General features: G+C 34.1%; 1 protein-coding gene across 1 annotated transcript; it reads left to right on the top strand.

The window, feature by feature from the left end:
* The first annotated feature begins 21,186 nt into the window (after positions 1-21,186).
* On the top strand, positions 21,187-115,399 carry LOC148939470 (microfibril-associated glycoprotein 4-like). The gene is made up of 6 exons (XM_089107109.1): positions 21,187-21,321; positions 44,064-44,229; positions 68,901-69,049; positions 74,819-75,098; positions 110,380-110,486; positions 113,679-115,399. Exons 1-6 carry the CDS (start codon positions 21,262-21,264, stop codon positions 113,964-113,966), a joined length of 1,050 nt encoding a protein of 349 aa, XP_088963235.1. The 5' UTR covers positions 21,187-21,261; the 3' UTR covers positions 113,967-115,399.
* The last annotated feature ends 18,488 nt before the right edge of the window (positions 115,400-133,887 follow it).

Below are 133,887 nucleotides of genomic sequence, written 5' to 3'. Positions count from 1 at the left end.
AAATGATTAGGAGAGGTAATACCTTTTTTGCCCTTTATTGGTCTCTATATTAGCAGGCGTAGATGATTAGAAGAAATCACGCCTTTCTATCCTTCTGAACGAATAACCATTACGAGTTTGCAACGGGTATTGCCTCAGCTCTATGATAAAAAAGAAATATGAGATGTTTTCTAATGTAGGGATATTAGCACTTTTCCTTCGTGATTTTACCCAAAAATCAAGTATTTTTATAAATGAAACAGTTATTGGCAATTAAGACAAGCCATTACAGCAATTAAGGCAGCGATTTAGCAAGTAACACTTTAAGTAACACTGGGTTTATTTAAAAATAAAGTATACATCATCGATTCCTTGAAGTAAGCTTGTGCGGGAGAAAACCCTCCTTATAAATCAATAAACCAAAAAAAAAAAACAAGGTAAAAAAGAGATTTGAAAAAGCTATGCCTTAATCTGCTTATGGACCAATCAAGTAACAGGGCATTGTTTTACCGCCAAAACGAATAAGAAAGTCGGAAACATGTTCTATCTTAGTGTTATTAACGCTATTAACCTTGTTCACGTTTTTGTCCAAAAATTGGAGGATTCTTATTACTGGTTATTTGCTAATTGGGAAAAGCCACTATACCAATTTAAACGGAGTTTTGTGGTCTCCTAATCAGAAGAAATAACCCGATTAGAAAACACTACGCTATCCTCTCTTTCTGCACCGATTAGCAATTCTGAACCTGTAAATGCCAAGATGATTTAAGAAAAATAGAAGAGTATTTTGTTCTAGTACTACTGGTGTTATTTGCCTTATTCACGTAATTGCCCAAATATGACGGATCCTTTGGTTGCCTATGTTGCTTTAAAGGCGATCGATGTGTTTTGCATAAGTGTGTCGGGATGAGTCTTTTTTAATTGCTAGTGAACGTGTTCCCGATAGAGTAGTCGGGCTGGAATAAAGATCAGTATTAGAATTTGAGTTGCTCATCAGCCTTATTGTCATGGTGAGGTAAGCGGAAAATGGTGAAATTCCATATCTTATTTTGGCTCTTGACCTACCTGACTTAATTCTCCTGCTGATTTGGCGCCAACGTCGAGAGAGCAGACACTATACTTCTCTAGTAGACCCGGTCTTGAGCTGCCGCGAGTGTATCTTCAGTTCTTATGCTTGCCTTACTTAGAAAATGATGCAGACATTCTAGGCAACCGGACCATCTTGCTCTTGGGCGACCGGGTGATCGTTTCCATCCAGCGACCACATCCTATACGATGCGACAAGGGGTTTCTTTTGGCATTCGGAGAAGTTGGCCATACCATGTCAATGTACGTTGCGCAACATGCAGGGAGAATGGAACCTGCATTGTACGGGACAGGAGTAATACTTTGGGTTCGACATACCGAAAAAAATATTTAAACCATCATCCAAATTTTACGGAAATATCCGTAGTAGAACGTTTGTTATAATTGCAGATGTGAACGCCTCTGATAAAGAAACTGCTAGAAATTTTTTTGAAAAATCAAATTTTAAATGCCCGGGGTTCCAAGATTCCTGTCCTTGTAAATGATTTGTACTGGGACGTTGCATTGGTAATAATGCAACTAATCTTGACAGGGGCGGGATCTAGATCAAAATCTTCGAAGAGGCCCAATGTAACAAGGGCGCCAATAAGCAAAATCTTGGGGGGCCAGTGTGACAAAGGTGCCAATAATTGACCAAATCAACAAACTTATTCTAAAAAAAAGAAAAAAAACAGGATGAGTGGATACCATAGAAAATATTGGGCTGGGGGGGGGCCTAGATCCGCCAGTGGATCTTGAGACAAAAGACTGTAATAACGAGTTCTGACAACAGTAGGGATCGTGAAGAGTCTTTTAAGAACGAACTTTAACTGTATGGCCTAAACCTGGTGCTAAATCTGTTTTGGTCACTCCATTAACGTCTAGCATGTGTGAATTTGGCAAAGTTTTCTAAGGAAATATTCACATTCAGTTTTCCGGTTGTGTCGACTGGCCCAACCCAAAATGAAAATCTCAAATTTAGTCATATAGTTGCCACTGTATTCAAGGCCATATCCAGGGGAGTACCAGGTTTTAGTGCCCCCCTCCCATATTATATATAAAATGAATATAAAAGCATTTTCGATGTGTTTTGCATAGTTTTCGTACCCCCCCCCCCCCAAAAAAAAAAAAAAAAACACCTTCTAATCTTGGAATTATTTATTGTTGTTGTATTAAATTAATTAGGAATGATATTGTGCTTTGGTTAAATGTTTATATTGATGTAATATTGAGCATATCCTTGGCCGCTTGAAATCTAAAGATTTTTCTATTATTCTCGTAAATCACCTAATTTTTATCCAATAATATATACATCCTCCGAAGAAGAGGCTTGTACACACCACCCTTGTCATAATCTCCACTCCACCTACCCCAATTGCTCCAGGTTGGTTAGAAAAAATTCTCTTGTCAAGACTTCATTCTGTTTGAACTGCATTAACAAATTCATAGTTTTGTCTCTTGAAAAATAAAAACATATCTCGTGGTGCATCCATTAATTTTTTTATAGCAATATTCTATTTTTCTTAACTTTCCAGGGAAAAGGTTTCTGTTGTTAGACGCAAAATAGAATACCTCAGCGAGACATGGGAAAAATGAAATGGTTGCTTCTATTTTTAAACATTAATTTAGTTGGGGGTAATGTTAAATGTAAATATTTTGGTTTTATGCTTTCATTTGTTAGATTATTAGATCCTACGCTATGGAAACAGAATTTTACAATTCAAAAGCTGTCACTTTGCTAAAATTAATTCTTACAGGGGAGTGAAAAAAAGAAAAATCAAATTTCTGGTTGTTTACCTACTAGTAATATATCTTTCTTTTTTTAGGAAGTAGGTCTTATTTGCATATATGCATTATTCTGTATCAAAATCTGTTTATAACTTTATAAGTGATTCTATACGCAAGGGAAGGAGACAACGTATCTAAAATAACCCTAATTATATTTCTTTAGAATTTTATATATGAAGTTCTACATGAATATTCCCATGAGTATTTCCTTTTCTACATCAATATTCCGGTTAGTTTTAACTCAGAAGAACCATTCTACGCTATGAAAACAGGCCGTGATAATTCAAAAGCTGACACTTTACTAAATTAATTTTTACACTAGGGCGAAAACGAAAATCTAATTTCCGGTTGTTTACCTGCTAGTAATATATTTTTCTTTGTTTAGAAAGTAGGTCTTTTTTGCGTTATTTTACTATTTTATATCAAAATCTGCTTACAATTATTTCTCTTTTTTAGCAGGGCGGTGTTTTCCATGTATTTATGCACTAATTCGCATCAAATTCACTTTACAAATGGTTCTGAAGCAAGGGAAGGAGACGAGATATTTCACAAAATTCTTTAAATATATTTCTTTAGAACTGCATATATATATATATATATATATATATATATATATATATATATATATATATATATATATATATATATATATATATATATATATATATATATATATATATAGTATATATGTATATATATTTCTAAGAACGACTTCTACTAAGCTTCAAACTTTTGGTTTTCTTTTTTAAGGTTTTTGAATTGTTGGAATCCCTTGCAAAATAGAGAGTCATCATTTGTAATAATTGCAAATTTTTGTTCTTTGGGCCTTCCTACTGACATTATATAACTACTTGCGTTCAAAAAGGTTTTCTTTTTTTTATTTTGAATTGTTGTAATCTCTTGTTAAAATATATACAAATATTTTTGCAAATACCAGTTTTTTGCTCTTTACGCAATTTAATCTTCTAACCACCTGTGTCTTTAGTAGAAAGGGAGGTGCTACTCCGAACCCTCACCCCTGCTGCCACCTACAACTTTTTTTAAAACCTAATATGGGCATAGCCTCCCTAGGGAGAACACGTGGTTAATGGGGTCAATGACCTAAATTTCCAAGGTCGATGTTGTTGTTATTGTAAGTGCACGCTCTCAGCGAATGTCAAGGTCGATGTTGTTGTTATTGTAAGTGCACGCTCTCAGCGAATGTCAAGGTCGATTTATTTGTTGTTGTTGTTGTAAGTGCACGCTCTCAGCGAATGTCAAGGTCGAATTATTTGTTGTTGTTGTTGTAAGTGCACACTCTCAGCGAATGTCATGGAGTCCAGAAATAGGAAACAGCATTTGATGTTGTTGTTGCTTTGGACTTGTACATGCTCGAGGCGAATGTTAAGAGTTTCCAGAAATAGGAAACAGTTAGATCACGTGTTTCCTTCTCAGCCAATCAGAGGGCTTGCTTACATAACAATTCACCCTTGAGATTTCGTATATAACGGGACATGCATTGTGATTAAATTATCAGAAAGTATTGTGACACAGTTGATACAACAATGGATAAATTTGATGAACTTGAAGCCTTGGCAACTTCAATTTACCATGTAAGTGCATTTTTTATTTCCAAAATAAAATTATTTTCCTTGGTCACCCTCCAGTTTATTTAGGTAAGTACCCCCCCCCCTCAAACCTAACCACCTTGCAATCTTTATACTCGACGGAAAACGTAAATATATTCTTTTTACCCTCAAAACCTAACCCCACCCCATTGTTTTACAATCCAATTCTCGCAAATAGAATTAATTATCCATTCGTTAAATTCCTGTTTTTTATTTTCAAAATAAAATTATTTTCCGTGGTCACCCTCCAGTATATTCAGGTGGTCACCCCTCCCCCCCCCCAAACAATACAAAAATCACTATACAATCTTTATACTCGATGGAAAACATAAAATATATTCTTTTTACCCTCAAAACCTAACCCCCCCTCACTGTCTTACAACAAAATTCTTGCAAATAGAAATAATTTTAGCCTTTCTTTAATGTGATTTAAAGTGTCTACTGACTTCTCTCAATTTTTAAAGAAAATGCCGCTCTGTTTTGACACAAGACTCCAGTGCGAGGCCTATAATTAGCTGGCACCCTTTTTCCGGTTTTGTTTACAAACGCGGTCAAGTCAAAGGAACTATTCTTCCGTCAAATTAAAACAGTTTCAGACAAAAAGAGATTGCAATAATTAAGCTAGGCCTACACAACCTGTATGGAAGTAGAGAAACGAGTTATTTTCAAATTAAGGTCTAACAATATATTTAGAACATTATGTAAAAGGGGGGAGGGGGCAATGCCTCGCTTCTAACAGCTTCGTTGTAAAATGAAAACAAACTGTGCAAGGCTAGAAAGAAAAGTCCTTAGGAGTTGCAAGAAGCTTATATTATGTGTAAATTGAATAGCATTTTAACCTATGTTTGCAAAATTTAGGTCTATAGATCACTGAGTAACGATCTAATTTAAAGCCTCCCTCTGATTCTTGAGCTTATAACATTTCGAAAGTTATGCTATGGGTTTTTACTGAAATGAGATAAATGCTTTTCTAGACAAAATTATGGTTAATAACTTTCTTTCTGTAAAAAAGGGGGAAATTATTATGATACTAATTCTTTTCTCTTCTTTTAAGGCAAATTATGAAGAATTTGCTGCCCCCCCAGCTGTAAAGAGAGCTATGGGTACCGCAAATAGCGAAGAATGTACCCCTCCTCCATCAAAGAAAGCGAGAGATGACGAGGCCGCCCGATCAGTGCCAGCCCCAATGCAGTCCGGTCAAAAACCGAAAAGACAATGGGCCACAAGGACGGTGAACCCTGCTGGCTCATGTATGCAATCCCATAACATCGCAGTCCAATCTGCACAAGAACATAGCGACGCCGCCCCGTCCGCCCTCCAACACACACTACCTGGACCATCCGGCTCCCAAGTACAGCCAGGATTTGCAAATGTGAGTATTTTTTCCTCAAACTATCTTATAGAAATACATATCTATTTCTTCCAGTGTTTTTTTCTTTTCACTATTTTTCAACATTGTGTAAAAGTGTATCTCAGCGGGATATACACTTACACCCTCATCCCCCAACCATTGTTTTCTCTGCTCCCCCCTCCCTCGGAGATATCTAAATATATTGTAATTTTTGCAAAGAAACCGCTCCTCTTTTTTCTAATCTTTACTATTTTCTCTGTTGCTATTGCTTTGATATCTCATATAGTTTTAGGTACCTTTGAAACTATGCGAATGCTATTCTTCACATAGTTTTAAGAGAGAGATTATTCCATTTTATCCATATCAGCGTCCTAATTTACACTGAATATTTTTAAATAGCTTTCAATCTTGCCAAGATTCTAGTGAGGGGAAACCAGGCTAACGGTTCTCGGAATTTTGAAGTTCAATCTTGGAAATCGGAACACTCACGACGGCTCACAATAATTAAACTCATGAGTTCACTGAATCTGTGTGGAATTAGAGAAAAAAATAGCGACTTATGCAGTCTAAGCGAATATTTCAACTTTTGACGGGCATTATGTAAAGGGGGCCGGGAAGAGCAGTGGGAAGCGCTGCGGGAAGCGCTGCGGACCCAAGAAGCGCCGCGGGGAAGCGCTGTGGGGCCGAGAAGTGCCGCGGGAAGCGATGCGGGCCCGAGAAGCGCTGCGAGAAGCGCTGCGGGGAAGTGCCGCGAAAAAAAAAACAAAAAAAACAAAAAACAGTAGGGCTGATTTGAACACTTTGAAAATAAGCTATTTTTGGAACAAATTGCCGCCTTCTATGTAAAGCGATGTTTTAGATTGTAAATATCTTAAGTTGGATTTTCTTTAAGTTGAATTAACCAAATGCTACTATGCGCATATTGCTACTACTACTACTACTACTACTACTAAGCGCTGACTTTAAATAATAATCCAAATTTTAACAGTAGGGCTGATTTGAACACTTTGAAAATAAGCTATTTTTCATTTATAGGTTGGTGCATTGGTCCCCTACTCTTTGTCTTCCCCCTCATCAGTTGGAGAAGGTGAGGAGCTCTCCAACAATATTTCGCCATGGAGTGATATCGCCAATACCGATGAAATATCTGATAATATTGATGAGTATTTAAATGATTTTTTAAATGTAGATAATAGCACAGTTAAGCTGGGGACTTGAGCCCCAATACACTACAGCTTTTAAATAATTTCACAAACGAATTAACTGGGAACCCTTCTCCTCCTCCTCCTCCTCCAGCCTCCGATACCCTAACGAGTCCACTTCAAACAACTTAAATGGAAAATACGTAAGAGAGTGTGTACCACGGGGAGGGTGGGTGGAAGCTCCCCGCGGGGGAGGGGGGTACAACCATCCCCAATTTTCAATTGACCAACACAATTTTAAATGCAATAGTTGTTTACACTGCGACGTTTGGTGATCCCTTTAATTCACTAATGGGGGGAAAATTTGTTTTTGACCCTGTAGAAATTGTGCACGACTATGTAGATAAAATTCGTGTGCTACTGGAGAATCAAATTCAATTGTGGGGGAGGGATTCAATTAAGGTTTCTATTGTTTTAAAAGTGTTTTATTTAAATGAGGGGAAAAGTGAAGTTTATTATCATTATTTACATTCCGAGATGTGTTTGGTTTATTCAAATTTGGAAAAGTTTGAGGTTGCTTTCACGGATTGGGTAGGTCAAATTATAACGCATCTTGAGAACTAATGAAAATATTAGTGACTCTCGAGTTCTTTTTGACGAAAATTTTATCGTTAATTTATGTAAAATTAATAAAGATTTTATTTTAAGAGGGGGGGCAGGCGGGGGATATGAAAGGGATACAGTTTGAAAATATAATCCAGATCTAGAAGGTTGTCAAGGTGTCCAGAAGATCTGTTTTGAAACAGGTCAAATGTGTTTCAGGTATGCTTTCCTCATATCAGCATTCGAGCCTCTAGCACGTGACGCTTCCAAGATGAATTTAGACGATTGGGCTTTACATTGGAAGGAAGGATCCGATTTCCCCATAGTAGATTTCTCTTGCTTAGAAGGAAAATAGCCAATAACACTTTGATCCATTGATATTTTTGAAAGGGCTCATGCCCATTTGAATATTGGAGTTACTGTGATTCAGTATGAAACTCAATTTGAAGATGGGGTTCGTTCTAAAAAGAAGGGGGTGGTTTTCCCAGTAAGGGGCCCGTCAGTTGATTTGGTCACACACTGGGTTTGGTTGTTATACACACCCCCTAGTGACCCTGCCAATTCAATTGGCCATTTTAATCCTATTACCGACATTAGTAGAGTTCTGTGGGGTGGTAAGCATAAGGGGGAACGTTTCTACTGTCCGACATGTTTCTCTCGATTCCGTAGTGATATAAAACTACGGAGTCCTATGAAGCATTTTAGACAGCACTGCAACCAGACAGTGCAAAGAGTTTCTGGGGATAAGTACACTCTAAGCTTCAAATAGATCCAAAATAGCCTCTTCTAGTGCAACAAAATATCCCTGGACTTTGAAACTAAGCAGGTGAAATAGAATGACCTCCAATTTCTGAATCGAGTCAAAGAAGATCAGGCTATTGCAGTTTCCTATGCTCACGCGCAAAGAGACAGTTCTAACACCATTCAGTTGTTAGAAATAGTAGAAACATTGGATGAGAACGAGTGCATGGTCAAGGCACTGACTAAACTAATTGGCACGGCTAATGGTGCTATTTCTTGTTTGAGAAATACCCATTATCCAATGGTTTTGTCTGCAGAGGATCGTCTCGCGATTAAAAATCAAAAAATATGTTGGGTTTGTAAGGGGGAGTTTGAAGAGGGGGATAAGGGGACTAAAGGGAAAAGAGGAGGGAGGGGGAAAGTCAGAGATCATAATCACGTGTGGCCGGAAAGAGCTTCGGGGGTTAGTAATTTGAGGAGGGGGTGCGCATCAATCGTGTAATTTAAATGTGAGCCAACAGTTTTTTATCACTGTTTTTATTCACAACTCTAATTATGAATTAAAATTTATTTTACTGGCACTGGCACGTATGCACAGGGAGGGAGGGGTAGTAGACAGTCCATGAGTAAACAGTTCATTTACCTACAACATTAGTCCCAAATCGGCCGAGAAGTTATTGCTTCTCGAACTGAAATGGCAGGTAGTGGATAATGGACATACGTGCTGGAATAAAATCAGGTTTTTAGATTCCTTTAGTGTTTTTCCCAAGGCATTAAGTCAATTGATTCAAGTGCAGAAAACCGACAATTTTGGTAGCTTTCCCTTGCTTAAACAACACTCTCCAGACGGTAAAATGCATGACCTGTTGACCAGCACAGGTGTATATGCATACGATTATTACTGTTCTGGCGCTCGCTGAAGTGAAGTAAAACTACCTCCAATGGATGCTTTTTACAATTCACTGACCAGCAGTGAATGCACAGCCGAGGAGTACGAGTTTGCCAAGAAGGTGTGGTATAAAGGGACTTTTAAAAATGGGTGGAATTATTTTAGACTGTACATGGTCAGCGACGTTTTAACTCTGTTGGATATAGTCTGTAAGAACACAGACCAAATCTATTCAGAGTTCGGGCTAGATACAGGCTACTATTTTTCCACACCCAATTTAGTGATGGATTTGATTTTAAAAATTAGTAGGGAGGAAATAGGCCTAATCACCGATGTAGATCAACACCTTTTTGTAGAGCGTTCAATGAGGGGAGGGTATGTTTTTCATGGGGATCGCGTCTTATCAACCGATCCGAGCGGACAAAGCACCGGTGCAAAGTCAAATGCAGTGTTCTTGGACATGAATTCATTGTACCCCTCGGCAATGTCTCACTACTCTTTGCCGTGTGGGAACTATCAATGGCTTGAGAATCCCTGTGAGTTCCCCGACATTACCACCGTCGAGGACAATGGGCCACAAGGATGGTTCTTTGAAGTTGACGGTCACATTCCGCTGGCGCTTCACGACTCAGTCAAAGATTTTGTTTTTCCCTGTATCAATCGACCCGTGAGCAGGAACTCGCTTAGTCCCTACAATCGATCATTGGTTGAGGATATGGGGATGCACTGGACCCCCTCTAAAGAAAAACTGATTGCTGATTTGGACCCTAAGGAGAATATCGTTGTTCACCATGTGCTTTTGCACTGGATGGTGAACAATGGTTTCAAAATCACCAAAATACACAGGGTCCTGTAGTTCAATCAGCGACGTTATTTGAAAACGTTTATCGATACTTTTGTCGATAAACACTCTAGGGCAAACTCAAAGGTGGAGAAGGAATTGTACAAACTCATTCTAAATTCAGCGTTTGGCAAAATGTGTGAGGGCGTACGTAATAGATCTAGCTGCGACGACGTGTCTGACACTCTAGAATATGCACAAATTATTGCCGATCCCAATTTTACATCATTCACGAGCTTAGAGGCTGGCATGGTTCTTCTACACAGGCGAAAGCGAAATGTGGTACTGAACAAGATTATAGCAGGCGGCAGTTCAGTACTAGAAATTTCAAAAAAGCTCATGTTGTCGTTCTTTTACAATGTGTGCAAGGTGCACTGGCCACGGGAGGGGGACGTTCAAATTTACTATCTGGATAGAGATTCTCTGCTGTTGAAGGTAAATAGGAGTGAACATTTATCGGGTGATTTAGAGAAAGGTGAACACATCTGCTCGCGGATTGATTTCACCAACTGGAATCCATCTCTCTACCCCGAGTTGGTGAAACGTCAAGCCCCAAACCAGCTATTAATGTTAAAATCAGAGACGGGGAGTGATTTGATATCCAGGGGGTGTTCCCGGGCCCCAAAGTTTATTGCGTTGAAACTCATAGTGGGGATGAAAAGAAGGCGTGTAAAGGGGTGCCTACACATTTTGTAAAGAGCAATTTCAACATGAGCGTGTACAGAGACTGTGTGGAAAGTAGCCTAGTGCCGAGAGCACAAGTGCTTGCAATTCGCTCTCTACAGTATAGAAATTATACTCTTAGAGTGGAAAAGAATGCAATGTCATGTATATCTGACAAGGTCTATGTGCTCGAGAATGGTGTGAGTGTTCTACCTCATGGTCACTACCATTTTTCAGATCGGGTTGAATGCATAGACTATCGCAATCAACTTGGTCTGGATAAATTAACCTAAACAACCAACTAACCACCACCACTGACCTTTCATAAATTAACTAACCACTCCAACCCGTTCATAAATTAACTAATCTAACTAACCCAACCTCAACTAACCTGTAGCTGTGACCGGACAACTATTTTACTGTTTTTTTCCACCGCGACCCCGGGGGGTGGGGTGGGGGGGCCCTTCCCGCGGCCGCCCAGGGGGGGGGGTCCCACCCGTGGCCGGCCGGGCCGGGGGGGACTCTATTTTTAAATTCATAATGTTCAACTGTGCTATCCCGTGATTTTCAAGTGTTTTCTTTATTGTATAGAAAAGTGTTATTGTACAGAAAAGTGTTTAAAGACAATAAGTGCTGCTGATGTTGTTGTACAGAAAAGTGTTTAACGACAATAAGTGTTATTGATGGACAAAAGTGTTTTTTATTGTACATAGAGTGTTATCATTGCAGTTCATGTTGAACAAATAGAGTTTTCATGTTGACCATGAAATTTTGTCAACTGTTCTTGTTGAACAAGTGTTATTTTTATCGTTGCAGTTCACGTTGAACAAATATTTGTTTTCATATTGCCTCAAATAAATGCTTCCATGAAATATTGTTTTTTGTTGTTGTTCTTGAATAGATAGATCAATGGGAAAATTATTGCTACTTTTCAATAATTCATTGGACACGTATGATTTACAGTTAGTTGTAGTCCGACTGTTGTCAACAGCATGTATCAATTTAAAACACCCTTCAGATCGTTTTCGTGTGGTCCCTCAATGTCGGGGAAAACAACACTTAGCTAAAATAATTCAAAATTGCGATAAAATGTTTTTGGAAAAGCCGAAAAAAATCTACTATTGCTATAGTATTTGGCAAGAGTCCTATGATCAAATAAGAGCTATTGCCACAACCATACCAATACAATTCATACGGGGACTTGATGTTTTCAATAGTATTGACCCGAACTCGTGGCTGATTATTGATGATATGGCTGAATCCATTGAACAGTTCTCACAGGAAATGCTACAACTGTTCACCGTTTGCTCCGATCATGAACACATTTCCGTTACTCTGGTTCTACAAAATCTGTTTTATCAGAGCAAATGTATGCGAACCCTTGCTTTGAATTGCACCGTCTATATTATCTATCGAGTCGTGGGTAATTCTATCTCGCTCCAAAAAATAAAAAAGCCCATAAAACGACGCGCCCCAAAAATTATGTTTTAACCGGAAACACACGCGCCTATCAACCCCAAAGGGTACATTTTTTTGGATCTTAATAAGAGCACGCTCGAGGATCTACGTGTAGTCACCGACATTTTCAACAATGAAATTAAAGTATATCTTCCAGTGAACAGTAGAAAAGGCTATTAGTTGCCATTATGACACTGAAGAAACTACACGGACAACGGCATTTATTTTCCGTTTTAAGCACTTCAAAACCTCCGCTTAGGAAGGCCATACTCAAACATGGGGTTGACAATGATTTCATTAATCTAATATCTGAACTTTGTTTAAATTTAACTGCGGGCAATGTTCAACTATCAGAAGTTGTTATAAAACAGAAACACAAACATCGTTCCTGTTTCGGTGCCTGGTCTTTAAAAAAAAAGTTAAAAAAATTTAAAAGAACACGGCTCCTTCAAGCAGGGGGTAGCTTTTTCACACTTTTACTGTCAATAATTGCAGGACTTGTAAACAGTTTTCTCTAGAGAATGGCAAAGCCCTATAAATTGACACCATTTGAACTTGTCCTCTCGCCCGTCGAACATTTTGAAGACAATCTAAGCAAATTCATTAATGACGAGAATATTGCCGATGACAAAAAACTGCTTTTACTCCAAGATGCATTGCGACGTGTGGACAAACATAGACCTTATCGTGAGAGACCCGTCGCCGCCGCCACTGATCCCTCTAAAAAGGAAACATCTCCTCAAGATTCTGCACAATCAAAGGAGAAAGAATTGAATTCAATTGTATCAAAAATTGGAAACCTATTGCCACTCACATATCGAGAACACAGTAAAAGAGTATTATTTTATCTCATGTTGTAAACTGTTGATGAATATCAAGTTAAAGTCGATACCACAGGGAAACAAATTATAATTCAAAGTTATAATCTAGTTGATTTAATTTGTGATATGGTGACGAATCGTAATGGACTTTTATCTATTGAAAATAATCTATACACCTCTCTATGTGTATCAAACTTTCCCAAAAGTCTTATTGGCAATAAACAAATTCTAAAGAAACTAAGAGAATATAGTCCTCCTCCAACACCTTTTAAAAAAGAAGAAGAAGATTCAATATTTGAAAATACTATCAGCGCCACTGATTTTACAACACCTGTGGCTGCTAGTCAAAAGTGAAGACGAATTGATTCACCCTCCAGTGTGCAAAACGGGAGTTAAGATTACACTACGTGTTTAAGGTCAAAACGGATGAAGTTTTGAAACGTGTCTATGAAAATATTGTTGCAGCGGGGAGTTTAAGTTCTCACAAAACGCTTTATAAAGCTGTTCCCGGCACCCCGACATTGAAAAAAGCAAAATAGTATTTACAAAAAGAAGCGAGTTATACACTACACCGGAATCCCAGGCTTCGCAGCAAACAATATCGACAAACTAAAGCCTTTTTCCCTCTGCATATAATGCAAACTGATCTTTTAACTTTAGACGCACTTCAACTACGTCACAATGCACCCTACAAATATATTCTGGTGGCAATCAGTGTCTTTAGTCGCTATGCCTATGCCATTCCATTGCGATCAAAGAGAGGTGTTGAAGTTGCACGAGCCATTGAAAGTATTCTTGAACAGAATTCATATAGAAAAATTCAATCGGATCGTGGCAGTGAATTTTTTAATCCCCATGTGCAAAAGGTTCTTTTGAAATATAATACAACACTTTATCATAGTCACAGCCTAATAAAGACTGAATTGTGTGAACGATTAATAAGAAGGATTCGACTATCAATTTCAAGATATTGTAGCCTGAAAAATACGTCGGCTTTTATTCATGATTTAGATAAAATCATGCAGATATACAGTCATCGACCTCATCGATCTCTGTCCAACTCAAGCCCTCTGGATGTTCACTACAATGAAAATACATTTGATGCTTTTCTAAAGCAATACTCCAATGGTGAAAAAGAGAAAAAAAATGTGAAGAAAAAATTTAATCTTTGTGATACTCTTCGGATTAATAGAACTACCAATATTTTTAAAAAGGGAAATTATTTATGGATCACTAAACTTTTTAAAATTTCCAAAATGTTGGACACCACACCCATAACTTATCGACTGCAAGACACCAAAGATGATGAGATTCTCTGCGGTTTTTATGAATATGAACTGCAAAAAGTTAGAAACACTAGCGAAATGTATCAAATTGAAAAGATATTAAAGAGTCGTTCTCGTAGGGGCAAGAGACAGTTGCTTGTTCGCTGGCTAGGATACAACTCGGATTTTGATTCTTGGTTTGATGCTAAAGATATTGACAATGCCCAATGATTTCTATGTGACTTTCATGTCTAATGTTTCCGATCCTCTCTCCAATGACTTGAATAGAACAAGTGATTTTTGGAAAAAACTCTCCTCCACCAACAAATTCAAAGACAAAAGAAGGTATTAAGTGGTTCTTGTCGACTGTATTCTCAAAATACTTATGACATCCTGAAAACGGAGCGTGAATATAATAATCAAATGATACACTATGATTGGCCGCCACCAAAAGCCTCAAGTGATCAAGAACAAATTCAAAAAATCAATTGGATGAATTATCCATACATTGAATTACCCTACGAGGAACTCACCTGTATGAACGATTTATGTCGTTCTATTAATAAAAGAATTTCCGCTCGTAAAAAAGGAGCTTTTCATTTCAACTATTCAAAGGAGGAGGGCAAGATCTACATTAGTTCACCTATTGCCAGTGAAAAGGTTATTCTCAATGATAACCTAAAGGATGTTCTTGGCTTTAAGCTCAATATAGTCAATGGCAAAAATGCCAGAAACACTTATTTCATTTTCGCTGACTACCCGCCCGCCTTCTCCACAGACACTTGTATATTTCTCTACGCTTCATTTGTGGAAACATCGAGAGTTGGTAATTCAAATGTTCCCCTCCTACGAGTTCTTGAACGAAAAACCAATCAAGAACATATTCACCACTACAATATAAAGCATCTTCAGTATATTCCCGTAAACACTTCCTATTTGGAACTCTGTCAGTTAACACTAAGAACCGAATTGGGTGATCCCATAGCAATTTCAGAAAGGTTTGGCTGTGATTACATGCCATTTTCGACCCATCGTTCAAAGGCAAGATGTGTAATAAAAAAGTGGTATTCACTTGTCCTGATATTGACTGCTATGTTAATACTCTTGGCCCAAGACAACAGGGCAATGGAATGGACTACTACAAAGGACGCTCGTCAATGTCTGGCTATGGTCTTGGCAGTTGGTTTGCTAAGCTTTTTCGCTCTTCACTACCACTGGCTAGAAAATATCTTGTACCGGCTGCGACAGATTTTGCATCCTCTACACTATACGATTTGGGCTCTGGCAAGGATTTAAAAAAAAGTGCTTTGGAAAATCTTAGGTTCAGTGCGCGAATCCTTGGCGAGAGATTAAAACAAAATGGTAAAGGCTTAAAAAGGTCAAGAAACAATGCATCACTCATCAGTCTCCACTCAGGTCGGAAACGAAAGACATCATCCCTCTTGTCAAAGAAAAGAAGGAAAAAGCCGACACGTGCTGTAAACAGAAGTCCCAGGAAGAAAATTGTTAGATCGAAACTAGATTTCTTCTCTTAAGATGTCCTACCTACCGCATAAGGATTCTCAACCTTCAATCACCGCCTCATTGAATCTATTCAATGCTGAAAATGTTGATCTGAGGGTCAAGCATGGATACTATTAACAATTTTATCCACAACAACCCATCTCCGATAATAGACACTTTCAAATTTATTCCAATGGAGTCTACTATATGGACATGTCTTCAACATTTATAGATTTACAAATGAAAGTAAGAGAATCTGATAATGCACTGCCAATTCGGGTTGAAGGGATATCCTATGAAAATTGTATATTACATAATCTATTTTGTCAAATCTGTGTCTAAATCAATGGCATGCTGGTGAGCACAAGCACCCCTCTCTCCAACTATACAAGCTCTATGCACTTCATGTTGATGACACCCAAGTCATACAATGAATTGAGAGGCACCTCCAATGGATATGAATATATTATTAATACTGATAGTACAGATGCACTTAAAAATGCTACAACTAGTGAATTACATCTAGTTGGAAAAATATATCATAAAATATTTAATATACCCCAATGGCTGTCGCCCAATGTTAAAGTGGATATAAAACTAACACTTGCACCATCCAATGTTATATTCAGAAAAGAAAGCGCTGTCAATTCTAATACGAGTCTCTCCCACACTTCAGAAATCATACATGTACGCAACCAGAAGGTCATGAGTTCATTTACATTGGCCGTAGCAGAACTAAGAATTACAGGTAATAACCTTAAACTACTTGTTCCTCATAAAATCACTAATAAACATCATAGTGCAATGGGCTCACGCACCTTCACCAACTCATCCTTTATCAATGGTGAAATTCCGTCAAAACTTGCTTTGGCATTTGTAAAAAGTGCCAGTGCAATACGATCATGGACTGAATGCCCACATAAATTCGAGATGTTTGGACTTTCTTCTTTTGTGTGTAAAGTAAACTGAATCCCACTCTACAATCCATCCTTTGATAAATCCTATAGAACATTGTATGAGTTGACCATGCAAACCCTAGATCATGATTCTCAACTATTTGAAAATGGTATAACTGAAGATATGTTTGCTAAAACACATGGTATCATTGTACTGGATTTGTCTGGCACACAAGATATGAATCAAGTACGTACGGGGACTCTGCGTTTAGAGTGTACATTTGCTGATGTATTGGCTCAGAGTATTGCACTAATCTCACTAAATCAATATGAAACCTATTGGGAAATCACTCCCGAAGGCAGTGTTCTACTAGACTTGGCGCCATGAGCACCAGTCAAATAATCAATGTATTTAATATGGACCCCTACATGTCCCAGTACAAATCCTATTGTCTACCCTCGGACTTTCTTGGAAAAATTCAAATTGTCAAAAATACCTTGATTATTTTTAATAGCAGTCCGTCAACTGTGTTGACGGGTCATTGGCTGTGCATCTTTCAAACAATGAAGACGATTGAATTTTTTGATCCTCTTGGTCTACCCTATACATTATACACACCCCACTTCAGCAACTACATTGAGAGCAGTGGGAAAACTATTATTAAAAATCTGAAGAGGGTGCAGGATCTAACGACTAAAAGCTGTGGCTTCCATGCACTACTATATTTTGTATTCCGATTTCGCGGCTATACTTACAAGTAGTTTCTCCATATTTATGGTGACAATCCACGTGTGAACGACTTTCTAGTGGAAAATATCCTTTCAGACCTATAAAGTATTGATTTCAGTGCCCTAAGAGTAAAGTGCTTAAAAAATGTTTGTTAATTTGTTTATTAATAAAATGCATATATATACAACAATGTCTTTAAATCTTCACTTTAGATTTCTTCATCGGTGTATAGGCAACTATCGTGATCCAATAATGCTGGTAAATCATTTGGACTCACTATATATTGATCTTGATTGACTGCAAAGTCAGGGTCACATTTTCTACAGTACAATGTAAGTTCAATCTTGTCATATCTCTTTGTATAATCAATGATGCTATTTGCATTAATATTGTGAAATTCACGTGTTTCAATTTGTCTATTTGAAGCAATATCACACACAGTGTTTTCAAGTGGTGAATCACATTCGGTAACTGCCAAACAAAAATCACTTGGTTTATAGTCATAGTAGGCAGTGTCATCACAACGATGACGTAGAAACCAAATTGTCTTGTTAGCCCAACAGTTGAATCGTAGACCAGATTCCTCTTCCCAGAATAATTTAAATCCGCGACGATACCAATCTCGTAGAAATAAACTAAAATCACGTTTAGAATTCTGTCCAATCATAGCGGAGTAAGTATTCTCCCACTGATCACATTTATCATTGTGACAATTTGAGCACAGCTGCCTTCTAGGGTGAAAGTCACACACTTCTTCAAGACATGAATCGCATCTTTTAATTTGTACTGTATAGTCTATATGTAATTTACAAGGATTGCATAATTTGCATTTTTCACTATAGTCATCAATAATTGTACAATTCTCACACTGAGTCCAACTGCCAAGTCTGTACACGCACAATGGACATATATAGAACATTTTTCGGTTTCCGATGTCAACTCACTCACAGCTAAAACAAAACTGATCGTCCTCGCTCCATAAATTCAATGAGGGGAAATGGGGGAGACGAGTAGCTCTTTAACGTTACCTCTTTCGAAGGAGGAGCCATCTACATTGAATCCATTGGCAATGTTTTCAAAAGTATATCCACAATATGATTCTGCTTTGTTCCAATTAATATATCAATAAATTGACTATAAGCACTAGAGTCACATTTTAAAAGTTTTATACAATAGTCCAATGGGGGAGAATCACTCCTCATTATATTGTCAAGCGTTCCCTGACAAGAGAATATCCTTCGTTTAAGAGATAACTCGAGAAAATCATCATCTAAAATCAAATGTTTTTCGATAAGAACCAGATTTGATATAATTCTCTTTTTCGCAAATTTATTAATTTTTTATTCCCTTCACTATGACCGTTGACTTTTGGCTGACCCTGATTTGTTAGCCCTAACCTAACCAGAAAAGAAAGGAAACGTTTTCGATTTCGAAACAATTTTATTGAATAATTACAACAACATCAATAATACAGAGCATGTGCAATTAGCGATAGAGTTTATTGTCTTCGATATGTTTCACTAATGCACTTAAAGCACATTGAAGTATATTCACATGCGCTATATCAACTTTTGCGGCGAAACATAATTGATCTTTCATTTTAAATTTGCTCAAGGATATCACATATCTTGCATATACTTCATCCCATTCCAGACAAAGTCGTGATCCTTTCGTGATTTCCACCGCAGTGTTAGGTGCTCTTGTATTATTACCATCAACCCCACTATCAACTTCTAGGAGGGTAAACATTCCACTCATCGCCATCACAAATATATATCCAAATGAGTCAAGTCAAAACTGTTCTTTTCATTCCTTTGAATTCTATTCACAGACTAATAAAAAATATAACAAAAATCCTTTCCTTATATTCACTCCGTCGCTACTATGTAAACAAGCCCTTTAATTGGCTGAGAAGGAAACACGTGATCTAACTGTTTCCTATTTCGGGAAACTCATAACATTCACCTCTAGCATGCACATGGCCAAAACAACAACAACATCAAATGCTGTTTCCTATTTCTGGACACCTTGACATTCGCTGAGAGTGTGCACTTACAACAACAACAACAAATAAATCGACCTTGACATTCGCTGAGAGCGTGCACTTACAACAACAACAACAAATAAATCGACCTTGACATTCGCTGAGAGCGTGCACTTACAACAACAACAACATCGACCTTGGAAATTTAGGTCATTGACCCCATTAACCACGTGTTCTCCCTAGGGAGGCTATGCCCATATTAGGTTTTTTAAAAAAGTTGTAGGTGGCAGCAGGGGTGAGGGTTCGGAGTAGCACCTCCCTTTCTACTGTCTTTGCTCTTCATTTTCATCCTTGACACCCTCTAATTATCGTTTTCGCATGTATTTTAACCACATGTGTCTTTGCTCTTCATTTTAATTTTTGAATCGCTCAGATTCTTGGTTTCACGTATCTTCTAACCGCCCGTGTCTGCTCCTCATTTATATTTTTGACACGCTCTAATTATCGTTTTCGCATATCTTCTAACCGCCCGTGTCTGCTCTTCATTTTCATTTTTGATACGTTTTGATACTCGCTGTTGCATATTTTCTAACAGCATTTGTCTTTTTTATTGATTTTGGGTTTTAATTGCTTCAGACAATTTAGCAATGCCTTTTGCTTTAGCTGCCCGTATTGGTCGTTCAGGGTGTTCATTTTCATCCATTGTAAATTTAACATGTTCGGACCGTTCTCTCGGTCCTGTCACGTTTGATAGTTCAGATGGTCCTAAAGAATCATGTGTAATACGTGCAAATTTTGGCTTTTTGGGCCTTCCTATTGAAATTGTACAACTGGTTGTGTTCACTGGTTATGTTCCACGTAGCGAGTCACTTTTATCCAACAGAAAATCAAAATAATTTATAAATTTTCAGGTATTCTTCATGCTTGAAGTAAAACATTAAAATTATTGCTCAGGCCCCATAAATATTTTTGCAGTTTACATAATAACTTTAGCAATTCTCAACTGACGTATGTTGCACGGTAATTTTTTTCTTTTAGAATAAGAACATTTGTGGATGTGTTTTTTTTAACTTCGAAATTTTTCAAGGACTATGAAATGAAAATAGTGTGACGTGGCACTCCGCATCAATTAAGCTTCAAACTTTTGGTTTTCGTTTTTAAGGTTTTTGAATTGCTGTAATCCTTTGTTAAAATATATATAAATATTTTGTTTTTTTGCAGTTACCAGTTTTTTGCTCTTTAAGCAATGTAATGTAAACTTTTCCATGCATGAAAATGTTTAATTTTTCCACATAAATGTGACAAGTGTGACAACGTCATTGCAATACTGATGTATATAAAATGACATCACCCACATAATTTTTTTCAATATGGAGCCGTTTTTGAGAATAAATAAATACATAAATACACAATTATTGCTCACTTTTTTTCTATATGGAGCCGTTTTAGAGAAAAATAAATACATAATATATATATATATATATATATATATATATATTTACATATAACAAGCAGTGGTTGAGAACATTCATGATATTTCAATAGGGCGGGAACTTAAACCCTTGCCTACATATGTATTTGGATCAAATGATAAAGGTTAGTATGACAGAAATTCACATAAAGTTTTCTGATTTGTTGCATCCGAAAAGTGAAACATCTTTTAAAATTATATAAAGCAGTCTGCGTAAGATATCGCAACATTGAAATCAAAATAAATTCAAGGTCATCAAAGAAAGTTTAATTAAAATGATTGCATATTTGAAGTTCATTTACCGGAACAATTCTGATATCGTGGCCTCAGACTAAGTGATTAAAACTTTTTGAATAGCAAAATGATAAAAACGTGAAAATGAGGAGAAATTTTTCGACTGTTTGACTTTCTTTTAAGTATGCGTAGCAAATCAGCACTTCAATTTAGTCTTGAAGTGGTTTAGAATGAAGTGGATTCCTTTATTTATTCTAACTGTTTTTCGTGGATATGACTGTGACCAGCATGTAAGAAACGGCTAATTTTCTCGCATGTATATATATATATATATATATATATATATATATATATATATATATATATATATATATATATATATATATATATATATATACATATATATACTATATATATATATATATATATATATATATATATATATATATATATATATATATATATATATATATATATATATATACATATATATAAAAACAATATTTTGCATGCTTCTACCCTTTCAGCTGAGTGTATTATTGGTTCGAATTCAAACACAATTTTTGTTGACAGGAACGTACACAGATTTTTGTCTGTGAGGGGTTGGACAAGGATAGAAAAGCTAATTCTATTTGGTTAAGGGTATAAAAAATGCACAGAAGTTTGGAAAAACAGGGATTTCTGGGGGGACCGGGCTCGAAGCCTACCCCCTGTGTACATTCCTATCTGTAGGTCCCGTGAGATAAGCTCGAGTTACACACCTTAGTTTTTACTGCATGTTCCATGGAGGGTTTTTGTTCTTTATCAAGAATTTATCTGTAGGGAGTGGGATGTGTCTTTTATTAAAAACACTAACGATATCATTTTATTGATATTTAAATCTAGTGTCCTATTTAGTTGTTTTTCTAATCTTATTGCGTTGTTTACTTTATAATTTTTTTCCCGTAAATCCTGGCTTTGTTTAATTTGTTGAAGCGTTCTTAACTTCATTTACTTAACTATTTTAGTTGCTATTGTTATTTCGAATTTACTTGTTTTTCAGTAGATAATTTGAAATTTATCTCTCAAAACTTTTCTTAGAATTAAATATAAATAAAACTAATTTTTTAACTGAAAGGGAGTAGCAACATTAATGCTTAAAGCGAACAGAAATTATTTCGTATATGATGGTGGCTGCCCCATCCTCAACTTTTCGCTCTTTCCATTCAAGTTTTCTGCGCTTTAAAGAAGTGCTTTAGTGCAAAAACTTATTATTTTTTGGAAAATTTTTTAATGACCCTTGTGTTTCAGTAGTCGTTTTGGAAGAATTGGCACGAAAATCGAGAGCGGGAAGAGCGAGAAGTTGACGAGCAGGCAGCCCCCTCAGCCCCTACTCAATAATTTTTCTTCGTTTTAAGTTTTCAGTGTTGCTCCTTTCTTTCCACTGAAAAATCTAGTTTCATTTCGTACTTAATTTCTTATCAGTTTTTAAATTATGTCAGGATATCTCCTTCACCTCTGTGGAAAATTTCCCCTGAAAAATTTGAATTTTATAAAAAAAAAATTATTCGTTGGTTTTATTCTGAAATTTTTATTGAAAGCCGAGTAATATAAGCGCGTTCATGAACGAATGCACCACCGTGCGACACTACTTTCTTTACAATTGAGAAGCTCAATATATAGTTTTTTTATACTCATCAATTGCCTTTCTCGGAATTTTCAATCGATGGCAGCTTGGTCCTCTTTGGGGCAAAATTATGGTTTTGTGCTAAAAAATGGCAGAAAACGCCAATTTATCGTGGCACAATCTGTTTGATTACTGAAAAAGAGCACTCGAACTCTTAATCTCCGTTCGTACGAGCCCTTTCTTGATCTTCTAGGAACATTTTTTCGAACGATGACCCCCTGGGGAAACCAGAAAACAAAAAAATAAACACGCATCCGTGACCAGTTTTCTGGTAAAAAAAAAACATAAAATAAAATATTCCACACTTTTATAGATAGGAATCTGAAATCACTACATAGTATTCTCTGACAAACGGAACCTGATGGTATGGTTTTGATTAAGATCGCTTGTCTTTTTGGAGGTGTTTCTCTCCTTTTACGAAAATCAGGCAAATTTTCTCAGGCTTGTAGCTTTTGAGGATAAAATTAAACCTACTGAATTTGATGCATACGGAATCAGCATAAAACGGAATTCTTTGATGTATTAATTGTTATCAAAAGTTCTTTTTTTTTATTTTTGGTTACTATTGGGCCAAGTCCCTCCTTACTTACAGTTCGCCACCCCGAACAGTTTGACGTTTTCAGCTCGCTACCACGAACTGTTTGACTTCATGAACTCAATGAGTCAGCTATTTAGACTTTACCGATGTTGCTACTTTTTATGATCGATCCTTCTTAGAATTAAATGAGCTCAGTGAACCAATTGTGAAAAGGTTTGGGCCATATAATCATGTCGCCAAGACTGTACCTAAGGGGCTATGTCAGTAAGCTGAAATGAAAGTATATCTGTTTTTATGTTCCTCCTACGGCGACGATATTAAGTAATATATTATAACAGTTTCATCTTAATTCTTCTGATGAAAATATCTGAGCGTTTATTTTTAATCTCTGCCTCTGCTTAGAACTACCATTATTCCCCATTTTTCATGTTTTAAATGCGCATAATAATTCAATTCGTCATTTTATTGGACCATGTTCTTTTTTGTCCTTTTTTTACACTTGAAAATTCAAATTTAGAGCTCGTGAGAGCCACTTTTTTCCAAGAAGTTTTGTCGTGTTCTCAATTATTTTGATGTTTCTCAGGAAATAAGATAAATTCTGCCTAAGTATATGAAGGAAAGTATCTTTTGAAGGAAAGATGTATTTTGCGGAGGGGTCCAAACTTGAGACAAATTGTCTTATATGTGAATTGGAAATTATAGGGGTATCTACTAAATCATGCTATTTCAGGGAAGTTAAGCCCTGTAGAATTTGGCTCGGCCTTACCCTGGTTTGCTCCTTACGCACCTCGGCGTACATGTCTAATTACTTTCATTCTTGAGGGTACACAACCAGGGGCGTAATTTGCTATGGGGCAGGGGGGGGGGCAAGTGTCCCCTCTAAACCGAAGTTTGCCCCACCCCCAGAGCTCAGTTTGCCCCTTGCTGAAATTTAGTTTCTGCAAAAAAAAATTGTCAAAATTTAGATAAGCCTGCATAATTCAAGTATCCTGAGAAACAGGTAAGTTTTCTTTAGTATATCCTCGCCTTTATAATAATATATGACTCAGTTTTCAATTTTCACTGTCATTTTCAGTTGGATTGGGAAAATTGGCTCCAAATTTGCCCCCCCCCCCCAGGATTTTGACGAAACTACGCCATTGCACACAACTGCTAAACTATCGAGTGGGAGTTAAATTCAACTATAAGTAGGTAGGGCTGACCAGAATAAAAGCTCACAGTCGCCGTTGCTCGAGTTTCGATGAAGTCACAAAAAAGACCCAGGTACTTGCGATTTGTGCCTCAGACTTCTAATTCCTAGACCTAGATACTGGGCCGCATCCATGGTTTTTTTCCGGGTTGGTTACAGAAAAAGAAAACTTGACAAAGCGCAAGAAAAAGCGTTCACGTGTATTTTTCTTACTTTTGTACGAGTCGGACGAAATTTCGGGGGTGGGGGATGGTTCAAACTAGTATTGGGCGATAATTTGATTAAACGATATATCGATTTTTTTACTTTCGGTATTAGATTTCGATATTTCAGATCAGTTTTTTGCTCAGATTAACTCTTGGTCTTGCCAAAGCTCAATAACAAAGTTTTAATTAAAGAGTATTTTGCACAATTTTTTCTAAACTATAATAAAATACAAAAAACCTGCGATTCCTGATAATCAATATCATACAAACCTAGATTTGGAATTACTTGGGCTCAGAATGAGAAATATAATCTACTGGCTATTATTGGTTATCCAAAATCAGTAACATGTCAATATTTTTCCTTGAGAATTGGTTCTGCCTTTCAGTGATTAAATAAAAAAAAAAAAAATTTTCAAGGGAAAGCAAGGAGCAAAATTAAAACTAAGAGAACAAAAACTATTCCATATATGAGGGGGTAACCCCTCCTCAATCGCTATTCATGCCAAAGTTTTTTTGTATTTAAAAAAAGTTATTGCTCTAAATAAACGGCCCTTGTCTTTCAGGAGTTGCTCTTGAAGAATTGGGACAAAGGTCAGAAATTAGCGCAAACAGTGAGGTATTGAGGAAGGGACGTCTCCCTTCGTATACGTGAAAATTTCTGCCCGTTCTAAGTTTCAATGTTGCTCCTCACTCTTAATTGAAAAAAAAAATGTTTTTTTTTACATTTTTTGATCGTTTTTCAAATAATGCCGGAAAATCTGTCTCTTCCCTTTATGGAAAATACCATCCTCACGAAAATTCCTTTGGAAAGTTCCTCCCGCGTAAGATATTCTTTTCCTCAGATAATTCCATCCCTGCTGAGAATTCCCGCCAAAAAATTTCTTGCTGACAATTCCACCCGGAAAATTCTGTTTAGCCTATTTTCATTTGGAAAAAAAAGACTTTTTTTTATTTCTAGTTCTTTTTCCAATCATGCCGGAAATCCTCCATCCGTCGACATTTTTCCTAGAAACTTTCCCCTCCCAAAGTCCAATGGGAAATTCACAAAAATGTAGGGAGGGGGGGGTATTTTTTCGTTTTTTTATTGCTGCTTGGCAAAGTCGTCGACTAATCTATCCAAATCCAGTTTCTTTACCTCCTGCTTTTCAACGGCCATTATCATGAGATCACTAAGTATGTTGTTTCCTGTCATCAATTGCAGATAGTCCTTCACACGCCCTAATGCCAAGAAGAATAGTTCATTGCTGGCAGCGGTCACAGGCAAAGTAGCAACTATCTTCATCAGTTTTAGCACTGCAGAATAGGCAACTGGGAGGTCGGATAAGATTTTGATACCTCGAAGAAGATCCATCTTTGAAATATCACTTTTTGAGAGATGCAGCTTTGCAAGAGAAAGCTGGGATTAGATGGCATGGTCATCGACATTGAGAATCCCTTGATAATGACATATACACCATTCCACTTTCGAATCTTCCAGAAAATCGGAACTTGAGGGGTTGAAGGCAGATATAAAGTGTCAAGCAGAGTCATATTTTGCATAAATCTTTGGTCTATTTGACTCGTGAAATGGTCTATTACCTCAAAGTACAGAAGTTTACCGGAGTCTTATTTAGCTGGCTGACTGGTATTGCGTTTACCAGTTTTTGAGTTTGAAAGACAGTCTTTGAGACGAATGGAAATGGCTTGACTTCTTTTTCTTCGAGCACTGGTTTTAAATTGTGAAGATTTCAACTCCTGGATATTGTGTAAAGCCAAGAATTTGGATATGTTTTTGCTTAAGTTGTTCCATTCGTTTTCATTTCTTAGCTTTTGGAGTGTCTCATATGTCCCAGAAATCAGTGCAAGTGTATTATAAATCAACAAACTTTCGGATTGAAGGTGCTCTGATAAACAATTTACAATGACTAATTCTTTTTCCATTGTGTGCAAAGTTGAGACAAAAGAGGCATAGTTGATTTTGTCCAGTAGTCCTTTTGCCTCACACGCTGCCTCACCGTTGGAACTATCAGAGACTGTGGCAAGCACAGCAACAATACAATCAAATCTTGCTTTCCCTTCGAAATAGAGCGGACTGAGTAAAACCAGCAAGTCTGGATGGTCCTCTCAAAATCCAAGACTTTTTGCCTGCTAATACGCTGGGATTCCACAAATATCTCGTGTCGAGTATTGCTGCAGGATATAAATGCGTAAAGTCTTTGCACCACAGAGAACAATTCTGAAAGTTCGCTGATATTTTTTAGGCCGTCTGTCAAAACTAAGTTTAATATGTGGGCGTGACAGTGTACATAAACTGCATGAGGTACCTTCTCCCTAAACTTTGCTTGAACTCCGTTAAATTCCCCACTCATAACGGATAAGCCGTCAAAACATTGATCCATACACCGCATCAAATCTACACCATACATTTCTATAGTTTCACAAATCAAGGTGGATAAGCTCTCGGCGTCTAATTTTTGCATGTGATAGCAGCCTTCTCGTCGCTCCACTACTTTTCCATTTGATATGTACCTGGGTAGGATCGCTAATTGTTCTTTTCTAGAACCATCTTTTGTCTCGTCGGCAAGAATAGCAAAGTAATTAGCTGATTTTACTCTTGAAATAATTTCTTGGCGCAAAGCATTTCCTATCAGTTTAACTACGTCATTTTGGTACTGACGACTACAATAGTGACCATATCGGCGCTGTAACTGGGCCTTCAGATTTTTGTTGTCTTTAGACATTCCCTCTTTGTTGTCTAAAGACATGTCTTTAGACATTTGGTAATTCAACCAAATTACCCCGGTGTGCAGATGTTTCTGACTTGTCATGACCTCTGAAAGCATGACCCTGGCGGCCAAGAAAGCAAATAGTGCGAAAAATGTTCTTTGCATTATTTCCATTTTCCAGAGCTTCATGAGATCTCAATTGAACTAACGCATTTGCTGTAGATCTCGAGGTATCAGTACTATCTGGCTTAAATCCCGTCCATGCTGATATACAATATCTGTGTCTTTCAAAACCATCATGTTGCTTTAATAGAGCAGAACTGTATTTCCACTTGCAAAATCCTGACTCAATGAAAACCGTTTTTCCAGCAGTTTCTCCAGCCCTTAGAGTCCCCATAGAAAAATGCCGGCAAGCAAAACAAACACGAAATTCAAGTTTTTCGATTATTTAATCCATTCATAAGTCTTATAGTAATTTGCACTGAATTTCCTACCGTTAGAAGTCGAAGCAGGATATCTCTCAAGAATAGGCTGAGCTGGTTTGTTGTGACGCGTCATAAAGATATCTCAGAGAGGTTCTTGACTGCTACTGCTACTGGAACCCGCAAGGGGTTCAGGGATGCAGACCAAACTTTCATGTTGATCTGAGCCAGTTATTCTTCCGCTTGTTTCCGAATGACTGTCACAGGTGGGGGAATTTATCTCCACTATCCCGACAGTTTGAGCGCTTTCACTACTGCCAGTTTCTTCATGTTTCTACCGCATTTTCACCGTAAAAAATCCAAAGTTTGTTGTCGCTTTTTACTCTTAGTTTAATTACGAACTCTTCACAAGAAACAATAAAGAAATGCTGACCAGCTGACATTTAGTTTTGAATAAACCCTACTCAGAAATAACATTTCCAGTCGAGGATTGGGTAATAAAATAGCCTAGATGTACTTATAGCGTTACAAAATAAGATTTTCTCTTAATGGTAAAATTAGGGTGGTACTAGAGTGGGAAAAATGGAAAATTTCAAAGCAAAGTCATCAAAAAATAACTGTGATCTTTAATAGCTATGAAAAACAGTGCACTTGAGTGAAAAAAAAAATCCACCAGATAGCCAGTAGAATGGCCCCTATTGACCCCACGATTCACCCCTGCTGCCACCTACAACTTTTTTTAACACCATATATGGGCATAGCCTCCCTAGGGAGAACACGTGGTTAATTAAAGCGATTGGGAATTTGGAACACCTGTGCTGTCAGTCATTAATCAAATTGTTTCCGGGCAAAGTTTAATAATGTCTGACAGGTACTGTCAATCATTAATCATATTGTTTCCAGGCGAAGTTTAATAATGTCTGACAGGTGATGTCATGATTGATTGATTGATATTAAAGGGGAATTAATTTGTTGTTTCTAAAGAGAATTGATTCACGAGAGGGGAATTAATTTGTTGTTTCTAAAGAGAACTGTCTCCGAGCAAATGTTTCGATCTTAGCAATGAAGAGATTGATTCACGTAAGGGTTTCCAAATAATTTGAAATGTGTCAGCGCAGAGATTCCAAAACAAAAGGAACACGCTGAAATTACGTTTAGGGATTATTTGGGCGAAACCGTTTTAACCATTTTAGGGAATTATTTCGGCGAAACAGTTAGAGACATTTTAAAAGCTGATTTTAGAAGAGAATTTAAGGGTGAAACTCTGTGGTCGTTATAATACACAAGTGGTATTTTAACAGTGTCGTGAGGTCCCTACCCCAACCCCAAGGGTTCCAATCCCCCTACCCCAACCCCAAAGGGTTCCGATCCCCCTACCCCAACCCCGAAGGAAGCCCCGGTCCTCAAAGGTCCCCCAAGCTCCCAAAGGGCCCCCGGATCCCCAAACGCCCTCCCCGGGCCCCCAAAGGCCCTTCCCCCGGTCCTCAAAGGTCCCCCAGGCTCCCAAAGGGCCCCCAGACCCCCAAAGGCCCTCCCCGGGCCCCCAAAGGCCCTCCTCCAGCCCCCAAAGGCCCTCATCAGGTCCCCAAAGGACCACCCGGCCCTAAAGGCCCCCCAGACCCCCAAAGGACCCCCAGCACCCCAAAGGCCCCTGAGGCCCATTTTTTAATACTTTTTATGGCTTTATTATATCTTTTCAGAACAAGTTATTTTCTTAATGTCCATCCTAAACCCATTTTACAAGTTGAAGTACCCATCCCTTTCACCCACAATTTTACTATACTGATTTTTGAATGATCCAACACCAAGCAATACTTTTCAAAAGGCATTTCAGAACAAGTTCTTTTCTTAATGTCCATCCTAAAACCATTTTACAACTTGAAGTACCCATCCTTTACACCCACAACTTTACTATACTGATTTTTGAATCCTCCAACATCAAGCAATACTTTTCAAAGGCATTTCAGAACCAGTTCCTCTCTTAATGTCCCTCCTAAACTCATTTTACAAGTTGAAGTTCCCATCCTTTTCACCCACAACTTTACTTTACAGCTTTTTGAATGCCCCAACTCCAAGCAATACTTTTCAAAAGGCATTTCAGAACAAGTTATTTTCTTAATCTCCCTTCTAAACCTATTTTCCAACTTGAAGTACCCATCCTTCTCACCCACAACTTTAGTTTACAGCTTTTGAATTCCCCAACACCAAGAAATACTTTTCAAAAGGCATTTCAGAACCAGTTCTTTTCTTAATGTCCCTCCCAAACCCATTTTACAAGTTGAAGTACCCATACTTTTCAACCACAACATTACTTTACAGCTCTTGAAGGCCACAACACCAAGCAATACTTTTCAAAAGGCATTTCAGAACAAGTTATTTTCTTAATGTCCCTTCTAAACCTATTTTCCAACTTGAAGTACCCATCCTTCTCACCCACAATTTTACTTTACAGCTATTGAATCCTCCAACACCAAGCAATACTTTTCAAAAGACATTTCAGAACCAGTTCTTTTCTTAATGTCCCTCCTAAACCCATTTTACAAGTTGAAGTACCCATCCTTTTCACCCACAACTTTACTTTACAGCTTTTGAATTCCCCAAAAACTACCAAAACATTTCAAAAGGCATTTCAGAACCAGTTCCTTTCTTAATTTCCCTCCCAAACCCATTTTACAAGTTGAAGTACCCATCCTTTTCACACACAGCATTACTTTACAGCTCTTGAAGGCCACAAAACCAAGCAATACTTTTCAATGCATTTCACAACAAGTTCTTTTCTTAATGTCTCTCCTAAACCCATTTTATAAGTTGAAGTACCCATACTTTTCACCCACAACTTTACTTTACAGCTTTTTGAATGCCCCGACACCAAGCAATACTTTTCAAAGGGCATTTCAGAACAAGCTATTTTCTCAATGTCCCTTCTAAACCTATTTTCCAACTTGAAGCACTTATCTTTTTTACACACAACTTTACTTTACAGTCTTTTGCATACCACAACACCAAGAAATACTTTTCAAAAGACATTTCAGAACAAGTTTTTTTCTTAATATCATTCCTAAACTCATTTTCCAAGTTGAAGTACCCATACTTTTCACCAACAACTTTACTTTACAGCTTTTTGGATATCTCAACACCAAGAAATACTTTTCAAAAGACATTTCAGAGCAAGTTCCTTTCTTAATGTCTCTTTTAAGCCCATTTTACAAGTTGAAGCATCCTTCCTTTTCACCCACAACTTTACTTTACAGCTTTTTGGATACCCCAACACCAAGAAATACCTTTCAAAAGGCATTTCAGAGCAACATCTTTTCTTAATGTCCCTTCTAAAACCATTTTACAAGTTGAAGCATCCATCCTTTTCACCCACATCTTTACTCTACAGCTTTTTAGATACCTCAACACCAAATATACCTTTCAGCTAACCTTTCAGCTAATACCTTTCAGCTAACCGGGTCTCCATGTTTAAGTTAGGTTAGGTTAGGCTAGATTAAGTTATGTTAGGTTAAGTTAGGTTAGGTTAGCCTACGTACGCACGCTTACGTAGGCTAACTTAACCTAACCTAACATAACTTAATCTAGCCTAACCTAACCTAACTTAAACATGGAGACCCGGTTAGCTAGCTAACCTAACCTACCTAACCTGCCTTAACCTAGCCTAATCTAACCTAACTTAATCTAGTCTAACCTAACTTAATCTAGTCTAACCTAACTTAATCTAGTCTAACCTAATCTAACCTAACCATACTCGCCGGAAAATCCCCCCAGGTCGACTTTGTATTTCTCTCTCACTATGCATGCTTGTTGGAGATTTTTTATTTTCTATGAAAAAGATTAGAATTGAACTATAACTTTTTTCTTTTCTCTAAGAAAATTCAGAAGAGAACTTTAAATTTCTTTGTGTCTTTGTGAAATTAAGAACTGTAGTGGAAGATTTTTATTTTTCTCTGGAGAAATTAGACTTGAACTGTAAGTTCTTTTATAAAATTCAGACTTGAGTTAACTTTTTATGATCAATGTAAAACTTTTTCTATCTTCTATGAAAAATTTAGAACAGTAATTTAAAATTTTTCCATCTCTTTGAGAAAAATCTGAACTGAAGTAGAAAATTTTTATTTTTCTTGAAAAATAGAATTGATGTGTAACTTATTTCTTCTCATATGGATAGTTAGGAAAAGAACTTGAACTTTTCTTCACATCAATGAGAAAATTAGCTCCTTATCTTCATAGAGAAATATTCACGATCAATGAGTAACTTTTTCTATCTTCTACAAAAAATTTGGAGGAGAATTTTAACTTTATGTCTTTGGGGAAACATCTGAACTGAAGTGGAACCTTTTATATTATTAGGAAAAATAGAATTGATCAAAAACCAATTTCTTTTTCATTGAGAAAATTCAGAAGAGAGCTTGAACTTTTCTTCACTTCATTGAGAAATTTCAAATAGAACTTTATATTTCCTTTTGTCTTTGTGAAATTAAGAACTGAAATGGAAGATTTTTATTTTCTTTGGAGAAATTAGAATTGAACTGTAAGTTCTTGAATAAAATTCAGAAGACAACTTGAACTTTCCATCTTCTATGAAAAAATTTGGAACAGTATTTTAAATTTTTTCATCTCTTTGAGAAAAATCTGAACTGAAGTGGAAACTTGCATGATATTGTCGCGAGCACAAAAAAAAATCTGAACTGAAGTGGAAACTTGCATGATATTGTGGTGTGCACAAAAGTTGCAAAGAAAAGTTGTGGTGAAAAGGATAGGTACCTCAACTTGTAAAATGGGTTTAGGAGGAACATTAAGAAAAGAACTTGTTCTGAAATACCTTTTGAAAAGTATTGCTTGGTGTTGTGGGCATTTAAAAAGCTGTGAAGTATAGTTCTGGGTGAAAAAGTTGGGTACTTCAACTTGTAAAATGGGTTTAGGAGGGACATTGAGAAAAAAGTTGTAAAGTAAAGTTGTGGTGAAAAAGATGGGTACTTCAACTTGTAAAATGGGTTTAGGAGGGACATTAAGAAAGGAACTTGTTCTGAAATGTCTTTTGAAAAGTATTGCTAGGTGTTGGGGCATTCAAAAACCTGTAAAGTAAAGTTGTGGGTGAAAAGGATGGGTACTTCAACTTGTAAAATGGGCTTAGGACGGACATTAAGAAAAGAACTTGTTCTGAAATGTCTTTGAAAAGTATTGCTTGATGATATGGCATTCAAAAAGCTGTAAAGAAAAGTTGTGGTGAAATGGTTGGGAACTTCAACTTGTAAAATGGGTTTAGGAAGGACATTAAGAAAATAACTTGTTCTGAAATACCTTTGAAAAGTATTGCATGGTGTTGTGGGCATTCAAAAAGCTGTGAAGTATAGTTTTGGGTGAAAAAGTTGGGTACTTCAACTTGTAAAATGGGTTTAGGAGGGACATTAAGAAAAAAAAAGTCGTAAAGTAAAGTTGTGGTGAAAAAGATGGGTACTTCAACTTGTAAAATGGGTTTAGGAGGGACATTAAGAAAGGAACTTGTTGTGAAATGCCTTTTGAAAAGTATTGCTTGGTGTTGGTTGTAAAGGATGGCTACTTCAACTTGTAAAATGGGTTTAGGAAGGACATTAAGAAAAGAACTTGTTCTGAAATGATTTTGAAAAGTATTGCTTGATGTTGGGGTATTCGAAAAGCCTTATAGTAGAGTTGTGAGGAAAAGGATGGGTACTTCAATTTGTAAAATGGATTTAGGACGGTCATTAAGAAAAGAACTTGTTCTGAAATGTATTTTGAAAAGTAGTGCTTGATGTTGAAGCATTCAAAAAGCTGTAAAGTAAAGTTGTGGGTGAAAAGGATGGTTACTTCAACTTGTAAAATTGGTTTAGGAAGGACATTAAGAAAAAAACTTGTTCTGAAATGTCTTTGAAAAGTATTGCTTGATGTTTGGGTGTGGAAAAAAGTCGTAAAGTAAAGTAATGGGGAAAAAGATAAGTACTGTAAGTTGTACAATGGGTTTAGGACGAACATTAGCAAAGGAAGTTGCTCTGCAATATCTTTTGAAAAGTATTGCTTGATCTTGAGGTGTTCAAAAAGTCGTAGAATAAAGTTGTGATGAAAAAGATAACTACTTCAACTTGTAAAATTGGTTTATGAAGGACATTAAGAAAAACTTGTTCTGAAAAAATATAATAGAGCCTTTTGAAAAGTATTGCTTGATGTTTGAGTGTGGAAAAAAGTCGTAAAGTAAAGTTGTGGTGAAAAAGACGGGTATTTCAAGTTGGAAAATGGGTTTAGAAGGGACATTAAGAAAGGATGTTGCTCTGATATCCCTTTTGAAAGGTATATTTTGGTGTTGAGGTATCCAAAAAGCTGTAAAGTAAAGTTGTGGGTGAAATGGATGGATGCTTCAACTTTTAAAATGGTTTTAGGAGGGACATTAAGAAAGGAACTTGCTCTGAAATGCCTTTTGAAAAGTATTTCTTGGTGTTGAGGTATCCAAAAAGCTGTAAAGTAAAGTTGTGAGTGAAAAGGATGGGTATTCCAAGTTGGAGAATGGGTTTAGAAGTGACATTAAAAAAGAATTTGCTCTGAAATTCCTTTGAAAGGTATTGCTTGGTGTTGGAGTTTTCAAAAAGCTGTAAACTAAAGTTGTGAGTGAAAAGGATTGGTACTTCAAGTTGGAAAATGGGTTTAGAAATGGACATTAAGAAAGGAGCTTGCTCTGAAATGCCTTTTGAAAGGTATGTCTTGATGTTGAGGTATCCAAAAAGCTGTAAAGTAAAGTTGTGGGTAAAAAGGAAGGATGCTTCAAGTTGGAAAATGTGTTTAGAATGAACATTAAGAAGAGATGTTGCTCTGAAATGTCTTTTGAAAGGTATATCTTGGTGTTGAGGTATCCAAAGAGCTGTAAAGTAAAGTTGTGGGTGAAAAGGAAGGATGCTTCAACTTATAAAATGGGTTTAGAAAGGACATGAAGAAGGAACTTGCTCTGAAATGTCTTTTGAAAAGTATTTCTTGGTGTTGAGGTATCCAAAAAGCTGTAAAGTATAGTTGCGGGTAAAAAGGTTGGGAACGTCAACATGTAAAATGGGTTTAGGAAGGACATTAAGAAAATAACTTGTTCTGAAATGCCTTTTGAAAAGTATTGCTTGGTGTTGTGGGCATTCGAAAAGCTGTGAAGTATAGTTCTGGGTGAAAAAGTTGGGTACTTAAACTTGTAAAATGGGTTTAGGAGGGACACTAAGAAAAGAACTTGTTCTGAAATGCTCTTTGAAAAGCATTGCTTGATGTTGGAGCATTAAAAAAGCTGTAAAGTAAAATTTTAGGTGAAAAGGATGAGTACTTCAATTTGTAAAATGGGTTTAGGACGGTCACTAAGAAATGAACTTGTTCTGAAATGTCTTTGAAAAGTATTGTTTGATGTTGGAGCATTCAAAAAGCTGTAGAGTAAAGTTGTGGATGAAAAGGATGGTTACTTCAACTTGTAAAATGGGTTTACAATAGAAATTATGAAAAGAACTTGTTCTGAAATGTCTTTGAAAAGTATTGCATGATATTGGCGCATTCAAAAGCTGTAAAGTAAAGTTGTGGGTTAAAAGGATGGATGCCTCAACTTGTAAAATGGGTCTAGGAGGGATTTTAAGAAAGGAACTTGCTCTTAAATGCCTTTTGAAAAGTATTGCTTGGTGTTGAGGTATCCAAAAAGTTCTAAAGTAAAGTTGTGGGTGAAAAGGATGGGTACTTCAAGTTGGAAAGTTGGGTTTAGAAGGGACATTAAGAAAAGAAGTTGCTCTGAAATGCCTTTTGAACTGTTTTTTTTGGTTTTGAGTCATCCAAAAAGCTGTAAAGTAAAGTTGCGAGTGAAAGGGATGTATGCTTCATCTTGTAAAATTGGTATAGGAGGGACATTAAGAAAGGAACTTTCTCTGAAATGCCCCTTGAAAAGTATCACTTGGTGTTGAGATATCCATAAATCTGCAAAGTAAAGCTGTGGGTGAAAAGGATGGGTACTTCAAGTTGGAAAATGGGTTTAGAAGGGACTTTAAGAAAGGAACTTGCTGTGAAATGCATTTTGAAAGGTATATTTGGTGTTGAGGTATCCAAAAAGCTGTAGAGTAAAGATGTGGCTGAAAAGGATGGATGCTTCAACTTGTAAAATGGTTTTAGAAGGGACATTAAGAAAAGAATTTGCTCTAAAATGTCTTTTGAAAGGTATTTCTTGGTGTTGAGGTATCCAAAAAGCTGTAAAGTAAAGTTGTGGGTGAAAAGGAAGGATGCTTCAACTTGTAAAATGGGCTTAGAAGGGACATTAAGAAAAGGAACTTGCTCTGAAATGTCTTTTGAAAAGTATTTCTTGGTGTTGAGATGTCCAAAAAGCTATAAAGTAAAGTTGAGGGTGAAAAGGATGGGTACTTCAACTTGTAAAATTGGTCTATGAATGACATTAAGAAAAAAACTTGTTCTGAAATGTCTTTTGAAAAGTAATTCTTGGTGTTGTGGTATGCAAAAGACAGTAAAGTAAAGTTGTGTGTGAAAAAGATAAGTGCTTCAAGTTGGAAAATAGGTTTAGAAGGGACATTGAGAAAATAGCTTGTTCTGAAATGCCCTTTGAAAAGTATTGCTTGGTGTTGGGGCATTCAAAAAGCTGTAAATTAAAGTTTTGGGTGAAAAGTATGGGTACTTCAACTTGTAAAATGGGTTTAGGAAGGACATTAAGAAAAGAACTTGTTGTGAAATGCATTGAAAAGTATTGCTTGGTTTTGTGGCCTTCAAGAGCTGTAAAGTAATGTTGTGTGTGAAAAGGATGGGTAATTCAACTTGTAAAATTGGTCTATGAATGACATTAAGAAAAAAACTTGTTCTGAAATGTGTTTTGAAAAGTATTTCTTGGTGTTGTGGTATGCAAAATACTGTAAAGTAAAGTTGTGGGTGAAAAATATAAGTACTTCAAGTTGGAAAATAGGTTTAGAAGGGACATTGAGAAAATAGCTTGTTCTGAAATGCCCTTTGAAAAGTATTGCTAGGTGTTGGGGCATTCAAAAGCTGTAAAGTAAAGTTGTGGGTGAAAAGGATGGATATTTCAACTTGTAAAATGGGTTTAGGAGGGACATTAAGAAAAGAACTGGTTCTGAAATGTCATTTGAAAAGTATTGCTTGGTGTTGGAGCATTCAAACGCTGTAAAGTAAAATTGTGGGTGAGAAGGATGGGTACTTCAAGTTGGAAAATAGGTTTAGAAGGGACATTAAGAAAATAACTTGTTCTGAAATACCTTTTGAAAAGTATTGCTTGGTATTGTGGCCTTCAATAGCTGTAAAGTAATGTTTTGGTTGAAAATTTTGGGTACTTCAACTTGTAAAATGGGTTTGGGATGGACATTAAGAAAAGAACTGGTTCTGAAATGCCTTTTGAAAAGTGTTGCTTGATGTTGGAGTATTCAAAAATCAGTATAGTAAAGTTGTGGGTATAAAGGATGGGTCCTTCAATTTGTAAAATGGGTTTAGGAAGGACATTAAGAAAAGAACTTGTTCTGAAATGGCTTTGAAAAGTATTGCTTGGTGTTGGAGCATTCAAAAATCAGTATAGTAAAGTTGCGGGTGAAAGGGATGGGTACTTCAACTTGTAAAATGGGTTTAGGATGGACATTAAGAAAATAACTTGTTCTGAAAAGATATAATAAAGCCATAAAAAGTATTAAAAAATGGGGCCACAGGGGCCTTTGGGGTGCTGGGAGTCCTTTGGCGGTCTGGGGGGGGGCTTTAGGGCAGGGTGGTCCTTTGGGGACCTGGTGAGGGCCTTTTGGGGCTGGGGAAGGGCCTTTGGGGGCCCGGGGAGGGCCTTTGGGGGTCCGGGGGCCCTTTGGGAGCCTGGGGGACCTTTGATGGACCGGGGGAGGGCCTTTGGGGGCCCGGGGAGGGCGTTTGGGGATCCGGGGGCCCTTTGGGAGCTTGGGGGACCTTTGAGGACCGGGGCTTCCTTCGGGGTTGGGGTAGGGGAATTGGAACCCTTTGGGGTTGGGGTAGGGGGATCGGAACCCTTTGGGGCTGGGGTGGGGGACCTCACGACACTGTTAAAATACAACTTGTGTATTATAAGGACCACAGAGTTTCACCCTTAAATTCTCTTCTAAAATCAGCTTTTAAAATGTCTCTAACTGTTTCGCCGAAATAATTCCCTAAAATGGTTAAAACGGTTTCGCCCAAATAATCCCTAAACGTAATTTCAGCGTGTTCCTTTTGTCTTGGCATCTCTGCGCTGACACATTTCAAATTATTTGGAAACCCTTACGTGAATCAATCTCTTCATTGCTAAGATCGAAACATTCGCTCGAAGACAGTTCTCTTTAGAAACAACAAATTAATTCCCCTCTCGTGAATCAATTCTCTTTAGAAACAACAAATTAATTACCCTTTAATATCAATCAATCAATCATGACATCACCTGTCAGACATTATTAAACTTCGCCTGGAAACAATTTGATTAATGATTGACATTACCTGTCAGACATTATTGAACTTTGCCCGGAAACAATTTGATTAATGACTGACAGCACAGGTGTTCCAAATTCCCAATCGCTTTAATTAACCACGTGTTCTCCCTACGGTGGCTATGCCCATATATGGTGTTAAAAAAAAGTTGTAGGTGGCAGCAGGGGTGAATCGTGGGGTCAATAGGGGCCATTCTACTATAGCCAGTCTCGCTGGTTTATTATAGCACATAACCAAGATAGAAAGTGGCTGTGAAATATAAATAAAAGGCAATTTTCAGAGTATTGGGGGGGGGGGGGTTTGCCCCCCCTGCCCCCCCCCCAATTGACGCCTGGGTGGGAAGTTTCTCCCTTTGAAACCTCCTCACAGAAAATATTTTGCCTGCAGAAAATCCCCCCACGGAAAAATCCCCAAAATAATTTCAACCCCTTTAAAAGTTTTCCTCGGGCAATTTCTCTGGAACATTTCCGCTCGTAAAATTCAATTGGTAAAAAGAAAGTAAGTAAAATAAAAAGAATTCCATATTGGAATTCGGATAAATTCCGTAGTGTAAAGCTTCCATCCGGAGACTTCCCTCGGCATAGAAAATACTCCCAGCCATTTCACCACAACTTTTCTTTACAGCTTTTTGAATGCCATATCATCAAGCAATACTTTTCAAAGACATTTCAGAACAAGTTCTTTTCTTAATGTCCGTCCTAAGCCCATTTTACAAGTTGAAGTACCCATCCTTTTCACACACAACTTTACTTTACAGCTTTTTTAATGCCCCAACACCTAGCAATACTTTTCAAAAGACATTTCAGAACAAGTTCCTTTCTTAATGTCCCTCCTAAACCCATTTTACAAGTTGAAGTACCCATCTTTTTCACCACAACTTTACTTTACAACTTTTTCTTAATGTCCCTCCTAAACCCATTTTACAAGTTGAAGTACCCAACTTTTTCACCCAGAACTATACTTCACAGCTTTTTAAATGCCCACAACACCAAGCAATACTTGAATTCCATATTGGAATTCGGATAAATTCCGTAGTGTAAAGCTTCCATCCGGAGACTTCCCTCGGCATAGAAAATACTCCCCTTGGAAAATCTCCCCCATAGAAAATTCCCCCTCCTCAATAATGTCTGTTCTTGCCAGTAACAAATACAATTCCTTGTGAATTTAGCGTAAAGAGAGAGGTTTTTAGATTCCGGTGGAGGTTCAAGGATAGGTTCAAGCAACTGAAACGCCAAATCGAGAAGAGAACTCTTCAGGCATTTAAGGACATGATAACCAAAGAGTGTCAGCAGTGCGAAGACCAATTCCAAAGAGGTAACTCACACCTTATGGTGTAAACGTGCTAAAGAGCTAGCAAATTATAAAGATACAAAGTGCCTGGATCTAGGATAAAAATGGGCACAAAATTACCTATAGTGCTAAAATTTGAGATTGTTGGAAAGAGCATTTCCAAGAAAAGGCAAATCTTACAGTAAATCCAGATCCTGGAGTCCTTCAGAAGTTTCCAGCACAAATAAATGAGGAACCACTCCTAGACAAGACATGTTATACCTGAGTATTAAGCTGAGTTCAGTAAGAATCCATTATAAAACAAACATTTGTTATTAAACAAATCGTGCAACAAAATTTGGAATTCGGTAAAGAGTTGTACCAACTGTTCATCGACTTTAAGCAAGCCTTTAACCTAATCTGGCGAGATGGTCTCTGATCTGATCTTGGCTCACCACAGAATTCCCTCTGATATTATCGATATTATAAGGACGAGAAGGTGAGAAGCATGGTGCAGACTAGTGAAGGACTCACACAGGAGTTTTCTACCTCTACAGGTGTTCTCCAAGGATGCCTCCCACCCACTCTTTTCTGCCTATTCCTAAACAGTATGCTGGCACTTGTCCCTGATAGCACTGAAATAGTCATCGGATGATACTTTTTTGACCTACTTGCATATGCTGATGGCAATATTCGTCTGAATGGAAAAATAGAGGAAATCCAAGCCAGCACGAACGCTATCGAAAAAGCAGCTAGTTGCTTTGGAATGAAGATAAACGCCTGCAAGACCAAGGCGATGAGAGTAACACGGCATGCAGAGACTGGTCCCCCCTCACCGAAGTTACTGTTCGGGTCGTGTAAATCGAGTGGGTATATCAATTTACTTACCTAAAAAATGTGTTAACCTCCACAAACGATTCGTGGAGAGAAATCAAACGAAGTCTGGCTCTTGCCTCCGCATGCTTCAAGTCACTGCGCTCTATTTGAAAAAATAAATACCTCCCCTTAAAACTGAAGATTTAACTCTGCCGTGCTTTAGTGATTCCAGTTGCAACGTATGGAGCAGAGACATAGACTCTAAAAGCCGTTGACAAGCACTGATTGGTGGCTTTTGAAACTAAATCGCTCCAGAAGCTTAGTGTTATCAATTACCTTGACCGAGTATCAAACAGAAAACTGCTCTCCTCCTTTGATTACCCTCAAATCATCATGCAGACCATCAAACTCCAACAGCTCCGACGGTTAGGACACGTTCAGCGTATGTCTCCAGCCCAACTGCCTAAAATGGCCTTTGAGGGAAGAATAAATGCCTCTCGTCCCAGGGGAAGACCTCCAAAGAGCTGGTGGGAAAACTTTTATGACCACCCCACTCAAGTACTGCTGAGGCATGCAACAATCAGGGAGGCATACCAAAAAATATTGTTATGATACCACTAGAGGAGAAGCCCCGAATCGGCCAACCCGTTTAGATGGGAGTTAAGTATGTAAGTAAGTATTGTCCCAATAGAAAGTTTCTCTTGTGGAAAAATTATCATGTCCCAATCGAAAGTTTTGCCCTCGGAAAATTTCGCAATAGAGAATTTCTCCCATGGAAATCCCCCCCAAAATTTTATCCCCTTTGAAAAAATTTTCCGGGCAATTTTCCCTGAATACAAACACATATAAAGTTGAATTGACAAAGAGAAAGTAAGTCAAATAAAAGCAATTTCGTATAGGAATTCTGGTGAAACCCCCATGTAAAGTTTCCCTTTGAAAGTTCACCCCATAAAAGGCATGTTCACCCCAAAATACCAAATAAAAGGCATTTTCAGTGAAATACCTCCAAAAAATTATTATTTAAAATCTGGTATGATGATCGGAAAATCTAGGGTGCAAGTGCCCCGTGCTCCCTTCCAATTGATGCCACCAAAACCAGCTTGTGTAATATCAATAATTTTTAGTAATTTTATCAGTTGATTCTAAGTGCAAAAGGACAAATTAACTGTAGAAAATCAATATGTCAAGTTTATGGACCAACCGAGAATAAATAAAGTGCTACAAAGTGAGCTGAAATCTCGATTTATTTTAATGCTTTATATACAATGTCAATTTTGGTTTTCTTTTTGAATGTTCCCCTACCCGAACAGATCCCTCTCTCGAAATAAAATCCTGCTCATCAGAGCATGAGCATGACCTTCCATGCTCATCGGTCGTGAGATCTTTTTGGTACTAAGATAATAACATTTGACCACAACAGTACCAAAAAAGAAGTATTGCAGTAATTTCAAATTGGTAAGCATAGGATTTAGGTATGGCTTAGACACGTTTCCAGGACAGGAAACAGAGCCTCCTCCTAAAAAACAAAAAACAACTCTACTGCTTCCTATGCAATTGCTTCCTTCTCAACCAAAATACAAAAGGTGTGAGGTAACGCAAGGATGTACTAGTAAAAAGTGGACTGTATCACTGAAATGAGATGAAGAACCGATTTGCTAAGAAACATAATGAATTGAAGAAACAATTTCAAAGGCAATTCCAAACTTTGAAATTTACTCATTAAAGGACTCTAAATTATCCTGTGTTATTGAAATATGTGGTGTTCAAAGATTCCTAGTAGTGAATGACCTGGATGATTTATTCCACAATAACTTCTCTTTCTGGAGCCAGCATACCAAGTTCTATAGGGCAAAATGGATGATGAGAGGTTTTCAAGAGCAAAAAAGCTGTTTCCAGAAAAAGACCCATTTCCTGCACAAATCATAGATCCTGATAGTAATCATAATCGCAGAAATCATAGATTACCATTGATATAGGACCTATTGAAATTAACAAAGGGACAATTAGTTAAACTCAGCCGTTTTCTGACAAAGTCATGGGACTGAGCATCCAATACTATTCAAGTGTCAAACCCTATCCAATGCTGTTCAAAGCATGCTTTACTAGGTGATTACCACCCTTTAATTAGTTGTGCAAATAATTCTTACGGTTATAAGATACAAAAGGCAATTCTTGTCCAGGCAATAAGGTGGGAAAGAAAAGAGTTTTATGTTATATCGTTGATGAAATAAAATAAAAGTTTGTAAAATTGACTAGCAATTTGGTAAAACCTTTTACTCCCCCACCCATTAAAAGAAAGAAAGGAACTAAACCTATTGGCTAGTGAAGTTATTAAGTAAATCCAAAAACATGCTGCCTCTATCCCAGGCTTTTTAGGTTTTGGAACTATGTCGAAAAGGATGTGATGATAATAAATATTTGATTTTCAGCAAAAAAGATAATGAAATCTGATTTTGTTGCTTCAACTTTACTTCTAGAATCGTGTATAGATAGTTCAGTATTGAAATAGTTCAGGTCCAGAAGCGTAGTGTTCAAATTTAGGCTTCTATGATTAGCTAAACTAAAATTAGAACCCTTTTTTTGGGTTAAAACTGTATAAGAAAAATCAACAATTGTATGACCGATTGGCTATCATACGAACAACTTAATAACTGTCTATCAAGAGCTAACACAATAACCAAAATCAAGCGACATGATCTGGATTCACTGTTTCTATTAGAGTAGCTAAGTTTTACCTACACCCCCTCATCCAATGCTGAATTATCTTGATATGTGCTCTCACTTCGATTTTCAGGTCTGTCTTCTTTTTATTTTGACCATATGGGCTCCTAGGTTTACCACTTCGCGATTTTTGTTCACTCTGTAAGTAGTTCATAATTTTGAGGGGAAGTATCTTTTGAATGCCAGTATTTATAAGTAGTGTTGGAAACATGATCATAAGATCGATATCGCTCTAAAAGTCTGGTGAAAGTATATCCTAACTATAATAATCACAATTTTTCCCTTAACTTTGCTATTCAAAGGTATGAGGATTATAAACCTGCCTATTTTCAATTCATTTCTTACATCCTCTGAAATCAACATGATAATTCGCGGGAGGGGTGAAACTGTTAAGTTTGCTTGGTGTTTTTCAAACAAGATTACCCAGACTATCTTAAACTGGCTTCTCTTTTATTAGTTGCGATGAATAGCAGGTTACAGGAGTAATTGGCAGTCTTAATTCATATAGCATAATTTGAGTCATGTTTTCAGCAAGTACTAATGAAAAAAATTATTTGGTTATGAAATATGTTTAGAAATGAAATGCTTAAAACATGCTAAAAAAAAAATTTCTATTATGAAAAACAGGATGTTTTGCCACAATCGGTTTGTTTTTCAAGTAGAATTTAGGTTTAGTTAAAATACGTCAGTTGAAGCACTGAACTTGGTTATTGCATAAATTAGCATTAATGCACTAAATTTTTTTTTCCAGCTGTGCTAGGGCGTCAGTACTTTGAAAATGTAAAACAGTTGACCTGATCCAGTTTAATAATGACTCCTCAATGCAGATTTGTATTGACTTGGATAAGAAATCTCTTAAGGTTGAAAATGACGCTTGCATTTGTCTTATAAAATTTCTTTTAAATTTTCTTCTACTAATGAAATGGGATTATTAAAAAAAACAATAAATACAAAATACCCCCTAGCGTGGACAAGTGCTACGCTAGGCGTGAAATTTAACATTATTGGGCTTTTTGAAACCCACTTTTTCTGAATCTGTAGTTTTTTCTAGAATGCTGAAATGCTGGGCAGCTCTTTGGGAGGAGGAGGAGACACAGTATCAGCTTCTTCTTTAAAGCGTATGGTCAGACAAGTCCTAATTGATGCTTTAGATAGTAGCAATACCGAAGAGTCCAGAACAGGAATGAATAAAACTAGACCAGTTGTTGATTTCACAGGTAAGGGCTATCTAGCATATGTAGCAGTGAGCCACATGAGTATGTTTTTGGTACCGTTACAGATTGCAGTTGCGCTTGTTCTGTGCTTCCAGTAATCACTTAAAAGTTTATAGAGCGCTAGTATCTTCAAAAAAGCCTCTTTTGCACTATGTATTGTTTACTGTTCACCGTTTGATTGCGTTAGTTACATAAGAAAACCTTGCCGTACCTTTGAAACCCAACGGGATTACAGACAGTCTGTGGTAAAGCACCAGGGGTGTAATTTACTATGGAGCAGGGGGGAGGGGTTACTGTGCCTCCTTTATACCCCAGTTTGCTCCCCGCGACTCCAGTTTCCCCCCCCCCTCCGGCTAAAATTTAGTTTCTGCAAAAAATTTTGTCAAAACTAAGATAAGCCTGCATAATTCAAACATCCAGAGAAACAGGTCAGTTTTCTTTAGTATATCCTTGCCTTTATGGTACTATATGACTCATCTTTCACTGTCATTTTCACTTGATGTAGGAAAATTGGATCCAACATTGGGGCCCCCCCCCCCCCCCAGGATTTTGACGAAATAGCGCCACTGTAGAGCACACATATTCGTAAAAAGTACGTTTTTGTTTCCACATTACCCGTTTCAACTACTGAGGATTAGAATAAGCTGAATTAACCAGTCAGAAGATTGACATGGAAACTTAGTTTACACAGACGATGAATTTCAATACTACCTTCAATTAAAGAATAAAAGACAGTGTGAGCGTATTGCTTGTAGTTGCGTTCCCAAAATGGAATAAAACATTAGCCCCTTTTCTAAACGATCAAAAAACTATACTGTGTCAATCAGTTGAAATAACCGACGGTAAATGATAATTGTTTATAGAGTATAAAGATTCTTGAAGCTGTACCTCATACAGAGTTTCTATCTTTGCAACTACTACTACTACTGCAAACATTGACAACTCACTGCAGTACTAAACCACCTGGGGCCACCAAGGCTACAAAAAGTCCTCCCCCTACCTACCTCTGTTCAGAGCTACATTCTGTACAGACGCCTGTGACGGTGGCACCATTTAAAACAAATGTCGGGGGGGGGGGGGTAGGGGCAGCATGTATTTTTCAAAATATTGGGGGAGGGGAATTTTTTGGAATATTTCCGATTGAAATACCAAAAATAGGGTATCTTCCGGAGAATATACAAAAAAGAAAAACATTTGTCGATATCTAGGGATTGGGGGGAATTCTGGGGGTAATTCTCCCCCCCCCCAGTGTCAGTTCTTGTGATCCCGTTGACCTCTTTTCACTGTGAAAAAAACCTGTGTGTTTACCATCTGCTTTTGACACTTTTACAGCATCCATCATTTATGTTAGTAGTAAGTATCTATTGAATTCTAGCCGATTATGTTCCTTCTGGTGTTATTTGCTTGCCTTATGTTCCTTGGTACCTTTCCAGAGCATGTACTTATGGATTTGGGTTCCTCCAATGCTATTCTAGGAGCTTATGTTCCTTCCTGTGCTATTACAAGGGCTTATGTTCCTTCCTATGCTATTACAAGGGCTTATGTTCCCTCCCATGCTATTTTTAGGGATTTTGTTCCCCCCCATTCTTTTTTTGGTTCATGATTTCATTCCTAAGGATTTATAAGGCTATTGGCCACTCCGATGCTATTCTAAGTGCTTTTGTTCACTACGAAGATATTCTAGGAGCTGTATTTCATTACTATACTATTACAAGGCTATTGTTCACTTATATGATATTTTCAAGGCTTATGTTCCCTCCCATGCTATTATAGTAGCTTATGTTCATTCCTATGCTATTACAAGGCTTATGTTCCCTCCCATGCTATTTTAAGGGCTTATGTTCCCTCCCATGCGATTTTAAGGGCTTATATTCCCTCCCATGCTATTCTAGGAGCTTGTGCAGTCAGAATTTGTAAATGTATATAATTTTTTTTCTTTCCGTATTTTCAAAAATAAGATACATTTCCTCGAGCGCGTAACTTTTGCTGAGTAAAACTTAAATTTGTTTCTAAACTATTCTATAATAATCCTATTTCATTTTCTTTCATTACCATTAACCAAATTAGCAGTATATAAAAGAGTGGTTATAACACAGAAATAGCAAATAGCTTATCATACTTTTCTATAGATTTATAAAACTTTACCTGTAATTTCTCTTTTAAGCAAGATGTTTTCTAATGCAAAAATCCATTATTTCTTTAAACAAACTCTATATAAACAAATCACTATATCAAAGTTGATGGTTGAACAAACGTTCTTTAACTGGGATGTGTTTTGCACTTAGCTTTGTGCATATTTAATCCTTTATCAAAATAAGCCATCGGGAAGGTTGAATATTAATCCGACAGGTATAATTTGAATGTTAATCGCTCGTTACAAAGTGGATTTCAAATAACCGGATTTTTTTTATCTTAGATGAAGAGAGATATTAACACAGGAAAAAAGATTCTTAATAATTTAAAATGTGACAACGCAGTGTTATCAAAAACATTATTTGGACGAAACCGCTTTGGACATTTCGGCGAAACAGTTAGAGACATTTTAAAAGATGATTTTAGAATGTGTTTTTTCGAAGTTCATTTTGAATTTCTGTTGTGAAATGCAAGAGTTGGAATATTTCAGTAGTGTTTTGTTGTGCTTTACCTTGTCACAGTTACATTCTGTTGATTTTCATAGTTCATTTTGAATTTCTTTCATTGAAATGCAAGAGTTGGAATGTTTCAGTAGTGTTTTGTTGTGCTTTACCTTGTCACAATCACATTCTCTTAATTTTTTAAAGTTCATTTTTGAATTTCTTTCGTGAAATGCCAGAATTGGAATATTTCAGTAGTGTCTTGTCGTGGTCTACCTTGTCACAGCTACATTCTCATGATTTTTCAAAGTTCATTTGGAATTTCTGTCGTGAAATGCAAGAGTTGGAATATTTCAGTAGTGACTTGAAGTGCTTTACCTTGTCACAGTTACATTCTCTTGCTTTTTCGAAGTTCATTTTGAATTTCTGTCGTGAAATGCAAGAGTTGGAAAATTGGGGTCTAAGTCCACCAGCCTGAATGGTGGAAATCCACTAGCACAGTATTGGGGTCTTACTCCACCAGCCCGAATGGTGGAAATCCACTAGCTCAGTATTGGAGTCTTAGTCCACCAGCCTGAATGATGGAAATCCACTAGATCAGTATTGGGATCTTAGTCCACCAACCTGAATGGTGGAAATCCACTAGCTCAGTATTGGGGTCTTAGTCCACCAGCCTGAATGGTGGAAATCCACAGCTTTACCTTGTCACAGTTACATTCTGTTGATTTTCATAGTTCATTTTGAATTTCTTTCATTGAAATGCAAGAGTTGGAATATTTCAGTAGTGTTTTGCTTTGCTTTACCTTGTCACAGTTACATTCTCTGAATTTTTCAAAGTTCATTTTGAATCTCTGTCGTAAAATGCAAGAGTTGGAATATTTCAGTATTGTGTTGTTTTTCACTAATTTTTCAATGCTATATTTTGTATAATTTTAAAAGTTCATTTTGTATTTAATTTCTTTAAATGCAATATTTGGAATATTTCTTTAGTGTTATTATGTGTTTTGACTTATCACAGTTAAATTATCTTGATTTTTCAAAGTTCATTTTGAATTTCTGTCGTGAAATGTAAGAATTGGAATATTTCAGTAGTGTCATGTCGTGGTTTACCTTGTCACAGCTACATTCTCATGATTTTTCAAAGTTCATTTTTAATTTCTGTCGTGAAATGCTAGAGTTGGAATATTTCAGTAGTGACTTGTTGTGCTTTACCTTGTCACACTTACATTCTCTTGATTTTTCGAAGTTCATTTTGAATTTCTGTCGTAAAATGCAAGAGTTGGAATATTTCAGTAGTGTTTTGTTGTGCTATACCTTGTCACAGTTACATTCTCTTAATTTTTCAAAGTTTATTCTGAATTTCTTTCGCGAAATGCAAGAATTGGAATATTTCAGTAATGTCTTGTCGTGGTTTACCTTGTCACAGCTACATTCTCATGATTTTTCAAAGTTCGTTTTGGATTTCTTTCGTTGAAATGCAAGACTTGGAATATTTCAGTAGTGACTTGTTGTGCTTTACCTTGTCACAGTTACATTCTCTTGATTTTTCGAAGTTCATTTTGAATTTCTGTCGTGAAATGTGAGAGTTGGAATATTTCAGTAGTGTTTTGTTGTGCTTTACCTTGTCACAGTTACATTCTGTTGATTTTCATATTTCATTTTGAATTTTTTTCATTGAAATGCAAGAGTTGTAATATTTCAGTAGTGTTTTGTTGTGCTTTACCTTGTCACAGTTACATTCTCTTAATTTTTCAAAGTTCATTTTGAATTTCTTTCGTGAAATGCAAGAATTTGAATATTTCAGTAATGTCATGTCGTGGTTTACCTTGTCACAGCTACATTCTCATGATTTTTCAAAGTTCATTTTGAATTTCGGTCGTTAAATGCAAGAGTTGGAATATTTCAGTAGTGACTTAAAGTGCTTTACCTTGTCACAGTTACAATCTCTTCATTTTTCGAAGTTCATTTTGAATTTCTATCGTGAAATTCAAGAGTTTGAATATTTCTGTAGTGTTTTGTTGTGCTTTAACTTGTCATAGTTACTTTCTGTTGATTTTCAAAATTCATTTTTAATTTATTTAATTGAAATGAAATATTTTGAATATTTCAGTAGTGTTTTGTTTTGATTTAAATTGTAACAGTTACATTCTCTTAATTTTTCAAAGTTCATATTGAATTTCTTTCTTGAAATGCAAGAATTGGAATATTTCAGTAGTGTCTTGTCGTGGTTTACCATGTCACAGCTACATTCTCATGATTTTTCAAAGTTCATTTTGGATTTCTTTCGTTGAAATGCAAGAGTTGGAATATTTCAGTAGTGACTTGTTGTGCTTTACCTTGTCACAGTTACATTCTCTTGATTTTTCGAAGTTCATTTTGAATTTATGTCGTGAAATGCAAGAGTTGGAATATTTCTGTAGAGTTTTGTTATGCTTTACCTTGTCACAGTTACATTCTGTTGATTTTCATAGTTCATTTTGAATTTCTTTCATTGAAATGCAAGAGTTGGAATATTTCAGTAGTGTTTTGTTGTGCTTTACCTTGTCACAGTTACATTCTCTTAATTTTTCAAAGTTCATTTTGAATTTCTTTCGTGAAATGCAAGAATTGGAATATTTCAGTAGTGTCTTGTCGTGGTTTACCTTGTCACAGCTACATTCTCATGATTTTTGAAAGTTCATTTTGAATTTCTGTCGTGAAATGCAAGAGTTGGAATTTTTCAGTAGTGACTTGTTGTGCTTTACCTTGTAACAGCTACATTCTCATGATTTTTCAAAGTTCATATTGAATTTCTGTCGTGAAATGCAAGGGCTGGAATATTTCTTTAGTCTCTTGTTATGCTTTACCTTTTCACAGTTACATTCTGTTGATTTTTCGAAGTTCATTTTGAATTTCTGTCGTGAAATGCAAGAGTTTGAATATTTCAGTAGTGTGTTGTTGTGCTTTACCTTGTCACAGTTACATTTTGTTGATTTTAATAATTCATTTTGAATTTCTTTCATTGAAATGCAAGCGTTGGAATATTTCAGTAGTGTTTTGTTGTGCTTTACATTGTCACAGTTACATTCTCCTAAATTTTCAAAGTTCATTTTGAATTTCTTACGTGAAAAACAAGAATTGGAATATTTCAGTAGTGTCTTGTCGTGGTTTACTTTGTCACAGCTACATTCTCATGATTATTCAAAGTTCATCTTGAATTTCTTTCGTGAAATGCAAGAGTTGGACTATTTCAGTAGTGTCTTGTTGTGCTTTACCTTGTCACAGTTACATTCTCCTGATTTTTCGAAGTTCATTTTGAATTTCTGTCGTGAAATGCAAGAGTTGGAATATTTCAGTAGTGTTTTGTTGTGCTTTACCTTGTCACAGTTACATTCTGTTGATTTTCATAGTTCATTTTGAATTTCTTTCATTGAAATGCAAGAGTTGGAATATTTCAGTAGTGTTTTGTTGTGCTTTACCTTGTCACAGTTACATTCTCTTAATTTTTCAAAGTTCATTTTGAATTTCTTTCGTGAAATGCAAGAATTGGAATATTTCAGTAGTGTCTTGTCGTGGTTTACCATGTCACAGTTACATTCTCATGATTTTTCAAAGTTCATCTTGAATTTCTGTCGTGAAATGCAAGAGTTGGAATATTTCAGTAGTGACTTGTTGTGCTTTACCTTGTCACAGTTACATTCTCTTGATTTTTTGAAGTTCATTTGGAATTTCTGTCGTTAAATGCAAGAGTTGGAATATTGCAGTAGTGTTTTGTTGTGCTTTACCTTGTCACAGTTACATTCTCTTGATTTTCATAGTTCATTTTGAATTTCTTTCATTGAAATGCAAGAGTTGGAATATTTCAGTAGTGTTTAGTTGTGCTTTACCTTGTCACAGTTACATTCTCTTAATTTTTCAAAGTTCATTTTGAATTTCTTTCGTGAAATGCAAGAATTGGAATATTTCAGTAGTGTCTTGTCGTGGTTTTACCTTGTCACAGTTACATTCTCTTGATTTTTCGAAGTTCATTTTGAATTTCTGTCGTGAAATGCAAGAGTTGGAATATTTCAGTAGAGTTTTGTTGTGCTTTACCTTGTCACAGTTACATTCTCTTAATTTTTCAAAGTTCATTTTGAATTTCTTTCGTGAAATGCAAGAATTGGAATATTTCAGTAGTGTCTTGTCGTGGTTTACCTTGTCACAGCTACATTCTCTTGATTTTTCAAAGTTCATTTTGAATTTCTGTTGTGAAATGCAAGAGTTGGAATATTTCAGTAGTGAGTTGTTGTGCTTTACCTTGTCACAGTTACATTCTGTTGATTTACATAGTTCATTTTGAATTTGTTTCCTTGAAATGCAAGAGTTGGAATATTTCACTAGTGTTTTGTTGTGCTTTACCTTGTCACAGATACATTTTCGAAGTTTTTCTAAGTTAAGTTTGGATTTCTTTCGTGAAATGCAAGAATTGGAATATCGTTTCTTCAACTGAAAGTAAGGACCAATATCAATACTTAAACCTTGGATACACAATACAGATACTTCATTCAAAAAATTATGAAAAAATCGCAAGTAAGTAACAAACTCTTTCTTGAATTCTCCATTTGGATGCACAATACAGAAATTTAATTCAAGAAATTATGGAAAAAAATGTAAGTAAGTAAGTAACAAACTCTATGCTTTTTCTGCATCAATTGTCGGATATGTTGAATAAAATATGCAAAGTCGACATAGCTTTATTTCATTTTTTAAGGTTAATTTAGACGAGGTTACGTGCGCGCACGTAACCTCTAAGTATCTGTACCTAGCGCGCACGTAAAGTATCTGTATTGTGTATCCAAGGTTTAAGTTTTGATGTTGCTCCTTACTTTCAGTTGAAGAAACGATATTCCAATTCTTGCATTTCACGTAAGAAATTCAAAATGAACTTTGAAAAATTAAGAGAATGTAACTGTGACAAGGTAAAGCACAACAAAACACTATTGAAATATTCCAACTCTTGCATTTCAATGAAAGAAATTCAAAATGAACTATGAAAATCAACATAATGTAACTGTGACAAGGTAAAGCACAACAAAACTCTACTGAAATATTCCAACTCTTTCATTTCAAGACAGAAATTCAAAATGAACTTCGAAAAATCAAGAGAATGTAACTGTGACAAGGTAAAGCACAACAAGTCACCACTGAAATATTACAACTCTTGCATTTCAACGAAAGAAATCCAAAATGAACTTTGAAAAATCATGAGAATCTAGCTGTGACAAGGTAAAACCACGACAAGACACTACTGAAATATTCCAATTCTTGCATTTCACGAAAGAAATTCAAAATGAACTTTGAAAAATTAAGAGAATGTAACTGTGACAAGGTAAAGCACAACAAAACACTGCTAAAATATTCCAACTCTTGCATTTCAATGAAAGAAATTCAAAATGAACTATGAAAATCAACAGAATGTAACTGTGACAAGGTAAAGCACAACAAAAGACTACGGAAATATTCCAACTCTTGCATTTCACGACAGAAATTCAAAATGAACTTCGAAAAATCAAGAGAATGTAGCTGTGACAAGGTAAAGCACAACAAGTCACTACTGAAATATTCCAACTCTTGCATTTCACGACAGAAATTCAAGATGAACTTTGAAAAATCATGAGAATGTAGCTGTGACAAGGTAAACCACGACAAGACACTACTGAAATATTCCAATTCTTGCATTTCACGAAAGAAATTCAAAATGAACTTTGAAAAATTAAGTGAATGTAACTGTGACAAGGTAAAGCACAACAAAACACTACTGAAATATTCCAACTCTTGCATTTCAATGAAAGAAATTCAAAATCAGCTATGAGAATCAACAGAATGTAACTGTGACAAGGTAAAGCACAACAAAACACTACTGAAATATTCCAAGTCTTGCATTTCACGACAGAAATTCAAAATGAACTTCGATAAATCAAGAGAATGTAACTGTGACAAGGCAAAGCACAACAAGTCACTACTGAAATATTCCAACTCTTGCATTTCACGACAGAAATTCAAAATGAACTTTTAAAAATCATGAAAATGTAGCTGTGACAAGGTAAACCACGACATGACACTACTGAAATATTCCAATTCTTGCATTTCACGAAAGAAATTCAAAATGAACTTTGAAAAATTAAGAGAATGTAACTGTGACAAGGTAAAACACAACAAAACACTACTGAAATATTCCAACTCTTGCATTTCAATGAAAGAAATTCAAAATTAACTATGAGAATCAACAGAATGTAACTGTGACAAGGTAAAGCACAACAAAACACTACTGAAATATTCCAACTCTTGCATTTCACGACAGAAATTCAAAATGAACTTCGAACAATCAAGAGAATGTAACAGTGACAAGGTAGCACAACAAAACACTACTGAAATATTCCAACTCTTGCATTTCAATGAAAGAAATTCAAAATGAACTATGAAAATCAACAGAATGTAACTGTGACAAGGTAAAGCACAACAAAACACTACTGAAATATTCCAACTCTTGCATTTCACGACAGAAATTCAAAATGAACTTCGAAAAATTAGGAGAATGTAACTGTGACAAGGTAAAGCACAACAAATCACTACTGAAATATTCCAACTCTTGCATTTCACGACAGAAATTCAAGATGAACTTTGAAAAATCATGAGAATGTAGCTGTTACAAGGTAAACCACGACAAGACACTACTGAAATATTCCAATTCTTGCATTTCACGACAGAAATTCAAGATGCACTATAAAAATAAAGAGAATGTAACTGTGACAAGGTAAAGCACAACAAAACACTACTGAAATATTCCAACTCTTGCATTTCAATGAAAGAAATTCAAAATGAATTATTAAAATCAACAGAATGTAACTGTGACAAGGTAAAGCACAACGAAACACTACTGAAATATTCAAACTCTTGCATTTCACGACAGAAATTCAAGATGAACTTTGAAAAATCATGATAATGTAGCTGTGACAAGGTAAACCACGACAAGACACTACTGAAATATTCCAATTCTTGCATTTCACGAAAGAAATTCAAAATGAACTTTGAAAAATTAAGAGAATGTAACTGTGACAAGGTAAAACACAGCAAAACACTACTGAAATATTCAACCTCTTGCATTTCAATGAAAAAAATTCAAAATGAACTAGGAAAATCAACAAAATGTAACTGTGACAAGGTAAAGCACAACAACACACTACTGAAATATTCCAACTCTTGGATTTCACGACAGAAATTCAAGAGGAACTTTGAAAAATCAAGAGAATGTAGCTGTGACAAGCTAAACCACAACAAAACACTACTGAAATGTTCCAATTCTTGCATTTCACGAAAGAAATTCAAAATGAACTTTGAAAAATTAATAGAATGTAACTGTGGCAAGGTAAAGCACAACAAAACAATACTGAAATATTCCAACTCTTGCATTTCAATGAAAGAAATTCAAAATGAACTATGAAAATCAACAGAATGTAACTGTGACAAGGTAAAGCACAACAAAACACTACTGAAATATTCCAACTCTTGCATTTCACGACAGAAATTCAAAATGAACTTCGAAAAATCAAGAGAATGTAACTGTGACAAGGTAAAGCACAACAAGTCACTACTGAAATATTCCAACTCTTGCATTTCACGACAGAAATTCAAAATGAACTTTGAAAAATCATGAGAATGTAGCTGTGATAAGGTAAACCACGACATGACACTACTGAAATATTCCAATTCTTGCATTTCGCAAAAGAAATTCAAAATTAACTTTGAAAAATTAAGAGAATGTAACTGTGATAAGATAAAGCACAACAAAACACTACTGAAATTTTCCAACTCTCGCATTTCAATGAACGAAATTCAAAATTAACTAGCAAAATCAACAGAATGTAACTGTAACAAGGTAAAGCACAACAAAACACTACTGAAATATTCCAACTCTTGCATTTCACGACAGAAGTTCAAAATGAGCTTCGAACAATCAAGAGAATGTAACTGTGACAAGGTAGCACAACAAAACACTACTGAAATATTCCAACTCTTGCATTTCAATGAAAGAAATTCAAAATGAACTATGAAAATCAACAGAATGTAACTGTGACACGGTAAAGCACAACATAACAATACTGAAATATCCCAACTCTTGAATGTCACGACATAAATTCAAAATGAACTTCGAAAAATCAGGAGAATGTAACTGTGACAAGGTAAAGCACAACAATTCACTACTGAAATATTCCAACTCTTGCATTTCACGACAGAAATTCAATATGAACTTTGAAAAATCATGAGAATGTAGCTGTTACAAGGTAAACCACAACAAAAGACTACTGAAATATTACGACTTTTTCATTTCAAGACAGAAATTCAAAATGAACTTTGAAAAATTAATAGAATGTAACTGTGACAAGGTAAAGCACAACAAAACAATACTTAAATATTCCAACTCTTGCATTTCAATAAAAGAAATTCAAAATGAACTATGAAAATCAACAGAATGTAACTGTGACAAGGTAAAGCACAACAAGTCACTACTGAAATATTCCAACTCTTGCATTTCACGACAGAAATTCAAAATGAAATTTGAAAAATTAAGAGAATGTAACTATGATAAGGTAAAGCACAACAAAACACTACTGAAATATTCCAACTCTTGCATTTCAATGAAAGAAATTCAAAATGAACTAGGAAAATCAACAGAATGTAACTGTGACAAGGTAAAGCACAACAAAACACTACTGAAATATTCCAACTCTTGCATTTCACGACAAAAGTTCAAAATGAGCTTCGAACAATCAAGAGAATTTAACTGTGACAAGTTAGCACAACAAAACACTACTGAAATATTCCAACTCTTGCATTTCAATGAAAGAAATTCAAAATGAACTATGAAAATCAACAGAATGTAACTGTGACAAGGTAAAGCACAACAAAACACTACTGAAATATTCCAACTCTTGCATTTCACGACAGAAATTCAAAATGAACTTCGAAAAATCAGGAGAATGTAACTGTTACAAGGTAAAGCACAACAACTCACTACTGAAATATTCCAACTCTTGCATTTCACGACAGAAATTCAAAATGAACTTTGAAAAATCATGAGAATGTAGCTGTTACAAGTTAAACCACGACAAGACACTACTGAAATATTCCAATTCTTGCATTTCAAGAAAGAAATTCAAAATGAACTTTCAAAATTAAGAGAATGTAACTGTGACAAGGTAAAGCACAACAAAACACTACTGAAATATTCCAACTCTTGCATTTCAATGATAGAAATTCAAAATGAATTATGAAAATCAACAGAATGTAACTGTGACAAGGTAAAGCACACCGAAACACTACTGAAATATTCAAACTCTTGCATTTCACGACAGAAATTCAAGATGAACTTTGAAAAATCATGAGAATGTAGCTGTGACAAGGTAAACCACGACAAGACACTACTGAAATATTCCAATTCTTGCATTTCACGAAAGAAATTCAAAACGAACTTTGAAAATTAAGCGAATGTAACTGTGACAAGGTAAAGCACAACAAAACACTACTGAAATATTCCAACTCTTGCATTTCAATGAAAGAAATTCAAAATGAACTATGAAAATCAACAGAATGTAACTGTGACAATGTAAAGCACAACAAAACACTACTTAAATATTCCAACTCTTGCATTTCACGACAGAAATTCAAGATGAACTTTAAAAATTATGAGAATGTAACTGTGACAAGGTAAAGCACAACAAAACACTACTGAAATATTCCAACTCTTGCATTTCAATGAAAGAAATTCAAAATGAATTATGAAAATCAACAGAATGTAACTGTGACAAGGTAAAGCACAACAAAACACTACTGAAATATTCAAACTCTTACATTTCACTACAGAAATTCAAGATGAACTTTGAAAAATCATGAGAATGTAGCTGTGACAAGGTAAACCACGACAAGACACTACTGAAATATTCCAATTCTTGCATTTCACGAAAGAAATTCAAAACGAACTTTGAAAATTAAGCGAATGTAACTGTGACAAGGTAAAGCACAACAAAACACTACTGAAATATTCCAACTCTTGCATTTCAATGAAAGAAATACAAAATGAACTATGAAAATCAACAGAATGTAACTGTGACAAGGTAAAGCACAACAAAACACTTCTGAAATATTCCAACTCTTGCATTTCACGACAGAATATTCAAGATGAACTTTGAAAAATCATGAGAATGTAGCTGTGACAAGGTAAACCACGACAAGACACTACTGAAATATTCCAATTCTTGCATTTCACGAAAGAAATTCAAAATGAACTTTGAAAAATTAAGAGAATGTAACTGTGACAAGGTAAAGCACAACAAAACACTACTGAAATATTCCAACTCTTGCATTTCAATGAAAGAAATTCAAAATGAACTATGAAAATCAACAGAATGTAACTTTTACAAGCTAAACCACAACAAAAAACTACTGAAATATTCCAACTCTTGCATTTCACGACAGAAATTCAAAATGAACTTAGAAAAATCAAGAGAATGTAACTGTGACAAGGTAAAGCACAACAAGTCCCTACTGAAATATGCCAACTCTTGCATTTCACGACAGAAATTCAAAATGAACTTTGAAAAATCATGATAATGTAGCTGTGATAAGGTAAACCACGACATGACACTACTGAAATATTCCAATTCTTGCATTTCACGAAAGAAATTCAAAATGAACTTTGAAAAATTAAGAGAATGTAACTGTGACAAGGTAAAGCACAACAAAACACTACTGAAATATTCCAACTCTTGCATTTCAATTAAAGAAATTCAAATTCAACTAGTAAAATCAACAGAATGTAACTGTGACAAGGTAAAGCACAACAAAACACTACTGAAATATTCCAACTCTTGCATTTCACGACAGAAATTCAAAATGAACTTGGTGGTTTTACCAAGTATATTTATATATATATATATAATATATATATATATATATATAAATATGTATATATATATTTTATATATATATATATATATATATATATATATATATATATATATATATATATATATATATATATATATATATATATATATATATATATATATATATATTTTTATATATATGTTTATATATATATATATATATATATATATATATATATATATATATATATATATATATATATATATATATATATATATATATATATATATATATATATATATATATATATATATATATATATATATATATATATATATATATATATATATATATATATATATATATATATATATATATATATATATATATATATATATATATATATATATATATATATATATATATATATATATATATATATATATATATATATATATACGTGTTAAGAAACAGTTATCACTCCATAATATGCCAAAAAATTATAGTTACCAAACTTTGAAAGCAGTAAAAGTTTTTTTTTTTTTTCAGAATTGCATAAAATGATTCATTTTACTTGTAGATAGAAAATTTATCATCCTTTCATCCTAGGGTAGAAATAACGTAAATAGTAATATTTGTGGGTAGGGGCAATTGCGGGCGGGGCACTCGTAATTGAGTCAAGGTTCAAAGCTATGATATAGGTTTGATACATCAATAAACATTTATTGTAGATATTAAATAATCGTCCCATTGCTTATATTTGAGTCTCTTAACTAAAATGGCGGCTGACCACTGTGTTAAGTGAATGCTGTGAACTTGAGTGCTTCTTCTCTTCTGAATAAGACGATATATGGTTTCAGTCTGCACAGGGGCGGATCCAGGGGGGGGGGGGTTAAAATAGATTGATCCGGAAAAAAAATATTTTAGGGGGGGGGGGCAAAATAGGTTGATCCGATAAACATGAGTTGTGAGCAAGTTTAATTAACGCAAACTTGAGTTTGCGTTAATTAAACGGAGGAAAACGATCACGGAGGAAAACGATTCTCCGTCACGTTTCACAGTTCAGCCTCGAAAATCCCTCGAAATTTTGGAAAGCTTTGTCCCTTTTTAAAGACGCTGCTGGAAATGAACTGTTTCCATACTTACCAAAGTTTTTTCTTACTCTCTGCAGCTTGCCCAATTCAAGTGCTGAAGCAGATAGACAGTTTACGATTTTGTCCGTCATAAAAACCGAAAATTGGTATAAGCTAAATGTCTTGACTGTTTCGGCCCTTATGAAAACAAAGCAACTTGTCCTCAGGTCGTCAAGTGGAGTCCATGACAGGGTGATCCCCAGCGATTTGACTCGGGCTACCAAGAAATGGAAACAGGTGGAGTCAGAATGAGTCAGAATGTAACACTAGTCGATGCTTTAAATTCGGAAGAGGACGAGGACGAGTAAAGCCTTTTAAGTGCAACTTTTTTAATTATGACTACACGTTTTTCTTTTTACTATTAAATTTGTACGATTCACCTGACCTGAAGAGTATTGACAAAATAGTATTTTTTAAACTAATTATTGTATGTTATATAAGTTTTCTTTTTCTTGGCAGCCCTAGTCCAATTAGAGGTGTACTTTTTAACTTAAATAATTTTTCAACTAAACCGGTAGCCGATTACGTCGTTTCCGGTTTGAAGTGACATAGATTAAATTAGTTTTTGATTCCCTAGAATACGAACGAGAAAGAATCTAGAAAAAAAACAGTTTAAAAAAAATCATAAATTAATTGCTTTAAAATCTGCCAGACTTTTAAGTGCAATCAGCATATCCCAAATTTAAAGACCAGTCCAATTAGTGTTTTAAAACTGGCAAATTTCCTCCTAAAAATGTAAAATTGAAGGCTTTAGATTTCAAACCTAAAAATGGAAACTAGGGGACAAATTTCAAAATCCGTCACTTTCAAAAACACCTCAGATTCTTAGCACTTCATCGCCTGAATTGCTTCGTGATGAGTTGTAGCTGTTTGTCTTCGTTGATTGGTTTTCACTTTTTCAATATATCTGAATTCTATGACCTGAAGAATATTGACAAATTTAAAGCCGGGCTTCAACAGCAGAGTTTCCAGAATCCAAGATTCCAGACTGTTGTTTGACGTCTTGCATAGATAGACCGCGTCTGGAATATGAAGCATATCCATTAGTACATCCAAATAATCCAAAAAAAGGATTTTTGAACTTGTAGGTTTCCGGAATTTTCAATCATACTATGAAAACGAAAGATAAGAAAAAAACAGAAAAAAAGAAGAAAAAAGAAAAAAATTTGTGAAAATCGTAATGATTATATTCCTATAGTAAATATCAATGGTTGATGGTGTGCCTGTGGCGTAGCCGCACGCGCAAAAATTTTTTTTGAGCATTTAGTAAAAACAGATGCGATTTAGTAAATTTTTTCTCTCCGATTTAGTAAATTCTTCCAGGTCAGGGTGGCAACCGTGCCTAGTCTATTGCATGTATTAAATCAGTATTTTTTACGCAGTGGAACGATAAACACATAAGTCATATCTATAAAAAAAAGTGAAGATGGAGCATTTTAATAAAGTGTGTTCACATGACAATGTTATTGTAGCATTGAATCCCGCAAGGAGAAGTATTTAAACTATGAAACAAGTACAAGTGGTAGCACTATTACAAATGTATGCATGCATTGTCATGACAGTAAGGAATTAAATTTCTTTGGAATACCGAAAAAATTCAACTCTTATGTTGGGGGTTATGCGAGATTGAGATCTCCAGAGATGATTGCACTCAAAGAGAATACCAACATAAAAATAATCGTTGATGATAGAGGACAAAGCTTTCGGGTATTAGCATTCAACGGAAGGTCAAAAAAAGAAAGGCCCACTCTTCTACTAATATCGTAAACCATATCTTGTCTACGAGCCGAAACTGTTACCTGTGTAAAAATAATGTGATTAGACACAGTGAAATTACCAAAAAAATAAAAAGAGAATTGGCAGAAAATACCACCATGGAATATAAAGATGAATCAATGAAAAAAAAGCACCAGCAATCGTTATCTGCAATTGATCAGACAATCAATAAAGCAAATAATACTAAAGATGTAAAGTACATTGAGCCTGTTGAAGAGACCCAAGTAAAAATTGGGTATGACTCAAAATGGAATAATGATTATTCTACTGATTACGAACTAAGAGAAGACAATAGCTACAATATCAAGAGAGAACATGGTGAACTATTTTATGGAACAGATTCGTTAATTTAAACGAGGTTACGTGCGCGCACGTAACCTCGTCTAAATTAACCTTAAAAAATGAAATAAAGCTGTGTCGACTTTGCATATTTTATTCAACGTATCTGACAAATGATGCTGAAAAAGCATTTATTCACTCTGATATTTAGATTTTGTTAATTATAATTGTTGTAACTGATAAAAGATGTTGATAAAAATAAATTATTCACTCTGGTACTTTGTCAATTTTGTCAATTTTATCCCATGTACCCGAGAAAGGGATGCTGATATAGAATTTAATCAATCTGATACTTAGATTTTGTCAATTTTATCCCCTTGTGCCTGAGAAAGGGATGTTGATATAGCATTTAATCAATCTGATACTTAGATTTTCTCAATTTTATCCGATATTTTATCCTATGTATCCGAGAATACGATGTTGATATAGAATTTAGTCACTCTGATACTTAGATTTTGTCAATTTTATCCGACATATCCGATAAACGATGTTGTTAAAGCATTTATTCATTCTGAAATTTAGATTTTGTCAATTTTATTTGATGTATCTGACAAAGGATGTTGATAAAAAAAAATTATTTACTCTGACACTTAGATTCTGTCAATTTTATCCGATGTATCTGACAAAAGATGTTGATAAATAAAATTTATTCACTCTAACACTTAGATTTTGTCAACTTTTTCCTATGTATCCGAGAAATGGATATTGATATAGAATTTAATCACTCTTATACTTAGATTTTGTGAAATTGCTGTATTGTCTGTCTAAGAAGCGACTTCAATCGATAATGAATGTTAATAAAAAAAAATTCAATTTTTTTTTCATAATTTTCTGAATTAAATTTCTGTATTGTGTATCCAAGAGGTGAATTCAAGAAAGAGTTTGTTACTTACTTACTTACTTACTTACTTACTTTCAATTTTTTCATAATGACATAATGACATATCCAACGAGGGATGTTGATAAGGAATTTATTCATTCTGATACCTAGATTTTGTCAATGTTATCCCATGTATCTGACAATAGATGTATGCAAATTCCTTTTCTTACATCTCCGATGTTTTAATAGACATTCTAAACGTTTGATATGCTAGCTTTTTCTAAAAATAATGAACACATAACAATGTAATGCATAATATATTTTTAATGAAATAATGCTATGTAGAATATTAATACAAAAATATATTATGATACATTACTAATATCAATGATCAATTTTGGACATTTTGAATCTGTTCCATAAAATAGTTCACCATGTTCTCTCTTGATATTGTAGCTATTGTCTTCTCTTAGTTCGTAATCAGTAGAATAATCAATATTCCATTTTGAGTCATACACAATTTTTACTGGTGTGTCATCAACAGGCTCAATATGCTTTTCGTCTTTGGTATTATTTGGTCCATTGACTGTTTGATCAAGTTACGTTTGCTGGTGCTTTTTTTTTCATCGATTCATCTTTATATTCCATAGTGATATTTTCTGCCAATGCCCTTTTTATTTTTCTGGCAATTTTACTGTTTATAATCACATTATTCTCAAAAAGGTAAGACATTCGGAACGTAGACGAGATATGGTTTACGATATTAGTAGAAGAGTAGGCCTTTCTTTTTTTGACCTTCCGTTGAATGCTTATACCCGAAAGCTAACGATTGGATGTATCAGTAGGTAATGTGTTACCTGCAACAGTAGCAAGGAGTTGTCCTCTATCATCAACGACTATTTTTATGTTGGCATTCTCTTTGAGTGCAATCATCTCTGGAGATCTCAATCTCCCATAACCACCAAAATAAGAGTTGAATTTTTTCGGTATGCCAAAGAAATTTAATTCCTTACTGTCATGACAATGCATGCATACATTTCCAATAGTGCTACCACTTGTAATTGTTTCATAGTTTAAATACTTCTCCTTGTCGGCATTCAATGCAACAATAACATTGTCATGTGAACACAGTTTACTAAAATGCTCCATCTTCACTTTTTTTTTAAAGATATGACTTATGTGTTTATCGTTCCACTGCTTAAAAAATACTGATTTAATAGATGCAATAGACTAGGCAGTGTCGATAACCGGACATAGAATACCAGTGGGAAAGCCACATCATGTCTCTGAGCAATCATAGAGTACAATTGTTAGAGCCGTAAGCATATTTTGTCATTTTAAGATGCGTAAAAAAAAAAAATAAAGTTGAATAATTTCGAAGTTAAAAAAAGATAGTTTGTTTTTATGAAAAAAATATTGAATTAGAACCATCAGTCCTCATCATTATGAGTATCCAAAACTGGACTTAAGTTTCAGATTTGAATTAGAGAATTGTATTTTCTATAATTTTCTTACAACAAAAAAAACTACAGTTTATGGTCAAAAACCCTTATTAGCTCAGATTTTACTGAAATAGTTTTATTTTTCGATCCAAAAATGGACTCAAGTTTCACATTTGAACCAGAGAATTGTATTTTACATAATTTTCTTACAAAAAGCTAGAGTTTACGGTCAAAAACCCTTATTAGCTGAGATTTTAAGGAAATAGTTTTATTTTTCGATCCAAAAATGGACTTAAGTTTCACATTTGAACCAGAGAATTTTATTTTCCATAATTTTCTTACAAAAAGCTAGAGTTTACGGTCATAAACCCTTATTCAATCAGATTTCAGGCTACCAATTCGCCCCCCCACTATCAAACTATAACTACGCTAAGACACCCCTCTGTCATCGTCCCATCTCCCCCAAAACACTTTTCAGCCATTTCTAGTTAAAATTTTTATTTCAACTCATTCATTCGGGTTTTTTCGCAAGCAATTCGCCCCCCCCCCACTATCACAATATAACTATGCTACGACACCCCTTCGTCATCGATCCATCTCCCCCAAAACACTTTTCAGCCATTTCTAGTTAAAATTTTTATTTCAATTCCTTCATTTGGGTTTTTCGCTAGCAATTAGTCCCCCACTATCACACTATAACTACGCTAAGACATTCTGATGCCATCAACCCATCTCCCCCAAAACATGTTTCAGCCATTTCTCGTTAAAAATTTTATTTTCAAGTCATCCAATCGGTTTTTTTTAGTAATACGCCCCCAAACTCTCAAACTATAACTGCTCTATGACAGCCGGCTGCCATCGCACTATATCCCAAAAAAAGTATTTTTTCAGAGATTTATTGTTCAAATTTTTATTTCAACTCATTCATTTGGGTTTTTTGCTAGCAATTCGCCCCCCACTATAACTACGTTAAGAAACCCCTTTGTCATCGACCCATCTCCCCCAAAACACTTTTCAGCAATTTATAGTTAAATATTTATTTCAACTACTGTACTTGGGTTTTTCGCTAGCAATTCGACCCCCTTCACTATCACACTATAACTATGCCAAGACACCCTTCTGCGATCAACCCATCTCCCCCAAAACACTTTTCAGCCATTTCTCGTTAACAATTTTATTTTCAAGTCATCCACTCGGGTTTTTTTGTAAGCAATACACCCCCAAACTATCACACTATAAATACTCTATGACAGCCGGCTGCCATCGCACTATCTCCCCCAAAAATTATTTTTTCAGAGATTTCTAGTTAAAAATGTTTTTTCAACTCATTCGTTTGGGTTTTTTGCTAGCAATTCATCCCCCACTATCACACTTTAACTACGCTAAGACACCCCTCTGTCATCGACCCATCTCCCCCTAAACACTTTTCAGCCATTTATAGTTAAAAATTTTATTTCAACTCATTCATTTGGGTTTTTCGCTAGCCATTCGCCCCCCCCCCACTATCACACTATAACTACGCTAAAACATCCTTTTGTCATCAACCCATCTCCCCCAAAACACTTTTCAGCCATTTTCGTTAAAAATTTTATTTTCAAGTCATCCACTCGGGTTTTTTGTAAGCAATACGACTCCCACTATCACACTATAACTACTCTAAGACATCCTTCTGCCATCAAGCCATCTCCCCCAAAAAACTTTTCAGACATTACTAGTTTAAATTGTTATTTCAGGCCATTAAATTGGGTTTTTAGCTAGCGATTCGCCCCCCACTATCACACTATAACTACGCTAAGACATCCTTCTGCCATCAACCCATCACTCCCAAAACACTTTTCAGCCATTTTTAGTTAAAAATTATCATAGAATTCGTTCTGGAACAAATGGACTAAATTTCCTTGCATTCTCATATAAGCTTTCTAATTCAAGTGGTTCAATTCCCCTGTCCCCTCTTTGCAGGCATTGTAATATGAATAATGAAACAATTGACCATTGCCTATTTGAATGTAATATGCTGACGTCTGAACAACATACCTTGCTTTCTAAACTGTTAAACTACTTCAAACACCACAAAATCCCACTATCAGCCAAGAGCCTAGCCAACTATACCTGCACACAGAGCATAGAAATCGACATCTATCATCTTATATTTGAACTCCTATAGTCGAAATATCTGCTGAAAGATATCTGAATATATCTAATAAATATGAGGCAATAAAGCCAGTAGCTCTTTAGCCCACAGAGTTAAGCAAAAGGAAAAGGTCTAAATAGTTTTACTGAAAAGCCCGCCTGCTGTTAAATAGAAGAAGAAGAGTTAAAAATTTTCTTTCAACTCATTCATTCGGGTTTTTTCGCAATCAATTCGGCCCAGAGTACAGCACTATAAGTACTCTAAAACACACCGCTGCCATCACCCCACCACTTGTGTATTATACAGAACACATCGAAGAAATAAAGCTATCCGTTATTAAAATTCTTTTCTTGCCATCTACATCTCTCTTAGTATCAAATTTTTATTTTACTATAACGTTAAACTCTATTTAAATTGATAACACTATTCAAACGCAACTTGTATATTATACAGAAAACATCGAAGAAGTAAGGCTAGGTCAACTCATAAGACCATTTAATTATCTTTACCCATTTCCAAAAATTGATATTGTTCCAAATTTATAATAAATAAGGTATGAGTTAACAACCCCAAGGGGTTACCTTAACTGATAATCACCAATTCGCAAATGCTATACCCCGTTTTTCTCTACCTTCATACGTTCCAATTCGCAAATTCTATCTAGCTCTGTTTTTTCCCTATTATTCAATTAATATCGTTCGTATAGTCCAATTCGCAAATGCTAAACTCTTTTTTTTCTCCACCTTCATAGGATCCAATTCGCAAATGCTATCTACCGACACATTCATAACGAACTATTCTTGGCTAAAGGCAATTTTCCCTAAAAATCAGAAACCATTCTTGATAGCGCATACTTCAAAGAAATGGAACAGTGGATAATGCATGGGTGATAGACAGCTTTTCTTACAAAATCATTCCTAAATACGCAATTTGACAATTTCTAGTTTTCGATTTAAAAAAAAAAACAATTATACTGTCAAAACATGTGTGACCACTTTATAGGTTCGCTCGCTTTTTACAGTGTGCACGTGAAACTGTAGTGTGTACCATGTGAGGGAGTACTGACTCTTTGAAAAGGTGTAGAGCATCAAGCAAATGGTATGGGAATTCCTAGGGCCTCAAGCAAATTCCATATATACAATCTACTAATGTGGCGTGGGCATTAACTATCGTCATTGAAGCTTTTCAATCTGCTGGATCAAATGTCTATTAATAACTTTTAAAACTCAAGCCTAAACGGAACTGATAATTCACACACTACTTGACAATCTAAGCTTGAAATTTAAGTCAAGTTGTCTTTTCCCTTTCTTTGAACAGCACTATTTTTCTCTTATACCTTTATTTAAATCATCTCTTAGTCTATTTAATTTGATTATGTTGAGCAATTTACTTCCTACTGAAATCAAGCTAATACCTCTATAATTACTGCAGTATCTTTCTTATAAATAGATTTAGTTAAAGTTCTCCGGAAATCTCTAGTTTCTATTTACCAGGAATCGTGTCCATGTTCAATATCTTATGTTATAGCCACCATATTTCAAAAATGCATGCAGCATAATATCAGTACCTACATCCTTTTGCATTTGTTAGTCCTTTTAACTGCGCCTCTGTCTGCTCATTACTGAATAAATGTTCGTTCACTTTTAAATCATCCAGATATTCTGAGTATTTTCCTTTTAAACTGCATAACCCACACTCAAAATTTTAATTTCAAGTGTTTATGTATAATTTTTTTAATTAAATAGTTTAGGTTTATGTAAATAGTTGAGTTAATAGGTAAGTAGTTACGTGGACTTTCGCGTGATCGCAAACCTTCACAGGTTTTCTCCAGCGTGAAAGTGTTGTTTAATTTATTTATTTGTTTATGAATGTGGATTAATAAACTTATGAACTCAAAATTTTAAGCCCATCGTTTCTTAACACTATCCTTATCAATAATTGAAATAATTTCTATCTTGAATTAGGACTTGTCAAAACTGACTACTTCCTTTAAACTCCTTAATATATTAAAATATTATATTACTATTATGTCGTCTAATTTCATCTTCCTTAGCAGTTCATTCAAAGCCTCTCTTTTCCCGTCTCCTTAATTCATACTGTAAGAGTTTATCCACTTTCCTTGAATTCCTCTTATTCTTGTTAAATCTATCACTCAGGAGCTTTTTATCCAAAAATTCTCTATTCTACCAAACTTTGGAGTCGCTAAAATTCCTAGCTGCCTTTATAAATTTTCTTCTCAAACACCCTCTGCTGCTTCACAAATTGTTTTCTTAAAATCACGCCGTTTTTCTTCTACATTATCAAGATTCTAAACTCTCCAATTGCATATCCTACTGTTAGAACATTTCTCTCAAATTCTTATCCTAAAATCTATCAACCTCATCAAGTCATTGTTCTGGCTAGGTGTCAGGAGCTTTTTGAGTTAAGAAGTATGTTCCTTAAAGGTGATATACTTGAGTTTCTGGGGATCCTGCAGACGAAATTAAAAAAGACAATCATCCAGGTTTTTAGATATGCTAATAAAGTGGTAAAAAGAGTAGAGTAAAAGTAATGTGTACTATGGAATACTTTATCGCATGATCGTGCTAGGTTTAAATGAAAAAAAAAATTGTATGCATGATGTTGACGTTGTAAGGAAAAGAGAGTAATATAAGTTCGTGTTTTTTCGTTGTTGTTGTTTTTGCCGGGAGGAGAGAGTAGATTTATGTTTCTATATGTGATTTGAATTTTCCATACTCTGTTGTATGGCCTTGTTGGGCTTATAATAGTCACCGTATGGTGACTTTATACCGTAACCGTATACCGTAAGGCTACCTATACCGTAATGCCTACCGTAAACCGTAAGGCTACCTATCAAGTATACCGTAAGGCTACCTATACCGAAATGGCTCACCGTATACTGTAAGGCTACCTATCGAGTCACCGTATGCAAGAAAGATGTCTTAGATGTTGAATTTCATAAAAATAAAGGTCAAGAATCTTAATATGGACAATAATTTTCGAACAAATAAAAGTTTAATAGGGATAAATCCTTTTACTAGACAATGAAAACAGTTACAAAATCTCTTGATATTTCGGTCATATACATAGCGACCATCTTCAGCAGATAAACTGAACATGGCTACTGTATATGTGACCGAAATATCCAGAGATTTTGCAACTCTTTTCACTGTCTAATAAAAGGATTTATTTCTATCGAACTTTTAATTGTTCGTCATAAAAAGGTAGTGTGGTCTTCAAAAATGCCGACAAGCTTTGTGGTTACTCAAATCATCTAACTTTGAAGTAATAATTATTTTCTTTTCTAAGCCTTAGGTATTTAAGCTCCTTGAAAATATTTTAAGTTCGTCGTTGACGGCAATATAGTGGAAATCCTTACAAATATATGCCAGTATCTTGGCAAATCCTATTATCTGAATTTGAGTTCATTATTTCTAAAAACATTGTTTAGTACCACAAAGATTTCAATTTCAGTGAAAACAATGAATCTTAGTGTATATGCTATATTTTTTTTACAATAAATAAAAAATTTTTTTTTACAAAAAATTTATTTTTTAGATAAGTTTGAAGTTGGAGAAAGCTGTTATGACATAGCTATTAATCAAGAGGCACAAGAAAGTGGAGTTTATTTAATACATCCACCAAACTTAATTCAAGGACCCTGGAAGGTTTACTGCGACATGGAATCAGAAGGAGGTGGATGGACTGTAAGCAATTTCAAATTTTCAGTTTGTATCAGCCCCAAATTTTCATTTTGTGCATCAGTGTTTAAATAAATTAGCACCTAATGATTTTTGTGATGTTTTATCATCGAGTTCTGCGTACCATTCTTATGATACAAGGAATTCTGCGGACCTAGTACATGAGAGACGACACGCTGCTAGGTTTAATTTTGTATTTAGGCATGTGGGTGTTTCGGTATGGAACAGTTTTCCGGAAAGCACTAGGATGGCTGAGAGTGTGTCCTCTTTTAAAAATAGGTTAAAGAATTTTTTAATGAATAAGGATGGCTGAGGGGGGGGGGACTGTATTCTGTCTTTTGTCTTGTGTAAGGATTGGTTTGCGGTTCCCTTGAGGTTTATTTCTTATTTATTTATATGATTGCATTATTATTATTATTTTTTTTTTTCATTATATATGTGAGTAAGTTTTTTTCAATGTATATATTAGTAAGTAAAATAGTGAGTCCTACTACAAACAAATCTGTATAGATTTTCACGTGGTAGGTCTGTTTGATATGTTTTTTTGTGAATATTGATATTTAATAAAAATGAATTTTCTCTCAATTTTCTCTCTCTGCATGGTAACTAAAGCTCTTAAGCTCAAAATAAAATTTAAAGGAACCCCCCCCCCCTAAAAACATAAGTTCTGTGAAAAGGTAATATTTTAGAACCAACTTCTTCAATTATGAAACTTTAGTTTAAGAACGCAAAACTGTTTCCCCAAAAAATTGGGTGTTTGTTGGTCAATATTTTGACAAAGTGCAAACGAAAATTGAAACCGGCCTTTCTAAATATTAAATAAAAAAAACAAGTTTTTTTAACTGAAAGTAAGGAGTGACATTAAAACTTAAAACGAACAGAAATTGTTCCGTAGATGATAGGGGCTATCCCCTTCTCAACGGCTCGCTCTTTGCGCTAAAGTTTTTTATTGTTTTAAAAAATAAAGTTGTGAGAAAAAAGTTTCTGTTCGTTTTAAGTTTTAATGTTGCTCCTTACTTTCAGTTAAAAATTTTGTTTTTTTTATATTTAATTTTTGAACGTTTTTGAATTAATGTAGGTTTTGTTTTGGCTCACCGTACATGAATAATTAAAAAAAAAACATATTAATTTTACTTTTATTTGGTTAAATGGCTATCTCGAAAGTTGTTTAATTTTATTTACGAACGTTTTTATTAGCAATAAGTATAGGTAACTTACGAATTAACTTACGCAACGAACTTCTATATCCATATATTTTTAATACGTATATTAGGGGGTTTGTCCCCTAGTCGATACCTCCCTCTTTACGCTAAAGTTTGAATTTTGTTCCAATTCTTTAACAATGACCCCTAAATCCCAAAGGTCGTTAATTAGAATAGATAGCTAATATGAAAGTACAAAAAAAATCTTTGGCTTAAAGAGTGAGGTACTGACTAGGGGGTGAACCTAATCATATACTTACTAATTTCTGTTCGTATTAAGTTTTGATGTTGCTCCTTACTTTCAGTTGAAAAACTTGTTTTTTTTATTTAATTTCTTATCGTTTTTTAAATAATGCTGGGAAAGCCGACGCCCCTTCATAGCAATGTCCCTCCTCCCATGAAAACTTCCTCCATGGACAGATCCTCCCACATAACCCCCGCCCCCCCCCACCACTACCAGAAACAAATCCCCCTTGAACACGTCTGTATACTTCCCAATAACCAATACTATATGTAAACATTGGGTAAAGTTCATAACTTTCAGCCCTCCCCTCGGGGACTTTGGGGGATTAAGTCATCCTAAAGGACATATTTATTAATTTTCGACCATTCTGAACAAAATGGCGCTCTCAAAATTTTGATTTGGTGACTTTGGGAAAAAATGAGCGTGGGATGGGGCTTAGTTGCCCTCCATTTTTTTGGTCACTTAAAAAGGGCACTAGAACTTTTCATTTCTGTTCGAATGAGCCCTCCTACTACATTCTAGAACCATTGGGTCGATACGATCATCCCTTGAAGAAAAACAACAAAAAAACACGCATCCGTGATCTTTCTTCTGGCAAAATATAAAAAATTCCACATCTTGGCAGATAGGAGCTTGAAACCGCTACAGTAGGGTCCTCGAGTTCGCTGAATCTGATGGTGTGATTTTCATTAAGGTTCCATAGCTTTTAGGGGGTCTTTTCCCCTTTTTTTGAAAATCAGCCAAATTTTCTTAGGCACGTAACTTTTGATGGGTAGGACTAAACTTGATGAAACTTATATATTTGAAATCAGTATTAAAATCTGATTCTTTTGATGCATCTATTGGTATCAAAATCCCGTTTTTTACAGCTTCGGTTACTATTGAGCCGGGTCGCTCCTTACTTACAGTTCGTTACCACGAACTGTTTGAAAGTTGTTTTTTAGTACTTTCAAAAGAACTATCTATTCTAAGTAACCGGCCTTTGTGATTCAGAGGTTTGTGATTCAAACAAAATTTGAATTTTAGCGAAAAGGGCGAGGTATTAAATAGGAGGCGAAACCCCAAATATACGTAATAGAAACATATGAACATAGAAGTTCGTTACCTAAGTTAATTCGTAAGTTACGTCAGAACAAAATTTCGAGAAAGCCATTTAGCCTAAAAAAAGTAAAATTAATATGCAAATTTCGTTTTAATTATTCAGGTATGGTGAGCCAAAATCCAAGCTGCCTTAATTCAAAAACGTTCAGAAATTAAATAAAAAAACAAGTTTTTTTAACTGAAAGTAAGGAGTGACATTAAAGCTTAAAACGAACAGACATTATTCCGTATATGAAAGGGGCTGTCCCCTTCTCAACGCCTCGCTCTTTACGCTAAAGTTAGACTCTTTCTTACAACTCTATTTTTTAAAACAATAAGAACTTTAGCGTAAAGAGCGAAGCGTTCAGGAGGGGACAGCCCCTTTCATATACGGAATAATTTCTGTTCGTTTTAAGTTTTAATGTTGCTCCTTACTTTCAGTTAAAAAAACTTGTTTTTTTATTTAATAGCGTAAAGAGCGAGGTATTAACTTGGGGGATAACCTCCTCGTATACGTAATAATTTCTGTTCGTTTTGAGCTTTAATGTTGCTCCTTACCTTCAGTTGAAAAAAACTTGTTTTTTTAATTTGATTTCGGATCGTTTTTTAAATAATACTGGGAAATCCGGCGCTCCCTTCATAGAAATGTCCCTTCCCCAAAGGAAACTTCCTCCATGGAAAGATCCTCCCCCGTAAACCCCTTCTCCGACCGCCCCCCCACCAGAAAAATTTCCTCCTGAAAACATCTGTATACTTCGCATTAACCAATACTATATGTAAACAATGGGCAAAATTCATAATTCCAGCCCTTCCCCCGGGTTCTGTGGGGGATTAAGTCATCCTCAAAGACATATGTATTATATTTCCGACTATGCTGAACAAAATGGCTATCTCAAAATTTTTATTGGGTGACTCCGGGAAAAAATGAGCGTGGGAGGGGGCCAAAATGCCCTCCAATTTTTTGGTCACTTAAAAAGGGCACTAGAACTTTTAATTTCCGTTCGAATGAGCCCTCTTACGATATTCTAGAACTACTGGATTAATATGATCACTCCTGGAAAAAAAAACACGAAAAAATAAAAAATAAACACGCATCCGTGATCTTTCTTCTGGCAAAAAATACAAAATTCCACATTTTTGCAGATAAGAGCTTGAAACTTCTATAGTAGAGTTCTCTGATACGCTGAATCTGATGGTGTGGGTTTCATTAAAGTTCTTTGACTTTTCGGGGTTGTTTCCACCTTTTTTAGAAAATAAGACATATTTTCTCAGGCACGTAACTTTTGATGTGTAAGACTAACTTGATGAAACTTATATATCTGAAATATGCATGAAAATTTGATTCTTTTGATGTATCTATTGGCATCAAAATTTCGGTTTTTAGAGTTTCGGTTACTATTCAGCCGGGTCGCTCCTTACTTACAGTTTGTTATCACGAACTGTTTGATTAAACAAAAAATAAGTGTTTTCAAAGGAACGACATTAATACTTTTGACGAATATATATGTGTATCTCAATTTTGGTGGAAAAAATATATGAAACCTTGTTTAGCCTCCTTGGAAAATTAAAAAAAAATTTTTTTTTTCTGCTTTTCTGCACATGTGGGCATGAAACATCAGCTCCGGGATTCCTCCCGTCTTTATTGAATTTTGCAAATTTTCTCAGACTAATAATTCTTATGATCAACGTTAAAGCTAATAAGTTTTACATACTCAGAATCATCACGAATTAAAGATTCTATTCATGTATATATTGTAATTGAAACTCCTTTTTTTAGGATTTCACTACCACTGTCATGGTTCACTACCACTGTTTCACTACCACTGCCACTGTCAGTGGTTCACTACCACTTTTTTTTAGGAATTCCCTTACAATTTGTCATGACAAACTGTTTAAGCAGGTTGTTTCACTTCATGTCTATAATATGCTTTACAATAGGCCTTGAAAATTTGTGCCGAATACTATTCCCCTTCATCAATTTTTAAACGTTACTCGCTCCTTTTAAGATGTAAAAAAAATTAGTTTATTTGTAGAAAAACTTTTTACTTATAGTTGACATCAAATAATCAAGATAAAGTTGGTCATCAGAAAATTGCTTAAATTTTGATATATGAATTTTGAAATTATGCTCGGAAGAGTTTGCTTTTAGTATTGTTTTTATACAGAGTGAATTCTTATTTTTTTTATGGAGTGTTTTATTTTTCTATTCTTATCTTCTAAATTCTTTCCCAAACCTTCCACGACAGAATTACCCTTTTTTGATTTGGATAACTCCCTAGTTTTACTTAGGGGCAATTTTCTGACACCCTACTATTATCGAGTTACTAAATTGATGACACTCTATTCTTATAGAATATGTGTGTATGCATAAACCCCAAACAGTGTCTGGGGCTGAAACATACAACCCCCTCATTTTTGTCGTTTTTATCTTCTGTTCATAACACCTTTTTAATTTCCTTGTTTATAAGATCTATGGCTATGTCATATTCACCAATATCTTTGTAAAAGAAAATACTCGTAGTTTTCCTCTTCAATATTGAATTTCAGGATTGTTTTAAAATTTATTTGAAAGGCATAAAATTGTGCCCTAAGAGAGTGTTTACGTAAAACAGAACTTCTACAAAGAAAGTAATCTTAGAAAAAAAATGGTGTGATTAGGTATTTTTTCGAATACTACACTGCCTTTCTATGACGAACAAACTTAGGGCAATCCTGATAAAAATGAAAATTTTTAGTTATACACAGGTTCAATTCGGAAGACATAGCTGCAGGTGTAGCCGCATCCTAATAAATGGGAAACTCTGTTCTATTGTAGTAAAGTACGTTTTTAAAGAAAATGTGGATTGAAAAAGTATTTCGTATATAACAGTTTTGGAAATATCAAGTTTTATTCGGGTTCGGTTGAAAAGTATTCTAAGGTTACGAAACATTTATTTTTGAGTATTAAAACAAATATGTCTGAGAACCTCCAAAAATGAAGCCAAGTTGGTGTCAAAAGTATATCCCTTAAATTGTCGTTGTGTTGAACACTTAACAGGAGGCTTACAGTCCCGAGGCTTGAGCAACACGGAGAATCACATTTTTGCATGATAGTACTACCATGTCGTCTTTTTTCTTTATTTTTTCCGAGGATGATCTTATCGAACGAGTGGTCGTAGAGTATCAGGAGAGGGTTCATTTACAACTGAAATGAAGGTATCCAATTCTCTTTTTAATTATCATATTTGTTAAGAGTATTGTCTATTCTAGGTATTTCAGACAAGAGATGATGTGGAGCCCCACGAAAATTTTATGAGAGGGTGGGAAGATTATAAAGTCGGATTTGGGGACTTTGACCGAGAATTTTGGCTTGGAAATATTCTACTATATGCTTTAACCAATGTTGATAATGAAACTAAGAACGAACTCATGATTGATCTAGAAGATTGGAGTGGAAATAAAAGATTTGCTCGGTATAGAGGGTTCAGAATTGGCTCTGAGAAAGATCTATATCGTCTTTATCATCATAACCTTTATTTTGGAAACGCAGGTAAGTCCGGTTTTATTAAAGGGCATTACTGATGACTTTATCTAAGGATGAAAATGATTAGCCCTGATAGAAAACGTAGCGAAAGGGACCAATGATTGTTGTAGTAATTTGGCTATTTTGTCTGATTCAAAGCGAATCAGACACATTTATCTATCTAAAAGGGTAGATTTTTTTTTTAAATTATGCTAAATATTTATCTAAAAATGTGCCAACATACGTTTTTACCAGTGCGCAAAAGAGGCTTTTACTTATTTTAGAAAAAAATTTCTGGCTGGAGAAAACAATGTTTTGATTAATGTTGAAATAAACGGAAATCGAGTCATCACCGATATAAAGACATTTTTTTGAGTTATGGGACCTGAAATGTAGGCTGCAGAAGTAAAATTTGACTCCCCTGCGAGCCTAGCTTTATTGTAACGTTTATTCTTAGCAATACTGGGAGTGACCCAAATATCAGTTATCAGAAACTGAAATAGGTATGAAACAACATCAAACATACCGTTGACTTGATTAAGTTTCGTCAGTTTGTATAAACCTAAGATACAACAGAAAATGGCAATTTTTTGAATGAACGTGAACAAACGACGTTGCTCTAATAAATCCAACTGGAATATCTGATTATAAGCGAACTTCTATTTAGTCTTAATAGAACATTTAACTAGCTAAGGAAGATTTTTTAGATACCTATAAAAAAAAGAACCAGTACCATATTCTTCCTAGTATAGAAAATTCTATTTATTTAAATGACAGTTCTACTGGCAAATGGAATATTCGCTGAAATAAAGACATTGCTTTTGTTATTTAGGGATGTGAAATACGGTTTGTGTTGGTAAATCCGATTCTTATTAGAGTCTAGCGTTAGAGTTGTGCTTAGTCATAGCAGAACTAGAAGCCAGAAAATGTCATTTACCAGAAATGGAATTAGCTATGAAACCACATCAAAAATAACCTGTGACTTGATTGAGTTTCGCTAAGGTGTTTGAACTATGTTTCTTAAATATGAAACAAGCTAATACAAAAGCTGATTGGCACACAAGTGACTTTATGAAACCAAGTTGAATATACTCGTGATTTGATCAGGCTTTCTTGGGTTCTTTGAGTTAGGTATAAAAAACCACAAAAAGAATCAGATAGTGACTGAATTTGTACCATAGGTCTTATGACAATGTTAGTTGATTACAAATATTTATTCTCAGTAAAATTTGGTCTTCAGTACCTGATGCAGTTTCATTGGGATCTAAAATTGGGGTAGCAGTTAAATAATTTTGAGAACCAAAGGCAGCTAAAGTTTGGTATAAGTAGAAAGGACCCTAGTACTCCCACGAGAACAATACCCCTTCGAATCCCGATCCGGACACTTTTTTTAAAAACTCCCACGCCCACACCAAATATGGGCATAGAGTCCCTATGGAGAATGATTGCGTAATCGGTCAATGACCTCTTTTTCCAAGATCGATTTATTTGTTGTTGTTGTTGTTTTGGTCAAGTGCATGCTCGGTGCGAATGTTATGATCCAGATATAGGAAACAGTATTTGTTGTTGTTGGTTTGGCTAAGTGCACGCCCAGAAACAATTCTCCAGGAATAGACCCAAGACATTAATGAACTTCGCCCCGGAAATAGTTCTACTGGTCGAACTCCAAAGATATTAATAAACTTTGCCATGGAAACAATTCTACAAGAATGATCTTAGCGATGAAATGATTAACACGTGAAAGGGTTTCTTAGTAATTTGAAATGTGACAGCGCAGGGATGCCAAAAACAAAAGGAACACGCATAAATTACGTTTAGGGGTTATTTGGGCGAAAGCGTTTTAGACATTTTAGGGAATTATTTCGGCAAAACAGTTAGAGACATTTGAAAAGATGATTTTGGAAGATGTTTTAGAAGAGGATTTGAGGGTGAAACTCTGTGGTCGTTATAATACACAAGTTCCATTTGAACGGTGTCGTGAGGTCCCTTACCCCAACCCCAAAGGCCATCATACCCCACCCAACCCCGAAGGAAGCCCCCGGCCCCCCAAGGTTCCCACGGGCTCCCAAAGGGCCCCCTGAGCCACCATTTTTTAATACTTTTCAAAGGCATTTCAGAACAAGTTATTTTCTTAATGTCCCTCCTAAACCCATTTTCCAACTTGAAGTACTTATCTTTTTCACCCACAACTATACACTACAGCTTTTTGGATACCTCAACATCAAGAAATACTTTTCAGACCATTTCAGAACAAGTTACTTTCTTAATGTCCCTCCTAAACCCATTTTCCAACTTGAAGTACTTATCTTTTTCACCCACAACTATACTTTACATCTTTTTGGATACCTCAACACCAAGAAATACTTTTCAAAGACCATTTCAGAGCTAGTTACTGTCTTAATGTCCCTCCGAAACCCATTTTCGAACTTGAAGAACTTATCTTTTTCACCAACAACTTGTGTTTACAGATTTTTGTATTCATAAAATCTTAGATTCTGTTTTAAAAGTCAATGTCAGAGCAAATTCCAATCTCGCTGTCCCTTCTAAACCCATTTTCCTAAGTGAAGTACTTAACTTTTTCAACCAGAACAACACTATACACATACTTGGATACCTCATCCACAAGAAATACAGTCCAATGAAAAAGTAAGAAAACTAAATATAATATATGACACAAATAAGCACAATTTAAAACTTGAAGTACTTATCCTTTTCAACCACAACTTAGTTTATAGATAAGAGTTTGAAGTTTTACCTTAGAGACTTAGCTTAGAGTTTTAGTTTGAGTTCTAGTTTAGTTTAGTTTTAGTTAAGAGTTTAGAGTTTTTAGCTTAGAGTCTTAGCTTAGAGTTTTAGTTAGAGTTCTAGATTAGTTTAGTTTTAGTTAAGAGTTTAGAATTTTAGCTTAGAGTCATAGCTTAGAGTTTTACTTAAAGTTATAGTTTGGTTAAGTTTTAGTTAAGAGTTTCGAGTTTTAACTTAGAGTCTTAACTTAGCGTTTTTGTTAGAGTTCTAGTTTAGTTTAGTTTTAGTTAAGAGTTTAGAGTTTTACCTTAGAGTCTTAGCTTAGAGTTTTAGTTAGAGTTGAAGTTTAGTTTAGTTACAGTTAAGAATTTAGAGTTTTAGCTTAGAGTCATACCTTAGAGTTTTACTTAAAGTTTTAGTTTGACTAAGTTTTAGTTAAGAGTTTCGAGTTTTAGCTTAGAGTCTTAACTTAGAGTTTTTTTGATAGAGTTCTAGTTTAGTTTAATTTTAGTTAAGAGTTTGATGTTTTACCTTTGAGTTTCAATTAGAGTTCTAGTTTAGTTTAGTTTTAGTTAAGAGTTTGGTGTTTTACCTTAGAGTCTTAGCTTAGAGTTTTAGTTAGAGTTCTAGTTTAGTTTAGTTTTAGTTAAGAGTTTAGAGTTTTTAGCTTAGAGTCATAGCTTAGAGTTTTAGTTAAAGTTATAGTTTAGTAAAGTTTAATTAAAGTTTAGTTTTAGTTAATAGTTTAGAGTTTTAGCTTAGAGTCTTAGCTTAGAGTTTTTGTTAAAGTTGAAGTTTAGTTTAGTAATAGTTAAGAGTTTAGAGTTTTACCTTAGAGTCTTATCTTAGAGTTTTAGTTAGAGTTGAAGTTTAGTTTAGTTACAGTTAAGAATTTAGTATTTTAGCTTAGAGTCATAGCTTAGAGTTTTAGTTAAAGTTATAGTTTAGTAAAGTTATAGTTAAGAGTTTAGAGTTTTACCTTAGAGTCATAGCTTAGAGTTTTAGTTAGAGTTCTACTTCAGTTTAGTTTTAGTTAAGAGTTTAGAGTTTTAGCTTAGAGTCTTAGCTTATAGTTTGTGTTAGAGTTCTAGTTTTGTTTAGTTTTAGTTAAGAGTTTGGTGCTTTACCTTAGAGTCTTAGCTTAGAGTTTCTGTTAGAGTTCTAGTTTAGTTTACTTCTAGTTAGGAGTTAGAGTTTTTTAGCTTAGAGTCTTAGCTTAGAGTTTTTTTTAGAGTTTTTGTTTAGTTTAGTAATAGTTAAGAGTTTAGAGTTTTATCTTAGAGTCGTAGCTTAGAGTTTTTGTTAGAGTTCTAGTTTAGTTTAGTTTTTATTAAGAGTTTAGAATTTTAGCTTCGAGTCTTAGCTTAGAGTTTTTGTTAGAGTTCTAGTTTATTTTAGTTTTAGTTAAGAGTTTAGAGTTTTTAGCTTAGAGTCTTAGCTTAGAGTTTCGTTGAAGTTCTAGTTTAGTTTAGTTTTAGTTAATAGTTTAGAGTTTTAGCTTAGAGTCTTAGCTTAGAGTTTTTGTTAAAGTTGAAGTTTAGTTTAGTAATAGTTAAGATTTTGGTGTTTTAGCTTAGAGTCATAGATTAAAGTTTTAGTTTGATTTCTAGTTCAGTTTAGTTAAGAGTTTAAAGTTCTTAGCTTAGAGTCTTAGCTTTGATTTTTGGTTGAAGTTATAGTTTATTATGGTCATATTTAATAGTTTAGAGTTATAGCCTAGAGTCTTAGCTTAGAGTTTTTCTTAAAGTTGAAGTTTAGTTTAGTAATAGTTAAGAGTTTATAGTTTGATCTTAGAGTCTTAGCTTACACTTTTTGTTAAAGTTTGAAATTTAGTTTAGTAATAGTTAAGAGTTTAGAGTTTTAGCTTAGAGTCTTAGCTTAGAGTTTTAGTTTAATTTAGTTTTAGTTAAGAGTTTAGAGTTGTTTAGCTTAGAGTCTTAGCTTAGAGTTTTTGTTAGAGTTCTAGTTTAGTTTTAGTTAAAAGTTTAGAGTTTTTAGATTAGAGTCTTAGCTTAGAGTTTTAGTTATAGTTCTAGTTTAGTTTAGTTTAGTTTTAGTTAAGAGTTTAGAGTTTTACCATAGAGTCTTAGCTTAGAGTTATAGTTAGAGTTGAAGTTTAGTTTAGTTACAGTTAAGAATTTTATGAGTTTTAGCTTAGAGTCATAGCTTAGAGTTTTTGTTAGAGTTCTAGTTTAGTTTAGTTTTAGTTAAGAGTTTAGAGTTTTACCTTAGAGTCTTAGCTTAGAATTGTAGTTACAGTTCGAGTTTAGTTTAGTTATAATTAAGAATTTAGAGTTTTAGCTTAGAGTCATAGCTTAGAGTTTTAGTTAAAGTTACAGTTTAGTAAAGTTATAGTTAAGAGTTTAGAGTTTTACCTTAGAGTCATAGCTTAGAGTTTTAGTAAGAGTTCTAGTTCAGTTTAGTTTTAGTTAAGAGTTTAGAGTTTTAGCTTAGAGTCTTAGCTTTTAATTTGTGTTAAAGTTCCACTTTATTTTAGTTATAGTTAAGAGTCTCGATTTTATAGCTTAGAGTCTTAGCTTAGAGTTTCTTTTAGAGTTCTAGTTTAGTTTATTCGTAATTAAGAGTTTGGAGTTTTAGCTTAGAGTCTTTGCTTATAGTTTTTTTTAGATTTCTAGTTTAGTTTAGTAATGGTTAAGAGTTTATAGTTTTAGCTTAGAGTCTTAGCTTAGCGTTTTTGTTAGAGTTATAGTTTAGTTTAGTTATAGTTAAGAGTTTGGTGTTTTACCTTAGAGACTTAGCTTAAAGTTTTAGTTTAGTTTTAGTTAAGAGTTTAGAGTTTTAGCTTAGAGTCTTAGCTTAGATTTTTTGTTAGAGTTCTAGTTTAGTTTAGTTTTAGTTTAGAGTTTAGATTTTATAGATGAGTCCTATTTTAGTGTTTTTTGTTGAGGTTCTCGTTTAGTTTAGAGGTTTAGCTTAAACTTAGAGTTTTAATTATAGTTCTAGTTTAGTTTTAGTTAAGAATTTAGAGTTTTATCTTAGAGTGATATCTTAGAGTTTTTGTTATATTTATAGTTTAATTTAGTTTTATTTAAGAGTTTAGAGTTTTAGCTTATAGTCTTATCTTAGAGTTTTTGTTAAAGTTGAAGTTTAGTTATAGTTAATAGTTAAGAGTTTTATCTTATATTAATAGCTTAGAGTTTTAGTTTAGTTTAGTTTTAGTTAAGAGTTTAGTGTTTTTAGCTTAGAGTCTTAGTTTAGAGTTTTTGTGGAAGTTCTAGTTTAGTTTAGTTTTAGTTTAGAGTTTGAGCTTTACCTTTGAGTTTTATTTAAAGTTCTAGTTTAGTTTAGTTTTAGTTAAGAGTTTAGAGTTTTTAGATTATAGTCTTATATTAGTTTATTTTATAGTTATATTGTAATTTATTTTTATTTAATAGTTTATAGTTTTAAAATGTATTCTTATATTAGAGATTTAGTTATAGTTGAATTTTAGTTTATTTACAGTTAAGAATTTAGAGTTTTAGCTTAGAGTCATAGCTTAGAGTTCTACTTAAAGTTATAGTTTGGTTAAGTTTTAGTTAAGAGTTTAGAGTTTTAGCTGAGTCTTAGCTTAGAGTTTTTGTTAGAGTTCTAGTTTAGTTTAGTTATAGTGAATAGTTTAGAGTTTTACCTTAGAGTCTTAGCTTAGATTTTTTGTTATAGTTCTAGTTTAGTTTAATTTTATTTAAGAGTTTGATGTTTTACCTTTGAGTTTCAGTTAAAGTTCTAGTTTAGTTTACTTTTAGTTAAGAGTTTAGTGTTTTACCTTAGAGTCTTAGCTTAGAGTTTTTGTTAAAGTTGAAGTTTAGTTCAGTAATAGTTAATAGTTTATAATTTTATCTTATATTATTTTCTTATATTTTTATTTATATTTATATTTTATTTTATTTTTTGTTTTTAGTTTTTTTTTTTTATATTAGATTCTTATCTTATAGTTTTTTGTTGAAGTTCTATTTTATTTTTTTTTTTTTTTAGAGTTTATAGTCTTATCGTATATTTTTAGTTATATTTGAATTTTATTTTAGTAATATTTAATAGTTTATAGTTTTACCTTAGAGTCTTAGCTTAGAGCTTTAGTTAGAGTTCTAGTTTAGTTTAGATATAGTTAAGCGTTTGGAGTTTTACCTTCGAGACTTAGCTTAGAGTTTTAGTATAGTTTAGTTTTAGTTAAGAGTTTAGAGTTTTTTAGCTTGAAGTCGTATCAAAGAGTTTTAGTTAGAGTTCTAGTTTAGTTTAGTTTTAGTTTAGTTAAGAGTGTGGTTTTTTACCTTAGAGTCATAGCTTAGAGTTTTAGTTAGAGTTCTAGTTTAGTTTAGTTTTAGTTAAGAGTTTTAGCTTAGAGTCTTAGCTTAGAGTTTTGTTAGAGTTCTAGTTTAGTTTAGTGTTAGTTAAGAGTTTAAAGTTTTTAGCTTAGTGTCTTAGCTTAGAGTTTTTGTTGAAGCTCTAGTTTAGTTTAGTTTTAGCTAAGAGTTTATAGTTTTAGCTTAGAGTCTTAGCTTAGAGTTTTTGTTAGAGTTTTAGTTTAGTTTAGTTTTAGTTAAGAGTTTAGAGTTTTAGCTTAGAGTCTTAGCTTAGAGTTATAGTTAGAGTTGAAGTTTAGTTTAGTTATAGTTAAGAAGCTAGAGTTTTTAGCTTAGAGTCGTAGTTTAGAGTTTTTGTTAGAGTTCTAGTTTTGTTTAGTTAAGAGTTTTATCATAGAATCAGATCTTAGAGTTTTTGTTGAATTTGAAGTTTAGTTTAGTCATAGTTAAGAATTTAGAGTCTTTAGCTTAGAGTCTTAGCTTAGAGTTTTACTTAGAGTTCTAGTTTAGTTTAGTTTTAGTTAAGAGTTTCGAGTCTTTAGCTTAGAGTCTTAGCTTAGAGTTTCTGTTAGAGTTCTAGTTTAGTTTAGTTAAGAGTTTAGAGTTCTACCTTAGAGTCTTAGCTTAGAGTTTTACTTAGAGTTGAAGTTTAGTTTAGTTATAGTTAAGGGTTTAGAGTTTTAGATTGGAGTATTAGCTTAGAGTTTTAGTTAGAGTTCTAGATTAGTTTAGTTATAGCTAAGATTTTAGAGTTTTAACTAAAAGTATTGTCTTTGAATTTTATTTAGAGTTCTAGTTTAATTTAGTTTTAGCTAAGAGTTTTGAGTTTTAACTTAAAGTTCTATATTAGAGTTTTAGTTCGGGTTGAAGTTTCGCTTAGTTTAGTTATAGTTAAGGGTTTATAGTTTTAGCTTAGAGTCCTAGCTTAGAGTTTTAGTTAGAGTTATTGTTTAGTTTAGTTTTAGTTAAGGGTTATAGCTTAGAGGTTTAGCCTAGAATCTTAGCTTAGAGATTTAGTTAGAGTTGAAGTTTAGTCTAAACTAGCATAACCATAAAATTACACAATATTGAATAGAAATACCAAAACCATTGGTTAGATTTGGTTAGGTTTGACTTTAGGTTTCTCAACTTTTTATTTTGGTTATATTTGGTTAGATTATCATGAGCGCACATGATAAGCTAGACTAATATAACAGCTACCAAGTCGACATGGGGGGGATTGTCCGGCCAGTAGGGTTAGGTTAGGTGAGGCTTAGGGGGATTTTCCGGCGTGTATGTTGAGGTTAGGTTAGACTAGATTAAGTTAGGTTAGATTAGATTAGGTTAAGTCAGGTTAGGTTAGGTAAGTTAGGTTAGCTAAGTTAGGTTAGGTTAGGTTAGTTAGTAAACATCTCTCCATGTTTAAGTTAGGTTAGGTTAGCCTAGATTAAGTTATGTTAGGTTAGGTTAAGTTAGGTTAGGTTAGGTTAGCCTACGTACGCGCGCGTACGTAGGCTAACCTAACCTAACCTAACTTAACCTAACCTAACATAACTTAATCTAGCCTAACCTAACCTAACTTATACATGGAGAGATGTTTACTAACTAACCTAACCTAACCTAACTTAGCTAACCTAACCTAACTTACCTAACATGACTTAACCTAATCTAATCTTACCTAACTTAATCTAGTCTAACCTAACCTAACCATACTCGCCGGAAAATCCCCCCAAGCCTAACCTAACCTAACCATACTCGCCGGAAAATCCCCCCCCATGTCGACTTTGTACCAGTTAGATTAGGTTAGCTTATCATGAGCGCTCATGATAAGCTAACCTAATCTAACCAAACTTAAACGTGGAGAAACCTAACCTCTAACCTAAGCTAACCTAATCTAACCTACGGTTTTGGTATTTCTATGCAATATTGTGTAATTTTGTGGTTATGCTAGTTTAGACTAAACTTCAAATCTAACTAAATCTCTAAGCTAAGATTCTAGGCTAAACATCTAAGCTATAACACTTAACTAAAACTAAACTAAACAATAACTCTAACTAAAACTCTAAGCTAAGACTCTAAGATAAAACTATAAACCCTTAACTATAACTAAACTAAGCGAAACTTCAACCCTAACTAAAACTCTAATCTAAGACTTTAAGGTAAAACTCAAAACTCTTAACTAAAACTAAACTAAACTAGAACTCTAAATAAAACTCTAAGCTAAGACTTTATGGTAAAACTCTAAACTCTTAACTATAACTAAACTAAGCTAGAACTCTAACTAAAACTCTAAGCTAAGACTCCAAGCTACAACTCTAAACCCTTAACTATAACTAAACTAAACTTCATCTCTAAGTAAAACTCTAAGCTAAGACTCTAATGTATAACTCTAAACTCTTAAATAAACTAAACTATAACTAAAAAAAAAACTCTAATAAAATAATATAATATAAAACTCTAAACTATTAACTAAAACTAAACAAAAATAGAACTCTAAGTAAAACTCTAAGCTAAGACTCTAAGCTAAAAACTCTAAATTCTTAACTATGAGTAACCTAAAATTCATCTTAAACAAAAACTCTAAGCTACGACTCTAAGCTAAAACTCTAAACTCTTAACTAAACTAAACTAGAACTCTAACGAAAACTCTAAACTACGACTCTAAGCTAAAAAACTCTAAATTCTTAACTATAACTAAAATAAACTTAAAATGTAACTATAGCTATAAGATAAGACTCTAAGATTAAACTCTAAACTCTTAAATAAAACTAAACTAAACTAAAACTCTAACAAAAACTCTAATCTAATACTACACAATCTTAACTAAAAATAAACTAAATTAGAGCTTCAACAAAAACTCTAAGCTAATACTATAATCTAAAAACTCTAAACTCCTTACTATAAATAAACTAAACCAGAACTCCAAAAAAAACTATAAGCTAAGACTCTAAGCTAAAATTCTAAACTCTTAACTAAAAATAAAATAAACTAGAACTCCAAAAAAAACTCTAATATAAGAATATAAGGTGAAAAACCAAACTCTTAACTAAAACTAAACTAAACTAGAACTCAAACAAAAACTCTAAGCTAAGACTCTAAGCTAAAAAACTCTAAACTATTAACTAAAACTAAATTATAATAAAACTCTAAGCTAAGTCTCGAAGGTAAAACTCCAAACTATTAACTATATCTAAAATAAACTAGAACTCTAACTAAAATCTAGGGTAAGACTCTAAGGTAAAACTATAAGCTATAAACTATTACTAAACTAAACTTCAACTCTAACAAAAACTCTAAGCTAAAACTCTAAACTATTAACTAAAACTAAACTAAACTAGAACTTCAACAAAAACTCTATGCTAAGACTCTAAGCTAAAAAAGTTGAAGTTTAGTTTAGTAATAGTTAAGAGTTTAGAGTTTTAGCTTAGACTCTTAGCTTAGAGTTTTTGTTAAAGTTGAAGTTTAGTTTAGTAATAGTTAAGAGTTTAGACTTTTAGCTTAGAGTCTTAGCTTAGAGTTTTAGTTTAATTTAGTTTTAGTTAAGAGTTTAGAGTTTTTTAGCTTAGAGTCTTAGCTTATAGTATATATTAGAGTTCTTGTTTATTTTAGTTTTAATTAATATTTTAGAGTTTTTATCTTAGAGTCTTAGATTAGAGTTTTAGTTAGATTTATATTTTATTTTATTTTTATTTAATATTTTATAGTTGAAACATATATTCTTAGATTATAGTTTTAGTTATAGTTGAAGTTTAGTTTAGTTAAAGTTAAGAATTTAGAGTTTTAGCTTAGAGTCATAGCTTAGAGTTTTACTTAAAGTTTTAGTTTAGTTAAGTTTTCGTTAAGAGATTAGAGTTTTTGCTTAGAGTCTTAACTTAGTGTTTTTGTTAGAGTTCTAGTTTAGTTTGGTTTTAGTTAAGAGTTTAGAGTTTTACCTAATAGGCTTACCTAAGAGTTTTAGTTAGAAGGTTTATTTTATTTATAGATAATAATTTGGAGTTTTGGCTTAGAGTAATAGCTTAGAGTTTTAGTTAAAGTTATAGTTTAGTTATAGTTAAGAATTTAGAGTGTTACCTTAGAGTCTTAGCTTCGAGTTTTAGTTAGAGTTGTAGTTCAGTTTAGTTTTAGTTAAGAGTTTAGAGTTTTAGCTTAGAGTCTTAGCTTATAGTTTGTGTTAGAGTTCTAGTTTAGTTTAGTTATAGTTAAGAGTCTCGAGTTTTTAGCTTAGAGTCTTAGCTTAGAGTTTCTGTTAGAGTTCTAGTTTAGTTTAGTTATAGTTAAGAGTTTAGAGTTTTAGCTTAGAGTCTTAGCTTTTAGTTTATGTTAGAGTTCTTGTTTAGTTTAGTAATAGTTAAGAGTCTCGAGTTTGTAGCTTAGAGTCATAGCTTAGAGTTTTCGTTAAAGGTCTAGTTTAGTTATAGTTTGGTGTTTTACATTGGAGACTTAGTTTAGAGTTTTAGTTTAGTTTTAGTTAAGAGTTTAGAGTTTTAGCTTAGAGTCTTATTTTAGATTTTTTGTTATAATTCTAGTTTAGTTTTAGTTTTAGTTAAGAGTTTAGAGTTTTTAGATTAGAGTCTTAGTTTAGATTTTTTTTTTTATTTTCTATTTTAGTTTAGAGTTTTAGCTTAGACTTAGAGTTTTAATTAGAGTTCTAGTTTAGTTTTATTTTAGTTAAGAGTTTAGAGTTTTAGCTTAGAGTCTTAGATTAGAGTTTTTGTTAGAGTTCTAGTTTAGTTTTGTTTTAGTTAAGAGTTTACAGTTTTAGCTTAGAGTCTTTGTTAAAGTTGAAGTTTAGTTTAGTTATAGTTAAGAGTTTAGAGTTTTAGCTTAGAGTATTAGCTTAGAGTTTTAGTTTAGTTTAGTTATAGTTAAGAGTTTAGTGTTTTTAGCTTAGAGTCTTATTTTAGTTTTTTTCTTGAATTTCTAGTTTAGTTTTATTTTAGAGTTTTGGCTTAGACTTGGATTTTCAGTTCGAGCTCTAGTTTAGTTTAGTTTTAGTTGAGGGTTTAGTGTTTTTAGCTTAGAGTCTTTTTTTAGTTTTATTTATAGTTATAGTTTAATTTAGTTTTAATTAAGAGTTTAGAGTTTTACCATAGAGTCTTAGCTTAGAGTTTTAGTTAGAGTTAAAGTTTAGTTTAGTTACAGTTAAGAATTTAGAGTCTTAGCTTAGAGTCATAGCTTAGAGTTTTACTTAAAGTTATAGTTTGGTTAAGTGTTAGTTAAGAGTTTCGAGTTTTAGCTGAGTCTTAGCTTAGAGTTTCAATTAGAGTTTTAGTTTAGTTTACTTTTAGTTAAGAGTTTAGTGTTTTACCTTAGAGTCTTAGATTAGAGTTTATGTTAAAGTTGAAGTTTATTTTAGTAATAGTTACGAGTTTAGAGTCTTATCTTTTAGGCTTATGTTAGAGTTTTTGTTAGAGTTCTGGTTCGGCTTATTTTGATTTAAGAGTTTAGAGTTTTTTGATTAGAAAAATAGTATATAGTTTATGTTGAATTTCTATCTTAGTTCCGTTTTCTTTATGAGTTTAGAGTTTTAGCTTAGAGTTTTTCCTAGACCTGTAGTTTCGTCTCTTTTAGATTTTTTTAAGAGTTTAGAGTTTTAGCTTAGAGTCTTAGCTTAAATTTTTTGTTAGAATTCTAGTTTATTTTAGTTTTAGTTAAGCGTTTAGAGTTTTACCTTCGAGACTTAGCTTAGAGTTATTGTTTAGTTTTGTTTTAGTTAATAGTTTAGAGTTTTTTAGCTTAGAGATTTAGCTTAGAGTTTTTGTTGAAGTTCTATTTTAGTTTATTTTTATTTTAGATTTTGGAGTTGTATCATAGAGTTTTTGTTAGATGTGAAGTTTCGTTTATTTTAGATATAGTTAAGAGTTTATAGTTCTATCTTAGAGACTTACCCTAGAGGTTTAGTCAGAGTTAGAGTTTAGTTTAGATATAGTTAAGCGTTTGGAGTTTTACCTTCGAGAATTTGCTTAGATTAATTTTTTAGTTTTTCTTCAGTTAATTGTTTAGAGTTTTTTTTAGCTTAAATTCGTATTTGTTAGTTTTATTTATATTTCTAGCTTAGTTTATTAATAGCTAATAGTTTGGTGTTTTACCTTATAGTAACATCTTAGATCTTTTGTGTGAGTTCTAGTTTAGTTTTGTTATTGTTAAGAGTTTTAGCTTAGAGTCTTAGCTTAGAGTTTTTGTTAGAATTCATGGTTAATTTAGTGATATTTAATATTTCGAAGTTTTAGCTTAGAGTCTTAGCTTATAGTTTCGTTGAAGCTCTAGTTTAGTTTAGTTTTAGTTAAGAGTTTATAGTTTTACCTTAGAGACTTAGCTTATATTTTTACTTAGAGTTCTATTTCATTTTAGTTATATTTAAGAGTTTAGATTTTTTAGCTTAGTGTCTTAGCTTATAGTTTTGGTTGAAGTTCTAGTTTAGCTTTGTTTTAGTTTATATTTTAGAATTTTAGCTTAGAGTCTCAGCTTAGAGTTTTTGTTAGAGTTGAAGTTTAGTTTAGTTATAGTTAATAATTTAGAGTTTTTTAGCTTAGAGTCGTAGTTTAGAGTTTTTGTTAGAGTTCTAGTTTAGTTTAGTTAAGAGTTTAGAGTTTTATTATAGAGTCATAGCTTAGAGTTTTTGTTGAAGTTGAAGTTTAGTTTAGTCATAGTTAAGAATTTAGAGTTTTTAGCTTAGAGTCCTAGCTTAGAGTTTTACTTAGAGTTCTAGTTTAGTTTAGTTTTAGTTAAGAGTTTAGAGGTTTTAGCTTAGAGTCTTAGCTTAGAGTTTTTGTTGAAGCTCTAGTTTAGTTTAGTTTTAGTTAAGAGTTTAGAGTTTTAGCTTAGAGTCTTAGCTTAGAGTTTTAGTTAGAGTTGTAGTTTAGTTTAGTTACAGTTGAGAGTTGAGAGTTTTAGCCTAGAGTCTTAGCTTAGAGTTTAGTTAGAGTTCTAGCTTAGTTTAGTTATAGTTAAGATTTTCGAGTTTTACCTTAAAGTCTTGGCTTAGAGTTTTATTTAGAGTTCTAGTTTAATTTAGTTTTAGCTAAGAGTTTTTAGTTTTACCTTAAAGTTTTAGATTAGAGTTTTAGTTAGGGTTGAAGTTTCGTTTAGTTTAGTTATAGTTAAGATTTTATAGTTTTATCTTATAGTCCTAGCTTAGAGTTTTAGTTAGAATTATTTTTTAGTTTATTTTTAGTTAAGGGTTATAGCTTAGAGGTTTAGCCTAGAATCTTAGCTTAGAGATTTAGTTAGAGTTGAAGTTTAGTCTAAACTAGCATAACCACAAAATTACACAATATTGCATAGAAATACCAAAACCATAGGTTAGATTAGGTTAGGTTAGGTTAGAGGTTAGGTTTCTCAACGTTTAAGTTAGGTTAGATTAGGTTAGCTTATCATGAGTGCTCATGATAAGCTAACCTAATCTAACTGTTACAAAGTCGACATGGGGGGGATTTTCCGGCGAGTATGGTTAGGTTAGGTTAGGCTTGGGGGGATTTTCCGGCGTGTATGGTTAGGTTAGGTTAGGTTAGACTAGATTAAGTTAGGTTAGATTAGATTAGTTTAAGTCAGGTTAGGTAAGTTAGGCTAGGTTAGCTAAGTTAGGTTAGGTTAGCTAGTAAACATCTCTCAATGTTTATGTTAGGTTACGTTTGGCAAGATTAAGTTATGTTAGGTTAGGTTAAGTTAGGTTAGTTGAGGTTAGCCTCCGTAAGCGCGCGTACGTAGGCTAACCGAATCTAACCTAACTGAACCTAACGTAACATAACTTAATCTAGCCTAACCTAACCTAACTTAAACATGGAGAGATGTTTACTAACTAACCTAACCTAACCTAACTTAGCTAATCTAACCTAACTTACCTAACCTGACTTAATCTAATCTAACCTAACTTAATCTAGTCTAACCTAACCTAACTTAACCATACCCGCCGGAAAATCCCCCTAAGCCTAACCTAACCTAACCATACTCGCCGGAAAATCCCCCCCCCATGTCGACTTTGTACCAGTTAGATTAGGTTAGCTTATCATGAGCGCTGAATATAATCCAAACAAATCTAAAAAAAAATAAAATTGGAGAAAACTAAACTCTAACCTAACCTAACCTAATCTAATCTATGGTTTTGGTATTTCTATGCAATATTGTGTAATTTTGTGGTTATGCTAGTTTAGACTAAACTTCAACTCTAACTAAATCTCTAAGCTAAGATTCTAGGCTAAACCTCTAAGCTATAACCCTTAACTAAAACTAAACTAAACAATAACTCTAACTAAAACTCTAAGCTAGGACTCTAAGCTAAAACTATAAACTCTTAACTATAACTAAACTAAACAAAACTTCAACCCTAACTAAAACTCTAATCTAAGACTTTAAGGTAAAATTCAAAACTCTTAACTAAAACTAAACTAAACTAGAACTCTAAATAAAACTCTAAGCTAAGACTTTAAGGTAAAACTCTAAACTCTTAACTATAACTAAACTAAGATAGAACTCTAACTAAAACTCTAAGCTAAGACTCAAATCTAAAAATCTAAACCCTTAACTATAACTAAACTAAACTTCAACTCTAGGTAAAACTCTAAGCTAAGACTCTAAGGTAGAACTCTAAACTCTTAACTAAACTAAACTAGAACTTCAACAAAAACTCTAAGCTAAGACTCTAAGATAAAACTCTAAACTCTTAACTAAAACTAAACTAAACTAGAACTCTAAGTAAAACCCTAAGCTAAGAATCTAAGCTAAAAACTCTAAATTCTTAACTATGACTAAACTAAACTTCAACTTCAACAAAAACTCTAAGTTATGACTCTATGATAAAACTCTAAACTCTTAACTAAACTAAACTAGAACTCTAACAAAAACTCTAAACTACGACTCTAAGCTAAAAAACTATAAATTATTAAATAAAAATAAACTAAAATTAAACTATAACAAAAACTCTAATCTAATACTTTAAGGTAAAACTCTAAACTCTTAACTAAAACTAAACTAAACTAAAACTCTAACAAAAATTCTAAGCTAAGACTCTAAGCTAAAACTGTAAAATCTTAACTAAAACTCAAATAAACCATAAATTCAATAAAAACTATAAGCTAAGAATCTAAGCTAAAAACTCTAAACTATTAACTATAACTAAACTAAACTAAAACTCTAACTAAAACTGTAAGCTAAGACTCTAAGGTGTAACACCAAACTCTTAACTAAAACTAAACTAAACTAGAACTCTAACAAAAACTCTAAGCTAAGACTCTAAGCTAAAAAACTCTAAACTCTTAACTAAAACTAAACTACACTAAAACTCTAAGCTAAGTCTCTAAGGTAAAACTCCAAACGCTTAACTATATCTAAACTAAACTAGAACTCTAACAAAAACTCTAAGCTAAGACTCTAAACTCTTAACTAAAACTAAACTAAACTAGAACTTCAACAAAAACTCTAAGCTAAGACTCTAAGCTAAAAACTCTAAACTCTTAACAATTACTAAACTAAACTTCAACTCTAACAAAAACTCTAAGCTAAAACTCTAAACTATTAACTAAAACTAAACTAAACTAGAACTTAAACAAAAACTCTAAGCTAAGACTCTAAGCTAAAAACTCTAAACTATAAACTAAAACTAAAATAAACTAGAACTCTTACTAAAAATAAAATATAAGACTATAATATAAGACTATAAAATCTAAACTTTAGATGAAAGTATCTTCAACCTTAACAAAAAATCTAGGCTAAGACGGAGGTAAAACATTAAACTCTTAACTAAAAGTAAACTAAAGTAAAACTCTAATAGAAATTCAAATGTAAAACATCAAATTCTTAACTAAAATTAAACTAAACTAGAGCTCTAACAAAAACTCTAAGCTATGACTCTAAGCTAATAACTCTAAACTCTTAACTAAAACTAAATTAGAACTCTAACAAAAACTCTAAGCTAGGACTCAGCTAAAACTCGAAACTCTTAACTAAAACTTAATCAAACTATAACTTTAAGTAAAACTCTAAGCTATGACTCTAAGCTAAAACTCTAAATTCTTAACTGTAACTAAACTAAACTTTAACTCTAACAAAAAATCTAAGATGTAAATCTAAGATAAAACTATAAACTCTTAAGTAAAACTAAACTAAAACTCTAAGCAAAGTCTCTAATGTAAAACACCAAACACTTAATTATATATAAACTAAACAAAAAATATAACTAAAACTCTAAGATAAGACTCTAAGCTAAAACTATATACTCTTAACTATTACTAAACTAAACTAGAACTCTAACACAAACTATAAGCTAAGACTCTAAGCTAAAACTCTAAATTCTTAACTAGAAGTAAACTAAACTAGAACTCTAACAAAAACTCTAAGCTAAGAATATAATCTACAAATTCGAGGCTCTTAAATATAACTAAACTAGAACTCTAACACAGACTTTAAGCTAAGACTCTAGGCTAAAACTCTAAAATCCTAACAAAAAATAAACTGAACCAGAACTCTAACTAAAACTCTAAGATATGACTCTAAGTTAAAACTCTAAACTCTTAAGTATAACTTTACTAAGCTATAACTTTAAATAAAACTATAAGCTATGACTCTAAGCTAAAACTCTAAATTTTTAACTATAACTAAACTAAAATCGGAACTCTAACTAAAACTCTAAGCTAAGACTCTAAGGTAAAACTCTAAACTCTTAACTAAAACTAAACTAAACTAGAACTCTAACAAAAACTCTAAGGTAAGACTCTAAGCTAAAACTCGAAACTCTTAACTGAAACTTAACTAAACTACAACTTTAAGTAAAACTCTAAGCTATGACTCTAAGCTAAAACTCTAAATTCTTAACTGTAACTAAACTAAACTTCAACTCTAACTAGAACTCTAATCTAACACTCTAAGGTAAAACTCTAAACCCTTAACTAAAACTAAACTAAACTAGAACTCTAACTAAAACTCTAAGCTAAGACTCTAAGCTAAGAAACTCTAAACTCTTAACTAAAAATAAATTAAACTAAAACTATCAGCTAAGAATCTAAGCTAAAACTCTAAACTATTAAATATTACTAAACTAAACTTCAACTTTAACAAAAACTCTAAGCTAAGATTCTAAGCTAAAAATCAAAAATATTAACTATTACTAAAATAAAATTCAACTTTAACAAAAACTCTAAGCTAATACTCTAAGCTAAAACTCTAAACTCTTAACTATTGCTAAACTAAACTAGAACTTCAACAAAAACTCTATGCTAAGACTCTAAGCTAAAAACTCTAAACTCTTAACTAAAACTAAACTAAACTAAGCTAAGAACTAACTAAGCTAACTAAGCTAAACTAAGCTAAGTTCTAAGCTAAGAACTCTAACAAAAACTCTAAGCTAAGACTCTAAGCTAAAACTCTAAACTCTTAACTATTACTAAACTAAAGTTCAACTCTAACAAAAACTCTAATCTAAGACTATAAGCTAAAACTCTAAACTATTAACTAAAACTAAACTAAACTAGAACTTCAACAAAAACTCTAAGCTAAGACTCTAAGCTAAAAACTCTAAACTCTTAACTAAAACTCAAATAAACTAGAACTATAACAAAAACTCTAAGCTAAGAATCTAAGCTAAAATTCTAAACTCTTAACTAAAACTAAACTAAACTAGAACTCTAACAAAAACTCTAAGCTATGACTCTAAGCTAAAACTCTAAAATCTTAACTATTACTAAACTAAACTACAACTCTAACTAAAACTCTAAGCTAAGACTCTAAGCTAAAAAACTCTAAACTCTTAAATAGAAGTAAACTAAACTAGAACTCTAGAAGAAACTCTAAGCTAAGACTCTAAGGTAAAACACCAAACTTTTAACTAAAACTAAACTAAACTTGAACTCTAACACAAACTATAAGCTAAGACTCTAAGCTAAAACTCTAAACTCTTAACTAAACTGAACTAGAACTCTAAATAAAACTCTAAGCTATGACTCTAAGGTAAAACTCTAAACTCTTAACTATAACTTTACTAAACTATAGATTTAACTAAAACTCTAAGCTATGACTCTAAGCTAAAAAACTAAATTCTTAACTTTAACTAAACTAAATTTCAACTCTAACTAAAACTCTAAGCTAAGACTCTAAGGTAAAACTCTAAACTCTTAACTATTACTAAACTAAACTTCAACTATAACAAAAACTATAAGCTAAGACTCTAAGCTAAAACTCTAAACTATTAACTAAAACTAAACTTAAACTAAACTTTACTAAACTATAACTTTAACTAAAACTCTAAGCTATGACTCTAAGCTAAAAAACTCTAAACTCTTAACTAAAACTAAACTAAACTAGAACTCTAACTAAAACTATAAGCTAAGACTCCAAGGTAAAACACCAAACTCTTAACTAAAACTAAACTAAACTATAACTCTAATTTAAAATCAAAGTTAAAACATCAAACTCTTAACAAAAATTAAACTAAACTAGAACTCTATAAAAAAAAACTCTAAGTTAAGACTCTAAGCTAAAACTCGAAACTCTTAACTAAAACTTAGTCAAACTAAAACTTTAAGTAAAACTCTAAGGTATGACTCTAAGCTAAAACTCTAAATTCTTAACTGTAACTAAAATAAAGTTCAACTTTAAATAAAACTCTTATCAAGGGCTATAAAGTAAAAATATGAACTATTAACTAAACTATGTTAGAACTATAACAAAAACTTTAATTTATTACTCGAAGCTAAAACTCTAAACTCTTAACTAAAACATAAATAAAATACAACTTTAAAGAAAACTCTAAGCTATGACTCTAAGATAAAACTCTAAACTCTTAACTAAAACCAAAATAAACTAGAGCTCTAACAAAAACTCTAAGCTAAGAATCTAAGCTAAAATTCTAAATTCTTAATTAAAAATAAACTAAACTAGAATTCTAACAAAAACTCTAAGCTAAGACTCTAAGCTAAAAAAATCTAAACTCTTAACTAAAAGTAAACTAAACTAAAACTCAAACTAAAACTCTAAGCTAAGTCTCTAAGGTAAAACTTCAAACTCTTATCTATAAACTAAGTTGTGGTTGAAAAGGATAAGTACTTCAAGTTGGAAAATGGGTTTAGGAGGGACATTAAGAAAGTAACTTTCTCTGAAATGGTCTTTGAAAAGTATTTCTTGGTGTTGAGGTATCCAAAAAGCTGTAAAGTATGGTTGTGGGTGAAAAAGATAAGTACTTCAAGTTGGAAAATGGGTTTAGGAGGGACATTAAGAAAGTAACTTGCTCTAAAATGGTCTTTGAAAAGTATATCTTGGTGTTGAGGTATCCTAAAAAGCTGTAAAGTATAGTTGTGGGTGAAAAAGATAAGTACTTTAAGTTGGAAAATGGGTTTAGGAGGGACATTAAGAAAGTAACTTGCTCTGAAATGGTCTTTGAAAAGTATTTCTTGATGTTGAGGTATCCAAAAAGCTGTAAAGTATAGTTGTGGGTGAAAAAGATAAGTACTTCAAGTTGGAAAATGGGTTTAGGAGGGACATTAAGAAAATAACTTGTTCTGAAATGCCTTTGAAAAGTATTAAAAAATCGTGGCTCAGGGGGCCCTTTTGGGAGCCCGTGGACCTTTGGGGGCCGGAGGCTTCCTTCGGGGTTGGCGGGGGTATGATGGCCCTTTGGGGTTGGGGTAGGGGACCTCACGACACTGTTCAAATGGAACTTGTGTATTATAACGACCACAGAGTTTCACCCTCAAATCCTCTTCTAAAACATCTTCTAAAATCATTTTTTAAAATGTCTCTAACTGTTTCTCCGAAATAATTCCCTAAATTGTCTAAAACGCTTTCGCTCAAATAACCCCTAAACGTAATTTATGCGTGTTCCTTTTGTTTTTGGCATCCCTGCGCTGTCACATTTCAAATTACTAAGAAACCCTTTCATGCGTTAATCTCTTCATCGCTAAGATCATTCTTGGAGAATTGTTTCCATGGCGAAGTTTATTAATATCTTTGGAGTTCGACCAGTAGAATTGTTTCCGGGGCGAAGTTCATTAATGTCTTGGGTCTAATCCTGGAGAATTGTATCTGGGCGTGCACTTGGCCAAAACAACAACAACAAATACTGTTTCCTATTTCTGGATCATAAAATTCGCACCAAGCATGCACTTGACCAAAACAACAACAACAACAAATAAATCGACCTTGGAAAAAGAGGTAATTGACCGATTACGCAATCATTCTCCATGGGGACTCTATGCCTATATTCGGTGTGGGCGTGGGAGTTTTTAAAAAAAGTGTCCGGATCAGGATTCGAAGGGGTATTGTTCTCGTGGGAGTACTAGGGTCCTTTCTACTGGTATACTGATTCTAATACCCTATGAAAATTTAATAAATGAAATAGAAGGCAGAGTAGTAGCTTCCTATATACAAGGAGATCCATGTGCTTCTTGGAAACTATATCAGTTGACATATTTTCAAATGGTTTTTTGTTTCTGGGGTGAGGGTAGGCAGGCTATTTCCCATGGCTGCATCGATGGGCTGGATGATGAAACATAGAATGAACCGACCCAATATATGTTTTTCCCTCCTTTTCGTGGGAGGTTTTTCTTATTTCGAGTTTTATGTTTCTAACATAATATTTTTCGTCTGTTATCAATTACTTTTGACTTGCTTCTTGTATTGTCGCTTTTCTTTGACTCAATCTATGTTTATGCTTTATATATTATTTTTCTATGTCGTTTGATCTCGAACGCAAATTCAGCTTTACTAGCTTGTGATAATTGGTTATCAATAATGTGTCATCATATCTTAAATGACTATTTTTAATATTATCGTGAATGTTTATTATGCTGTCTTTGTTGATACTATCCCTTCACTCATAGAAGTTTTATTCATAACGAATTGTATGTTTGTAGAAACATACAATTTGTTGTAGAAATCTACAATTCATAATGTTCATAGTAGCTATGTTGAAACTACAATTCATAGTATATGAATCTAGATATGATTCATATTCAGATTATTTGAAAAAAACTACGTTTTCTAAAGAGTTAAAGAGGCTGAGTCACAAGTTCGAACCTTAAAACGTACAGGGAATAGGAGGTACAGTTGGGGGGCTGCCGCCCCCCAAACCCCCACTTCCGTATATAAAAGGGGTTGTGCCCTCCTCAACGCCTCGCTCTTTACGCTAAAGTTTTTATTGTTTAAGAAAAAAAGTTATGAGAAAGTCAAACTTTAGCGTAAAGAGCGAGGCGTTGAGGAGGGCACAGCCCCTTTTATATACGGAAGCGGGGGTTTGGGTGGCGGCAGCCCCCAACTGAACCTCCTAATCCCTGTACGTTTTAAGGTTCGACCTTGTAACTCAGCCTCTTTAACTTTTTAGAAAACGTAGTTTTTTTCAAATAATTTCTGCACGTTTTTGTACAGTTTATTACTTATTATTGCTTGAATAACTGTTAGCTAATCGTGTCAGGAGTTAAAGTTGGGGGGCTACTGCCCCCCAAACCCCCGATCTTGAATATACTTGTGTTAAGGCTTATAATTCCTGAATAATCAAATTAAATGCACAGTAAGATTTTCTTTTTTCAACTTTTCTTCGAGCATGCGGTTTTACGACATGCTATCAAAGCAGTGGAGACTTACCTGTAACCTGAAGGCCAACTGTGATATTCTTCTGGAGACGCTTGTTGAGCCGAAGGATTTAATAGATTAGATTTAAAAAAGAAACTGAGTTTCTTTTTTAAACTTTAAATTCAATATATAAAAAGTTTGCTCTGATGGGGAATCGAACCCGCATCTTCCGCCTGACAGTCAGGAACAGCGACCATTGTACCACAGAGACCCTTAAAGAAATATTATTTTAGTATCCCAAATCTATTTTTTGACGCAAGCAAATCCCCACAAAACTTGATATTTGGTTTTTGGAAAATAGGGAAGAAAGGATCGGATTGAGCTGAAATTTTGAGGATAAGCTTCGAGGCCCCAGGAAAGCTTATCCTTTAAATTTCAGCCCGATCAAACAACGTTAAAGGGGTGCTGTGGTCGGAAAAATTAACATGGACTCTTATAGGAAAACGAGGTTTTTCGTAAATGTAAATTCGGGGAATAATTTTTTCGGTCTGAAAATATCAAAAGGCCCTAACAGGTCAAATTCTGCTTTGAATGAGTCCTCATTCACCCGGATCCGTTGCCAACTGTGGCCTGTAGGCGTGGCTGATAAAAAAAAGAGAAATGAACATTGTGTGGCTGTATTTGTTTTTTGGAAAACAAGGAAGGAGTGATCGGATTGAGCTGAAATTTTGAGGATAAGCTCTCGGGTCCTAGGAAAGCCTAACCTCTAAATTTCAGCCCAATCGGACAACGTTAAAGGGGGGCTGTGGTCAGAGAGTCGAAACTTCCGGCCCACTTTTACCCATAAAGATAAAGTCAGAGGGGGATGAAATTTTGAACGTTTCTTAGTTGGAGCTTGGGCTACAAAATGCAATCATCGCTGTCTCCCTGCCACTGCTAGGACCGGAAATCGCTTAACATTGTGGTGGGTCGCCTCTTTAAAGAGGCACAAGTGTGCCTCCTTGATATGATGAATTGTAGATATGAATCTACAATTCATAGTATGTTGTAGATATCTACAATTCATAACGAATTGTATGTTTGTAACCAGCTCAAGGTATGGGACAAATGACTCTTCCTCAAAATTTTTAACCAGTGAGTCTTGTTCATAGCACCCAAAATATTCGTTTGGGAAAGTGTCTAGCAGAATTTTTTTTTAAACTGCTGAAAAAATGGAGTTGCCCACAGATCAATCTTTCCACAAACAGAGCTGGGTGCTATATTTAGTCAACGTGGAGCCAGCATTAGGACTGGGGCTGCTATTTTATTTCTCAAGTTTCGGTAATTCGTAAACATTTGGCAATTCTTTGACAACCCTTGTACAAATTAGTTAAAAAGTATTCTATAGATAGCCCAAATAATGTTTTAAAGTTACGTCCGGCATTCTTGAATGTTTTTCAGTCAACTATTCACCAACAACCCTCACAGGAAAACCTACGCCTCCAAAACACATCATTTTACTTTTTCCTCAGATATGTAGTGGAAATAGTATTGTCTGTCTGTACGATAGTTGGAGATCTTAGGGATAAAAACCGCTGAAATTTGATATTCCTCAGTAGAAAGAATTTTTGGGTTTCCATATTGGAGATACGAACGAAATTTCACCCATGTTTTACTTCTGCTCAATGTGAACAACCCTTACACCCTCCCCCTCTAGTAAGTTTACTTTGTGTGGGCCTTTAATTTCAAGAAGTAGCTTGCACTTCCCCTCCTCTCCATTAAAACAATACATCGTGCGTTGCTTTATGTGGCTGCTTTATTTTGAATTTCCTCTCCTTCTTCCTGTTTGATTAGCTGGAGATACTAATACATAAAAATGTAATCTTGAGGCATGTGGCAGCTGAGATTAAACTCTGGGCTTCCTATTACCAATCAGATTTAATTCTCATTATGCTGCCACAGGGCTTGTATGAAAATCGTTTGACTTCATTAAATCACATCAATACATTTTCAGTATGTTTTAGTAAGGTCAGGAAATATTTTTTTTTACAATATTAGATTCTGATAATTTATTACATTTCATGAATAATTGATTTTTAAAATAGATTTTAAGAAAGTCAGAGCCCTAATGGGTATGTTGTTGAATAGTGTTCCAACCCTGGAACGGAATTCCCAGGTATTCTGTTAATTTCTAAGCATCCCATGATCCTTGAAAAAATCATTGGAGTCTTTGTTGGAAATTTATATATTTTTCCGAATTTTGCGTCTTTTTTTTTAAGAGAGAGAGAAATCTTTATCTAGAAAGCAGAAACATTATCGAAATAAACAACCAATAATCCTAAGGGCCTGGGTCGTTCTCTCTTTAATACACAGTAATAAATATAAACATTAGATGAAAAATAAGGGCATTGTATAAATATTAAATAAGATCTCATGATATTTTTATGTAATGCTTTAAATGTTCCAAAATGAATCTTTTATGCATTAATCGTGGCTACGGCATTGAGTTTTAGGAACAAGCTATATTGATAAAGAAAAAAAAAAGGTTATTTTGATTTGTTGCTTTTGGGGAGACTTCTTTGGATATTTTTTACCTATTATTTAAGCTGCCATTTAATTATGGCAGGTGTGCAATTAAGGCCATAGTAAAAGAATTTTACAGTGCTGAAACCTGTGAAACGTAAATGTTGTCCTCCAAAGACCCCTATTCAACAATATGCTGTCATTTTCTTGTTCCTATTTTATTCATTTATATGGACTTTTTCTGTTTGTTATTTTCACCTACTAATCAGAACCTGGTCTACTATTCTGCGGATAATTTGTCTGTTTTTTGTTGTTTTTTTTTAAACTTTGTAGGCCTATGGATGTAAATGTAAGCGCAAAAATTCAATTGGGTTTTTGAAACCTGTCTGTAATTTTAAGTTGGTAAAAAGACTGAAAATCAAGGTTTCACCTGATTGGTTCTTCTGTGGGAAATTTTAAGCCGGCAACAAGAAGGAAAAGTCTGTGGCTCATAAGATCTTATCTTTACTATCATTAAGTGTAAGCTCTCATGTCTGGTATCTTCTATCATGTCTGGTATTAAAGAAAGCAGATCTTCTATTTTTTGGGATTTTACTCTTATCAAACAGTTCGAGGTAACGAACTGTAAGTAAGGAGCTACCCGGCTCAATGGTAACCGAAACTGTAGAAAACGGAATTTTGATGCCAATAGATACATCAAAAGAATCAAATTTTAATACTGATTTCAAATATATAATTTTCATCAAGTTTGGTCTTACCTATTAAAAGTTACGCGCCTGAGAAAATTTGGCTGATTTTCAAAAAAAGGGGGAAAGACCCCCTAAAAGTTATAGAACCTTAATGAAAATCACACCATCTTATTCAGCATATCAGAGAACCCTACTGAGTAGGTTTCAAGCTCCTATCTGCAAAAATGTGCAATTTTGTATTTTTTGCCAGAAGAAAGATCACGGATGGGTGTTTATTTGTTTTTTTTTGTTTTTTTTTCCCCAGGGGTGATCGTATCGATCCAGTGATCCTAGAATATCGTGGGAGGGCTGTTTGGAACGAAAATTAAAAGTTCTAGTGCCCTTTTTAAGTGAAAAAAAATGGAGGGCAACTAGGCCCCCTCCCACGCTCATTTTTTTCCCAAAGGCACCCGATCAAATTTTTTAGATATCCATTTTGTTCAGCAGTAGTAAGCGCCCAATTACCACTGAACGTGATTGCGTAATATGCCTTACCACGGGCCAGTGACCTATTACTATGAACCCTACATGGCTTGGCAGACAGGTTTTCTTATGTGACACCCATTTTTTGGAGGTAAAACTCATGGATAAATTTTTTTTTTTTTTTTTTTTTTTAACTGGTATTTTTTAAGTGAAGCCCATAACACTTTGCAGAAACCCGTGAATGTAGGACTGAAAGTCCATTCGTAGTATATCTGAATCCAATTACTAATCAAGTTAGTGTGACCGCCATTTGTTGATCTGGTTAGGTGGGTATAATCTGGTTTGGTTCGTTATTGCGAGAGGATTACTCAATTTACATCTTAGTGTTAACTGGGCGATGACTTAGTCTAATTGCGTAGGTACTAAAGGAACATTTGAAGGTGGAGAAAAAAAGGGGTAATTAGTGATTGGATAATTTTAACAAGAAATGACTGAAGAGTGTTTCTGAGGAGATGGGATGAATGTGTACTGTATAATACACAAGTGATGATTTGCACAGTGTTGTCAATTTTAAATAGTTTAGAAATAAAAAAAATTAACAAGAAATGGCTGAAAAGTGTTTTGAGGGAGTTGAGTTGCACGATGGTTGACTCGCACGAGGGTTCAGTTACATGCCGATTCAGTTACACGGGGATTAGTTACATAGGGTCGAGTTGCACGAGGATTCAGTAGCAGGAAGGTTCATTTGTACGGGGTTTCGGTTATACATGGGTTCAGTTACACGGGGGGTTCAGTTGCACGGGGGGGATATCTGCTATAAAAAACACTTCATTCTAAACAAATTGTAGGTAAAAAAGATTTATAGGCCCTTAATTTAGGTATCTGACTATCTCGTAATGGCTACGAACTGCTAAAAATCTTGATATCTGCTATAAAAAACGTCGGTTTTTTAAAAAACTTGGCAAGCTATTACATCTTAGTGTTAACTGGGCGATGACTTAGTCTAATTGCGTAGGTACTAAAGGAACATTGAATATTTTTTCTGATTTTGTGTTTTCGCAAGAAAATAGCTTGTCTATATCAAACTTAGCCATAGCTAGTTGAAAATCTGCATAAATCTCTTCATTTCCTGTCTAATTGCGTAGGTTTTAAATTAACATTTAATATTTTTTATAATCTCTTGTGTTTTTGCATAAAAATAACTGGTCTTTTAGCAAAATTAGACATAGCTACTTGAAACTCTACATAAATATCTTCATCTTCAATCTAATTGCGTAGGTACTAAAGGAGCATTGAAAATTTTTTCTGATTTTTTCTGACCACCCGGCACCCCAATGGCTCCTGAGCCCCCCATTATAATACTTTTTAAGGCTTTATTATATCTTATCAGAACAAATTATTATTTTAGGGAATTATTTCGATGAAACAGTTAGAGACATTTTAAAAGATGATTTAAAAGATGATTTTTGAAGAGGATTTGAGGGTGAAACTCTGTGTTCGTTATAATACACAAGTTCCATTTGAACAGTGTTGTGAGGTCCCTTACCACAACCCCAAAGGGCTCCGACCCCCACCCCAACCCCCAAGGAAACCCCCGGTCCACAAAGGTTCTCTGGGTTCCCAAAGGGCCCCCCGCGCCCCAATGGCTCCTGAGTCCCCCATCATAATACTTTTTAAGGCTTTATTATATCTTTTCAGAACAAATTATTATTTCGGGGAATTATTTCGGTGAAACAGTTAGAGACATTTTAACAGATTATCTAAAAGATGATTTTAGAAGAGAACTTGAGGGTGAAACTCTGTGGTCGTTATAATACACAAGTTACATTTGAACAGTGTTGTGAGGTCCTCTACCACAACCCCAAAGGTGAAACTTAAGTCCATTTTTGGTTCGAAAAATAAAACTATTTCTGTAAAATCTGAGCTAATAAGGGTTTTTGACTGTAAACTCTAGTTTGTTGAAATAAAATTATTGAAAATACAATTCTCTGGTTCAAATGTGAAACTTAAGTCATTTTTTGGATTGAAAAATAAAACTATATCCGTAAAATTTGAACTAATAATTCAATATTTTTTTTCATAAAAACAAACTATTTTTTTTTAAACTTCGAAATTTTTAAACTTTATTTATGTTTTTCTTTTGTATCTATATTAAAATGTCAAAGTATGCTTACGGTTCTAACAATTGTGCTCTATGATTGGTCAGAGACACGATGTGGCTTTCCCACTGGTATTCTATGACCGCTTATTGTCACTACCTAGTCTACTGCATGTATTAAATCAGTATTTTTTACACAGTAGAACGATAAACACATAAGTCATATCTTTTAAAAAGGAAAGTGAAGATGGAACATTTTAATAGAGGGTGTTCACATAACAAGGTTATTGTAGCATTGAATGCCGACAAGGAGAAGTATTTAAACTATGAAACAAGTACAAGTGGTAGCACTATTGGAAATGTATGCATGCATTGTCATGACAGTAAGGAATTAAATTTCTTTGGGATACCGAAAAAATTCATCTCTTATGATGGTGGTTATGAGAGATTGAGATCTTCAGGGATGATTGCACTCAAAGAGAATGCTAACATGAAAATAATTGTTGATGATAGAGGACAACTCCTTTCTACTGCTGCAGGTAACACATTACCTACGGATACATCCAATCATCAGCTTTCGGGTATTAGCATTCAACGGAAGGCTAATAAAAGAAAGGCCTACTCTGCTACTAATATCGTAAACCATATTTTGTTTACGTGCCGAAACTGCTACCTGTGTAAAAATAATGTGTTAATAGACAGTGAAATTGCAAGAAAAATAAAAATGGCATTGTCAAAAAATATCACTACGGAATATAAAGATGAAACGATGAAGAACAAAACACCAGCAATCATTACTGGCATTGATCAAACAGTCAATGAATCAAATAATAGCAAAGACGAAAAGCATATTGAGCCTGTTCATGAGACACCCGTAAAAATTGTGTATGGTTCAAAATGGAATAATGATTATTCTACTGATTACGAACTAAGAGAAGACAATAACTACAATATCAAGAGAGAACATGGTGAACTATTTTATGGAACAGATTCAAAATGTCCAAAGTTAATCATTGATATTAATAATGTATCATAATATATTTCTGTATTAATATTCTACATAGCATTATTTCATTAAAAATATTACATTGTTACGTGTTCATTATTTTTTAGAGTAAGCTAGCATATCAAGCGTTTAGAATGTATATTAAAACATCGGAGATGTAGGAAAAGGAATTTGCGTACATCTACTGTCAGACACACTATTTCCGTAAAATCTGAGCTATTAAGGGTTTTTGACCGTAAACTCTTGTTTTTTGTAAGATAATTATGGAAATACAATTCTCTGATTCAAATGTGTAACTTAAGTCTGTTTTTGGATCAAAAAATAAAACTTTTTCCATAAAATCTGAGCTATTAAGGCTTTTTCGACCTTAAACTCTAGTTTCTTGTAAGAAAATTATGTAAAATACAATTCTCTGGTTCAAATGTGAAACTTAGTTCCATTCTCTGGTTCAAATGTAGAAAAACCCGTGTGGGTGAGTTGAAATAAAAAAAAATTTAACAAGAAATGACTGAAAACTTACACACACAAACTTACACACACACACACACACACACACACACACACACAAACTTACACAAACACAAAAACTTACACACCCACAAAAACTTACACACACACGCAAAAAATTACACACACACAAAAACTTACACACACAAAAACTTACATACACACAAAAAAACTTACACACACACACACAAAAAAAACTTAAACAAACAAAAAAACTCACACACACACAAAAAAAAATTTACACACACACAAAAAAAAACTTACACACAAAAAAAAAACTTAAATAAACACACACAAAACTTACAAAAACACACAAAAAACATTACACAAAAAAAAACTTCTCTGAGTGTTTAAAATGATTTAATGACATTATTTTAGTTTTTTTTTTCTTGTCCCAAACTATTTTTTTATCATGAACCGTTTGGAGACCAATTTGATCGAGTTGGAGAAAGTTCAAATAGAATCATTACTGATATTGATATTAGTGCGTAAACTACAAACCGACAAAAATATTTGGAACTTTTTTTTCCTATAACCTTGACTTTGAAGACATTGTCGCCCTGCACTATAACTTCGCTAATACATCCTTCTGTCAATCAAGCCATCTCCTCCAAAACACTTTTCAGTCATTTCTTGTTAAAAAAAATTTTTATTTCAACTCACTCACACGGGTTTTTTCTACATTTGAACCAGAGAATGGAACTAAGTTTCATATTTGAACCAGAGAATTGAATTTTACATAATTTTTTTACAAGAAACTAGAGTTTACGGTCGAAAAAAGCCTTACTAGCTCAGAATTTACGGAAATAGTTTTATTTTTCGATCCAAAAATAGACTTAAGTTCCACATTTGAACCAGAGAATTGTATTTCCATAATTATCTTACAAGAAACTAGAGTTTACGGTCAAAAACACTTAATAGCTCAGATTTTACGGAAATAGTGTGTCTGACAATAGATGTACGCAAATTCCTTTTCCTTCATATCCGATGTTTTAATATACATTCTAAACGCTTGATACGCTAGCTTACTCTAAAAAATAATGAAAATGTAACAATGTAATATTTTTAATGAAATAATGCTATGTAGAATATTAATACAAAAATATATTATGATACATTATTAATATCAATGATTAACTTCGGACATTTTGAATCTGTTCCATAAAATAGTTCACCATGTTCTCTCTTGATATTGTAGTTATTGTCTTCTCTTAGTTCGTAATCAGTAGAATAATCATTATTCCATTTTGAATCATACACAATTTTTACTGGTGTCTCATGAAGAGGCTCAATATGCTTTTCGTCTTTGCTATTATTTGATTCATTGACTGTTTGATCAATGCCGGTAATGTTTGCTGGTGCTTTATTCTTCATCGTTTCATCTTTATAGTCCGTAGTGATATTTTTGACAATGCCATTTTTATTTTTCTTGCAATTTCACTATCTATTAACACATTATTTTTAAACAGGTAGCAGTTTCGGCACGTAAACAAGATATGGTTTACGATATTAGTAGCAGAGTAGGCCTTTCTTTTATTAGCCTTCTGTTGAATGATAATACCCGAAAGCTGATGATTGGATGTATCCGTAGGTAATGTGTTACCTGCAGCAGTACCAAGGAGTTGTCCTCTATCATGAACAATTATTTTTATGTTAGCAGTCTCTTTGAGTGCAATCATCCCTGGAGATCTCAATCTCGCATAACCACCATCATAAGAGTTGAATTTTTTCGGTATCCCAAAGAAATTTAATTCCTTACTGTCATGACAATGCATGCATACATTTCCAATAGTGCTACCACTTGTACTTGTTTCATAGTTTGAATACTTCTCCTTGTCGGCATTCAATGCTACAATAACCTTGTTATGTGAACATCCTCTATTAAAATGTTCCATCTTCACTTTCTTTTTTAAAAGATATGACTTATGTGCTTATCGTTCCACTGTGTAAAAAATACTGATTTAATACATGCAGTAGACTAGGTAGTGACGATAAGCGGTCATAGAATACCAGTGGGAAAGCAACATCGTGTCTCTGACCAATCAAAGAGCACAATTGTTAGAACCGTAAGCATACTTTGACATTTTAAGATAGATACAAAAAGAAAAAATAAATAAAGTTGAAAAATTTCGAAGTTAAAAAAAAAAATAATTTGTTTTTATGAAAAAAATATTGAATTATTAGTTCAGATTTTACGGATATAGTTTTATTTTTCAATCCAAAAAAGGACTTAAGTTTCACATTTGAACCAGAGAATTGTATTTACCATAATTTTCTTTCAAAAAACTAGAGTTTACAGTCAAAAGGCCTTATTAGCTCAGATTTTACAGAAATAGTTTAATTTTTTGAACCAAAAATGGACTTAGGTTTCACCTTTGGGTTTGTAGTAGAGGACCTCACAACACTGTTCAAATGGAACTTGTGTATTATAACGACCACAGAGTGTCACCCTCAAGTTCTCTTCTAAAATCATCTTTTAAACCATCTTTTAAAATGTCTCTATCTGTTTCACCGAAATAATTCCCTAAAATAATAATTTGTTCTGAAAAGATATAATAAAGCCTTAAACAGTATTATGATGGGGGACTCAGGAGCCATTGGGGCGCCGGGGGCCCTTTGGGAACCCAGAGAACCTTGGAGGACTGGGGGTTTCCTTCGGGATTAGGGTAGGGGGGGTCGGAGCCCTTTGGGGTTGTGGTAAGGGACCTCACAACACTGTTCAAATGGAACTTGTGTATTATAACGAGCATAGAGTTTCACCCTCAAATCCTCTTCTAAAATCATCTTTTAAATCATCTTTTAAATGTCTCTAACTGTTTCATCGAAATAATTCCCTAAACTAATAATTTGTTCTGAAAAGATATAATAAAGCCTTAAAAAGTATTATAATGGGGGGCTCAGGAGCCATTTGGGCACCGGGTGGTCACACAAAATCAGAAAAAATGTTCAATGTTCCTTTAGTACCTACGCAATTAGATTAAAAATGAAGATATTTATGCAGAGTTTCAACTAGCTATGGCTAAGTTTGCTAAAAGACCAGTTATTTTTATTCAAAAACACAAAAAATTAGAAAAAATATTCAATGTTCATTTAGTACCTACGCAATTAGACTAAAAATGAAGATATTTATGCAGAGTTTCAACTAGCTATGGCTAAGTTTGCTAAAGACCAGCTATTTTCTTGCGAAAACACAAAATCAGAAAAAATATTCAATGTTCCTTTAGTACTTACGCAATTAGACTAAGTCATCGCCCAGTTAACACTAAGATGTAATAGCTTGCCAAGTTTTTTAAAAAACCGACGTTTTTTATAGAAGATATCAAGATTTTTAACAGTTTGTAGGCATTACGAGATAGTCAGATACCTAAATTAAGGGCCTATAAATCTTTTTTAACTACAATTTGTTTAGAATGAAGTGTTTTCTATAGCAGATATCCCCCCCGTGCAACTGAACCCCCCATGTAACTGAACCCCTGTATAACCGAAACCCCGTACAACTGAACCTTCCTGCTACTGAATCCTCGTGCAACTCGACCCCATTTAACTAATCCCCGTGTAACTGAATCCGCATGTAACTGAACCCTCGTGCAAGTCAACCATCGTGCAACTCAACTCCCTCAAAACACTTTTAAGCCATTTATTGTTAATTTTTTTATTTCTAAACTATTTAAAATTGACAACACTGTGCAAAACATCACTTGTGTATTATACAGTACACATTCATCCCATCTCCTCCAAAACACATTTCAGTCATTTCTTGTTAAAATTATCCAATCACTAATTACCCCCTTTTTTCTCCACCTTCAAATTTCCTTTAGTACCTACGCAATTAGACTAAGTCATCGCCCAGTTAACACTAAGATGTAAATTGAGTAATCCTCTCGCAATAACGAACCAAACCAGATTATACCCACCTAATCAGATCAAAAAATGGCGGTCACACTAACTTGATTAGTAATTGGATTCAGATATGCTACGAATGCACTTTCAGTCCTAAATTCGCGGGTTTCTGCAAAGTGTTATGGGCTTCATTGAAAAAATACCAGTTAAAAAAAATACATAAATAAATATGTATCCATGAGTTTGACCTCCAAAAAATGGTTGTCACAATAGAAAACCTGTCTGCGAAGCCATGTAGGGGTCATAGTAATAGGTCACTGGCCCGTGGTAAGGCATATTACGCAATCACGTTCAGTGGTAATTGGGCGCTTACTACTTTCAGCATGGTTTAAAATATGATAAATATGTCTTTTAGGATGACTTAATCCCCCGAAGTCCCCAGGGGGAGGGCTGAAAGTTTTGAACTTTACCCAATGTTAACATATAGTATTGGTTATTGGGAAGTATACATACGTTTTCAGAGGGGATTTTTTCTTGTAGTGAGGGGGGAGTGGATCGTGGTTTATGTGGGAGGATCTTACCATGAAGGAAGTTTTCATGGGAGAAGAGACATTGCTATGAAGGGGGCGCCGGATTTCCCAGCATTTTTTAAATAAAGATCAGAAATTATATATATAAAAAACAAGTTTTTTAACTGAAAGTAAGGAGCAACATCAAAACTTAAAACGACAGAAAACATTACGTATATGATTGGGTTCATCCCCTAGTCAATACCTCGCTCTTTAAGCCAAAGATTATTTAGTACTTTCATAAGAGCTATTTATTCTAATTAACGACATTTGTGATTAACGGGTCATCAAAGAATTGGAACAAAATTCAAACTTTAGCTTAAAGAGCAAGGTATTGATTAGGGGGCAAACCCTCCAATATACGTATTAAAAATATAGCAATATAGAGGTTCGTTACGTAAGTTAATTCGTAAGTTACGTATATTTATTACTAATAAAAACGTTCCTAAATAAAATTAACAGGTTTCGAGAAAACCAAATAAAAGTAAAATTAATATTCAATTTTTTTTTAATTATTCATGTACGGTGAACCAAAATCAAAACCTACATTAATTCAAAAATGTTCCAAAATGAAATTAAAAAAAACAAGTTTTTTTAACTGAAAGTAAGGAACGACGTTAAAACTTAAAACGAACAGAAATTATTCCGTATATGAAAGGGGCTGTCCCCTCCTCAACGCCTCGCTCTTTACGCTAAAGTTTGACTTTCTCACAGCTCAATTTTTTTTTAAACAATGAAAAACTTTAGCGTAAAGAGCGAGGCGCTGAGGAGGGACAGCCTTCATATACAGAATAATTTCTGTTCGTTTTAAGTTTTAACGTCGTTCCTTACTTTCAGTTAAAAAAACTTGTTTTTTTTTATTTAATATTAAAAGTGTCCAACCCTTTTTACGATAATTCTCATTACATTTTTCAAAAAACATAAGCATATGCATTTGTTTTTATCAGAGCGCTGCAATCAGTTTCTAATGGACATTACTATTACTACTACTAACAACTTAATGCAGTACCAAGCCGCTTGAGGCCAACACAGCTACGCACGGTCCTCCTCCAACCCAATATATTCAAAGCCTCCCTCTTTAGACCCTCCCAAGAAATGATATTAATGATATAAAAATTTAGGTGATTCACTCTACAGTCATAACGGCTTGCCTTTTAGCACTTTCGACACAGACAATGACAGACGCGAAGGAACCTTTCAAGAAAGAAGTTGTTCTCGGTTGTACAAGGTACTTTGCTTCCTATTTACAATCGATCATTGTTAATCATACCAGTGATGAAATTAATTCTGATAATTACAATTTTTATCATATTAGCAATCTAAAAATTTCCAATATTTTATTCTTCTCTAAAATATTCTGATAATTGGTAGCGATTATTATCGCAGCTGATACATCCACACTTTGCTGGTGGTCAAAACGACAAAAACATGCGTCTATAAGAACTATGAGGACGATTACTAAATTATTTTAAGGTGGGGGGGGGAGGGCTCCATTGACTTGACCTTTTATTCTCAAAACACGTTTGACGTATTTCCATTGGGGGTTTTCTGTCTGTAATTTCTGATTTTTGCGAGAATAAGATTCACCATTAATTTTCCTTGGCTGATTTATCGCTAAGACCTCCTTTCAATGAAAAAAAGAACCTTCAATGGTAAGAGAATTTGTATTTATTACCCCCTAAGAAACTTAGTTTCTCCACAAATTAAGTATGTCGGCGTAAGCCACGGATCAGGATTTCTCCCCCCTGTTTTGTTAATTTTTTCTATGTGACAACACTTCTTCTGCTTAAAGAAAATTATTGCTCTCACGCCCAAAGGTGGTATTTAAGTTTTTCGTACTTAGACATAATTGTCAAAACAGTTTGCGAAGCTAGCATCAAAGGGAGGATTAGCAGGAGAATGGTAACCGGGAAGATCAAAATGTGGTTTAACGTATATTGCCCTGAAGATCCTGCTCTTGAAAACAGAGCAGAAAATACTTTTTGGCAAGTATCCGAGCAGTGCTAAAGTGTTACCTTTGACCCGACCTTTAGGCGTGCCGGTGACCATTTACCTTTATTGTTTTAATTGTATTCTATTAAATTCTTTTATAGTCTTATGAGCCAGCTCCCCTGGGAAATTCTCTATTTTGAAGCTCTTGGGTGTTGGTTCGCACTTTTTGTTTGTGTTTGGTCCTTTTATCTGTTCACTTATTATTTGTGTACTTTTACATTTACGAAGGCGTATATCCACAATGCTTTGGGGGTATGAAAAACTATGCCATTATTTTATTCATGAGATAATTTTTTACGATTTAATTCGTTTTCTTAGCCTGAAAACCAATTAACGACCCTAGTCATAAGCTTGGATTTACTATCAAACAGAGACGTTTACTTTATCAGATTTTGAAAGTAATATAATTCATATGGTAATTGAGATAAACGATGTCGTTTCAGAATATAATGGGGGGGGGGACTAAGCTCTTCAAATCGAAACAGTATTTCACTTTTCTGCATTGGCAGACTTGTGCCAATGTCTATTATAGACCTTAGTCTCGGAGATTTTTTTTTTCTTTTAGAGTTGTTTCAAAAACGGAACGTTCTCAAGAAGTTTGGGGACCATTTTATTATATTCAAAAAAGGTTTCAATGGAGACCGTACCATTGCCCAATTTTTGTCAAAGAAAGGTCGTTTACACCTTTGTATTTTTTCTGAGTTTAGATTATCTCAAAAATCTTTTTTAGATTAAAGAACAAAAACCTGAATATCCTCACATTTTTTTTATAGTATGTTTAACACAATGAACCAAATACAACCAACATTTCATTAACTCCTAACCCACACAAAAAATAATGTTTATCCTTTTTTTGTCGTACTTTCAAGACTTTATAAATAATACTATAGGTTGGGGGGGGGGAGGAGGGAGGGAGATAACTAGCACATAAGCATGAGCTCCGCTGCCCAGAACATTTACAATGCTTATAGAATTGGGATATCTATTGTAATACTTTGCTTAGATGTGATTTTTAGAACATTCTTCAAAGTAGGCCAATATCAAACAGTTCGTGGTAACGAACTGTAAGTAAGGAGCGACCCAACTCAATAGTAACCGAAACTCTAAAAACCAGAATTTTGATACCCATAGATCAATCAATAGAATCAAATTTTTATGCTAATTTAATTAATACATAAGTTTCATTAAATTTAGTCTTACCCATCAAAAGTGACGCGCCTGAGAAAATTTGCCTTATTTTCGAAAAAAAGGGAGACACCCCCTAACAGTCATAGAACTTTAATGAAAATCACACCGTCGGATTCAGCGTATCAGAGAACCCTACTGTAGAAGTTTCAAGCTCTTATCTGCAAAAATGTGGAATTTTGTATTTTTGTCAAAAGAAAGATTACGGATGCGTGTTTATTTGTTTGTTTGTTTTTTGTTTTGTTTTTTTATTTCCGCAGGGGTGATCGTATAGATCCAGTAGTACTAGAATATCGTAAGAGGGCTCATTTGAACATAAATTAAATGTTCTAGTGCCCTTTATAAGTGACCCAAAAAATTGGAAGGCAACTTGGCCCCCTCCCACGCTCATTTTTTTTCCCGAAGTCACACAATCAAAATTTTGAGATAGCCATTTTGTTCAGCATAGTCGAAAATCTAATAAATATGTCTTTGAGGATGACTTAATCCCCCACAGTTCTCGGGGGAAGGGCTGCAAGTTATGAACTTTGCCCATTGTTTACATATAGTATTGGTTAATGGGAAGTATAAAGATTTTCCAAGAGGGATTCTTTTCTGGTTATGGGGGATTATGGTAAATTAATTTAGTAAAATACCACTAAAATAGGCCAGCATATTTACTCTATATATAAAGTACCCTATCGTATCTCCCGAAGCCTGACATATAGAGTTCTTCTTACAAATCTGTATATTATTAAAGAAAAAAAAACAAGTTTTTTTTTAACTGAAAGTAAGGAGCGACATTAAAACTTAAAACGAACAGAAATTATTCCGTATATGAAAGGGGCTGTCCCCTCCTCAACGGACCGCTCTTTACGCTAAAGTTTTTTATTGTTTTAAAAAATAAAGTTTAGTGACAGAGTCAAATATATATTTGAAATCAGCATAAAATTCTGATTCTATTGATGTATATATTGGTATCAAAATGCCGGTTTTTAGAGTTTCGGTTACTATTGAGCCGGGTTGCTCCTTACTTACAATTCGTTACCACGAACTGTTTGATTTTTATACAAATGCGGCACAATATGAAAGAAATCATAGGATAGAAATCTTTCATTTCTTACGAAAAGGTGCTTTGGTCTGGAGCAGCAAATAGTTTAATCATTGTTTATTTCTCCTCGTGTTCTTGTTCTTTAGCCGTTGGTTTTGTTTTGTCGCATCAAAGAAATTATGCAATTTCGCTAACTGATCTCCTGCTTTTCAGGGTGCGTGGTGGTATGGAAACTGCCATGACTCCAATTTAAACGGCTGGTATTTGGGTGGATCCCATCGATCATTTGCAGATGGCGTTAACTGGTACACATGGACAGGTTATCATTATTCGTTAAAGAAAACAAGAATGAAATTTCGTCCACAGACGCGTGGTCCTATTAGTATTGGTAAAGATACATATATCATCGCTGGAAAAAGTGTACGTTCCATGAAAAACAGTTTAGAAATGATTGATGCACCGGAATTGAATTACGATGGAAATACTTTAACAAAGCCATGAATTTTTGGCGCGGGAACAAAAAATTTTGAATTTTACCAAGCTTCAGCAACCTCGGTCGTCTTTCTTAAATCTGAGAGGTTATTTGTCGGATTAATGATCCCTGATCTGTAATTTTATTAGAGTCTTCTCAATCCTGTTTGTTGCTAACAGTTTTTAACAGCAGCTTTTAGTTCACCTCCAAAAACCCAAATTTTAAGTCAAAATTTATTGTTACATTTTGTAATACATATACAATTTGATGTAAAATTAAAAAAAGGCCTAACTGTAAACAAAACTTTGGTCTATATTTGAAGATTGAATCGATATGCAACAATAAAAAGTAAAGGGCAAATTTAAAGGGCTAAAAAAATAAAATGCAACAATAAAAAGCACAGGGCAAATTTAAAGTAAAGGGCTAACAGTTTTTAACAGAAGCTTTTTGTTTGCCTCCAAAAACCCAAATTTTTAAATCAAAATTTGGGATTAAATTCATATATAATTTGATTTAAATTTATAAGAGAAAAGGTCTAACTATAAACGAATCTTTAGACTGCATTTGAAGATTAAAAAGATATACAACAATAAAATGTAAAGGACTAACTTACTTCGGAATTATTAGGTAAATGAATATTAATACATTTTTTTTAAATTCAAACCTACAAATTTTTAGTCATCCATACTTGATCTCTTGAAATTCAAAATGACCAGTAATCTAGCATTTTATCTGTTAGCAATATTACCAATTCACCAGCTCATTTCTGGTGGTGCTTGGAGACCAACGAAATAGTAAATATGCGCTGAGAGTCAATGCCCACCTTTTCTGATTAGCGAGCTTTAAGGGTTAATTTTGCCCTTTTTTAACTCAAAAAATTTTAGCATTTGATAATACTATTTTAGTATCAACTACCTAAACGTTTTACTGGCGAAAAAGATGAAATCATTTTCTATAAATCTTTGCTAACTTGGGTCTTATATTTATTGTATCTATCTGTTGGTCAAAATTACTTGCAGTAATTTTTGCAAAGTTGTAGAAAAACAGCCTAGACAATGATTGTATAGTTCCAAAAATTGATCCCAATCAATTCCATTTACTAACACACAGTGAGATAAATTCCTATAACCGTACTTATGAATTAATTAATTTTTCCGAAGTGTAAAAAACAATTAAATATTCTTCTTTTCTTAACTTTTAATTAATTCATCTTCCCATCAGTAGCACATTCCTTGGCTTTTTAGTCAACCTTGAATGTAAATTCTGAGATGCCTTGGACAAGTTTTACGGTTTCCCTATACCTTGCTAAGCTACCAGGATGGTAAATCCTGGTTCGGCTAAGAATCAGCCAGTAACATAGATGTGGTAATAGTTTAAAAATTTAATTAGTTGAACGATTTTGCTCATTGTATTTAAAATATATTTATTTTTGTATTAATGTTTACTCTATTAAAATATTTGCGTTAAATTTTAATGTATACTTAGACTAGCTTCCAAGGGGATCTGGCTACGGAATCTATAGGCGTCTTTTTCATATTTTGAAGGTTCGTTCCGCATATTGAGTAAACCACTGTGGCAACACTTATTTAGGTTGCAAAAAATAAGAAATAGAATAGGATGTTACAATGATGCCAGACAATGTGCTAAAGACGTATTATTCGTTTTCTCGAAACTGTTTTGTTTTAAAATTAGTTTTTTTCTTTCCCTAGAGACATAAAGAGCAAGACAAAAATAGAACATAATCATCCAAAGTAAAAAAAAGCTATATCAGCAGGGCTGTATCGAGGATTTTTGTTGGGGGGGGGGGGTACAAAAAAGTTTTAAAACGCTTCAAGAATGTATTGATATTAATTTTTGTTACGTTTTTATGAGTCCGGCCAACATATCGAGGACTATGTATGGCTATGTATTACAAGCGAAGTATGTAAAGTTAATCAAGTAGAAACAAAAGACTATGCAATACTTATCATGGTTAGCCCCTTATTGAAAACCAACCCTAGCCCTTACAAAGAACAAACCATAGCCCTTAATAACCGAAAATCTAAAAACGCGTTTTGGAAAAACTATCATGTCATTTGAAGCTGACTCAGGAATGGTACCTGTTAATCTTAATGATAAAAGTCTATTGCGAAAACAAACCTATGAGAATTTCAAAATATAGCCTAAAGCCCAACAAAACGGTGTCGAATCGGAATGAAAACTGAAGGATTGGGATCTTCGTAGTCGAAATCCTGATTTAGGAAAATTAAATTTAGGAAAATCTTGAGTAATAAAGAAAATCCACTTTTCGCATCTTCTCCTTTGTTTTTTTAGTCACCGCTAGTGGTGGGCTGAAACGTTTTACACAGAGGTGTTTGAAAGCCCATTTGGACGGAAATTGCTATTTCTATGAGATTTTTGTAAGTAGCAAAACTTAATATTAAAAATGAAAAATAATTTTTGGCAAAAACTGCATTTTCATATACAAAATGATATACCACACTAATGACGTCATATAGGGTGTTTTCTTTAAAGAGTGGCTTAGGCAAAAGTGATGACAACGTGGTTTGTTCTTTACTAGGACTTGCTAAGAAAAAGCAGATAGCTTTATCGTGTGTGATATTTAGTCAAAGTACCTACGTTCTGTGCTAAGGACTTAGCTCGCATTTCCACCGAATCAGGAGTTATCCCGTATTCACGGTAGAGTAGGAGGGGGGTTGGATAGTCACAGACTCAATTTTCTGCATCGAACCATAAAAAATTACAATCCTTGTGTGATTCCAGTTTCAACAGTTTTTAGCGAGTGGGATTAGCCTTAATGGTAGCGACGACATCGCCCTTTCCAACACGTTCGAATTAATTTTTTGGTAGCTAATTCCGACGACAAGGGATAGGGGGCATACGTCGACATTGAATCGGAGCATAGGAAAATACAACGACAATGCAAAGGGAGATAGGGATATACGACAATATTGCATTGGAGCATTCATCATATCCGTTATAGGTACTTCCTGGGGGATTTCCTATGTAACCCAACGTTTTGCTAGGTAAACTGCTATGTGGAATACTACGATAAGAGATATGCGGCATACTGTCACAAAGGAAATGGGGCATACTGCGACATTGTATGGGACCTTTCTCACAACACTGCATGGGACCTTTCTCGTGACATTGGGATATTTTCTCAAACCCTTTGTCTTGTATATAAACATATGTGTTCCATTAACCTGAGGGGCAACCCTTTAACCTAATTCTAGTCCCACGCCACGATTTCAAGGCATTATTTCACGCTGGGAGAGAAACCCCCCACAACACATGAAAAAACATGTTCTTTTACAAGATGTTCTATTCTTAGAATTCCAGGAAAGCATGATAGCGAAATGTTATATATCCTGACTAAGAAAATTCAGTGTCTTACGAACTGTTGAAAGTTATACATGAAAAATGGATGATCTCATCGAGGAATTTTATCGTGAGCCCGACGATATTTTTTTTATAGTTTTTAGGAGTAACCTCCCCCAGAGAAAAAGGGGCGATATTCAGACCCTAATTTAGGCAACTCAGCTATTGTTATGCCTACAACCTCCAACCCAGATATAGGTGCCCTTTCAAGCATTTTATTAGACAGTTTTTATGCCCCATCAACCTCCAACCCAGATACAGGCACTCCTTCAAGCTGTGACCTTTCAACCTCCATCCCACCTATAGACAATAACGAGACAATAACGCAGAATCTGGCTTTTTAATCAGCAAAAAATTGAGAAAATTTGGATTCATATCGAAGCCTTCAACCATTGACTCTTTAACAGACAATTTCATCCTCGCTACGAGTTCCCCCCAGAAAAGTTCTTGCTTATGATTCTGCCTGAATAATATGTAATTTCTGATTGTTTTCAGGTCATGACTGAATCCCCCCCCCCTGTGTAGAAAATATTTCCCAGAAATACCCCCTCCCAATGAAAAGTTTCTCCCACGAAAAATTTCCCAGTGGAGAATTTCTCCTTGTGATATTCCCGCATGAAGAATTTCTCCCTTGGGAAATCCCCCACTCACGTAAAAATCCCCCAGAGAATTCCTACTCCGCTGAAAATTCCCCCCAGACAATTCCCCCAGAGCCTTCCTACATGTAAAATGAGGTCACCAACGAGAAAGTAAGACAAATACAACGAAACTCGTACATGAATTCTGGCAAAGTCCCCCGTGTAAAATTCCCCCGGGCAAGCTCACCCTCGGAAACTTCCATCCCAACGGGAAATTTCCCCCCTAGAAAATTCATCTCCAGAAAATACCCCCTGAAAAATGTCAGCATACTCCCCAATAAGAAATACTCTATGTCAACAACATGCAAATTTCCTAGCTTGCGGCCATTCCTCTTGGGCTCTAGGGAGTCATGTCATCCCTAAAGACATAGTTACAGGGCCTTTACGCTATAACGAACAAAAAGTCTATCTAGTAATTTTGGTCATACAACTTTGGGGAAAGAAGAGGTTGGGAGGGGGGCTAGTTGCCCTCCAATTCTTTTTCATTTAAAAAGGGAATTATAACTTATAATTTACGCTGAAGTAAGCCCTCTTCTAATCTTCCAGGACTATTGGTTGGATACGATGACTCATGGGAAGAACAAATAAAAAATAAAAATAAATACGCCTCCGTGATCTTTTATCTGGCAAAAAATACAAAATTCCACATTTTTAAGGATGTGAGCTTTATAACAGTAGAGTGCTAAGTTATACTTCTAGGAGGTTATGTTCCTTCCTTTGCTATTCTAGGAGGTTATGTTCCTTCCTATGCTATTCTAGGAGGTTATGTTCCTTCCTATGCTATTCTAGGAGTTTATGTTCCTTCCTATGCTATTCTAGGATTTTATGTTCCTTCCTATGCTATTCTAGGAGGTTATGTTCCTTCCTATGCTATTCCAAGAGTTTATGTTTCTTCCTATGATATTCAAGGAGATTATGTTCCTTCCTATGCTATTCTAGGAGGCTATGTTCCTTCCTATGCAATTCTAGGAGTTTATGTTCCTTCCTATGCTATTCTAGGAGTTTATGTTCTTTCCTGTGCTATTCTGGGCCTTTACGTTCCTTCCTATGCTATTTGGGGCCTTTACGTTCCTTCCTGTGCTATTCTGGGTCTTTACGTTCCTTCCTATGCTATTCTAGGAGGTTATGTTCCTTCCTATGCTATTCTAGGAGGTTATGTTCCTTCCTATGCTATTCTAGGAGTTTATGTTCCTTACTATGCTATTCTAGGAGTTTATGTTCCTTCCTATGCTATTCTAGGAGCTTATGTTCCTTCCTATGCTATTCAAGGAGCTTATGTTCCTTCCTATGCTATTCTAGGAGTCAATGTTCCTTCCTATGCTATTCTAGGGTCTTATGTTCATTCCTATGCTATTCTAGGAAGTCATGTTCCTTCCTATGCTATTCCAGGAGTTTATGTTTCCTCCCATGCTGTTCTAGGAGTTTATGTTCCTTCCTATGCTATTCTAGGAGTTTATGTTCGTTGCTATGCTATTCTGAGAGCCTATGTTTCTTCCTATGTTATTCTATAGCAGCTCTACACCTTTTCAAAGAGAGTCAGAACTCCCTCACACAGTTTGACATAGACAAGCAAGAGTGACAATTTCCAGACAACATTGGCACGCGTCTTATTAGGATTAAGAAAACAATGGATGGAAATGTGTGATTTAATGACCTTGACAAAAAAATTTTTTTTTGGCAATTGGCATTTTATTTTTCTGATAAAGAATAAGTGTTTAGCATTTGTGAATACTTCGAAATGTACTGTTTACTACACAAGTTATGTTTGGACAGTGTTGTCAATTTAAAATAGTGTAACGTTATACTATACGAAGAAGTTGATACTAAGAGGGGTGTAGATGAAAAGAAAAGAATTGTAATAACGAATAGCTTTACTTCTTCGAAGTGTTCCATATAATACATAAGTGGTGGGGTGATGGCAGAAGGATCTCTTAGAGTACTTATAGTGCTGTACGATGGGCCAAGCTGCTAGACAAGGTATAATGTGGTCCAACCAGTTTTTGAGAGTATGCAGTTTGTTATTAAAAAATTGGATGCTACAATCAGAATTGTTTGATTGACATTTAAAAGGGGTAATGGGATTTGCGAATTGGAGTGTAGGATTTGCGAATTTGATCCTATTAAGGATTGACTTGATATAAAAATTTTTAACAAGACATAGCTGAAAAGTATTTTAGGGGAGATGGGGTGATTGTGTACTGTATAATACACAAGTGATGTTTGGACAGTGTTGTCAATTTAAAATAGTTTAACGTTATACTATACGAAGAAGTTGATACTAAGAGGGGTGTAGATGACAAGAAAAGAATTGTAATAACGAATAGCTTTACTTCTTCGAAGTGTTCCGTATAATACATAAGTGGTGGGGTGATGGCAGAAGGATCTCTTAGAGTACTTATAGTGCTGTACGATGGGCCGAGCTGCTAAACAAGGTATAATGTGGTCAAACATGTTTTGAGACGGGTTGATTGTGTTCTGTATAATACACAAGTGATGTTTGGACAGTGTTGTCAATTTAAAATAGTTGGATAATTTCCATTCGTCTTAGTTTTAAACGATGATCCGTATTTCTTGTTGAAAATTCTTATTTTTTAAATTAATTGGGATGAAAATTCAAAGTCTAACAAAAAGAACAAGGTATTTCGGAGGGGGCAGCTCACTTAATATACTGGATAATTTCCATTCGGCTTAGTTTTTTAACGATGCTCCTTATTTATAGTTGAAAATACTTATTTTTTAATTTAATTGGGATAAAAAGTAAAAGGTATTTCGGAGGCGGTAGCTCACTTCATATACGGGATAATTTGCATTCGTCTTAGTTTTTAACGATGCTCCTTATTTCTAGTTGAAAATGCTTATTTTTTAATTTAATTGGGATGAAAAGTCAAAGTCTAACATAAAGAACAAGGTATTTCGGAGGGGGTAGCTCACTTCATATACGGGATAATTTGCATTCGTCTTAGTTTTTAACGATGCTCCTTATTTTTAGTTGAATATGCTTATTTTTTAATTTAATTGGGATGAAAAGTCAAAGTCTAACATAAAGAACAAGGTATTTCGGAGGGGAGCAGCTCACTTCATATACGGAATAATTTCCATTCGTCTTAGTTTTTAACGATGCTCCTTATCTCTAGTTGAAAATGCTTATTTTTTAATTTAATTGGGATGAAATGTCAAAGTCTAACATAAAGAACAAGGTATTTCGGAGGGGGTAGCTCACTTCATATACGGGATAATTTCCATTCGTCTTAGTTTTTAACGGTGCTCCTTATTTCTAGTTGAAAATGCTTATTTTTTAATTTAATTGTGATGAAAAGTCAAAGTCTAACAGAAAGAACAATGTATTTCGAAGGGGGCAGCTCACTTCATATACGGGATAATTTCCATTCGTCTTACTTTTTAACGGTGCTCCTTATTTCTGGTTGAAAATACTTATTTTTAAATTTAATTAGTATTAAAAGTCAAATTCTAACATAAAGAACAAGTTATTTCGGATGGGGGAGCTCGCTTCATATACGGGATAATTTCCATTCGTCTTAGTTTTTAACGATGCTCCTTATTTCTAGTTGAAAATGCTTATTTTTTAACTTAATTGGGATGAAAAGTCAAAGTCTAACATAAAGAACAAGGTATTTCGGAGGAGGCAGCTCACTTCATATACGGTATAATTTGCATTCGTCTTAGTTTTTAACGATGCTCCTTATTGATAGTTGAAAATGCTTATTTTTTAATTTAATTGGGATGAAAAGTCAAAGTCTAACATAAAGAACAAGGTATTTCGGAGGGGGTAGCTCACTTCATATACGGGATAATTTCCATTCGTCTTAGTTTTTAACGATGCTCCTTATTTTTAGTTGAAAATGCTTATTTTTTAATTTAATTGGGATGAAAAGTCAAAGTCTAACATAAAGAACAAGGTATTTTGGAGGGGGTAGCTCACTTCATATACGGGATAATGTCCATTCGTCTTAGTTTTTAACGATGCTCCTTATTTCTAGTTGAAAATGCTTATTTTATAATTTAATTGGGATGAAAAGTCAAAGTCTAACATAAAGAACAAGGTATTTCGGAGAGGGTAGCTCACTTCATATACGGGATAATTTCCATTCGTCTTAGTTTTTAACGATGCTCCTTATTTCTAGTTGAAAATACTTATTTTTAATTTAATTGGGATGAAAATTCAAGGTCTAACATAAAGAGCAAGGTATTTCGGAGGGGGTTGCTTACTTCATATACGGGATAATTTCTATTCGTCTTATTTTTTAACGATGCTCCTTATTTCTAGTTGAAAATTCTTATTTTTTAATTTAATTGGGATGAAAAGTCAAAGTCTAACATAAAGAACAAGGTATTTCGGAGGGGGTAGCTCACTTCATATACGGGATAATTTGCATTCGTCTTAGTTTTTAACGATGCTCCTTATTTTTAGTTGAAAATGCTTATTTTTGAATTTAATTGGGATGAAAAGTCAAAGTCTAACATAAAGAACAAGGTATTTCGGAGGGGGTAGCTCACTTCATATACGGGATAATTTGCATTCGTCTTAGTTTTTAACGATGCTCCTTATTTCTAGTTGAAAATGCTTATTTTTTAATTTAATTGGGATGATAAGTCAAAGTCTAACATAAAGAACAAGGTATTTCGGAGGGGGTAGCTCACTTCATATAAGGGATAATTTCCATACGTCTTATTTTTTAGATATGATAAATATTTCTAGTTGAAAATGCTTATTTTTAATTTAAGTGGGATGAAAAGTCAAAGTCTAACATAAAGAACAAGGTATTTCGGAGGGGGCAGCTCACTTCACATACGGGATAATTTCCATTCGTCTTAGTTTTTAGCGATGCTCCTTATTTCTAGTTGAAAATTCTTATTTTTTAATTTAATTGGGATGAAAATTCAAAGTCTAACATAAAGAACAAGGTATTTCGGAGGGGGTAGCTCACTTCATATACGGGATAATTTCCATTCGTCTTAGTTTTTAACGATGCTCCTTATTTCTAGTTGAAAATGCTTATTTTTTAATTTAATTGTGATGAAAAGTCAAAGTCTAACATACAGAACAAGGTAGTTCGGAGGGGGTAGCTCACATCATGTACGGGATACTTTCCATTCGTCTTAGTTTTTAACGAGGCTTCTTATTTCTAGTTGAAAATGCTTATTTTTTAATTTAATTGTGATGAAAAGTCAAAGTCTAAAATAAAGAACAAGGTATTTCGGAGGGGGTAGCTCACTTTATATACGGGATAATTTCCATTCGTCTTAGTTTTTTTAACGATGCTCCCTATTTCTGGTTGAAAATGCTTATTTTTTTAATTTAATTGGGATGAAAAGTCAAAGTCTAATATAAAGAACAAGGTATTTCGAAGGGGGTAGCTCACTTCATATACGGGATAGTTTCCATTCGTCTTAGTTTTTAACGATGCTCCTTATTTCTAGTTGAAAATGCTTATTTTTTAATTTAATTGGGATGAAAAGTCAAAGTCTAACATAAAGAACAAGGTATTTCGGAGGGGGTAGCTCACTTCATATACGGGATAATTTCCATTCGTCTTAGTTTTTAACGATGCTCGTTATTTTTAGTTGAAAATGCTTATTTTTTAATTTAATTGGGATGAAAAGTCAAAGTCTAACATAAAGAAAAAGGTATTTCGGAGGAGGTAGCTCACTTCATATACGGGATAATTTCCTTTCGTCTTAGTTTTTAACGATGCTCCTTATTTCTAGTTGAAAATGCTTATTTTTTAATTTAATTGAGATGAAAAGTCAAAGTCTAACATAAAGAACAAGATATTTCGGAGGGGGTAGCTCACTTCATATACGGGGTAGTTTCCATTCGTCTTAGTTTTTAACGATGCTCCTTATTTCTAGTGGAAAATGCTTATTTTTTAATTTAATTGGGATGAAGTTTTGGTCTGTATGTGTCTCTTTGGGCTATGTGTGTCTCTTTGGGCTGTGTGAGTCTTTGTGGTCTGTGTATGTTTCTTTTCGATGTTTGTGTCTCTTTGGACTGCAGGTGTCTCCTTGAGCTGTGAGTTGACTCGTAGAAGGATATATTAGAGAGGTTATAATGGAGGACGAGTTACCAGTGAAAAATCAAGCTAATAAGAGTTTTTGACCGTAAACTCTAGTTCTTTGCCAGTTTGTAGTTTACGCACTAATATCAATATCAGTAACGATTCTATTTGAAATTTTTCCAAGTTGATCAAATTGGTCTCTAAACAGTTCATGATAAAAAAATAGTTTGGGACAAGAAAAAAAAACCTAAAATAATGTCGTGAAATCATTTTTAACACTAAGAGCAGGGAGAGGGGGTGTTGGGATTGAATCATAGAGAAACAGCGAATTTACTTTAAAAAAATGTGACTAAAAGACGTTTCGTTCTTTTCACTGGCTTGAAATTGCATACAAACGAGCCAATCAGGTGTTACAATCCTTTTGTTCGCTCAAAATTGGACAAAGCAACAACGATTAGACTAGTTTATTTTGCATGATATTTCTAAAGCCAATTAAGATGAAGAAATGTCTTCAAAGTCAAGGCTATAAGAAAAAAAAGTTCCGGATATATTTGTCAGTTTGTAGTTTACGCACTAATATCGATATTAGTAACTATTATATTTGAACTTTCTCTAAATTGATCAAATTGGTTTCTAAACGGTTCATGATAAAAAAAATAGTTTGGGACCAGAAAAAAAAACCTAAAATAATGTCGTCAAATCATTTTCAACATTCAGAGCAGGGGGGTGCTGGGATTGAATCATAGAGAAACAACGAATTTTTTTTTTTAAATGTGACCCAAAGACGTTTCGTTCTTTTCACTGGCTTGAAATTGCATACAAACGTGCCAATCAGGTGTTACAATCCTTTTGTTTGCTCAAAATTCGACAAAGCAACGACGGTTAGGCTAGTTTATTTTGCATGATATTTCTAAAGCCAATTAAGATGAAGAAATGTCTTCAAAGTCAATGCTATAAGAAAAAAAAGTTCTATATATTTTTGTCAGTTTGTAGTTTACGCACTAATATCAATATCAGTAACGATTCTATTTGAACTTTCTCCAAGTTGATCAAATCGGTCTCTAAACGGTTCATGATAAAAAAATAGTTTGGGACAAAAAAAAACCTAAAATAATGTCGTGAAATCATTTTCAACACTCAGAGCAAGGGAGTGCTGGGATTGAATCATAGAGAAACAACGAGTTTTTTTTTTTTTAATGTGACTCAAAGACGTTTTGTTCTTTTCACTGGCTTGAAATTGCATAAAAACGTGCCAATCAGGTGTTACAATCCTTTTGTTTGCTCAAAATTCGACAAAGCAACGACGGTTAGGCTAGTTTATTTTGCAGAATATTTCTAAAGCCAATTAAGATGAAGAAATGTCTTCAAAGTCAATGCTATAAGAAAAAAAAGTGCTAGATATTTTTGTGAGTTTGTAGTTTACGCACTAATATCACTATCAGTAACGATTCTATTTGAACTTTCTCCAAGTTGATCAAATTGGTCTCTAAACGGTTCATGATAAAAAAATAGTTTGGGACAAGAAAAAAAACCTAAAATAATGTCGTGAAATAATTTTCAACACTCAGAGCAGGGGAGCGCTGGGATTGAATCATAGAGAAACAACGAATTTATTTTAAAAAAAAATGTGACTCAAAGACGTTTAGTTCTTTTCACTGGGTTGAAATTGCATACAAACGAGCCAATCAGGTGTTACAATCCTTTTGTTTGCTCAAAATTCGACAAAGCAATGATGGTTAGGCTAAAGTTCTGGATATTTTTATCAGATTGTAGTTTACGCAGTAATATCAATATCAGAAACGATTCTATTTTTTTCGGTGTAGTTGTTTTTTATTTTTGTTTGTTCGACTTGATAGAAATTCTGAAACCAGTTGGTAGTTGAATTCACCTCATGGAGACACAATACAGAAATTTAATTCAGGAAATTATATATAAAAAAAAAAATGAACAAATTCTTTATTAACATTCGTTATCGATTGAAGTCGTTTCCTAGACAGACAATACAGCAATTTCACAAAATCTAAGCATAAGAGTGATTAAATGCTATATCAACATACATTTCTCGGTTACAGCGGAAAAAGTTGACAAAATCTAAGTATCAGAAAGAATAAATTCATTTCAAAGTTTTTATCGGATACATCAGATAACAGTCATAAAATCCAAGTTCTATTCATTTTGGCTTCATGTGTTGTTACGTTGAATTTAGATTAGACCGGTTTTTATTTCTATGGTACAGACTAGCATATATTTTTAGAGAATAAAAAAAAATTCTGGTTAGTCTGAAGTTGATTGTGAGAGAGTTGTATGTGTGTGTGTGTGTGTGTGTGTGTGTGTGTGTGTGTATTTTCAACAAAATGACCATCTCAACATTTTTATCACATGGGTTTTGGGGGAGGGGCTACATGCCCTCCAATCTGTTTTCACTCGTAAAAAGTGAACTAGTGCTTTTAATTTCCATTCAAATGGTAGACTACTTGGAGGGCAAGTAGCCCCTCCCCCCAAACCCATGTGATAAAAATGTTGAGATGGTCATTTTGTTTAAAATACCCACACACACACACACACACATACAACTCTCTCACAATCAACTTCAGACTAACCAGAATTTTTTTTTCTACTCTAAAAATATATGCTAGTCTCTACCATAGAAAGAAAAACTAGTCTAATCGTAATTTAAAGAAACAACACATGAAGCCAAAATGAATAGAACTTAGATTTTATGACTGTTGTCTGATCTGTCCGAAAAAAAACTTTGAAAATGAATTTATTCTTACTGATACTTCGATTTTGTTAACTTTTTACAATGCATCCTAGAAATGGATGTTGATATAGAATTTAATCACTCTTATACTTAGATTTTGTGAAATTGCTGTATTGTCTGTCTAGGAAATGACTTCAATCGATAATAAATGTTAAAAAGGAATTTGTTCAATTTTTTTTTATATAATTTCCTGAATTAAATTTCTGTATTGTGTCTCCAGGAGGTGAATTCAACTACTAACTGGTTTCAGAATTTCTATCAAGTCGAACAAACAAAAATAAAAAACAACTACACCAAAAAAACAAAAAACAAATAGAATCGTTACTGATATTGATATTAGTGCGTAAACTACAAACTGAAAACAATATCCAGAACTTTAGCCTAACCATCGTTGCTATGTCGAATTTTGAGCAAACAAAAGGATTGTAACACCTGATTGGCTCGTTTGTATGCAATTTCAACCCAGTGAAAAGAACGAAATGTCTTTGGGTCACATTAAAAAAAATAAAAATTTGTTGTTTCTCTATGATTCAATCCCAGCGCTCCCCTGCTCTGAGTGTTGAAAATGATTTCAAGACATTATTTTAGGTTTTTCTTTTTCTTGTCCCAAACTATTTTATATCATGAACCGCTTAGAGACCAATTTGATCAACTTGGAGAAAGTTCAAATAGAATCGTTACTGATATCGATATTAGTGCGTAAACTACAAACTGACAAAAATATCTAGAACTTTTTTTTCTTGTAGCATTGACTTTGAAGACATTTCTTCATCTTAATTGGCTTTAGAAATATCATGCAAAATAAACTAATCTAACCGTCGTTGCTTTGTCGAATTTTGAGCAAACAAAAGGATTGTAACACCTGATTGGCACGTTTGTATGCAATTTCAAGCCAGTGAAAAGAACAAAACGTCTTTGAGTCCCATTAAAAAAAAAATTCGTTGTTTCTCTATGATTCAATTCCAGCGCTCCCCTGCTCTGAGTGTTGAAAATGATTTCACGACATTATTTTAGGTTTTTTTTCTTGTCCCAAACTATTTTTTTATCATGAACCGTTTAGAGACCAATTTGATCAACTTCGAGAAAGTTCAAATAGAATCGTTACTGATATTGATATTAGTGCAAAAACTACAAACTGACAAAAATATCTAGAACTTTTTTTTTCTTTTAGCATTGACTGTGAAGACATTTCTTCGTCTTAATTGGCTTTAGAAATATCATGAAAAATAAACTAGCCTAACCGTCGTTGCTTTGTCGAATTTTGAGCAAACAAAAGGATTGTAACACCTGATTGGCACGTTTGTATGCAATTTCAAGCCAGTGAAAAGAACAAAACGTCTTTGAGTCACATTAAAAAAAAATCGTTGTTTCTCCATTATTCAATCCCAGCGCGCCCCTGCTCTGCGTATTGAAAACGATTTCACGACATTATTTTAGGTTTTTTTTTTCTTGTCCCAAACTATTTTTTTTTATCATGAACCGCTTAGAGACCAATTTGATCAACTTGGAGAAAGTTCAAATAGAATTGTTACTGATATCGATATTAGTGCGTAAACCACAAACTGACAAAAATATCCCGAACTTTTTTCTCTTATAGCCTTGACTTTGAAGACATTTCTTCATCTTAATTGGCTTTAGAAATATCATGCAAAATAAATTAGCCTAATCATTGTTGCTTTGTCCAATTTTGAGCAAACAAAAGGATTGTAACACCTGGTTGGCTCGTTTGTATGCAATTTCAAGCCAGTGAAAAGAACGAAACGTCTTTGAGTCACATTTTAAAAAAAAGTAAATTCGTTGTTTCTCTATGTTTCAATCCCAACACCCCCCCTGCTCTGAGTGTTGAAAATGATTTCACGAGATTATTTTAGTTTTTTTTTCTTGTCCCAAACTGTTTTTTTATCAGGAACTGTACAGAGACAAAGTTGATCAACTTTGAGAAAGTTCATATAGAATCGTTACTGTTATTGATATTAGTGCGTAAACTACAAACTGGCAAAAAACTAGAGTTTACAGTCAAAAACTCTTATTAGCTTAGATTTTTTGCTAGCAACTTGCTCTCCACTATGACTTCGCTAATACATCCTTCTACCAATCAACCCACAGCTCAAAGAGACACCCACAGTCCAAAGAGACACAAACAGCCGAAAGAGACATACACAGTCCAAAAAGACTCAAACAGCCCAAAGAGACACACATAGCCCAAAGAGACACATACAGACCAAAACTTCATCCCAATTAACTTAAAAATAAGCATTTTCAACGAGAAATAAGGAGCATCGATAAAAACTAAGACGAATGGAAATTACCCCGTATATGAAGTGAGCTACCCCCTCCGAAATACCTTGTTCTTTATGTTAGACTTTGACTTTTCATCCCAATTAAATTAAAAAATAAGCATTTTCAACTAGAAATAAGGAGCATCGTTAAAAACTAAGACGAATAGAAATTATCCCGTATATGAAGTAAGCTACCCCCTCCGAAATACCTTGTTCTTTATGTTAGACTTTGACTTTTCATCCCAATTAAATTAAAAAATAAGTATTTTCAACTAGAAATAAGGAGCATCGTTAAAAACTAAGACGAATGGAAATTATCCCATACATGAAGTGAGCTACCCCCTCCGAAATACCTTGTTCTTTACGTTAGACTTTGACTTTTCATCCCAATTAAATTAAAAAATAAGCATTATCAACTAGAAATAAGGAGCATCGTTAAAAACTAAGACGAATGGAAATTATCCCGTATATGAAGTTAGCAACCCCCTCCGAAATACCTTGCTCTTTGAGTTAGACTTTGACTTTTCATCCCAATTTAATTAAAAAATAAGCAATTTCAACTAGAAATAAGGAGCATCGTTAAAAACTAAGACGAATGGAAATTATCCCGTATATGAATTGAGCCACCCACTCCGAAATACCTTGTTCTTTATGTTAGACTTTGACTTTTCATACCAATTAAATTATAAAATAAGCATTTTCAACCAGAAATAAGGAGCATCGTTAAAAACTAAGACGAATGCAAATTATCCCGTATATGAAGTGAGCTACCCCCTCCGAAATACCTTTTTCTTTATGTTAGACTTTGACTTTTCATCCCAATTAAATTAAAAAATAAGCATTTTCAACTAGAAATAAGGAGCATCGTTAAAAGCTAAGACGAATGGAAATTATCCCGTATATGAAGTGAGCTACCCCTCCGAAATACCTTGTTCTTTATGTTAGACTTTGACTTTTCATCCCAATTAAATTAAAAAATAAGCATTTTCAACTAGAAATAAGGAGCATCGTTAAAAACTAGGACGAATGGAAATTATCCCGTATATGAAGTGAGCTGCCCCCTCCGAAATACCTTGTTCTTTATGTTAGACTTTGACTTTTCATCCCAATTAAATTAAAAAATAAGCATTTTCAACTAGAAATAAGGAGCATCGTTAAAAACTAAGACGAATGGAAACTATCCCGTATATGAAAGGAGCTACCCCCTCCAAAATACCTTGTTCTTTACGTTAGACTTTGACTTTTCATCCCAATTAAGTTAAAAAATAAGCATTTTCAACTAGAAATAAGGAGCATTGTTAAAAACTAAGACGAATGGAAATTATCCCGTATTTGAAGTGAGCCAACCCCTCCGAAAAACATTGTTCTTTATGTTAGACTATGAATTTTCATCCACATTAAATTTAAAAATAAGCATTTTCAACTAGAAATAAGGAGCATCGTTAAAAACTAAGACGAATGGAAATTATCCCGTATATGAAGTGAGCTGCCCCCTTCGAAATACATTGTTCTTTATGTTAGACTTTGACTTTTCATAACAATTAAATTAAAAAATAAGCATTTTCAACTAGAAATATGGAGCACCGTTAAAAACTAAGACGAATGGAAATTATCCCGTATATGAAGTGAGCTACCACCTCCGAAATACCTTGTTCTTTATGTTAGACTTTGACTTTTCATCCCAATTAAATTAAAAAATAAGCATTTTCAACTAGAAATAAGGAGCATCGTTAAAAACTAAGACGAATGGAAATTAGCCCGTATATGAAGTGAGCTACCCCCTCCGAAATACCTTGTTCTTTATGGTAGACTTTGACTTTTCATCCCAATTAAATTAAAATATAAGAATTTTCAACGAGCAATAAGGAGAATCGTTAAAAACTAAGACGAATGCAAATTATCCCGTATATGAAGTGAGCTGCCCCCTCCAAAATACCTTGTTCTTTATGTTAGACTTTGACTTTTCATCCCAATTAAATTAAAAAATAAGCATTCTCAACTAGAAATAAGGAGCATCGTTAAAAACTAAGACGAATGGAAATTATCCCGTATATGAAGTGAGCTACCCCCTCCGAAATACCTTGTTCTTTATGTTAGACTTTGACTTTTCATCCCAATTAAATTAAAAAATAAGCATTTTCAACTAGAAATAAGGAGCATCGTTAAAAACTAAGACGAATGGAAATTATCCCTTATATGAAGTGAGCTAACCCCTCCAAAATACCTTGTTCTTTATGTTAGACTTTGACTTTTCATCCCAATTAAATTAAAAAATAAGCATTTTCAACTAGAAATAAGGAGCATCGTTAAAAACTAAGACGAATGGAAATTATCCCGTATATGAAGTGAGCTACACCCACCAAAATACCTTGTTCTTTATGTTAGAATTTGACTTTTCATCCCAATTAAATTAGAAAATAAGCATTTTCAACTAGAAATAAGGAGCATCGTTAAAAACTAAGACGAATGCAAATTATCCCGTATATGAAGTGAGATACTCCCTCCGAAATACCTTTCTCTTTATGTTAGACTGACTTTTCATCCCAATTAAATTAAAAAATAAGTATTTTCAACTAGAAATAAGGAGCATCGTTAAAAACTAAGACAAATGGAAATTATCCCGTATATGAAGTGAGCTACCCCCTCCAAAATACCTTGTTCTTTATGTTAGAATTTGACTTTTCATCCCAATTAAATTAAAAAATAAGCATTTTCAACTAGAAATAAGGAGCATCGTTAAAAACTAAGACGAATGCAAATTATCCCGTATATGAAGTGAGCTACTCCCTCCGAAATACCTTATTCTTTATGTTAGACTTTGACTTTTCATCCCAATTAAATTAAAAAATAAGTATTTTCAACTAGAAATAAGGAGCATCGTTAAAAACTAAGACGAATGGAAATTATCCCGTATAAGAAGTGAGCTACCCCCTCCGAAATACCTTGTTCTTTATGTTAGACTTTGACTTTTCATCCCAATTAAATTAAAAAATAAGTATTTTCAACTAGAAATACGGATCATCGTTAAAAACTAAGACGAATGGAAATTATCCAACTATTTTAAATTGACAACACTGTCCAAACATCACTTGTGTATTATACAGAACACAATCAACCCATCTCAAAACATGTTTGACCACATTATACCTTGTCTAGCTGCTCGGCCCATCGTACAGCACTATAAGTACTCTAAGAGATCCTTGTGCCATCACTCCCACCACTTATGTATTATACGGAACACTTCGAAGAAGTAAAGCTATTCTTTATTACAATTCTTTTCTTGTCATCTACACCCCTCTTAGTATCAACTTCTTCGTATAGTATAACGTTAAACTATTTTAAATTGACAACGCTGTCCAAACATCACTAGTGTATTATAAAGTACACAATCATCCCATCTCCCCCAAATACTTTTCAGCCATTTCTTGTTAAAATTTTTCATTTCAAGTCAATCCTTAATAGGATCAAATTCGCAAATCCTACACTCCAATTCGCAAATCCCATTACCCCTTTTTAAATGTCAGTCAAACAATTCTGATTGTAGCATCCAATTTTTTAATAACAAACTGCATACTCTCAAGACATGTTAGACCACATTATACCTTGTCTAGCAGCTCGGCCCATCGTACAGCACTATAAGTACTCTAAGAGCTCCTTCTGCCATCATCCCACCACTTATGTATTATATGGGACACTTCGAAGAAGTAAAGCTATTCGTTATTACAATTCTTTTCTTGTCATCTACACCCCTCTTAGTATCAACTTCTTCGTATAGTATAACGTTAAACTTTTTTAAATTGACAACACTGTCCAAACATCACTTGTGTATTATACAGTACATATCGAAGTATTCACAAGTGCTAAACCCTTTTTCTTTATCAGAAAAAAAATGCCAATTGCCAAAAAAATTCTTTTTTCAATGTGTATTAAATCACACATTTCCATCCATTGTTTTCTTAATCCCGATAAGACGCATTCCAATGTTGTCTGGAAATTGTCACTCTTGCTTGTCTATTTCAAACTGTGTGAGGGAGTTCTGAATCTCTTTGAAAAGGTGTAGAGCTGCTATAGAATAACATAGGAAGGAACATAGCCTCCTAGAATAGCATAGGAAGGAACATAAACTCCTAGAATAGCATAGAAAGGAACATAAGCTTCTAGAATAGCATAGGAAGGAACATAAACTCCTAGAATAGCATAGGAAGGAACATAAAATCCTAGAATAGCATAGGAAGGAACATAAACTCCTAGAATAGCATAGGAAGGAACATAGCCTCCTAGAATAGCATAGGAAGGAACATAAACTCCTTGAATAGCATAGGAAGGAACATAAACTCTTAGAATAGCATAGGAAGGAACATAAACTCCTAGAATAGCATAGGAAGGAACATAAACTCCTAGAATAGCATAGGAAGGAACATAACCTCCTAGAATAGCATAGGAAGGAACATAAGCTCCTAGAATAGCATAGGAAGGAACGTAAAGACCCAGAATAGCACAGGAAGGAACGTAAAGGCCCCAAATAGCATAGGAAGGAACGTAAAGGCCCAGAATAGCACAGGAAAGAACATAAACTCCTAGAATAGCATAGGAAGGAACATAAACTCCTAGAATAGCATAGGAAGGAACATAGCCTCCTAGAATAGCATAGGAAGGAACATAACCTCCTAGAATAGCATAGGAAGGAACAGAAACTCTTAGAATAGCATAGGAAGGAACATAAACTCCTAAAATAGCATAGGAAGGAACATAAACTCCTAGAATAGCATAGGAAGGAACATAACCTCCTAGAATAGCATAGGAAGGAACATAACCTCCTAGAATAGCATAGGAAGGAACATAACCTCCTAGAAGTATAACTTAGCACTCTACTT

This window comes from Artemia sp. Qi Xiang Cuo, chromosome 21 (assembly GCF_049724085.1).
Source record: "Artemia sp. Qi Xiang Cuo chromosome 21, ASM4972408v1, whole genome shotgun sequence".
Taxonomy (NCBI): domain Eukaryota; kingdom Metazoa; phylum Arthropoda; class Branchiopoda; order Anostraca; family Artemiidae; genus Artemia; species Artemia sp. Qi Xiang Cuo.
This window is presented reverse-complemented; position numbering and strand designations above follow the sequence as displayed.

Bases quoted from the DNA above. Each gene is read 5' to 3' on its own strand.
- LOC148939470 (XM_089107109.1), top strand. From the start codon at position 21,262: ATGAAGTGGATTCCTTTATTTATTCTAACTGTTTTTCGTGGATATGAC. The intron at 21,322-44,063 runs GTAAGAAACGGC...AGTTTTTTCTAG, and splicing joins GATATGACTGTGACCAGCAT to AATGCTGAAATGCTGGGCAG. The intron at 75,099-110,379 runs GTAAGTCCGGTT...ATAAAAATTTAG, and splicing joins CCTTTATTTTGGAAACGCAG to GTGATTCACTCTACAGTCAT.